The following is a 113,145-nucleotide window of genomic DNA, read 5'->3' on the forward strand; positions in this document are numbered from 1 at the left end:
TATAATAATAAATGGAGAATGAAAGGATGTATGGATATTTTTCGATATATCGAGAAGAGAATCCAGTACTCCTCGGTCGAGAATATCGGAGAACCACCCGTTGAATGTCTTTGCTCAAATTAAGCTCGGATCGGTTAACTGGGATGTGCGAGGCAAAATAATATGCTAAAAGCTCAAGCCGTAACAGATTGAAAATTCAGAAAAGAACTGATAACCCCCATCCATGTATGCAACAATTTACAAGTTCAGAGACTATGTGAGCATCCCATGAAGGAAAGCATATGGTACTGCTCAATTAAATTCTAAATTACTTGCTATGAACTCGAGTTAAACTAATACTATGCATATCTATAAATGAAACTGTTTTACTCGAGTTTCAAAATTTTAATTTTAAAAAGTAGTTCACAATACTGAAACCTTGCAGACTCAGCTATTTCGACTTTTGGGGACAGTAAGGAATTTCTCACAGTCATTTACTCCGAGTACAGTAAATTCTTTCACGATAATACTTACACATCCAGCAACAGAGTCCCTGAACTTCTTTGAGCAGCTCTTGTTGCCTTCATCGACATCTTGAATGCCACCTTCTGCCAGGCAGCCTACCTGAGCACCATCCATATATGCTTTACATGCCACAAGAATATTTTGACCACGACGATAGAAATGGCCTACAACGAAGTTTTCAAAATGCTGCAGCCAAACACGGATTCATTAGAATCATAAGACGAAGAGAAGAAATGGGTAGTTTATTATGCATTCCAACTCAAATTCTGTACTAAAGAGCCCCTATATCATAGTCAACATAAATGCTTTCATTCCAGTTGACAGCGTTCCGGCTTGTACGCTACTGAAAACATCAAAGAGGTAATTCCTTCAGCTTACCTTTGGAGGCCTCCTCATTGAATAGACCATTGTCTTCAGTGACAAAATGAATGTATCCTCATTGTATTGTTGGGACAATAATTCACCTTGTTGTGTGCCTCTATGATGAGCCCAACCAGGCTCGTTAAAGTACGGATCCTGATTCAAGATTAGAGCCTGAATAGATACCAGAACTTGGAGCATTGTAGACATACCAGGTATCCACTTCTCATTCTTATCACCAGACCACGTGTTCAGGAGACTAAGACATACTTTTCCACAACCATACAAATTTGGATTCAGTCTGAGTCCACCAGAGTGGTAGTAAACATGCTGCCAAGGAATTCCTACTAATCAGACCAAACATATATACCAGAAAATATGATCATACAAGATGCAATCAAATTTATAAACCATAATTACATACTGGTGGGCCTTTAGGATAGCTAGCAGGGAAGAAAACATCAAAGAAGAAGAGACCATCATGGTAAGGAGTTCCCTCTGCTCCTATAATTACAGCCCTTAAGAGATCCATTCTTGATTCATACACCCTAACAAAAATAGTATCTGTTGAAACAGTAGAAATGATACTGAGTAAGAAACAATATTATTTATACATTCCATCAGTAAAAGGGAAATTGTCACTAGCAAAGTGGAAAATCTCAGCTATTAACATTTCACGCAAAACTTAAAACTCACCTGGCAAATCCTTCTCAAGTATTCTCCACTCCTCCTGAATCTTCTTTGCCCAGTTCTTCGGAGGCTGCCACAAATTGAATTCACAAAAACAAAGTTTACTGGTTGAAAAATTACGAACATAACTACGGAAAAAGGAAGACCATAATATATCTTGAAAGGCTACTCACCTGCTTTGTTGAAGATCCACTGGCAGCATAGTGATGATCCGAAAAATCTTCAACAGTATCAAATTGTTTAAAATGTTGGAACTTACTGAGAATATCTGCTTCATTTACATTTCTCTGGTTTCTGATATCTGCCACTTCTTGAGGAGTAATATAAGCACCATATACTGGATCAGAAAAACTCGAATAGACGTTATGCTTATTGAGATTATATTTTGGTTTCATAGAGGGTGGCCACAAAGACATGGATGGGTCAGTAACCACAGTGTGAGTAAATGCCTCTATAGGCATAAAACTACCGGCACTAATATGCTTCTTTGCAGCAGAACCAAAGTGATCCCAATAAGTTGGATTAACTGCATGAGGCAGCATCATTGAATCAGAGTGACCCCCGTCACTACCGGCAGTTGAACCACTGACCTGGTAAGACTGGAATGAATCCCAACCTGGAAGATTCTGGCTAATCAATTTATGTTGTGAAGTAGCTGGCTTCTTACTTAGTGAACCTTGTGGGAATAAAAATGTTGAAGGAACACCTGCTCCTCCAGGAGGACTTATAGAATCCACTGGGGTCCGGAAACTTAAACTACTAACTAAAGCTGGCTTCTTGTTCACATGAGCAGGCTCTGAAAACCAAGTCGAATGAGATTGGTCATTCCCATTAACACTTGATTGAGTGTTCTCATGATTAGTAATCTTTTGGCTCTCTAAAAAGTCAGGAAACCAAGGGACGGAAGCCTCTACTCCAGCAGGAATATCAAAATTATCAAAAGGTGCTTGCAATATGGCATACTCGTCAACATCCCAAAACTCACTAATGTGATAGTTATCAAGGAAATCATCATCATAGGCCAAATTCCCATCGAGGTTATATGCATTGTGTGATCCTTGGGTAGAATGCTTAGAAGGTTCAACCTTGTTTATCAAACCAAAAGGCTTAACCACAAAGTCCTGTACAGAAATGAAGAAAAAGTAAATGGAAAAATAATAGGTCCTAACACCCGCACATTTGATGTTAGGCATAGACAAAAGCAACTACAGAAAGGGCACTTCAATCTCTCACATACCTCAGCTTGAATAGCACTAGAAACGCCAGAGCTACCTTTTACTGCCTTCCCTTTGTTCCTTACACCAACCATCTCATCAAGGATCATTACATCACTTGAATCTCCATCGTTATCAACATCAATTACTTCATGGATAACAACCTACCAAGATATGGAACAGAAGTTTTCTACTAAACCATGAGATAAGATTTTTCTAAAGAGCCACAAGATTGACTGAGAAAAACATTTAAAATACAATAACTTGATAACGAATGTATGCACTTGTGTCTATTAGTAGAGAGGAAGCTAGTAAGGCATACAAGATGTTTCTTAGTGCAGAATTTCTAGATTTGGAGTGTGTTTGTCTAAAAACACTCAATTGCATGAAGTCGCCCTTAACTTCAAAGGTAGAGTTGGCCACAATGCTTTCCCAATATATGGCCACACTCCATGAAAAAAAAAATTGGTGTGCTTTCTTTCCCATTCCAATAACACGCAGATCATGTCCAATGTCAATGTTACTAGACTGTTCCAAATTTTAACAATTATTGAACATTTTCAGCCTTAGACATTAGCAAGTAGAGCGTTTAACACCTGTTTAAATGCTTATTACTACCTTCTACTAAACAAGAAATGAATTCATTTTTATACCCCACCAACAAACATTCTCTATTAATTGCATAAAAATGCTATAAAAATCAGACAATCCACACCAAAAGGAAGATGAATCTTCAAAGCCCTCCATTTTAAACTATTAGAAGCTTATTTATCAAAGGACTCATAAACAGTACCCAAAAATAGTTATTGTGCAAGAAAACGTGCTCATTAATCATCAGCTACTTTACCAAGAACGACTATTACAAGGGCAATGTCTGCTTATTTCAAATCCCTGAGACAGTGTAAAAGAAAGGACCCATCGTCCCAAACTGTCAATCTCCGGGGCCCTGTAAGCAATAGCACCCTAACAAATAAGGAGAGGACATCTAAGTCACAACAATTGCCACAACTCCCGTCCATTATCATTTCAAAGACCAAAATTCAGCACCAACAATATTCGGTAACTTTAAACTATCATGATTGGAAGAACGTAGTCCCAAGTCCCCAACACACAGTTATAAGTGAAATCATAAGTTTTCGTTGTGAAAATTCAAATTTAACTCCTTTAAACCCTAAAAAATCAATAGTAAATAATCCAAAAAACAACGAAATTCCACAATAAACCGATCAAACAAAATTCCATTAACAAAAGTGACAACCAAACGATCATTGTATTTAACCGAATTCATAACTCAAAAAAAAAATCTTCAAGAATACGTTAAAAAAAGAGACAAAAACTATTCTTTAAAAGAAAAAATAAGTGAACGATCACCGGTTTTTTCTTGCTAGACTTGAAAGAGCTCGGAACCGGAGGAGGGATCTCGATCAGTTCCGGGTCCATTAAGAAACTGGAATTCGGAGTAGAGGGAATCAATCGTTTCCTGTTTGGACAGTGAGAAAGTGAGAGAGAAATCATCAAAGAAACCGCAAAGGACGTTCGAATTCTATTTCATTTTCATAGTTATAAAAAAAAACAATGAAATATATGTATATATATATTAAAAGAAAAGACTTGGAATTTCGCGTGTCATGATAAGCGTGCAGAGTCAACGGCGACGGTGGCAGCGGCTTCATAGACGACATTACTTAAATAGAACGCAAGTGATCTGTTCTTCTAGCTCCACGGCTTCGCGCCTAGTCTGTGAGTAAATTATACTTACATAATCGGCTCCTTTATGCTCGAATTACCCTTTTGCCATTCAACTTTGGTTGCTTACGTGGCATGAACTTTAACGACAGTGAGTGAGTTTCAATGTAATTGGGTATAGAGGATCAGAGGTCAAAGCTTCCGGTGTAAGACAGTGCGGAGTTGACTGAAACATTGACTGTATCGATGATTTTTACCCGTTCGATGAGTTTTTCTCGAAACGTGGACGGATACGATTTCAAAAAGTTAGGATATTTAAGAGATAAACATTGCTGACGTGGAAACGATGATGAAAACATCATAATAAAAATCTTTTAGGCCGAATAAAGAAAACAGTAAGGAATACACGGGCCCAATATCAAAGGCTCAATAAATAATTAGGATCATGAAATTGGATTTTTTTTTTTTTGTAAATTGGATCGTAGTTCGACTTCGTTCTTAATCAATTCTTAATTGATATTAAATTTTGATGTTAATCTCTCTTTTTTTCTTTTGCCATAGTTATAAATTCTTTCTACCAAGGAATTTGTTAATAATGAGCTGACTCTTATTCCCATATGTAATGGGATAAGGGGGAGGTATGATAGTAGGCTGCCCCCGACACCAGGTTGAGAGTAGTTTCCGTAGGAGACCTCTGAATTATGAATTGCCCACCGTGAGACTCGATCTCACGACTCCAAGGTTAAGATATTATGAATAAGCGTAAATTAAGCAAATAATTAAGATACTTTTCTCTAACTATTACAAAAGAAACTAGCTATTTGAAATCAAACAAGGGCTATGCAAGAAAAAAATTATAAACTCAAACAAAAGATTACTACGGACAAATCTAGATGTATCGGTGAACGAATCAAAACAAGAATAAAACTATTGAAAGATCATGGACAATTTTAAATCAGGGTCGAACGTCAAGAGATAATTTTCTCAAAAAACGTAAATCACATATTCAAATTCAATTTAAAGGTTTAAAACAAAAAAGATTAACAATGTAATAAATAAGAGCCATCAAGACGAGGCAAAATCCAACCTAAGAAAATTAAAGAAAAAGAACAATAAAATAAACGATAAAACATAAAAATAGAGTTATTAAAAAAATTAACAGTTGATAATCAACCTTATGACTGCTGCCGCCACCTGTTAACAAAGGTAAAAAAAATAGAGAGAATTTAGATTTTTGAATGAGATATACGCTCTTATTTTCAATGATATTTATTGAGAGAATATTATGTAATACATTATCAAAACTAATATTATGATTTGTGATAAAGGAATAATAATTAGAGTTATTTATGGATGGTTAATCATACTATTTAGCCTAAACGGTCGGTTAATCGTTATAACATTTATGAGATTTTTCTAATTGCAATCTAATCATTAAGAAACGATTAATCGTTATTAACGATTCGGTTACATGTTAACCACATGCAGAGACAGAGTTCACTTAGAGCCCAAGGGGTCCCGGCCTCTGTTAAAATTTGTATATTCAGTATAATTTTAGTTTAATAATATTTTTGTTTATGTAAAAATAAATATTTAAATTTAAAAAATATAAAAATATAAAAATTTTGTTATTAACGATTCAATTACAAGTTAACCACAGGTAGGGACAGAGCTCCCTTATAGCCCAAGGGGTCTCGAATCCTGTTAAAATTTTTATATTCGATATAATTTTGATTTAATAGTATTTTGGTTCATGTAAAAATAAATATTTAAATTTAAAAAATAAATATGTATTAAATATTTAATCAAGTAGTGGTCGAACTAAACAATGATAAGTATGTGTTATCAAATTTTTAGTCTAATTACAATTTAGGTCATTGTAAGTTTAAATATTAGACAAATTAGAAGTTGTCTTGTGAATTTTGAGTTTTTTTATTATAAATTTAAGGTGAATACAATGTAGTATATGTACAAAGACTTTCAACTATTTGACAATGAACGCTCCTACCCCTACATACGCAGTGCTTGAACTCGGGACCTTAAGGATAACAACAAACCCCTTAATCACTAAGGTAGTTTATTCATACTGAATTTCGAGTTTAAATACCTAATAAGTCTTTATATTAAATAGTCTAATATTTAGGCTCATTTCAATATTTAATTTTAGCTCTGTACCTGACTAGGTTAACCTATTACATTATTTGTTAATTTTTTTTCCATAATTCATACTATAAAAAGAATGTAACACTTAACACATACTTACACTGATATAAGTGAATAAAATAAACAAATATAACACTTAACACATACTTACACCAGTGTAAGTGATAAAATAAATAAGTGTAGCACTTAATACATACATACACCGGTGTAAGTGATAAAATAAACAAGTGTAACACTTAATACATACTTATACCAGTGTAAGTGAATAAAAAAATGTATATCACTTAACACATACTATATTAATGTAAGCGAATAAAATAAAATAAAATATAATACTTAACACATACTTATAACGGTGTAAATATATAAAATAAAAAAGTATAGCATTTAACATATATTTATTGATATAAGTATGTACATATTTTAAGATTTTAATATGTAATAATAAACATATAATTATGTTGATATGTTTGTATATTTTTAAAGAAACAAAAATGGTTCATGTAGAAAGTCTCCATCAATATTTGCAATTGAGAGGGGCCTAACAATTGGACGGTCAATATTTAATGACATTGTTCCGCTCAAGTCCACTCAGTCACCATAGCACAAAATATGGGTAAATATAATTTTTGGTGTCTAACTGTAATATTTATATGGAATGTAGTACTTCTAATTCAATTAGGTAATTAACTTTTTCATGGTGCGTTTAGGTAGATAACTTTTGAAAACGGTGCAATTATGTACCTAACTTTTTTCGTTTCAATCAAGTATACAAATTTTATTTTAGTACAATTAGGTACCTAATATTTTTTAAAATTACATTAATTCATACTTAGTATTTTAACGCGGAACTTTTGAGTCAATAACGCATATTTTCCCTTTAACTAAACAATGTTAAATTTTTATGAATGAACCAATCAAAAGTAGACATGTGTACTTAGAAAAATGTTAGGTACCTAATTGCACCAAAAAAGTCAAGTATTAATTGTATCGTTAAAATTGGTTATCTAATAATACCAAAAAGGAATTTGAGTACCATGTTGCACATAAGTACAAGTTAGGTACCAAATGTTATATATATATATATATATATATATATATATATATATATATATATATATATATATATATATATATATTGAATATGTTATCTAAATTTAACTTCAAGATTCAATTTGTTACCTAATTTTTTTATTCAATTAGGTATTAAACTTATTTTTTTTATTTAAATAGCTATTTAAAATTAGTTTCATGATTTAAATCGATTCAAATAAATCATTGTTCCTAAATATTCATTTGGAAATAACAAATTAAGTTCAAATATTAATTTAAGAAAAAATAAATTCAAAATAATTTAAAAGATAAACTCAGATACCTAACTGAACCAAAATTAACTTAAACATCAAATTTAAGACAAAATATATCATAGACATTCTCTACCACATAGGCCATTGATCCAACAATAAAAATAAGTTGTGTCATAATTTTTTACATGTCATCTTTATTAGGGACAGATGCCGGATTTTATGTTAAAGTATGAACTTGAACTTATAAAATTTAGAGAGATAAAAATAAATTTTTAATAGAAAATACAATAAAAAATTTAAAATATATGATAATTTTAAATTTTTAGAAGATGTGATTGCCCTAAAATCTCTCTTTTTACCCTAATCATCAAAGTCAAGAGTGAAAAAGAAATCCATGCACCCTTGATAATTTACCAATCTCACCTCAATTAGAACCCTTAAAATTCCAAGAGCTTAGGTTCCTTTTTGATGGTCTGAACACAAGAGTAAGATCAATAATATATGCATGCATATGATATTCTCCCTTTAGGGAAGAAAAAGGAGAAATGATATGGACACGAGAGGAGGATAGCAAGCCAAACCAAAAGTGGCAATGTCCGCCCACCACTACCAAAAGGTTCCTTTGCTTTCTTCATCTATAAATCCAATGCATTCTCATGCTGCAAAGCATAGCAATCCCATTGCAATCTACCTAATTACAACTTCAGACTCCCAGAAAACCTTCAACATGTCGGACAAGTGCGGCAACTGCGACTGCAGCGACAAGAGCCAGTGCGTGTAAGTAATCAAACAATCATAAACCGAGTTGTTCATGGTCTGTGCTTGGTTTTAGATTATATTAACCATGAATTTCCTCCCATTTATCATTGAAATTTAAGAGTTTTTAATGGCTTTTTTTATGCTTACAGCAAGAAAGGAAACACCATGATCATCGAGACCGAGAAGAGGTATGCTTTAAACTTTTCAATCATTGATTTCTTCAAAGAACTATACTAAAATTTTCATTAAAAATGTGGTAAATTATAATCTGTTGTGTTATTTCGTTGCAGCTACATTGGCACCGTGGCGACTGAGGTTCCGGCAGAGAACGACTGCAAGTGCGGAGCTAACTGCACCTGCACGAACTGCACATGTGGTCATTAAGCTAACATAAAGAACAATGATGTTCCAGTTCATGAGAAAATTGGGACCTAAAAAATAAAGAAATTCGGTTCTTTCGTTGTTGTTTCTGTGTGATTTCATGTCTGTCTGTGTCACGTTTACAGTGCTGTAATGGCTAAGCTATAAAATAATGAATTACTATTAGAATAACTATTTTTCTATGTTTTGATTCTAAAAGTACGATACTCTTGGTGTAGCAGCAAATTATAGAGTATGTTACCAAGAGAAATCAAAACTAACCCGGCCTTTCAAGGTTAAAAAATGGCAGCTTCATATATCGAGGCAGTTCAAGTCATTAACTGAGTTAAAATCATTGCACTTGCAGAGTGCAACCTAGAAAACAGATAGATTAGGTAACGTTTTAGACCTGATCCAGACATTATGATCGAATCTCAAAGATCATATCGGGGGTTCATCGACTACCGACAAATCACTTCGAAGTCTCAATTTTTGATTTTGGATGTTCATTCCGAGTTTAAAGCAATTTGTACCCATTTCTGCAAAAAGAAATTGGCAACCAGAAAAAAAAATCCTACAACTTTTATTGTTTTTTGGGACAAAAATTGCATGGCATTTTATTACATTACAATTAAAGCATCAAGATTAGAAATTAAAAAGCATATTGGGATGACTCTGGACTGAAAGCAAAACATGCCAGCCTGATATGACATTGCCATTTTCACTTTTCCTTTGAATTCAAGCATGATGCTCGAGTTCCTAAGCAAGATTCAAGAAGGAGACAATGGCCTGACCAAACAGCTGTGTGCATCAGTTGTCCAAAAAATTTGCTGCCCGAAATAAAACAAAATTCCAACTTGTAATTTATTTTTCAACCCCTTTAATCATACTTCTCCCTCCATGAATATGCAAGAAGAAAGACCCAGGAAAGAGCCAACATGATGTCCCCAAGAGCTTGCCTAAGCCATTCATGGCCGAGATCTTCAAGTTTCCCTTCGAACTTAATTCTCCAAATAGCCATTGAAACGTGAAGCAACACGCACCCTTTAGCAAAGAAGCTTTGAAAGTCCCGGTCCTTGACGAATGCCACCATGAACAACACAAAACCGATGGTGAACAAAAGCAACCCGGAAAAAGATTCGGATGTTTGGATCAAGAGTTGATCGTGGGGCGTCGAGCCTTGTAGCTTACTGGCGATCTCGTGACCGTGGCCGAGAACCGAGACTTCCTTGGTGTAGAACACCATTAGAGCTCCACAAGTGATGGCAACTATGGAATGGAGCATGCATATAATGAAGAACCCTGGTAAGCTCATTGCTCAGTGAAGCGCATGGAGAAAAATCATACATCAAAAGATGGGCTATCGGAGTTCGAACATTCGATTAAATGATCGATGCATGATCTTCCTATTAGAACGACTTGGATCTAAAACATTGACCCCCAGATTTGAGATTTTGGATATGGAAGTTTATAAGTAGGGAAACAAGTACCAATGAGAAATCAAGGCAGCTTTACAATGAATTGAATATATTGTTTTGACTATTTTATTGGAGAATTTCATTCGGATTTAATTATTTAAAGAAATATAAAGCTTCCTTGCATTAGTCTCCACCATGCTTTAAAACTCCAAGCTTTTCCCTCGGTTACTTCCTCATACAGCAAAGAGAAATGGGTGAATATTAATTTATTTCCTTTTTTTCAATTAATTAATGATTTTGCTTGAGAATATAGTTATGGGGTATCTTTGTTTTAAATGGAATGAGATTAAGTAGGGCCTAAACTTTAGACTTTTTAGTGATATTCTCGACCAGCCAAATAAATTTTGCTACCCAAAATAAAATACTTTATGTCTTGAATTTAGGAGATGCAGTTGGTTGATTGGTCCTTTTACATAGAAAATAATGGGTTACCATATAGTGTACACTTTGGCCTATCTGCACTTTGTCAAATCTTGAGCCCCTCAAATGCTTCACCAAATTCCCATCAAATTAAGTGAAGATTTAGGGTTTAAGACTTATAAATTTAGAGGTTTAAAAAATTGATTTTGGTTGTTTAAAGAGTGGTTTGCATGATTTACAACATACCAAGCACGTTTACTTTTTGTTATGGAAACCATCATTGCTAAGCTCTCACACCTTACAGCTGTAGAGAATAAAGGGGAAACTCATTTCATGCTAAAACAATCTTGCAACATGAATATTAAATCACATGGACAATCTGAAAATTGAATATGTGTTTTCATTTTACAAAACATGTCTTTTCACTGTAATATTTTGCTGTCTAAAATCCTGACCAAACTCTATCAGCACAAACATTCCTTCTTTGGGCTAAATCCTCTGGTTTTCATTTTTTTCCCGAACTATACATATATGGCATATTCGTACACGCCTCTCCAAGGACCCTCAAAATACAAGACTTTACAGTGTCAGATATATAATCATATCCGACATTCACATGCTAATCCGAGTAACATGGTTGTAAGCCTATCAAATAACAATCATGTACAGACATTTGAGTAGACATGTTCATACATTTTCGGACGCAGACTCGTGTTTAACTCACACCCGAATTTGAGTAGCATAGGTGAATGATGAATTGCTGCTAGCTACTATTAAGAACTTGACCAAGCAGTTACAAGGAAAATGACAACAGTTTGTATGAAGCTCATTCATAATGTACAACTTACTCCTTATACGATCCTAAAGTTATCTAACTAGTCCTATTACATGGTGACACTTAGAAGCAATTTGGCTTTGTTGGAAGAAAATGAATGAATGAATTTAAATCCTTCTTTCTTTTTGGCTCAGACAACATTTAAAAGAAAAAATGCTTCTTTATTACCAACAACAGCCCTACATAGATGCCTTGAACTCGATCTTCTATTGAAAGCCTCCATCCATACTACCAACAAGGATATAATCATCCCTTAATTTAAGAGTTTTGTTGGAATCACGGTCTTTCCCATTTCATGAAGTTAAGATAGACACTTAGAGATTAAGGATAGTAAAGAGAGCACAAGAGTATAATTCTCCAATTTAGAGATCTTCCACTATACAAAAGAATAGTAGGATTACAAGGATGCGTTCACAAAATTGACTCACACTTGGTGGCTCACTCAAGCTTGAGGATAAGGCTTCCCAAGCTATCTCTCTTCTCTCTCAAAGAGGCTCTCTAACTCTCTAGTATCTCAAGCTTGGATTTCTTGGACAAGCTTGAGGATAAAGCCTTCCCAAGCTATCTCTATTCTCTCTCAAAGAGACTCTCTAACTCTCTAGTATCTCAAGCTTGAATTTCTTGATAAACTTGAGGATAAAGCCTTCCCAAACTATCTCTCTTCTCTCTCAAAGAGGCTCTCTAACTCTCTAGTTTCTCAAGCTTGGATTTCTTGGATTTTGGATGGTTAGGAATGAAGTCTCTCACCCCTATTTATACTACTCCGCCTCCACAATGAATGGTGGAGATTACTTACATCCAAGGGTGGAGATTAATTATCTAGAATGCTCCACACACTCTAGGAAGCTCTACACTCTTTCACTCCCTTCCATATTCTTCCATACTCTTCCATAAGGTTCCACATATCACCAGAATATTCTAGAGGATTCTACACTCTTCCACAAGCTTCTAAAGAGTTATACACTTCTCTAGAGTTCTCCGAAATGTTCTAAAAATTCTACACTTCTCCATAAAGCTCTAGAATTTTCTAGAACCTCTCCAATTAGGGAGAGATCCAACAGTTTTCTTCCATGCCCAACTATAATTGTCCTTCATAGGCGCCTGCCATAGAGAGCACCCTTCAAAATGTACTTCTCAATCTAAGCCATCAAAAGCGGTTATAGCTGTGCAAGAGGCCACAACCATTTCATTATACAAGCTCTATTCCAAACTAAAATATTATTATCCCCATACCCCTTCACATTTTGGATGAAACAACTTCTCCCAACTAGCCCGAGCACCCCTAGCAGAGCCATTTGAACCCTTCCAAAGGAAAGCACTATAAACTTCCAATCTTCTTCAACACTTCAGAAGGCAATAGAAAAACTCTACTCTAAAAATTTTGAACACTGGAGATAAACCGCTTGAATGAGCTACAATCTTCCAGCAAAAGGATAAACATTTAGAAAGCCAGTTCTGAATTTTTCTAATAATTTTATCCACCAATCCCTCACAATCCAAGTAAGAAAAGCTCCTAGAGACAAGCGAACTCCCAAATATCTTCCAAATATTTACTTTTATCAATTACACCACTTAATAAATTTTACTAATATAATATTTAAATCGGACTCAATCAAATCAAATGATTTTAAAGTGTGAGTAAGCCTAAGTTGGGTACTAATGGCACTTATAGATGATAATAAAAATGTGAAAAATAATGTGAGAGAGTTGTGGCGTGTGCCATTGGTAATTGAAGATAATCATGGTAATAAGATAAGGATTAACCTAGTGCTAATCGAAAACAAAGTGTATTTGATTAGTTAATTAATTATTTTTATAAGCATTAATATTTAATTAAATAATTAATTCAAATCAATATTATAAAATATCATTATTAAATTAATATTTTCAATTACCTATATATACACAGTGGTGGTCCTGGTGGAAGACAAGAAGGACTATTGGATGCTATGGCCCCACAAATTTAAAAAATTATAATATGGACCTTTAAAATTTTCAGTAAAATTAATTTGGCCCTCTCAATTTTTTTTAGAAATTTAGATTAAAATTTAAATTTTTTAATGTTATTGATTAAATCTCTTCCCATAATGTTTAAAAACTCTCATTAAGCCTCTCAAAATTTCAAAAAAAATAGTTAGACCCTAATTTTTTTGGACCCTAATTTTTTTGGGAAAATGTAAACTAAACCCTTCAAAAAATAAAAATTAATTTAAACCTTTAAATTTTTAAAGTTTTAAATTGGTCATCCCAAACTCTATCACCAAGATCTGCCACTACATATATAAAATAAAACATTAATTGACCGAGTGATAATGATATTCGTATTGTCTTATCATGTGTGGGTTTGTATCCCAACATTTATTTTGTAAATTTAATATATCTTTACTTAATTAAAAAGATAAAATATTAAAAATTAAATTATAAACAAAACTAAGGGTAAAGTACACAAATGATCTCTCGAATATGATACTACTTTATTGAATCAACTGATTATTAAAAGTTACAAAATGATCCCTCGACTATAGAGAGTTACATTTGAGTTCCCAACTATTAGAAGTTACAAAATGACCACTCGACTATTCATTATGTTTCAAACTCGTCCTTTCCCGTTAAAAATTAATGGTCATCTGAGTTGGATGTTAACAACAACAACAACAACAACAAAAACCCTGATTCCCATATGCAATGAGGTAAGGGGGAGGTAGGGTAGTAGGCTGATCCCAACGCCAGGTCATATGAGTTGGACGTTAACATGCTATATAATAGTCGTTTGAGATTATGAGATCAAATTTAATCATATCTTAGTCAACATGTTAGTGAACATCTCAAACTATCATCAATTTTTTAACAAAAGATAACGAGTATGGAACCTAATGAATAGTTAGGTGATCATTTTTGTAACTTTAATAGTCGGAGAATTAATAAAGTAATATCTATAGTCAGGGGCTATTTATACTTTACCCGAAAACTAAAATAATTATTAAAAAGAAAGACTTTTGACATTATGCCTTTCATAAAAGGCTAGAGAAACATGTTGATTGTTGTTGGCAACCGGAAAACTGTCCCAAAAAACATTGAATTTCCATTGACAATAAAATAGTGGACCAATCCCAAGCTATCCTTTGAGAGTTTGAGTTATCAAATTGGCCCCGAATGTTCGTTCATCTGTCTCTTTGAAAGAAGACAGCGCCTTAAATTTCCCATATGCATGACCGTATGAATGATATGATTCTTTTGGACCGTTTTTAGTTCGATTTTGAACCGAATTTGATTTAAAATTTTTAATTATTTAATTTAATTAAAAAATACATAATTTAAAAGTTATTATTATTTATAATAATATAATTCTAAACTAGAAACAACAACAATAAATTGATCTGGATCGATGAGACTTGAATTCATTTTTTTATTACATCTATTGGGACAAGAAGAAAACATTGTACAAAGCACGTGACTTGCATTAGATCCATGTGAGCTTGTTTTTTATTTTTTTTCTTCCCCATTTGTCTCTTAGTGAACAATGAATGTCAAATAAAAAATAAGTCAAACAATGAATCCGATATGAGTAATTCATTTATTATTTAGTAAAAATAAATACTTTAAGAAGAAAGTCAAAGTTTAAAGTATAAAATAAAACAGAGATTTACTTGGGGTAAACTACATGGGATACTATTTAGTTTTAGGTGGGGGTATATCATTGACTTTTGATTGCTTTAATTATAATAATAAATTGGTTTAACTTCAATTATATTATTAATCTGTTAAATTTTAATAATACGACGACATGAACAAAATGACGTTGTTTTAATGCAACTATTAATACTTAAAACGATGATGTTTTAGGCACTAAACTTTTAGAGTGTATCATGTTTATCACTAAACTTTTAAACAATTCACTCTTTGACATTGCACTTTTTTTGCCGTCGTTGATAGTGAATCGCTGTCTGTCACCGATCTACATTCATGACAATATCACTATCAAAGTATTCATATTTTACCTCTATTTCTTTTAATCAAATCTATTTTTCACAAAACCACTTACAATCGAAGAAAAATCCATAGGTTCAATGTGCTAATGCTCTAATATCTTCCTATGATCGTCTAATGAGGTTAGTTTTGAGGTATATTGTTTATCTTTTCGAAATAATTCTTTTTATTGTTCATATTTTCAAACACTCCCCAAAACGTAAAAATGATGGATTTTTTAAAATTTTAATTTCGTCGATATTTAGTAGATTTCGTAGATAACCAATCACATAAGAACAAAGACAAGCGAAATACGAATGTACTGATATCGATCTTGCCATGAAAAGGCCATTGGTGAAAGAGGTCGATTTACTACTAACAACGGTAAGAAAGTATAGTGCACAAAAATGGAATGTTTAAATGCTTAGCGACAAAAAATTGATACACTCCTAGAGTTTATTGTCTAAAACATCATCATTTTAGGCATCAATAAATAACATCGTTTTGTTTGTCAATATCATCACGTCGTTTAAATTTTAACGACCGAATTGTATAACTGAAACTAAAATAAAAATTTGGTGCTAAAACTAGAGCAATTAAAAATCTGACGGTATAAATAATACATCGCCTAAAATTAAATGATATTTAGTATTTTTACCCTTTTATTTATAAAACAAGTGTGCAAATGAATTATGAAAATTACCCAAATTGAAGAATAACAAGTACATAAATACTGTTACAGCAATAATCATGTCATCGTTTGTGCATGGAAAATGACATTTTGTTCGAAGTAAAATTAGAGTGCGGTGATGTGATTAGACAGTTAAGCAATTTTGGACCACACGAGGATGGACGTAAAGGATGTCATTGGAAATTTGATTGAGGAAAGTGGGACCCAGGAAAGGAGATGATTACTGTGTAAGTGAGTTAGACTGTAACATCTCTTACCTAAGACCTGTTAACATATTTATTTTATGAAGTAAAAATTGTAAGATAAGAGTCAGGAAAAGCCAAAACCACCTTCTTTCCCTCAACTATTTTCTTCTTCTTCTTCTTACTGTCTTAATCTAAAGTTGTTTCAACATTTCCCCACTCTCAGCCTCAGCGAGTGAAACGTACCCCCTTCCCCTTTCGCGGAAACTGAAATCTAAAAACCCATACCAATTAAATTACTTAGTAATTAAATAAATTATTGTTATTTTAATGATTTTAGGTTTGAGTATAAAAATTACAAGATATTTGAACGTTAATTATAAAATAATTAAGAATCTTTAAAATATATATTATTATTATAAACATCATAGATTAAAAAAAAGCGAACGGGTAATTTATATTAAACAAACATAATTTTCAAGTAAGTGTTATCATTATTGTTATTGTTTAAACATTATGTATTTGACTTGATTAAGTTAAGGCTTAATATAAAATAAGTCTCCAATTATATCTTAAAAAATTTTAATGTTTAAAGAATTTTTTTTTGTAAATAAAAAAGAAGGAATAATTATTCGTTAAATAGGTAATTAAAATTTTCGAAACATAATTTAGTCTCTTATTTTTATATAAGCCTTAAATTAAAGAAATATATAATTATAATTTAAATGTAAATAGAACAATGTTCGAAACCTTCCATTTTATGAAACGCGTGAGTTCGTAAAACACATCAAGAATGTCTTTTTACGCATTGGTTTTCACAAACCCTAAATCCTATAACATTTAAATGAAAAGAATTAAACACAACTAAAATAGATGCCGTTAAATATTAATATTATCAATAATTATTTCTCCCAGGTCCCACCTCAAATATCATTGATTTCTCCCTTTCAACAATCGACAAGAAGATAAAAACACATTTCTTTAATAGGGGGAAAACCTTTCTTTATTTGCTCCTTAGATCCATGTCCGTATTTCCATTTTCCCTGCAATCCAGGCTTGATCACTTTACTCTCTCTAGGGTTTCAAAGTTTCAATCCTTTTAGCTGCAAAGGTGCTTTCTTCTTAAAGGTACCTGGAAAAGGTTAAGACTTTCATTTTTTTAAAACTTCTTTTCTAATCTTTTATGTAGTTTAAAATTGTGGGGTTTGAATAATTTGATTGGATAAGGAGGGCAGAAGAAAATTTGTGTATAGAGAGGTTCGTTTTCTAGGTTGGTATTTGGATTTGCATTAGCTTGGGTTATCTTTGAAAGCTTGTTTCAGGTTTACTTTTTTTTTTGGGTTTAAAGGTTGTAGTGTTTTGGAGAGATTCTAGAGAAGTAGGCTCTTGTTTGAACAAATGAGGTTTTGATTAGATTGGATAGTATGTATATAGTATTGGGTTTTTAGTGAAGCCCGGCTTTATTGGTTTCTATTTCTAGAAACACAGATTCTTGATTACTTTCATTTGGTAGAATGCTGGTGCAGAAATGGGGATTTATTATAACATTTGAATTTAGATGGGATATTGGAACTTCTGTTTTTAGTCGCTCTTTGGCGTTTTGAGTATGTCGGTAATAGATGAGGGGGACAATGTTGTAAAAAATTAAAATTCTTGAAGAAATGAAGGATAGTTTCTGTAAGAAGAACTGAAGAAGTTATTGTTTGAAGGGTGGTTTTGGTGTATGATGGGTTGCATTGTTGTAAACCTTCTGCAATTGAAGATGTAAGGATAGTCCTAGAGAGAGGCCTTTGAGTAAAGCCGCAACAGAAGTTGGAGCAAAGGATCGGTCTGATAACAATGAAGTGCGAACGATGTTAATTGATAACAAGTGAATGATACGGTTCGGTTGCATGGTGAGAATTTGGATAGAAGGGAGAAGATGGAGTATGTTGTTACTCAACACCCCGGGATGGGTAGTCTACCAAAAGCTACAGAAGGTGAACAGGTGGCAGCAGGTTGGCCTACTTGGTTAGCTTCGGTGGCAGGAGAAGCAATCAGAGGATGGGTGCCGCGGCGTGCAGACTCATTGAGAAGCTGGATAAAGTAATTATGCTCTTAACTTATTTCTTAGTTTTGGGTGACGTTCATTGTATACTATGTTGGTCAGACTCTTCATGTTTCATAAAGCACTTGAGTCTGACACTAGGATTTGGGATATGACCTTTAAGGATACTCCAAATACATAGAAAAATTTAGCCATACCCATTTCTGATACACATCTGTGTCTAACACTACACCGAGTCCAAGCAACATAGATTGTATGATTGGTGCTCATGTTGCAAATTTCATTGACAATTTTCTTTTTGACGTATCCATCTTGACATCTTTGAAAGATTGTAAAACATCTTGTTTCAATACCTGAGAACTAAACCACTATCCAATATGAATTTCACCTAGCTCTAATCAGGTTAAATTCAATAAGATGAAAACAGTATCAATTTACAATTAGAAGAAAAATTCCCTCTTAAGTCCAGTGATATACCTTTATTCAACATTAAGGCATACTAATATTTCGTTCACCTCCACTGACATGCCCTCTCTGTCGGTGACTTCTGGATGTGTTGTTGTGAATTATGATGATGTAACTTAGCTATGATTTTTGGAATTTGGTCTGTTTTCTCGATTTTGTACTACAGCCTCTTAGTGTGATGTCTCTTATCTTATAACCTAACACTGTGCTCTAAATTGACTGTTTCTTATGGCTAGTAATCGTGTCTGTTAGTTGAACTTATGTTTTCTATGCAGATTGGCCAGGGGACTTATAGTAATGTTTATAGAGCTCGTGATTTAGATCAGAAAAAAATTGTTGCTCTGAAGAAAGTAAGATTTGATAACCTTGAGCCGGAGAGTGTTCGATTTATGGCAAGGGAAATTCACATACTACGTAGACTTGACCATCCAAATGTTATAAAGCTGGAAGGTCTGGTTACCTCAAGGATGTCTTGCAGCTTGTACCTTGTTTTGAGTATATGGAACATGATTTGGCTGGTCTTGCTTCGCACCAGGGTCTGAAGTTTTCTGAGCCACAAGTATGTCAGATTGTTCTGCCATTTTATTTTCTCTTAGCTGCAATTTGATATCTTCCAAAATTTACTTGTAAGTAATAATTTTGGTCTAGACTAATGACGTTTCCTATAAGAGATCTTCCATACATGGAATTCCATGAATTTCCCCCTTTAAATTGCGTTCTTAAGAAGTTGAGAATATTCTGCAAATCAAAAATTTATATTTGGCATCTATGGGGTATTCTTATGTTCTATTTATTGAACTTTTGGCAGGTTAAGTGCTACATGCAGCAACTTTTGTGTGGTCTTGATCATTGTCACAGCCATGGTGTCCTACACCGTGACATAAAAGGTTCAAATCTTCTCATTGACAATAATGGCATCTTGAAGATTGCAGATTTTGGTCTGGCAAGTTCTTATGATCCCCATCAAAGTCAGCCCTTGACAAGCCGTGTTGTAACTCTTTGGTATAGACCACCAGAGCTTTTACTTGGGGCCACTTACTATGGTACTGCTGTGGATTTATGGAGTACAGGTTGCATACTTGCTGAGTTATATGCAGGCAAGCCTATTATGCCCGGAAGACTGAGGTGAGCATTCCTACGAAGTACTAATTTTTAAGCTGAAACACTAGTCTATTGATATATGCTGACAATTGTTTTAGTGATAGAATGTGTCATATGTTGTCTTTAGATCTCTAGAATTAAATGAACGATCGAGATCCATGTCTTTCTGCTTTATAGGTGGAGCAGTTGCATAAATTTTCAAGCTTTGTGGCTCGCCTTCTGAAGAGTATTGGAGAAAATCAAAGTTGCCTCATGCTACAATTTTTAAGCCCCAACAACCTTATAGATGCTGTGTCGCTGAAACATTTAAGGAATTTCCTGCACCAGCATTAGCACTCATGGAAACCTTACTTTCCATTGACCCTGCTGATCGCGGATCTGCAGCTTCTGCTCTCAAGAGTAAGGTATGTTTTTAAGAAATTATGTTTACTATTATATTTGCAACTATAATCGATGCATGTCTGCAAGCATCTTACCCTCCTTTTCAGGGTGAATGTTGGAAATGAAGGTTGCCCAAGTATCTAATTTCCTACTTGTTTTTACTCGTGTTCTTTCAGTTCTTTACCACAAATCCGCTTCCCTGTGATCCTTCAAGCTTGCCCAAGTATCCTCCTAGCAAAGAGTTGATGCAAAAATGAGGGATGAGGAAACTAGAAGGTGAATATTTTATAATTACAATGAGAATATTTATTTATCTTTTTAAAAAAATCCGAGGTGCTTGAGTCGATGGAAATCCCATGCTTCTGAAGGAGAATTTCTTTGAACTTTTTCATACTTCTGTGGAGGTTACTTCCAAAAGAAAATTGAGTTCTTCGAACTTTAGTTCTCGGATTAGGTCCAAAACTGCTAACAACTACTTTTTTCTATTGGCAGACAAAGAGTAGCAGGAACCAAAGGTCAGAGACCTGACCTCGACAGGAGATCAACAAGAGAGTCTCGAGCCATGCGCCTGATGCCAATGCTGAACTAGTCTTGTCAATGCAGGTAACTTGAGATTTGGTTAACACTTGCCATTTCATCTCTTTTTGCTATAACACGTTTGGTGATGGCATCCTTAAGTAGTGTAAGCATCAAAGATTTCTACTTAATAATTTAACATAATTTTTCATTCTTTTTATCAAATTTCCCCTTTTTAGAACAACACCATCCGCATGACATTAGTAACACTTTTCTTTGGAAAAAATAACTTTACATTCCAGAAAAGACAAGGTCAACCCAATTCTAAGAGTCGGAGTGAGAAGTTTAATCCTCATCCTGAAGAAGTTGCCTCAGGCTTTCCTATAGATCCACCTCGACCATCACAGGCAGTAGAATCAAATGCAGATGCTCAGGGAATCGTCACAAGAGAGCCTCCCATTCAGGGCCACTGGCTCACCGAGCTGCATGGGCGAAGTCTGGTAAAAACTCGATGATGCTCCAAAACTTTCTACTGGGGCCGACTTATCAATGATGCCAGGTTTAGTGGCAGCAAGGAGAAGTAATCTTATATCTGAAGATCGCAGAGAGAGAACTGGTTCTTCGCAACCAGAAGCTCCAAAAGTATTTGCAAGATTTCCTGGTTCCTTTAAGGAGGCCTCAGAATATTTCCAACAGGATATGGAACGAAATGTGCAGCAGAAAGAAGATGGAAGAAGTAACATCAAAGATCAAGTTGTGGTAAGTAGTGAACCCGTCTTTTTGTTTTGATGATCGATTCTCATGGTCAAAATCTACATAAAAGAAGACCCTTGTCATTGATTTCTTTCCTGGTAAAAGTATTGCTTTTGGCTAGTTGCTAGTAACTTGTCTTCATTTCAAGTATCTAACGCATACTTCTCAATGATGTTTGTTTCCAGCTTGGTTATGGCTCAAAGGGTCACAAAATTCACTATTCTGGTCCATTATTAGTTCCATCAGGCAACATGGATCAGATGCTCAAGGATCACGATCGTCAAATTCAAGAAGCTGTTCGACGAGCACGCCTGGATAAGGCAAAGATGAAAAGGGTTCCGATAGAAGGCAGCCAAAAATCAACCAATTCATTATTTGTTTCTGGTCGTTGAGCTAAACTTTGTGAACCGCAAATCAGGACGAACAATGTCAAGATGATGGTAGCAAATAATTGGCCGCCGATTCTTTGTATAGCTCGACGCTTATAGAATTGCTAGTGAGGCATATGTAGCTAAGCTTATAGCTGATGAAGAGAGCTTTCTATGTGATCAAATGTGCATATCTTTACCACTCCACAACTGCAATTTGCTAAGATATGACACATCCCTGTTCGTCTGCCCCAAGTTAAATTCAGAGCTCTTTAGATTATTTAATGCAATGAAACAAACAAATTCTAGCTTGTTTACCAAGTACCTCGTCTCTTCTGAAGAAAATTGCAGCCGCATATATATATATATATATATATATATATATATATGCATGCATGCATGTATATGGATAATAAGGCGTTTTCAATTTGGTCGGCTTTGATTTTCATGTATATGAAGATGTAATTATAGTTCTAATAATTATACGACTGATAGTTTTGCTTATCTAATTATTTAAATATAATATAGGGTAAAATACACAAATGATCCCCGACTACAAGGTGTTATTTTATTAAGTTCATCGACTATTGAAAGTTACAAAATGATTATATGACAATAAAATATTGATTTGTTGAGTCCTCCGATTATTAAAAGTTACAAAATGATCACCTGACTATTCATTATGTTCCAAACTCGTCTTTTTTCGTTAACAAGTTGATTGTCGTTCGAGTTGAACATTAACACGGTGAGTAGGATAAGATAGTCGTTTAAGATTCTGATATCGAATTTTATCGTATCACAGTCAACATGCTAACGTTCAACTTAGAATGCCGTTGATTTTTAATAGAAAATGACGAGTTTAGAACATAATGAATAGCCATGTGATCATTTCGTAACTTTTAATAGTCGAGAGATTCAATAAAACAAACTCTATAATCGGATAATCATTTATAACATTTAATAGTCGAGTGACTCAATAAAACACCACCCTATAGTCGGGACCATTGTGTACTTTACACTATAATATAATTATAGTTTAATTTTGAAAATTATACTTAATTGTAATTATAGGGGTTCATGGTGTTTTAAAACTAAAAAGAATCGTAATTAAATGCAACCTAGAAATAAATAATATGAGATTTGTAAGTTCGAACTTTAAGAACTTTACCGGTTTTTAAGGGGTGCCCTTTTTGCGGACAAATTTAAGGATATTTTTGTAATTTGAAGTCTCGAACCTAAGCTCTCGTAAGAACACGTGTTATATATTCTTTCAATTTTTTCAATAGTTCGTGTTATCGACCATATTATATTATTTTTTAAATTTTATTTTTAATACCAGTTTATATTGAAGTGATTAAATTATCATTTTCATAAAAAAGTCAAAAATAATAAAAGAATGATTAAAATTAAATAAACTTATTATAATCTCACACCCTTCATCAATAGACGTCACATTTCATCTATCTAAAATGACCATGTAGTACTAAAAACTCATGATTTATTAGAATATTTATATCTCGAAATAGAAAATAATCTACTTAAGAGTTTTATCTTTATTTATCTTCTTATTGAATTAGAATGAAACTGATTTTTATTTTTATTTTTATTATCTTCAATAATGTTTTATCTAAATCATAGATAATAAATAATCGTCGACCGACATCACTATATATATCTTCAAAATTTGCATTGATAAAAAATAGCACTATTTCATGACACAAATTTTAAAAGAATTTTAAATTAAAGCGGTAAACTTTAACTCAGCTTATATTATTGGATTTTAAAATTTATTTACAAAATATTAATATTTACAAATTTTAAAATTATTATCTAAGTTGAAATCCCTAAAACAGCAGAAGGAACCATAATGCTTTTGTAACTGCCAGCATTGGCATAAAAAAACGTTAGCCCACTGTTTTTTAGAACTGATAAAAAGAAGAAGAAAAGGATTATTTTTTGTTTCACTTAAAAAAAATCCATTTCCCACCTTCAATCTCTCTCTCTCTCTCCCTCCATGCACTGATATAAAGCTAAAATCTGTTACATTTCTTGTGCTCCCCTCCTATTTATCTCTGGTAAACAACAAGAGAATTCCGGGACAGAGAGAGACTGAGATCTTAATCTCTTTTATCTCTTTATTTCCTCTAGAAGGCCTTTTCTCTCTTTGTCATCTCTCCAAAGGGGTAATCATATAAGTTTTTTTTTTTTTTATGTTTTCCTATCTGGGTTTTTGTTTGTTTTCCTTTCATCCACAATTCAATATTCTGGGTTTTCTTTTTCATTTTTGAAAAATATCATATAATTTTGCATGTTAGTTTTATTGATAGATAATGGTTTGATCTTGTGTTATGGCATGTTACCAACGATTTGATTGTCTTTTTTTTTTATCTGGAACATGTCTTTGCATTCTTCTATTATACCAGATCAATCATTTATATTAGTTTGATGTTTGTTTAAACTTTAAAGATCTCATGTAGAATATTTTGTTTTAAATTTCTCCGTTTGCTAACTCTTTTGATTTGATTAATGAAAAAGCTAGCTAAAGAAATGGCTTTAGATAGGTTTATTTCAAATGCTATTGTTAATCCTTGAAATTTTGTTTGTTTATTTATTTGTATGTTAGCATTTAACAAAACGAGTTGCTTTGTAATGATCTTTTCTTTTTCTTTTTTTCAAAAATGAAACGGTATTTATATTTTGTTTGTATAATGTGGTATTGTAATCTTTGTTAGGCTAATAATTTTTTTGCGATTAATGAATGTAGAGATTGTGGGATCAAACATGGCGCAAGTAGCTGGAGCAGCTGAAGTAGACAAATCATTTTTACTTGATAAGGAAAATGGGAAACTGAACAAGGATCCTGTTCATAATGAGGCCATTAAAGTTGTTTCCAGTGCCAAGGAATCGGATAAGGGAGACGGGATAAATGCATCGAATGCCAACATCCCAACGGATGCAGTTGATGAATGGCCTGCAGCTAAACAGATTCACTCATTTTATTTTGTCAGGTATCGCCTTTATGACGATCCGGTGATAAAAGCCAAAATCGATCAGGCTGATAAAGAGCTACAAAAGTGGAATAGAACCAGGTTCAAGATTACAGATGAATTAAAAGCTCAGAGGGTGAGTGAAAAGCTATTAATTTCGCATGGCTTGATTAACCGTTCGTTTTTGTTTTTATATAAGGTATTTATTTGTCATGTCCTGTTTGGCTTTTAATTGATTCCTATAGTTTAGTTGACATTATTGCTGTGACGAGTCTTTCGAACTTGTGTTGAATGCGATCGGGTGTGATTTTAGTTATAAATGATGGAAATTGACGCGTGTGAGCATGTAGCAACGATTATGATGCCAGTTTTTGCCTAATCCCGTTTAGTTTTTAAAAGCATTATCTTTATGTCTTCAGTTGGATCGAGCAGAGTTACTTTCTCAAGTGAGAGCCTTGAATGTTGATTTTGACCAATTTAAGGAGATTTTAGGAGAGAAAAAGAAGGAAATAGAACCATTGCAGCAGGCTTTAGGCAAGCTACGCACCAATAACTATGCTTTTGGTGGTCTATTCTCATCTGAGGAAGAGCTAAATGGTGTTGTAAGTTACTCCTAACTGTTTCGAGAATTTTTCGATTGTTTTCTGCCACATTTAATCCTTTGCTGTTTTAATCACTTAATGGAATTGGTAAACCACAGATCCATTGCTTGCAATATCGCATTCAGCATGAAAGCATCCCATTGGCTGAGGAGAAGCAACTTCTTAGAGAAATCAAACGACTAGAGGGAACCAGGGAAACGGTCCTCGCTAATGCGGCAATGAGAACAAAGATTCAGGATTCGATGGGTCAGAAAGAAGCCATTCAGGATCAGGTTAAAGTAAGAAACTTCCGTTTTGCATCTCTTGAAGTTTTCTTTCCCACTTCCCTCCTGTATTAATAAGACCTTCATTGTTTTACAATAAAAACTTGCTATATTGTTTTATTGTAGCTTATGGGAGTGGATTTGAATCGAGTAAGGAAGGAGCAGCATGCAGTCCAGTCCAAGAAGAAGCTGATTAAAGATAAATTGAATGCAATAGAGAAGAGAATCAACATTTTACAGGAGGAGCTGAAAGATGTGACCGAGAAGAGGGACAAAGCTTATGAAACCATTCAGGAACTGAGGAAACAACGCGATGAAGAGGTAAGTCTTTTCTTAGCTTTTTAGCTTTAAAATTTCTGTTTCATATGCACACATGACCATATCCGAACATTCATTGTGCTTGAAGATCTTCATGGAATTTTGACATCGTTCGAGTAAAACCATTTATTTAGTTAAATTTTTATGTCGTTTTGCCAATATGCATAGTCAACTTTCATGCTTCATCGTGATTCGCGAATGCTATTTCTATGGATGGACTAGTTTTAATTACTATTTTCTTTCAAAATTTCAGAATATGTACTTTTTCCAGAGCCGTTCACTCTTAAACAAGGCCAAAATCGTTGCTGCCAAGAAAGATATGAAGGCACTTGAGGAGCTTGCAGCTGTTGAGGTTTGTTGAGACTGCAGAAGTGCAGATTATTGTTACGTTTAGAGAATCTCGTGTGTTTCATACTCGATCGGTCACTTATCTTCTGTACTGGTTTTAGGCTGAGAAGTTTATGGCTCTCTGGAATGGTGACAAAGCCTTCAGGGATGATTATGAGAAACGAATTCTGACATCCTTGGACAGTCGGCAATTGAGCCGAGATGGCCGGATAAGGAATCCTGATGAGAAACCACTGGTTGCAGCAGAGGTACCGGTACCTACGCAAACTGAAACAATTCTGAGACCTAGTTCGAGACAACCAAAGGAAGAAGCCAAGTCCGCTCCTCAACCAGGTACTAAAAAAAAGGTCCAGAAAGAAGCTGAGACCAAAGTAATGGAGTCAAAATCCTCTCCAGAGAATGTCGTAGCAGAGAAGGAGATCTCTGGATCGGGCAAGTCGGAGGACACATCCGCAAGCACCAAAACTGATGCTGAAAAACTGAAAGAGAAGAAGAGAGAAGAGGAAATTTCAAAAGCAAAACAGCTTTAGAAAGGAAGAAGAAGATGGCTGAAAAAGCAGCTGCCAAAACAGCTATAAGAGCTCAAAAGGAGGCTGAAAGAAGCTCAAGGAAATTATTTGCTTCTCTTTCTCTTGTTTTGCTTCTGATAAGTAGTGTGGGTTAAAACTGAAATCTTGCAAGGTTATTTTCTTTCAGGAGCGTGAGAAGAAAGCAAGGAAGAAGGCAGCAGCAGCATCTTCAAGTGCTGTCAATCCCGAGGAACCAACTGAACCTGAGGCTGAGGCTGAGACTGAGGCTTCAGAATCTGAGAAGGTCGGTGTTAATGCTGATGCACCTGTTCCTGCTCCTGTTTCAGTGAAGGACAAGGCGAAAAAGGAGAATACAGTTCGGTACAGAAATCGAACTAAAGGACCCGAGGCACTTCCAAGAGCCATCCTGAGACGCAAGAAGTCGACCAACTACTGGACGTGGGCAGCTCCTGCTGCGCTGGCTGTGCTGATACTTCTGGCATTGAATTACTACTATTATCTTGTCTGAAGAAGTAAACTTGAATGAAACCAAGAGTTTTTTATTGACATTGCTAGTAGCTAGGTCCATAGCGGCAAAAGGTAGTTAATTCTGTTCTTTGCATCCATGAAGGATGCTCTAAGAAAACTCATAATGTTGCTGGTAGTTCAGTTTGAATGCTTTCTGAAGCCAAACTTAGTAATTCTGGTTTAATTGGTTGTATTTTTTAAATTGTCTTCCATTAATTTGAGAATGTCATCAGAATCCTTTACAGACAATTCCTGTTCTTATAGCATTTCCATATTTGTTCAACAAAGTAACAATTACTCAACAAGTATGATGCATTATACAAACAAATATTCATCTCATAAGAAATCTGGAGATACTGAACTACTAGTAGAATGCTTCTCATTTGTCGAAGACAACTCGGAAACCCTTTTAACAGCTTATGATGGTTTGGATAAACCAGGGAATTGGTGGGATATTGATCTCTTGGACTCCTTCAAGAACCTGAACAACTTGCGCCATGGATGGCCTATTTTGCTCTTCATCTTGAATGCACCAGCATGCAACTCTACAGGCTCTGATGACTTGTTTTGCATTTGCACCCCCCTGCAACTTGGGATCCAACAAACTTAGTACATCCCCTCCGTTGCTTAAACAGATTGCGGCACGAGCTGGGAAGTAATTGTCGTTCTTATCATCTGCTGTCTCCCAGTTTCTCCTTCCTGATATAATCTCCAAAAGCAGCATTCCATAGCTATAAACATCAGATTTAGGAGTAATGGGTTCACCTGAAATCATTTCCGGCGCAAGGTAACCTCTTGTTCCTTTCATTGAAGTCAAGACACGGCTGAAATCCCTACCGAACAGCTTTGATAGTCCGAAGTCTGAAAGCAGAGGATTATAGTCCGAGTCAAGAAGAATGTTCTCGGGCTTGATATCGCAGTGTATGATGCGTACTCTGCACTCCTCGTGGAGATAGGCTAATCCTCGAGCTATTCCCAGTGCGATATGATGCCTTGTTTTCCAGTCTAGGATCTTCGAGTCCTTATAAAACAGATGACTGTCCAAGGAACCATTTGGCATGTAATCATATACTAGAAACCTCTTCATCCCCTTCAGGCAAAACCCGAGAAGGCGCACGAGATTAACATGATGAATTGTCCCTATGGTGCTCACTTCAGCGCGGAACTGCTTTTCTTCTTCGTCTTGAAATTTGAGACACTTGACAGCTATGGCATCCGAATTCGGAAGCATTCCTTTAAAAACAGAACCAAAACCACCTTCACCTAATTTTTCGGAAAAATTCTTCGTCGCACTCTTTAAGTCACCGAACTTAAAGATAACCAGAACATCATCAGTTGCTTTAGCATCTGAGTAACTTGTCATCCTGCGTGTTGAAACTAGGAGTCCCAAGATACCAATCAAAATCACAGTTGCTGCAGCTGCACTAATAGTGAACCGCTTGATTCTTATCCTCGGTTTATCTCCGCCAGCTTCTGGAAGCCGGAGATATAGATCTTTTCCGAGATTGTCACCATATGACAGGTACCGGATGGTCACCAAATCTTCTCGCCATATGGAGCAATTACCATCATATCCAATCGTGTATGCAATACAAGTGCAGTTTCTTAAGCAGGCTGATTTACACTCTTCCAAGCTCTTATCATTTGTTAATGACACTTCATATGCCGGTAATAATATGTTTTGAATCACTCGGAAGCCATGTTTTGCATCATTACCGCACCGCAACCGAGATCTTCTACGACAACCATTTGTATAATTTCCCCGATTCCATTCTGCAGGAACTTTAGGTTCAAAACCATCCAAGCATCTACAATGAGGCAAAACAAACTGATTGCAAGCACCATTTGCTCCACAGAAATCAAATATTTCACAATCTTCCTTTGGTTTTTCCCAAATAGTTTCCCATTTCTGAGAATCATCTTTCCATACGAGTTTCTGCACTTTCCCTGATACATCAATCTTAAATCGAACAGGAATCGAGGGGCTGGTGATCGAGTAGTTATAGTAGTTCTCTTCCTTATTCGATACATAGTCCATGTTGGTATACTTGTCAGCCACTATATCAGTACTAAACGAGGAAATTCTCTCAAGCCAACTCCCACAAGTCCAGTGCCTATGCCGATTTTTGAGTACATGATACGCCGGGGTTCCATCTGCGTCGAGCACCAGGGAAAACGGTCCAGGCGAAGGATCATTCCAACTGCTCCAAGAAACATAGCTTTGCCTTTGCCCTTTCCTGTTCATCTTGCTTCCTCCAAGCTTGGCACCAGGCAACCATGTATCAGTGGGATGATCAAAGCTTTCCCATACTAACCAAAGAGCTCGAACTCGAAGTCGAACCATTTCTCAAAACAAGATTCCCAGTATCCTCAAGAACAGCAACAACGGAATCATACACGGTGTTTGATGATGACCAAACTGGGATTTCAGATTGATTGTAAAGAACAAGTCTACCCGTTTCGGTGAGCTCGAGTCTCGAACCGAAAGGATCGTAGAGTGGTGCATCTCTGTTAGCCACCCACACCACAACATCAACTGATAGGGTGTACCAGATTCCTACATAGTGGCCTGTGGAGTTACCTGGCTTGAAGAAACCAAGTTCAAACCTTCCATTGCTAGAGGTCAAAGTTTGGTTACCAGAGAGCGATTGGCCTGGATGCATGGCGTTGGTATCCATTTTAATGGAGACATAGCTTTCAAATGATAGGAAGTAAACGATGAGAACATGGAGAGTAAGCAAAAGCTTTGTTCTGTTTCCCATAGGAGAAATTTTGGACGGATTTGTTTGTGTTTTTGAGTCGATTTGTTTATCTTTCGTTTCATCAAAAGAAAGCACTTTTAAACCTTATTTCCCAAAGCTCAAAACACGTTTTTGGATGCTTTCAATAGAAAAAGGGTAAATTACATTTTTACTCACTAAACTTTACTCTCTCTCCTATTTCATTCACTATACTTTCAATTTTTCAATTTGCTCACTAAACTTTAGACATTAATTTTTTTTATCACTCGACCGTTTACTCAATAACGAGGTACTTACGTGTCTTATTTTAATAATAAAATATGCAACACGTTTACTCATCGACTTTCCCTCTCTTATTTCACTCACTATTTATTTTTTTCAATTTTAATTTAACTTCATTAGAAATTTAACGGTCGAGTGACAAAAAAAGTTTAATTTTTAAAGTTCAGTGAGTAAATTAAAAAAATTAAAAGTACGATGAGTGAAATAGGAGAAAGTAAATTAATGAGTAAGCGTGTAATTTACCCAAAAAAAAATTAAAGACGTATTCAAATGAGTGCAAAGGGGTCCCTTTGAAAATTACATTTTTGGTCTTTTATTATTATTATTATTGAATGTTTTATAAGAAAGCAGTCAAAAAAAATTCCTTTTCAAAAAAAAAAAAAAGCAGTAAAGAAATTGACTAAGAGTCAATTTTTGTGTCGACTTGTCTCATCAACTTTTTTTTTTTAAATGATAGTAATAAATTTAATTTTTACTATCTATCCATTTTATTAATTTAATTTTTAACATTTTAAATTAAATTTAGTGCTTAATCTTAAAAAAAGTAGACAACTTTAGTTTATTTAAAAAAATTAATTAAAATATTAAATTTGAATTTAACAATTCCTATGACAGTTTGTATATACTTCATACTATTTATTTTATTTGTTAACTCAATAAATAATTTTAGATTCATAAAAAAATATTTTAAAGATACGAAATATAAAAATTAATATGATAGCATACATGGATTATCATGTTAATAACCATTACAGATACTAACAAAGCGATATTTTAGAATTTAAATTTAAATTTTAAAAAAATTTAAAAAATGGTTTTAAATTAGTCCATAATTCAAAGGACCAAGTCTTCCACTGGACGACATTTTTCATTTAATTACAAGATAAGGTTGCTTGAAAATTTCAAATTAAAATTAATGGTCGGAAAACAAAGTTTATGTCTATTCATCACTTTTACATAAGAAGTTCATAATCATTAAAATGGTTAATTACGGTAGACATCCTTAAATTGTGAGATCAAATTTAAATTGACTTAAAAAGTTCAAACATATAAGATAGATACAAGATATAATTTATAAACTTATTTTTCAATTAAGTCTTTTTAATAAATTGCTCATTGTTTTTAATAGTTTTAATTAAATAGACATGCTCAAGATATGGGTCAAATTTAAAATTAATCTCTTAATTTCATATTGTTTAATATGTACTAATTAATTTATGGAATTGTTTTAATTAGATCCTCCTATCGGTTTCATCGTTGGTTTCAGTATTAAATATCGATTTAAATTTAATACGTTTCTTTTTAAATACGGAATTAATAAATCAAATTTAAAGAATAAAAATAAAAATTGGTACCACACCAAGGCCCAAGCCCATTGACGTATCGCCGGCTCAAACAGTCTTTGAACGTATTTGTTTCCCTCGGAAATTCTAATTCAAAATTCCAATAGCGTCGCATTCCTCCTTTCTCTCCTCAACGGCGATGGCGACGCCGACGCCGACGAAAACCCCATCGGGAAAATCCAAAAGATCTCACTCTCATCTTCACGAAACACGTGACGCTTCCTACGTTTCTTCTTCTCTGTCCCGTTTCGAGGCCTACAACCGCCTCCAAGCTGCTGCGGTGGCCTTTGGTGAGAAGCTTCCTGTCCCGGAGATCGTGGCGCTAGGTGGCCAATCTGATGGGAAAAGCTCTCTCCTTGAAGCTTTGGGGTTTCGTTTCAATGTGCGTGAGGTCGAGATGGGCACTCGTCGGCCTCTCATTTTGCAGATGGTTCATGACCCTTCTGCTCTTGCCTCGTTGTCGCTTCCAGGTGGCTTTTGTTCTTATATATTGTGAATTTGGATTCTTTTTTGATGGGTTTAAAGGAGCTTTTTGGATTTCATGTAATTATTAGTTAAATCAAGTTTTTACCCCTGTTTATTTAATTCTGGTTAGAAGAACTTCAACATTGTTTAATCAAAAGGAAACACTGAAATTTTGAGGAACCTGATTGAATAACATAAACTTTTTCTTTATGATAGAATTTAGACAGAATAATTTGTTAAATATTTTTGTTAAAGAGTTGAATATTACAACAATTTTTTATGATCGAGCAGCGAAAGTATCCACAATGTAGAAATTTGCGAAGGATTTATTAGGTTTTGGATGACGATAATCTTGATTTTGGCTTTAACTATTTTGCTAGCATTTTTCCTTTTTTGTTTAGGATATGGGTGTTCTTCATTAATAAATGCTCCATTTCTACATCCTGCCATGTTTCTCCTGTGATGTTTTATCTTTTTTTCATTGATTTTGTCTATTGAAAACAGGAAGAAGATTCTGAAGAATATGGAAGTCCAGTTGTTTCAGCATCAGAAATTGCAGATATTATAAAATCAAGAACCGAGGTACTTTTGAAAAAAACTAAAACTTCAGTTTCTCCTAAGCCAATCGTAATGAGAGCTGAATTTGCACATTGCCCAAACCTCACCATCATTGATACTCCAGGATTTGTTCTTAAGGTACGTTGTTTCTTCATTTGAGAAAAAAAAATCTGAGCAAATTGGTCGAAATCTTGAAACAAAATGGTTCATTTATGAATCAAAACTTGTGGTTGGAAATTTGTTGGCAGGCAAAGAAGGGAGAACCAGAGAACACACCAGATGAAATTCTTTCAATGGTGAAGTCATTAGCGAGTCCCCCATCGTATTCTTGTTCCTTCAGCAGAGTAGCGTGGAGTGGTGCTCATCATTGTGGTTAGATTCAATTCGTGAAATCGATCCAACCTTTAGAAGAACAATAGTTGTAGTCTCCAAGTTCGATAATAGACTCAAGGTACATATTTTTTGCTCTCCTTATTTGGCTTTGTCATCTATGAGATCTAACATTGAGCTGATACATTCACACACTGATGTATTACATATTGTGGCAACCCGCCGAGGATTTTTTCTGAGCTTGGTTTAAGGAGAAATTAAACCTCGGGGACCCAAAAATATTAGGTGTCTGACTGTCTATATACATAATAGGCACTGAAAGTATAAGCCTTGCCTGTTGCTTGATATGGTGTTTCTCTGTGTTGTAACTTGGTTGTGTATCTGAAATTGTGTGCAATGTGATCGCGACAATTCAATTAATGCAGGAGTTTAGCGACAGATGGGAAGTGGATCGTTATTTGAGTGCAAGTGGATATCTTGGAGAAAATACTCGGCCATTTTTTGTAGCACTGCCGAAAGAAAGAAACACCGTCTCGAATGATGAATTTCGAAGGCAAATATCCCAAGTAGATTCTGAAGTTTTACGACACCTGAACGATGGAATCAAGGGAGGTTATGATGAAGAAAAGTTCAAGCCCTATATCGGTTTCAGTTCTTTGAGGGAGTATTTAGAATCAGAACTTCAAAAGAGATACAAAGAAGCTGCTCCGGCAACGCTGGCATTGCTCGAGCAGCGCTGCAGTGAAGTTAACATAGAGCTTGCAAGAATGGACTCCAAAATACAAGCAACTTCTGATGTTTCTCATCTTCGAAAATCAGCCATGATGCACGCAGCTTATATCTGCAATCATGTGGTGAGGCGTTTCTCTCATGCAGGTTTTTCATTTGGTTCAGTTAAAACAGTCTCATCATGTTAGATTTAGCTAATTTAGAAAACCATTTGCCCTTATGGTAATGTATAATTATTTACCAAATTGGACCACTCTCAATATCGTTGAAACTTTTGTGGTGGAATCATATTTTCCAACATCTTGAGCTTATAGCATATACCAGTTTCACGACCTGAATTCACCATGTTGAATTGGAGCTCTTAATTGAACTGTTGTTTTTTCCATAAAACTTTTGGTTGAACTACAAGAAACTGATCACACCCTTACGTTGCTTAAGGGGGTTTTGATTGATGGAGCAGCTGATCCTTCCCCAGAGCACTGGGGAAAAACAACTGAGGAGGAAAGATCCGAGAGCGAGTTAACGAGTTGGCCAGGTGTTACTGTTGATATAAAACCTGCTAATGCTGTTCTTCGTCTCTACGGTGGAGCTGCTTTTGAACGAGTTATGCATGAATTCCGCTGCGCTGCATATTCCATTGAGTGTCCCCCAGTATCAAGAGAGAAGGTAGATATCCCGAACTTTGAAATTTTTGCCCCAATAGTATCCTGTTTGAGCATAAGTAAATAGATATATTCCCCTGAAACAGGTTGCAAATATTACTTGCACATGCTGGCCGAGGTGGGAGTAGAGGAGTAACAGAGGCTGCTGCAGAAATAGCTCGTACTGCCGCACGGTCATGGCTCGCTCCTCTCCTTGATACCGCTTGCGATCGCCTCGCCTTCGTTTTAGGCAATCTTTTCAATATTGCTCTAGAGAGGAACCGCTGCCGCGAATCGGAATGTAAGTCATTTCCCCATCACTGACTGAACTCTTTAGCCATCATTTACCTATTAATTTCTATTAATTTGCACAGATGGGAAGAATACTGGAAACTGGGATGGGTATGTCGGGTTCCATGCCGCTTTAAGGCATGCATACAATCGCTTTATAAAAGATTTGGCTAAACAGTGCAAGCAACTAGTTAGGCATCATCTTGATTCAGTCACAAGTCCATATTCTCAGGTCTGTTATGAGAATGATTTTCACGGTGTCTTCGGCTCGAGTGCAAGCTCATACCACATATATAACCGAGCTTCGGCTGCTTCCTTTTGCCTTGAGCTATCCGATGGCGGCCAATTAACGCGTGATAAGACAAACGATCAGGAGAACATACCTCCCGAAAGCAATGCAAAGCAGACCACGCCAGGAAAAGGCCAAGAAGCTAGAGAAGCTCACCAAGAAAACCAAATGACAGTGCCTGAGACCCCATCTCCTGACCAGCCATGTGATGTGGTATACGCCAGAGTCAAGAAGGAGCTCGGGAATGGCATCGAGGTCGGACCGAGGAAACGCATAGCACGAATGACAGGCAACAGAAATAATGATCAATTGGATAAAGTTCACAATGGTGGTAGTCTTTTATTTGGTAATGGTGATACCAGAACAGGTTCAAGTTACTCTGAAATCTGCTCATCAGCAGCGCAGCATTTTGCTCGGATACGTGAAGTCCTCGTCGACCGTAGTGTGACATCGACCCTGAACTCCGGGTTTTTGACCCCATGGTCAGTTCTTTAATCTATTCCTTTATAATTTTATTCGTATATGTGACATAACATGAACTCGAATACGAATATTTGGATGTAGTCGGGACAAGCTCGTGTTGGCCGTGGGGTTGGACCTGTTTTGCTGTGAGTGATGAGAAGTTCATGGACATGTTCATAGCTCTGGACGCCATTGATGTGCTGCAAAAGGAGCGACAATCTCTTCAAAAACGCCAGAAGATTCTTCAGTCTTGTTTAAATGAATTCAAAAATGTTGCTCGAGCACTCTGATGATGAATTCATCAACACTACCAACTGGATACATCCATCCCAGCATAATGTTCCAATCAAAGTGAGAAAAAAAAACCACTTCATATGAATTTTTTTTACTGCTGGCAACCATTTTTTATCCTTAGTTGGATTGTTTCATCGTAATATTTGATTTGAATACTTAATTCGTTTTACAAATTTTTACTCTCACATCAATTATCATCGTCATCCTCTTTGTTCACTTGTTACAGTTCTCTTCTTTTACTCAAACAGGGTGGAAATGGTGGGGTTGCCCATTGAGATCGCCGAGGCTCAAATTTCAACGGTTAATTAAAATAGGGAAAACTACAAGTTTAGTACTTAAACTATTATTTTATTCAAATTTGGTATCCAAGCTTTATTTTTTAAAATCATATTTAACGTTTAGTTTAGGTCTATTTGGGTATCTTGCTATTAGGAATTTAATGATGATGTTGATATGTCACTATAAAATAATATTACATCAACATTGATTTTTTTAAAGTGACACGTCAGCAATTCGATATTTAATTAATCAATGAGAGGTTCTTTTTGGTTGCATAATTGAGGTGTTCCACATTGTAAGACTATAATAATTTTGGTTCTGAAAAGAAAAGGAATATGATGCCCTTTTCACCAAGAAGCAGTGCTGTGTTCTTGGAATGGAACTTTGGTCCCCTACCCTCCATTCCCCCTCTCCCACATAATATACTTACATATTTTATCTTTCCCATTATAATCAGAATTCGATTCTTTCTTTTTATTTATTTTATGAGTTTTTAATATGAATAATTTTATATACCCACCACCATTAAGTTTTAAATCAACCCACAAATATATTTAAAGAGATATTCTTTAGTAAAAGAAAACCAAAAAAACAGTATTATTTAGAGTATTTCTTCTCAGTAAAGTGTGTTATTTAGATATATAAAGAAATTAATCCCATCTCTTCTCTTATTTTGTAACGTTGATTTATACAAATCAAACCCATTTTGACATTCTTCGGTGTACGTTCTATTTTGTTTATTTTATAATTTTAAATATTTGATTAATGTTGTTCCGTTTTTCTAATATTTGAATGATCAAATTTATTAAATTCATACAAAAGTAAACTTGTTTAAATATTAGACTTTGAATGAGTATACTTTTATAAATTCATGGCAATTAATTCGAACTAAATTGCTATTTAATATATATTTGTGAGAGTGTATAAAAACTATTAATTTATTTAATTGAAATATAAATTATAAAAAGAAACTTCAAATGGCACATTTGACTGAATCAATCTATTGGCCATCCCACACCCACCAAAATGCCGACGAGACTAATGTAAGCCGCGTAATACATGTCATGAAAACAATTACAATTGGTCAAATTTCATAGAATGTCCTCATATTATATTTAATCAATTTGGTCTCTTTAATATTATTTGATCAATTTTAATTCTACCTTGCAATACTTTTTTTTCGTTAATTCTATATGTTTAGATATTAAATAAGAAAATTAACATTATAATAAAGTAATTAAATCTATAAAAACATATAGTAGAAGGACCTTGTAAAATTTGACCATTTCAATTTTAATAAAAGAAAAAGGAAAGTTCCCATCATCTCCAATCCATCAAGACAAGATTTAGTCAATAATGCCCAATTCCATATATATATATATATATATATATTCCAATCCTTTTATTCATATCTCAAATATATATTATATCATATCTTCCAACACTTTGCCATAGGTTGGCCAAATGAGAATCCATATTCTACCAAAAATCCTTATCTTTTAAATAATCCCAACAAATCTATTTATTATTTATTTATTTAAATAATTTTTTCAAAAATCAAAAGAAAAAATAATCTATAAATTATTTAATATTTCTATTAGGAAAAAAAAAAAGAGTAAGAGGAGACTACTAACCAGTTGTTGCTGCAAATGCGCCATTGTCACAGCACGAAAATTTAAGTACATGTAAACAAGCAAAGCAGCCTTTCTTTACTCAACAGCAAATCGACCCTTGTTTTTCGCTCTTCTCTTCCTTTTTTTTTCTCCTCAACCAAACAAACCCCAAGAAAATTCTCTTCCAGGGTGTTGAGGGGAGAGACAAAACAGCCATCGATGGAGAATTCAACAAGGTTAGTTCAAGAGAACAATTGGAGCTTGCACTTCCCATCATCATCATCATCTTCTTCATCTCCTTTGAACTCCACTTAGCAACAATGGAACCAACACCACCTTTAACTCCAATCCCCATCTCCAGATCTGAGACCAACCCTTGCCCAACAACGTTTGTCCAAGCCGACACGACCACTTTCAAACAGGTTGTCCAAATGCTCACCGGTTCATCGGAGACTGCTAAACAAGCTTCCCCGAAGCCTCCAACACAACAACAACCCAACACCATCATCAAGGAATGCCAGCAAAATCATATTTCCTATCCCTCCCATGAAAACGAACTCACCCAAGAAACAAAATTTCAAGCTTTATGAGAGGAGGAACAGTAACCTGAAGAACAACCTCATGATGATCAACACTTTCCTGCCTTCTAGTGGCGGCGGCGGCGGCGGTAGTGGTGCTTTTTATTCGCCGAGGAATGTCGAGTCTTGTCCGAGCTTGCTCGACTTCCCGAAGCTTGCTCTTAGCCCGGTTACACCATTAAATGAGGACACTTTTAACAAGTCTTCACCTTCTTTACGTAATTCATCTGAGGAAGATAAAGCTATAGCGGAGAAAGGCTTTTACTTGCATCCATCACCTATGTCGACTCCTAGAGACACTGAGCCTCAGCTCTTGCCACTGTTCCCAGTTACTTCACCAAGAGTTTCAGGCTCCTCTTCTTAAGAATTCAATGAAGAAGAAAATGATTATGTTAGTTTGAGAGTGTTTGTCAAGAGGGTTTGGCTGAATTTGAGTGGAAAAAAAATGAAGTTACGAGAATCTGTCTTAAATTGTATGATTGATCTCCCTTTGATTATGGTAAAGCTCTTCCTTTTCACCATCTTCTTTCTTCATTTCTCTTGGATTTTGTTGCTACTTGAAACCATAAAATTTACTACTAATCCCTTAGTTTGATCTGTTTATTGTTGTGACTTGTGACATTGTGTTATATGCTTTAAATGTAATTTTTGCAGCTCGTTTCTGCCAAATAAAACTTCTACTCCCTATAGGATTATTACAGACATTTAGTTGTTATAAGAACACTGTTTCTTTAAGAATAATGTTCAATTTCTTTGTCTGATAATTGAGTTTTATATATAGCAAAAAGGTCAGAAAGATGAAGACATTTTCTGTTGCTCAGGAAAAAAAGAAGTGAGTGGGGTTTGAGTTGCAGAAATTAAGACTTTTTGGCTGGTTTCAATAATGGACCATCATAATGTGTTATAAGGATGTCTGTTTCCCAGTCCAATTCACTGGAAAAAATATTTTGGGTGCATTTTGTTTTGTACTGTGTAGGAGTGTGCTTTGTCTTTGTAAAAACTCTTCATTTTCATTAGCTTAAAAACTTTGCAGTTTTTAATCAACAATACTATGACAGACAAACATTTCTATCATTAAAAAAGACCCACCACAACAAAGGAGAAAAAGATCAAACAAGATGTGACAACATTGGATCCTCTTAATCTTTTCACTTTCCTACACCAAAATTAAGTGGAAGGCAAGTAAATGATATATATGTGTATGTACTTATAGTATTGGAAATGAAACTATTACGAAGGTAATGCCAATGCTTTGCTGCTTTTGTTTACCCTTTTTCTTGGTCTTGCTTTAATTGCAGTCTACTACAATTCCATAACTACTAAGTGCAAACCCTCTGTTTTTGTGTGGATTGTTTTAGCGGTACTGAAAGTGCAGTCGAAGTTTGATATTAGAAAATTTGTTTTGAGGTATCTAAGACATAAGGCAAAGGCTTGTAAGAAATTGTGAAGATTGAATGACCCACGTCTTTAGCTTCTTTGAAGATGGAAGAGCAATCTTTTTCATTTAGATCTTATTTTGTATTGGGAACATACTCAGCAGGCTAAACTGGCAAGAGTTGAGACGTTCTTGCCTAATATATTTTCCTTGACAGGGACTTTGAATCAAGGGAAAAGTATACAAAATCAAACATTTTTAAATAAAGATATATACAGAAAAACAAAAATTGAAAGATATTTCCTGTTTAAGTTTGTTCGGAAAAGAACGTTATAAAAACAGTAATGAAAATTGTTTTGTCCACTGTACTTCATTATATATAGTGTGCAACTCTGCATGCATGCAGTTTCAACTACCTCAGTCATTTACTGCATTTTTATTGCAAAGCTGAACGAAATGTTCTAGGAAACATTTTCCATTCAAAGCTGTGTCTGATGCTGGTTTACATATTGAAAGATGTTGCGTTAGTCTCGAATTCGACATATTAAATTTGGTAACTATTTTTTTTCACCCGAAACCTAAGCCTAACATAGTTAATGGAATGTTTCCAACATTCATGAGTTCATGTGTTTCAAAGCAGACACCTAGTGTTCATCCTCTGAAACGAAAACCAAATCCTTTTTTTTTGGGAAAACATTATTACATGCAATGTTTGGTAGATGTATCTCAGAATTGAAACATTAGTTCACCAAGATTGAACTCCCATTTCTCAGAATGAAAGCCACAAATAGAAACTGCAGAAAGCCAATATTTATTGCATTTGAAAGTTTATCATGTGTATGAGCTGTTACAGTCGATATTATTACAGAAGTACAAAATTTCTATTAAAACTCCGAGAACGAGTCAATAGTCTTGAACCCATGGTTCTCAGGAAGAGGACCGTTTCCAGGAATGCGGAGATTATCGCCTCCAAACCTACTGCATGCATAATCATGAAAATATTAATAAACCAAGTGTATATCGCCTTAATTTTCTAGTTTAACACTGAAATCAGAAAATTATCTGCAGGACCAGACTTTCAAGACACATGTTCCATTGAAAACTTATTGAAATGTAGCAAAGTTTACTATTTCTGTTACGTAATTTGTTGCTTATGGAATCGGTGTGATTCAGATTCTCTTGTAACAATGAAGCATATCTAAGGGGAAATAAAAAAACAAACAGGACAAAAAAAGGAAAGGAATATGAAAAAACTAAGCGCGGTACGATACCTGCAGCTTTTGCAGCAATGGCTTCTTGATAGATATCAGTCAGAAATAGTATCTCAGATGGCTTATCGACACCCAAGGTCTCAGTTATTTCAACGTAACTGCGTTTTTCTCTTTTGTTTCTGCAAGCAAAGATGGCAAAACAAAGTGTCACCTTGAATTAAAATCGAGTGATAAGAATGGAAGCAACTATGGAAGTTGTGAATTTACCTCACTGCGGTGTCAAAATATCCAGATAAATACTTTCTCAAATCGCCAAATTTTGTGCTTCCAAAGAGAAGCTCTGAGCCAATCTGCTACCACTGGAAATATGTAAACCTGTGGTGAAAAGAGGGAGTTATTAACATTGAAATTGAACTTCCTGTAAAATATAAATGTCAAATAAAGAAGTCAAGGAAACACACAAGATACCTTCACACCCGAAGCATGCCACTTTTCAAGAGCTTCTGGAACATCATCGAAAACTATGCCTTCGAGCTCGTTGTTTTCAAATCCAGTGCGCCATGTATGACCCTGTTTTGCTTCATATATTAGCTCCATCCCAAAGGTAAGCTTTAAAGTGTATTTTTCTTTGAATTCATTTTTCTTACTTGCAATTGCTTCAAGGCTGTGATTTTTCTATCGGCTTTTATCATTGCTTCCACGTTAGCAACCAAAGCTGCAATCACCTCCTCTTTTCCAGCATCACCAGAGGGGATAGGTACATCGCCAATAACACCCTGCTTCAAATCATCTTCAATCTGCAGAAAATCAGTTATGCATCCAATATAGACATCTGACTTGGGAGTCAATTTCGAGTTCTTTGGTTGCCCTAATCTCCATTATAAAAAATAGTAGCAATGCTTTTTATTCATCGAGAGCCAATCAATCATGGCGGCTTAAACTGTTAAAACATAGTTCTTTCCTATAAAAATTTAAAATAAAAGGTTCAAAGGTCCAAAGAAATGTCTTACTTGAGAACATAATAACTTAATATCATCTTGGGTTTCAGCACTAGTATAAGTTGCGGATAAATGCCTCCGACGTGGATAAATGCCTCCCGAATTGTTTCGGGCACAAGGAAAGAGAATATCCGTTGCAAATGAAATAGGAGTGGTAGTTCCTTCAATGTCAAGGACAATGCAACGCTGCAACAGGAAAAGCATATATGAGAACATATTTCTGGCCAATGAATGTAACAATGTTCTTGTTCAGCAATAAAACAATCAGTCTACCAAAATGTCATTCATCCATTCAAGTAAAAATCCTGAATCAAACCAACTGAAGGGAAATATATAAAATTCTTACTGGTAACGGCTTCACATACAATTTAATCCATCGTCCTAGACCTTTTAGGCACATTACGACCGACACCTGGAACTCCTTTAACACTCTGAATGAGGCCATGATCTGGATTAGATCAGTCCAAGCCTAGTTGATGAAGTTTAATAGCAGCATCGAAGTGGTAATGGTAACATTCAGCCTGAAATAGCAAGGAATGAAGTATGACTGAAGCAACGTGTAAGAATCTCCCCTTACCAGGGAGGAGCATTGACTTAGTGAAGGTTTTACTTTTAATAATCGTTTTTATATTCCAATTCATATGCATACGAAATACTTTGGCATTGTAAGCAGTGGTAAAGTGTTGAGCATATTCTGGAAGGTGCCAGCTCAGCACGGTTGTTATCCAGCTCAGCATAGTAGTTAGCAGACTAACAACTTTAGCTAGTTTGTTATGGTGTGTATGCTGTATAAATAAAAGAGCAATTTAATCATAAAGAAGTATGAAGACTTTTATTCTCTTTATACATTTTTGTACTGCTTTCTCAACATGGATCTTTCGCCATTGATCTTGGAGGCGTCGCCTTTCCGTTGCTTCTCTGATAGCTGCTGGTTTGATTGCTTCTCGTGATTCCTTCGTTTTTTTTTTCGGTTATGGCATCTGAGGATGTTGAGCACAGTTTGGTTGTTGGAGACTCCTCGAGAAGCAATCGTCTATTCATAAACAAAAGATCAACATAGTTCTTGATGAAATGAACTTCTGTTGTGGAAACAGCAAGTTCTCTGACAGTAAGGAGTCATCGCTTGGAAACGTTTACTCACTGGTGAAACTGAAACCTCCACCGGCGCAGATTCAGTCTGGTGATGGCAGTCTTGTGACCAATGAAGATTATGAAATCTTGTTGCACAGGACAGTGCTTTAGCTTCATGGTTGCTGTCCACAATTAGTGATCACATACTTCCTCAATTTGCTGGTGCAGAAACTGCTGCGGATGTATGGTCCACCGTTCTCAAGTTCTTTGCCAATCGGTCGACAACAACAGTAATGAGCCTTCATTGCAAGCTGCGAGCAATTAAGAAAGGTGATGAGTATGAGATCGTATCTTACTCAAATAAAAGAAGTATGCGATGCGTTGGCTGCATGTGGAAGTGCAGTCTCAGATCTTGAACAGATAGCAACCATATTGAATGGCTTACCGTTTGACTATAAACCATTTATGGTGGTTATCATGCGAGTAAAGAAGCCTTCTCGCTTGATGGAGTAAAAGCTATGCTGGGTGATGCTGAGGCGCAACTCAAGAGTTTTCAGTTTCAAAATCAAGTGACAATGAGTGCAAATGTTGTTCACATGCATAACAGTAATCCAGATTCTGGACGCGCTAGTTCAGTACAATCGACCTTATAGTTCGAATGGAAGGACTGGAGCTAGATCAGGAGCTCGTGGTCGAGAGGACGCTCTAAACTTCAGGCCAACTATGCGGTAAAATTGGCCATTCGGTGGATAGATGCTGGAATCGATTTGATCAAAAGTTTTCCAGGGGTTTTAGCACGCAAAGATGAGTACAACGATGAGTCTACTGCTGTGCGTGTTAACTCGTGTGTGAGATGACAAATAGTTATATCGCGCAACAACAATACTCAGTCCTAAGCACATGTCCCCTCGTCAACTTCAGATAGATGGGTGATAGACTCGGGGGCTACGCATCATGTCACACCTGAAGCTTCTAAGGTGGTTGATGGCTCGGATTACTCTGGTCCAGGTAAGCTGGTTGTGGGTAATGGCAATTTTTTAGACATATGCAAGGCTGGAACTGTTAAGCTTACTATAAGAATCGAACTTTTATTCTTCATAACTGCTTCATGTTCCTTCTGTAACAAAAATCTGCTTTCTGTCTCAAAGTTTGCTAGAGACAATGATGTACTTTGAATTTCATGCCAAGAGTTGTCTAGTTAGAGATAAAGCTACTGGTGCGGTGCTGTTACAAGGGCGAGAGAGTGGAGGTTTATATCAATTTGATGCTACAACAGGAGATCAACATGGAAATACAGGTGGTTGTCTAGAATAAATGTAGTTCATAAAGTGCATGCTGATTTGACAAATGCCTATGTCTTGTGGCACATGAGATTGGGCATCCTGCACATGCTTCTCTTGTAAAGGCTTGTAAAAATGTTGGTTTTGAGTTTCCCCACTTATGCCAGTGCTATTAATATGGTGTTTTTGTTGCTTGTAAGATGGGAAAAAGCCATAAGATTCCTTTCAATGAATCCTCTACAGTATATGCAAACCTTTCCAGCTTGTTTCTCAGATTTATGGGGACCTTCTCATATTGCTTCAAATAACTTTATTATTATGTTTCGTTTGTGATGCTTGCACAAGATACTGTTGGGTATTGTTGAAAACAAAAGACCAGCATTACAGGCATATCAGTCATTTCATGAAATGGTTAAAACTCAGTTTAATACTGTGATTAAGGAAGTCCAAACAGATTGGGGGGGTGAGTATCGATCCATTTCATCTTTGTTGGAAATTAGGGTTCATCATCGGTTGTCCTGCCCACACACACTTATGAGCAGAATGGCGTGGTTGAAAGGAACATCGCCAATCATTGAGTCAGCCTTGTGTTGATGGCTCAAGCATTGTTACCGTTTAAGTTCTGGTCCTATGCAGTAAGCACTGCAGTTCATCTGATAAATCGACTTCCCACACTTTTTGCAAGGAAAATCTCCTTTGAGTGCTGCATCAAGGCATGTCACTTTGATGAGCGGTCCTTTCCCTTTGCAAGCAAACAAGATACTTGTGTTCAAGATAGTGGGCAAAATGTATAAAATCACCCATGCAGTTACCAGTAGTTGATGGTGCTGAAAGGGTCTGTGTGCAGCAGGGCATGCTCTATAAAATCACAACAGGGGTCAACCACCTTGAGTATGGATTCTGTCGTGGGGTCTCAAAATGAGGAACAACAAGTGTCTAGTTCTTCTTCGAGCTCAGCTAGAAGCAAGACACTCGATGCAAGTGAGGGAAACACACAAAAATGTCGTTGATGGTCCGAGCACCTAAAGTGGTAATGTTTGTAACGTTAGACATTGAGATCATTCAAAAATAATTTAGACACCCATTCGTGAAAATTGCGTGAACACTTATTTTATTTAATCCATTTTTTTCTTTAGATAGCGTAATTGCTTTATCTTAATATAACATGACATGAAAAATAATATAATATATAATAATCCAAAATCCAAATGTATTAATTTGATTAAAAAATAAATATCTTCACCACAATGATTATATGATAAAATACACTAAAAATGATGAGAATACAAGATTTATTAGATTTTGTTTTTGCTTAATCAATGTTTTCTTTTATTAACAATAAAAGCTAAATGAGGTTAATGTTATCATTAATAAAAACATTCAACACATCAAAATTACACCTAAACGAATTAAAACAAAGCCGTTCACATCAAAGACCAATCGCTCCTAATCATGCTATTGCCCACCCTCCCGACACCCTGAAACAAAATAAGATTTTATTAAGGGGATAAATTTGAATTTATAAAATTTTAGGGGCGAATTTAAACTTATAAAACTTTCAAAGGTGAAAATAAATTTTCAATAAAAAATACATTAAAAAAATAAAATATATGATAATTTCAAATTTTGAGAGGGAGAATTACGTTACCACGGGCCCTAGGTCGATCCTTGGACACACCGATTGCCTTAGAACAACAGACCTAAAAGTGCAGTCTCAAAGCATATCTCCTCATTCACCAATTTTTATTCGGTTAACACTGATGGACCAATCACATACTTGGTAAAGATAAGAAAGGCTTGAGATGGTTTGGACATCGGCACGTGATGATTAGCTCCTTTTACCGACATGAAAGTTAATAGATTATCTTCGTACGTGTACATCCACCCTGCTTCCTGCAAGTTTAATTTAGATGTTTAATCATTAAATTAAACTAAGATGTTATTAATAAATTAATAAATAAAAAAGATAAAATCAATAACCTTCTCGTCATGAAGCCAAGCTTCATTTTTGGTCAAATTCAAGTTCATATCCTTGGCCAATTTTCTAACATGTTTTAAGGTTCCGGTTGTCGGCATTATCCCATCTTCATCTCCACTGTAATAAAAGAATTGTAACCCAAAAGATTATACATTACCAATTCAAAAAAAATCATGTAAGAAGCTTAATCTTACCTGAATATGGTAATAGGAACAGATTGTAGGAGAATTTCCTTCAATGTCGGAAGCATGTCCAAGTCTTTGTCATAAACGCTGTAATTAAGGCCACTGTGCCTACATTATCAAAAAAATTATAACAAAAATTTCAGTATAATCCATAAAAGATGATGGTAAACTATGCCATTTAGTACATAAAACTATCAGTTTAAGACGAGTCAGATTTAAGATGTATTTATATTTTCTTACCGAAACAGCCCTTCCATTGAAACCTCGAGTTAGTTCGGTTCCCACGGAAAGCTTTCTGAACTTCCGGGATATTGAAATAGAAATCCGTCCTGAAAGGAATGCACATATCAACTCCATCGTCAATTCTAGTAACATGTGACACCAATATCGAGTAAACGATCTTAGTTCGGTTTTAATCGAATAGCGTAATTGTTGAAGACTCGAAGAGCCCAAATACTAAAACATACTTCTTTTCCCGATAAGATCTGTGGCTTTTCCATGACACCGAGTATTCGACGAAGATCGAACTGGCTCTGCCTGGCTTCGTAACCGAGGTTACGTTGAAAGCGACCATTATAGATTTGGTCATGGGCATCTGGCATAATTTGGACCATGGGATGATATCGTCCGAATAATTCTCTTCATCGATCCCATCGCAATGTTTTAAAATTTGTTGGTACAACTTATTAGGGCTCATCCCTTTTGACGCATATAATTCGTGTTCCGCGAGAATATCTAACTTAAACCGAAGAAACAGGATTACCCAACTATATTCGAGCATTCCAAAAGAAAAAAATAAATATTATGTTAGGGCAATCAATATTGTATTGACACAAATCAACAAATCAGTGGAGGATATATGTAGAATCTAGGGTTTGCATTCATGTTCCTGAAATTTTATTTGTGCCTACTCTATACGATATTTTTTTGTTATTAATACATATGTGTTAATCTTGAAAAATGTTTCTAAATCCGCCATCAAATAAATTATCGAATTCAGGGTTTGCTTACCGCTAATCCTCTGACGTTAAACTCGTATTTCTTTGATTCATTGTTTTGTCGAAGTAAGGTCGAGCCCAAATTGGCTACGAAATGTCCTGAGAAAATAATAAGTTTCACAAATATATCAAACTTTAATATATTTAATTGTTTCAGTTATAAATACAATGAAGTACCTGCATAACCTATTCCCCCAAGGTATAATTCTCTGTATTTGAAAATTGGGAACTTGTCAAACCAATTCCTTAGGAATGTAAGCAGATCATCATCTGTACCCCAAAAAAATGAAGGGGAATTTTATGAATTGTTACATTTTAGGGTAAACTGCATTTATTACATAAACTATCATTTTTGTCCGTTTTAGTATCTAAACTTTTAATTTTTTTTTCAAAAACTAATGCTAAATTCTGAACATGGGTACTAAAATGAAACAAAAGCTAAACTTTAGGTATGATTTTAAAAAAAATTGGAAGCTTAGATACTAAAAATTCTGGAGGCGCACGTTACGCTTTGCATAGGCACAAGTTAGCTGGACTAACAAAACCTAGTTTTCTCCGTCGCGCCGCTCTCGCCGGTGACCCTCTGTCCGCCAAAGCTCCACCACATGTCTCTCCTCTCTTGATCAGCTTGTCCATGGATTGGCGAAAGCTATTCGGATGTCAAGTGGGGCAAGAACTGTCGTATTTTCCCCCAAAATCAAATGATAAAATCCCTATTGTTCAACCCCCCCAAGAAGTTCTCGAGGCCGGCTCTGCAGAATGGTCTTCTTCGCTCGTTGGTCAGATACTAGGTGCTGCCCCAAAATTCACCCATCTGCAAAGTATCATCGAGAACCTTTGGAATCAACCGTCGAAAGGGGTTAGGGTTCAGGTAAGTAGCTGGTAACAACCTGTAGTTTTCAACTTCAACTGTGTTAATGCTCGTGACTGGGTTCTTGAAAATGGCCCATGGCATGTTCTCCATAACCTCTAATATTACGGAAGTGGGAACCAAATTTGCATAAACTTGAATTTGATTTAACTCGTCTGCCTATTTGGGTGTATTTGTATAATGTTCCTTTAGAATTATTCTCTAGAGAAGGTCTTAGCTATAGCTAGTGCCTTAGGAGTACCTTTGTCTATGGATTCGTTTACTGCAAACAAATCCGACTTAACTATGCCAAGGTCTGTATAGAGGTAGGTGCTAAGGACAAAATACCAGAATCAGTAGAGGTTGTTCTTGCCAACGGAATATCCACTACTATCTACGTTGATGTTCCTTGGCTCCTTCCCAGATGTGCTAACTGCAAAACCTTTGGCCATTCAGAAAAAGGCTGCTCAAACAACACTAGCCTTGCTAACCAAACTACGAAAATATGGAGAAAAAAAGAATGAAATCCATGCTCTTAAATCCACAGAAACAATAGAAGAACAGCATGTCACAGCGTCAAAACCTTCACTCTCTAGAGCTAACATTGAACTAAATAAACTAGAGACGGGGAAAGCTTTAAAATCAATTCTTTCTTCGGATTCAGATCTGCTACCTAGGGAGATTCAATGGCAGAACCTTCCTCCTCCAGAACTAACATGATCTTAATAAATTAGAAACAGGGAAAGATTTAACTCCATCTCTTCCTCACAACCCGGATCTGTTTTCTAATGATGATTTTTCTGATGTTGAAGAAAATGAACCAAAACCGCTACCTAGCAAAGATTCTATCCAAACGGAAACTGGGACTCCTGCTCTCCCTAAACGTGGTAGAGGTAGACCTATTAAAGCTAATTCTAAAACTGTGAAGAGTGGCATAACAAATAGATTCGATATTCTTACCATTGTTGATGAGACCACTTCATTAAACGAGGTACAAGTTAAAAAACAAAGACATGCTGCTGATGGAGTAGCAAAGCTGATCAAGGAACTAAAATTGAAAAAGAAAGATCAAATTTCTAAGTTCGCTAGTACCTCAGATTTAGCCTTAGAGGACCAAACCTCCCCCATACCCCAATGATTATCTGCTTTTGGAATATTAGAGGATTTAACAATCCTCAAAAACAGAAAAAAGTTCTCAACAGAGAAAATCTATACAATATTGATGTCTTATGCCTGCTTGAAACCCGTGTCAAAGCTGAAAATTCTAATAAAATTTTAAATTCCTCTTTTGCGAGCTGGAATGTTTTCTAACTACGATTTCGCTTCCAATGGTAGAACATGGTTCCTTTGGAAGAAAGGTATCGATATTTCTTTTTGCCACTCTTCTGCCCAAAGTATCACTGTTAATTGCTCTTTTAATAACTCTCATTTTATCATCACTGCAGTCTACGACAGTAATTGTGGTATTACCCGTAGAATTCTTGGCAATCTCTTAGAGATATTGATCATAAGTATGGTTATCTTCCTTGGATCATAGGAGGGGATTTCAATATCTTCCTTGACTACAAAGAAAGTACTGATTTCGATCTCTTAGGTCCTTATCTTTCTTCTGATATGATTGATTTCCAAAATGTTCTCCAAGACCTTTCTTTACATGACCACCCATTCTTTGGTCCAACTTTTACTTGGAGCAACAAACAAAGAGATTCTTTCCTTGCAAGGAAACTTGATAGAGTTCATCAACTCTCCCTGGGCTATCACTTTTCAGAATTCTTTTGTTGAATTCACTGCCCCTGGACCTTCTGATCACTGTATGGGTCTTGCATGGATAAACAAACAGAGTCAAATCAATAAACCCAAACCTTTCAAAATTTTTAACTTCTGGTCTAACCACACTAACTTTCTTGACGTCGTTCATCAGTCTTGGCAACATCCTTCCCAAGGCAACCCAATGCAGAAATTATTTACTAAACTCAAACGCCTTAAACCCTATTTACAGAAGCTTAACCAAGATCATTATAGTAATATATCTGCTAGGGTATTTCAAAAGAAGTTGGAGTTGGAACAAATTCAGATTGAAACTCTTAAAGGCTCCATCTCAATTGATAAAGAATTGATTGCTCAAAAGGAGCTGAAGGTTTTAGAGGACAATGAGCACATGTTCCTCAAACAGAAATCTAAAATGCAATGGATTAAAGATGGTGATAAATGCACTAAAATTTTCCATTCTGCCATAGCCTCTAAAAACAAGAGAGATACCATCAGAGTTCTTGTTAACAATGATGGTAAAAGGCTCGATTCTTATGATGCTATGACTTCTGAATAACTGTTTTTTTCAACAACAATTAGGTACTTCCGATCCTAAAGTTCATAATACTAATCATGCCTACCTGAAAGCCTGCTCCATGTAATTTACCAGTGAGACTATTTCTGCTCTTATCAAAACTGTCACTAATGATGAGATTAAAGAGGCTCTTTTTAGCCAAGGAAATGATAAAGCACCTGGCCCTGATGGTTACACCCTTTGTTTTAAAAAAAATCTTAGACTGTGACAGGATGATGTCATTAACTCTATTAAATACTTCTTTAAAGAGACTTACATAAGCCCTGCTTTTAACTCCACAATAATAGCTTTGATTCCAAAAATTCCTAACCCCAGTAAAGTCAAGGACTATAGACCTATCTCCTGTTGCTCTGTGATATACAAAACCATCACTAAATCCTTGTCAAAAGATTGAATCTACTATTTCCTGATCTTATCTCTAAATCAATCAGTTTTTGTGAAAGGTAGATCGATACTCGATAATACTCTTCTTGCTCAAGAATTAGTGAAGGTTATGGTAGAAAAAACATTTCCCCTAGATGTGCCCTTAAAATTGACCTTCATAAAGCCTTTGATTCCTCCACTGGAATTTTCTTTCTTCTGTTCTTAATGCTATTGGGTTGCCTCTCACGTTTATAAAGTGGATCGAAGCTTGTTTCACAGGAGCTAGATATTCTATCTCCTTCAATGGGAGCTTGATAGATTATTTTAAGGGTCAAAGAGGCATAAGACAAGGTGATCCCTTATCACCGATTTTATTTTTCTTGCAATGAATATACTCTCAAATTTACTTAACATTGCTGCAAACAGAGGAATATTCGGCTATCACCCGAAATGCAAAAAAATTGGCATTACTCACTTATCTTTTGCTGATGATCTTTTAATTTTTGCAAAGGAACCTCGATTCATTATTGGTATTAAGACTATCCTAATCACTTCTATCTGTCTGGTTTAAAGCTTAACATTTGTAAGATAGAGTTGTTCACAGTCGGAATTACCTCTAGAAACCTGGATAACATTAAATCTGTTACAGGCTTCAAACATGGTTACCTACCTATTAGATACCTTGGTGTTCCTCTTGTTACTAGAAAGTTAACCGAAAAAGACTGTTTGCCTCTTCTTGATAATATCAAAATAGGCTTCATCAATGGTCTGGGAAAGTTCTTAGTTATGCAGGTAGACTTGAGCTGATTAAAACTGTCCTTCACAGTGTGATTAACTATTGGACTAGACAGTTTTTTACTGCCTCAGAAAGTTCTTAAACGGCTGGACCAACTCTGCTCCTCAGATTCCTTTGGAAAGGTTCTATACATCAGCTACCAGAGCCAGAATCGGTTGGGATAAATTATGCTGCCCCAAATCCGAAGGTGGTCTAGGCTTAAAAGACCTAAAAACTTGGAATAAAACCTGCATGGTTATCTCATTCGAAAATTCTTGCAGGAGCAGGTTCACTATGGGTTGCATGGATTCATTGCTATGTGCTTAAAAGTTTTAACTTCACTGATGTCAATGATAGCTCTTCTTATAGCTGGTGTTTCAGGAAACTTATTAAACTTAGAAGCGAAGTCCTTCCTATCCTTAGCATGGTATTTCAAAGACCAGAGACTTATGGGAGGAAATAAGAGAACAAAGCAAAGGTTCCATGGCACAAAGTTATATGGTTCCCTCTTCACATTCCAAAATTGAGTATTTATGGATGGCTATTTTGGATCGTCTTCCTACTAGGACAGACTCTCTAGAATAGGTATTGCTTCTGATGATTCTTGTATCCTTTGTCTCGACTCGACAGAAACGCGTAATCACTTGTCATTGATTGCCCTTTTGCTACTCACTATGGAACTCTCATGCGTCTCAATAATATTCACATCACGCACAACACTTGGGATTCAAGGATTTGTTGGCTTCTCATCATTGGAAAGGTAAATCTCTTCTCACATCATTCAGAAACTTCTTGGACAGCTTCATTTACTCGATCTGGGATGAAAGGAAGACGAATTTTCAGACGTGAATCAAGAACACCTGATCAAGTCCTCAAGACCATAAGGATCTTGTTCGTATCAAACTTAGTGATATAAATTTCAATAGAACTCACTATGTCAATGTAAACTTATGTAATTATTGGGGTATTGATTGATATTTTGTTGAAGTAGGCTTTATACCTCATTTGGGATGTTCCTGATGTAATTTTCCTTGGATAATAAAAATCTGCTTATCCAAAAAAAAAGGATCAAAACTGATAGTTTAGGTACTAAATATAATTTACCCTTTTTTATACAAATAAGAATTAAAAAAAGCTAGGTTGGGTGGTGATCTTACTTGTACTAGAATCTCCGACCATATAATCACTCCATGTGTTCGAATACGACCATCCAGATCCAACAGGTGAATCGATAAACAACAAATTTGACACTAAAAGTTGTACATCAAAAGTTCGAATATATCAATTTGATTTCGAACAAAATGGTGTATATATTATATATATGAACTTTAAGGGTAAAAAAATCAACCTCTATTCGAAGATGGGTATTTCTGTCGAGGCCATGAGCATTTTTTGTAGTAATGAAAGGACCAACTCCAACAAAGCTATCTCCACTGAACTGCAACCCGGTCCTGAAAAAATTCAAGATTTAGTCCATCATTTTACATGATCATTTAAAGAGACAACATTTATTAGGTTTATAAATCTGAATTTAAAACGTAACTAACCTCCGATTAGCCAGACAGTGAGAGGTCGATTCAATGGATCATTTCGGGTTAAACAAAAAAATAGAAAGACTTCGACCAGCATCTGGATCAACGTCGATGTACCCAGAAAAATGTCTGAAATCGACAGGGGGTTGTCCGGGCAATAATCCAATTTGATCGTTCAAATGGAATCCAAGAATACCACCAAACATGAAATAATAAATGGCCTTAAAGAATCCCGACAATCCCATTTTGAATACAAGGAATTGTCTTGGGATTGCTAGAATGTTTGGTTGTTTTGATGGATTGATTTTTTCAATGGTGCAGTGAATTTATTTATATGGTGGGATTTCAGTTTGCAGACAATAAATTTAAGTTATCATTACTTATTTGGGTGTAATGATTAGTTTTGTTCGTTTGACAAGCCATTAATAATTCGTTTTGTTGGAACAACCAACATTCGTTTTGTTCTAATATTTTTGGTTCTAATGATTGAAAAGATCAAGCGACGTGGAGAGCATACGAGGAAAGATTACACCAGGAAAAATCACTGGAAAATTAAGAGTTGGGCAGCTTTAGTTTTCACAGGAAGGTCATTGCAAACACCTGTGTTTGCAGTTGCAGTGTGGACGTTGTTAATAGGTTAAGAAAGTTCTTTAGTAGATAGTGTTCGTCTTGGATGTGTCGTAGCCGTCTTCCGGTCGGGCCCCGAATTGGGCTTCGACTTAGGAAAATGTGATTGGAGTCGCCACCGATCATTTATTTTATGAAAAATGGTTGACCGGACACCTCATTCTTACCTGATCTGCGTCGTACCAAAGATGTGTCGGATCCGGGAGTCGGTTACGGTCAAGGAAGGATTAGCACCCTTGAACCACCCTTTCGGTACTATGTAATTTCCAGTTGTCTTTAATTAAGAAAAAATATAAGTTTAAATTACAAGGTAAGACTCTAGCCCTAATTACTTACCGTAGATTGATTTGAAAGTTGTACCCTTTAAAAGTGAACGTATTAGATTGAAGAAAACAACAAAATAAGAAGATAAAATAAAGGGGAAAAAGAATAAAACGAGATAAAAAACAAAGACAATATACATAAATAAATGGATAAATATATAAACAAATATGAGTAAATAAATCAAAGATAAGAAAAAAAGAAAAAAATAAAAATAGATAACTAAATAAATAAGGTGAGGAAAAAAAAATATGTACATATAGTACAATTTTTTTTTAAAAAAAAAAAATATATAATATAGGTAATATCATAGGAAAAATAATTAAATAAAAGAAAATATAACAACTATATATGACAATAATAAAAAAAAATGTACAAAACAAATAAAATACGATATATATATATATTAGAAAATAACATAGAAATAATTTAAAAATATATTATTTAATAATGGGTATATAGGTAAAATATATAAAATACGTATATGTACAACAAGTTAAGTACTATGAAATAAATAAAATAATAGTATAGGTATCAAGTTGAATTGAAATACACATATACGATTATAGGGTATTATACTAGAAATAAAGAAATGATTATAAGCATAATTGGTAATTCATGTATAATAATGTGTACCATAAATGTAAAAGAATACACGTATATCATAAATAATACAAAAATATACGATAATAATACAAGGATTTAAACGTAATATATATATATGGTGTCTAAATTGAAAATAAAATGAAATTCAAGCCAGATTTGATAGGAATTCGAATTACACTTAATCAAAGGGTAAATTATAACTTTATAAAGACAGAGCATCAATGCACGGTTTTAACGTTTTAAAAGAAAATATCTGGATGTTAAATAAATTAAAAACAAATGAAAACTCATTCTCCTCTTCTCGCCAAAACGAGCCTCCCCTTTTGCCTAAATGCTCTCGCCTGTTCTTCAGAAATGAAGAACAGGGCCGTGGTTCTTCATGAACCCAGAAAACGCCACCCTACGCCGCCTCGCCGTCGCCGTTGAATGGCGCCGGCCGTCGTTCATTGGCGGCAAAAACTCATCTCATCTCTTCTATTTTTTTTTTTTTTTTGAAATCTCGAAAACTTTTGAAATCCCTTTCTGAAAACAAAGATTGTTTTTCGAAAATCGAAAAAAAACCTAGATCTAAAAGTTTTGAAAGAAAAAAAATAAAATCGAATGGCCTCCCTTTCGTTCCTCGACCGAAACGTTTCCTTTTCGAAAGTGTTACAAAAGGCTTCGAAACTGCTTGATATCTTCAATTTCGTATGACTTTCTTTCCAAGTTCCGTCGTGATTTCTTTTTTTCTTTAAAAGCTTCTACATGGCTTTATAGTGATAACCTAGGCTATTTTTAGAGTTTTAATCCGAGTAAAACTCGGTTGTTGTGGTCACAATCCATGACTCTGACTTGGTTGTTTGTCTTGGGTGTTCTGTGGTCACGATGCCGAGAAAACCGGATGTGGAGACGTGCTGCGCGAGGGAGCTTCGACGGGTATTGCGGCGCTGGGGCGAGAGTCTTGCTAGGGTTTTCTGGGCAACCCTTGGATACCATTTGCTGTGGACCGTTGGATCTCATCTAGATCCAACGGTCACCATTGTTGGCGGCTGGATGAGAGGTTGAGAGATTAGGGTTTACACAAACCCTAATCCATACTGGTTTGGGCAGCTGGTCACTTGGGTCATGTGGGATTTGGGCCATTACTGTTGGGCCTGTAACAGGAGAGAAAAGAATGTAAATAAACCATATATATATATATATTATAACTTATAACATAATATAATATATATACGTATGTATTATGATGGACGAATTTAAGTGTCTTCAGTTGCCCCTCTTTGCTCCTTATCGTGTAATGAAATAGAGCAAAGATTAAAAGACACAAATTTCGTCCACATCAACTTCTTGATCATGAAATGATCCCTTGTCGTGAGGTTGAGTCAAAACTGGAAGATTCTGAGTATGAGTCATTCGTTGTGAAGTTTGGCTTCGAGTTAGATATCCTCCGTCGTGGAGTGAAATCTACTCTCGAGCAATTGTGTTGTTTCGAGTCCAATTCCTTCGTTGTGAAGTTGAAATTGGCTCTGAAATTGAGGAAATGTTGTTGACAACCAGCGTCCCTTCGTCGTGAAGTTGAACTTGCGTTGTCTGGAGTCCAATATCCCTCGTTGTGAAGCAGAAATTGGCTCTGAAATTGAGAATGTTCGTTGACAACCAGTGGTCCCTTCGTCGTGAAGTTGAACTTGCGTTGTCTGGAGTCCAATATCCTTCGTTATGAAGTTGAAATTGGCTCTGAAATTGAGAAATGTTTGTTGACAACCAGCGGTCCCTTCGTCGTGAAGTTGAACTTACGTTGTCTGGAGTCCAATATCCTTCGTTTGTGAAGTTGAAATTGGCTCTGAAATTGAGAAATGTTGTTGACAACCAGCGGTCCCTTCGTCGTGAAGTTGAACTTACGTTGTCTGGAGTCCATATCCTTCGTTGTGAAGTTGAAATTGGGCTCTGGTAAACGTTGTCTGGAGTCCAATATCCTTCGTTGTGAAGTTGAAATTGGCTCTGAAATTGAGAAATGTTTGTTGACAACCAGCGGTCCCTTCGTCGTGAAGTTGAACTTACGTTGTCTGGAGTCCATATCCTTCGTTGTGAAGTTGAAATTGGCTCTGGGTAAAACCTGCAAAGATATGCATATATGTGATGTTATGGATGTCATGCTCTTAGGTATGCCTAAATGCATATGCAACATATGTTATTCTGAGCTCTGGAGAGTAATCTCGATCTCCGGGTGGCCTGTCGTTGTTGACTCTTGAGCTTGAAGTTTCGATCTCTGATCTTAAATTCTTCAAATGTTTGATGATTTTTTTTTTGAAGATGCTCCTCAACCATCTCAAGCATGTGCATGAGCCTTGATCGGCTTCTGGGTACCTGTACTTTTCAATGAATCTTTACAGCAATATGCGATTATCTTTCATAAAATAAATAAACCATTAGGTTAAATCTAATTCAAGATGCTCAAAAGGTATTGGAGGAAAGATGGTCTTTATTCATAAGGGAGGAGAAGAACAAATAATACATGGCAAACATTCTAAAACGAATACACAATGATGTGTAAATGATGTCTTAGATCTCGATAACGTGGGCACTTCTGAGTTGAAAAGCCGTTTGGTGACTTTGAGTGCAGCCTTGCCAAAGGATCTTTGAAAATGCGACAACGTTTGGGAGGGTGCAACATTCTCCGATTTGTTGGGTTCGTAGAAGATTCATGTGCCGGGATGTTTCCACCGTTGATATCCAAATTGCCCTTTCCGGGTTTTCAACTTGGACCCATCCTTAGTTGCAAGACGCCCTTTGCGGATTTTCATCTTGAACCCACCTTATTTTCTCTTCTTTTTCCTCTTTTTCTTTTTTCAATTTAGGGTGCCCTTTCGGGTTTTCACCCGTTTTTTTTTTTTTTTTTTTTTTTTAACTTAGGACGCCCTCTCGGGTTTTCATCCTAAGCGAAGTATTTCTTGACTGCGTCGAGTTAATGGGATGTGGCAGCTCAGGTCCGTCCATTTCAGCCAGGATAAGGGCTCCTCCGGAGAAAGCCTTCTTCACGACATAAGGTCCTTCCCAATTTGGCGTCCACTTTCCTCGGAAATCTTTCTGGACTGGCCAAATTCTTTTTAGCACTAGATCCCCTTCACGGAATATTCTTGGGCGCACCTTTTTGTCGTGTGTGCTCGGATCATTCGTTTCTGATAGATTTGACCATGATGAATGGCTTTCAGTCTTTTTTCATCTATCAGATTAAGCTGATCATATCTGGATTGTGCCCACTCTGCATCATCTAGTTGACTTCTGACAAGACCCTGAGAGACGGAATCTCGACTTCAATGGGTAGCACTGCTTCCATTCCATAGGCTAGTGAAAATGGAGTTGCCCCAGTCGATGTACGTACCGAGGTTCGATAAGCGAACAAAGCAAAGGCAACTTCTCATGCCAGTCTTTGTAGGTTCAGTTGTTTTCTCCACTATCTTCTTAATATTTTTGTTTGCTGCTTCTACTGCTCCGTTCATCTTTGGTCTGTAAGCAGTGGAATTGTGATGTTTTATGTTGAACTGTTCGCAGGCAGCACTCATCATCTTGTTGTTCAAGTTGTTGCGTTATCGGTGATAATCCTTTCAGGTAGACCATACCGACATATAATTTCTTTCTTCAGAAGCTTGCAAATAGTGGATTGAGTGACACTGGCGTATGACGCAGCTACCCATTTCGTGAAATAATCAATTGCGAGAATGAAACGGTGACCATTCGAAGCCTTCGGATGGATTTGCCCGATAACGTCCATGCCCCACAGAAAAAGGCCATGGTGACGTCATTACATGAAGTGGATGGGGTGGAACATTTATCTTGTCTCCATAAATCTGACATTTATGACATCTCCTAGCATAGTTGATGCAATCACTTTCCAGTGTGGACCAAAAATATCCGCATCTCATTATTTGTCTTGACAACATATGCCCATTTGCATGTGCTCCACAAACCCCATCATGTACTCTTCCACTATCATTTTGCCTCTTCAGCATCGACGCATCTAATAGAACTTGGTTATGGCTTTTCTTGTATAAAACCTCTCCAATGACGTATCCAGCTGCCAACCTTCTAAGGGTTTCTTATCGATTTCGGTGGCTTTCTCTGGATAACTCCGATGCTTGATATACTGCAGAATGTCGAAGTACCAAGGCTTAGTATCTTTCACTTCTTCAATTTGGTAACAATGAGCTGGGTACTCATACGATTGCATGTTGATTGGCATCATTTCAGACTCTCCACCAACCCTGAATGCGGCTGCCAATGTAGCTAAAGCGTCAGCCATTGATTTTCTTCTCTAGGCACGTAGTGGAAGGTGACTTCGTCGAACTCTTCGAGCAGATCCAACACTAGTTTTCGTACTCTAACAGCTTGATCCTTAGTTTCCCACTCTCCTCGGAGCTGATAGATTACTAAGGCTGAGTCTCCATACACCCGTAAAGTCTTATATTTTGCCCCAGTGCAGCCCGAATTCCCAAGACACAAGCTTCGTTCTGCCATGTTATTGGTACAATCAAAGTTCAGTTGCTCGTAAATGGGTAGTGACTCCCTTCTGGGGAGACTAGAATTGCCCCGATGCCATGTCCTAGTGCATTTGTGCCCATCGAAGTGCATTTTCCAGGAACGTTGTTGAAATGCTTGCTTCCTCTAAAGATATGGCCATTAAGTCCTCGTCTGGGAAATCAAAGTCCAGCGGCTCATAGCTCTCATCAATTCTGCTTGCCAAAAAAATCGGATATGGCGCTGCCTTTTACCGCTTTTTGGCTCACGTATTCGATGTCAAATTCAGACAAAAGCATCTGCCATCGGGCTAACCTTCCGGATAGAGCAGGTACGCCCATCATGTATTTTAGGGTCTAACTTGGAAACAGCCAAGTGGTGTGGACAACATGTATTGTCGAAGTCTTTTGTAGCCCATACCAGGGCACAACAAACCTTCTCAATAGGAGGATATCGGACCTCGCAAGCGGTGAACTTCTTGCTTAAGTAGTAGTGGCTCTTTCCTTCTTCCCAGACTCATCGTGTTGACCAGAACACACCCCATGGAGTTCTCGAATATGGAGAGATACAAAAAAAACAGAGGTTTTCCTGGGATAGGGGACATCAGGACAGGAGTGTGAGACAAGTACTCTTTTACTTTCTCAAATACAGTCTGACAGCTTTATCCCATGCTCCAGGGCTATTCTTTCGGAGGAGACGAAAGATGGGGTCACATTGTCGGTTAACTGAGAGATGAACCGAGCTATGTAGTTTAGTCTGCCCAGAAAACCTCGGACTTCTTTTTGGGTTCGTGGTGGAGGTAGATTCTGGATAGCCTTAACCTTATCAGGATCGACCTGTATGCCTCTCCTGCTGACTATAAAGCCTAGTAGTTTTCCAGATGTTACCCCGAAGGTACACTTGCTAGGGTTTAGTCTCAGTTGGAACTTTCTCAATCTCTGGAAGAGCTTCCTCAGATTCTTGACATGTTCACTCTCGGGTCTGTGCCTTGACAATCATGTCGTCGACATAAACCTCGATTTCTTTGTGCATCATGTCGTGGAACGGGTCACCATAGCTCTCTGATATGTTGCCCCAGCATTCTTTAATCCGAAAGGCATCACTTTGTAACAGAAAGTTCCCCACATTGTGACGAAAGTGGTCTTCTCCATGTCTTCGGGATGCATCTTGATCTGATTGTACCCCGAAAATCCATCCATGAATGAAAAGTAGGCGTTCCCGGCCGTGTTGTCCACCAGAGTGTCTATGTGTGGCAGAGGAAAGTTGTCCTTGGGACTGGCCTTATTAAGGTCCCGGTAATCGACACACATGCGTACTTTCCCGTCCTTCTTCGGCACAGGCACTATGTTGGCCACCCACTCAGGGTATTTGGCCACTTGGAGAAAACCGGCATCAAATTGCTTCTTGACCTCTTCCTTGATCTTAAGGAGCATTTCTGGTCGCATTCTTCTCAGTTTTTGCTGCACAGGTTTGAATTTGGTTTGATTGGCAGTTGTGAACTACCATATCTGTGTCTAGTCCCGGCATGTCTTGATACGACAAAGCAAACACATCTTCGTACTCCTGAAGTAAGGCTATCAGGTTTTTTCTTTCTTCAGTCGAAAGAGTTGTGCCGATTTTAACCTCCTTTCGATCTTCCTCAGTGCCCAAATTTAATATTTCGATCGCCTCCTCATGTGGCAGTATTTGCTTTTCTTCTTTTCTACCATTCTCAACAATTCGGTAGGCAAGTTGTATTCTTCTTCATTATCGCATTCTTCAAATTCCCCAAGACAAATGGTTGATTCAAAATCCACCTCCGGATCAGGGTCTTAGTGCCACATTATCGTTATCTGGGAACCTGAAAGGAGGAAGAGTGTATGTGTGAGAGGATACTATCCCACACGGAATGGTCAAGAACTAACTTTGAGAGTAACTGGAAATGAAATACTGAAGGAGATAGATAATGAATAAAGAAAACTTTGTTTGCCATGGAAAAGAAAAATGCATCCTTATTAAACTTAAACAAAACATTTATTCCCTTACAAAAGATCACCTATTGCCCCGGGTATAGGCAAATAGGGATAGTTCGAATATTACTCTGAAAGATTCTTGTAAACCACAGGTAGTTCTTCCACCGACCAACGCTAGGCACGAATCCATGTGGCAGAGGGCATATCCTGGATCTATCTTTGTTGTCACATCTTCTGTGGTCACGGCATTAACGTTCAGATCTTTCAGAGCCGTTTGTAACTCGGACATGGTGGTCTCAAACACATAACCACCTGACTTGAATGTTCTGAAGAGCGGCGGGAATGTCATAGGTTTCCATTGGAGTTCGTTTCCAGTCAATCTGGCTAACCTTTTCTCCTGGTTCTTTTGAATTTCCTTTCTCCTTTAATGATAACCGGGCTGAAAACCGAGCCCAAATTGGTCTAATTTTGGGATAGGACGGACAGGGTTGATCATTCCTTGCAAATATTTCCCAAAACCTCTCCCGGTTCTGCGCCTCGGCCTAGGGTTTGCTTGATCTCCATCCTTGTACATTTGGAGAGTCGAGGTCTTGGGATTCTTTTTCCTTCTGCCACGAATGTGGCATTCACAAACTCCAAGGAGCGGAACGAACATTCTACCGCTTCCTCGTCTACCTCGATGTATGGAGCCTCCGTGGTCACGCTTGCCACGATATCTTCCTCAGCATTGATAATTACCAAGGCCCCGTCAATGACAAATTTAACTTTCTGGTGCAACGTGGAGGGTACTGCACCTGCTTGATGAATCCACGGCCTACCCAAAAGACAGCTATAGGACGGTATGATATCCATCACAAGGAACTCAACATCATAGGTGGCTGGTCCGATGGTCAATGGTACCTCGATCTTTCCGATTACCTCTCTTTTGGTCCCATCAAATGCTCGGACCACATTCTGACAAGCTCTCATATGAGAGGTATCTATTGGTAGCCTCTTCAATGTAATCAAAGGCATCACGTTCAAGGATGAACCATTATCGATTAAGACACTTGGTAAATCGTGCCCCTTACAGTAGGTAGTAATGTGTAACGCCTTCGTTCGGCCTCTTCCTCCTGATGGAATCTCATCATCTGAAAATGAGATGAGATTATCAGCTTGAATATTGTTTACCAGTCGATCCATCTTGCTGACTGGTATGTCTTGTGGCACGAACGTTTGATTAAGGACATTCAACAACGCTTCTCGGTGTGCTTCCGAGCTTAAAAATAGTGCTAGCATTGAAGTACGTGTAGGTAAGTTGTGGAGCTGTTCTACAATGTTGTACTCGCTGTGCTTCAAGATCTTGAGGAACTCTTTAGCTTCTTCCTCCTTTATAGGTTCATTGACAACTAGCACATCTTCTTTGAATGGCTCCAGTGGTCTTTGCCCCACTTTACTATTACCTCCTCCGGAAGTACTCACCTGACATTCGTACTTCCATGGCACTTGCCGATTGTCCTTATATTGAAAGGCCGCGGTGTGGAGATTACCACCTTGGCTGGTGTTGTCACTGTACTTGCTTAGGGGTAATTATCAAAGGACTACCCCTACCAAATTTTCTATCTGATGATTCTCCGGTGGCACAAACATCTTCTTCCAAGAATCTTGAATTTCTTCGTAAATTTCCAACTCCTTCGATCCATCATGAGGGACTAACAATCTGAACTCTGGGCAATCTTGCACTTTATGCCCTTCTTTGTTGTGGTAACAACAATGGTTACCATTCGTTCTATCGTATCTGAATATGGTGAAAGAAATCATGCCTTTACCATTTGGCTCCATACCCAAGCCAAAGGAGATTTAACCTCTGAAACACTCAATTTAACTTTCCTGCCCCCTTCGGTAGTAACGGCATTGATTCCTGCCTCTGATGATTGGGCAAGGGATTCTGGGCGACATTTGGTGCTCCGGAGTTGAAAGTGATCCAATTCTTGTTTCTCATCCGTTGCACAAGTCTCTTGAATGCGAGACAACTTTCAATCGAATGCCCCTGCACACCGCCATGATATTCGCAGTGAGCGCTCTCGTCATACCATTTCGGGTAAGGGGATTTATTGGATTCATAGGATAAGGCGACACTGCATGAGTGTCGAAGAGCTGTTGGTATAACTCCTTATACGTCATGGGAATGGGGTCAAACTGCTCCCTTTCCCTTTCTCTTCTCGGTTCTCTCTGGTTCTGTCTAGAAGTACCGGATGGTACAGCTGCTGTGAATTTGAGCTTGAGATCGTAACTCCCTTGCTGACACTGTAGGTGTTTACATTGTTGATCTCTCGCTCTTTTTTTTCATGGGAGGTTTTACTATAGTATCCTCCTCAATCTTTCCTTGTTTAATGGCCAACTCGATCATTTCAACCGGCCATGACCAAATCTGAGAAACTTCCCGACGTGATTGCTACCAAAGTGCCCGAAGTAAGGTGCCTTCAAGGTCTGTACAAACAGCTTTCTTGTTTCCTTTTCATCCAAGGGCGGATGAACTTGCACAGATAAATCCCTCCACCTCTGTGCGTACTGTCGGAAACTCTCATTGTGTTTCTTCTCTAGGCTTTGTAACATGACCCGGTCTGGTCTCATATCGTTGATATGCTTATACTGTTCCAAGAAAGATTGGCTAAGTCTTTCCACGTCTTGATATGAGTCCGACTAAGCTGGTTGTACCACCGAATAGCTGAACCGGACAGGCTCTCTGAAAACAATGGATCAGGAGTTGGTCATTCCCGCCATATCCTGTCATCTTTCGACAGAACATAGTAATATGGGCTGAAGGGCAACTGTTCCCGTCGAACTTCTCAAACTCAGGAACTTTAAACTTTGGTGGAAGCACCAAGTCTGGAACTAGGGTCAGCTCCATTGCGTCCACTCCATAATAATCATGGTCTCCCTGGACCATCTTTATTTGATCTTCTAATATTTTTATCTTTTCTTCCATTTTTTAGCTTTATCTTCCTCGTCAAAGTCTGGGACATGATAATCATCCGGATGATCATCAGGGATGATTGTAGAAGTTTGTATCTTTACAGCAGGTGCAACTTTTGTTTTGGTAACGAATGAGTCCCCGGGTAGTGCTGCTTTCCCTTTAGTAGCAGATGCGTCCCCGGGTAATATTCCGGGTGAGATAACCACTTGCGGGGTTGGTGGTATGGCCACTCCCTCGGAAGAAATGCCCCCTGATGCACTAGCTTGCTGTAGACCGACAACTTGGCTACGATTTGGTCGACCAAGGACTCCTGATTTTTCTTGATGGACTCAAGAGTACTTTCACTGTTCTGAGCCATCTTATCTTCTAGTTCCTTTTGAAGTCTTGCCATGTGCTCTTCGATCTTCTCCATTCTGGCTTCCATTTGTCTCTTTTTGTTCGAGTATTGTGCGGGTGATGTGTATCTGATGCTTGTGGTGGTAAGCTCGGTGTCTGAGACATGTTCTGTTAGTTAATACGAATGTAAAAACATGGAAAATATAAAATAACCAAACATGAAATATAAAATGCAAGGAATGCAATGTATGATGTATGCAATTGGAGGCATTGATCCAGAAAAGTGTTCATTATTATAAATAACCCTTGTTCAGACAAAAATGTCTTATCTTTTAAGAGACATAAAAACAGATTAAAGGTACATTCGGACTAAATCCTCTAGACCCCGAACAGCTTCCAGTAGGTTGACAAGTCTTCTGCCTTCATCTGTCACTGGTTGAATGCCTTGTCGAACCACACCAGCTTCCCTTGCTAGGCCGTGAAGATGACGGGCTGCTTTTTGCACTTGATCCAGGAAATCTCGTATGGTTGCGTCTCGGGCCCTCACCATTCGCTGTGCTTGTTCCCAACGGAAACGCCATTGTAATCCTCCGTCGAAAGGAACTATCTGAAGCTCGTTTGCTTGCCTCTTGAACCCATCTATAATAGCTTCTAACTCAGCTAATGTCTTGCCATCTTTCTCATGTTGTTTTTCTAAGTCAGCTACCCGAACTCTCAAGCGCTGGTTCTGATATTGACTATCTGCCAAGCGTCTTTGGGCAGTCTTCATCTGTTCATTCCAAGCTTTCTCATCAGGCCCCTCAAACTTCCTTTTCAGGCTATGAGCTTCGTCTTTCCAGTATTCAGAGGTTACCTTCAACTTGGAATTATCCTTGACCTTATCCTGATACCCTTTTCTCAAGTCTTCGAGCTCAAAACGGACTCTTTTTTGTTCTTTTTCCAGTTTTTCTGCCCGATCTTTCTGAGAGTCAGCATCGAGCTTCCACTGATAACGTTCAGCTTCAAGTTCCTTTATTCTTTGCTTCAGCTCATTATTCACGGCTTCAAACTCGGTCTTGGCTATCTCGAGTTCAGAAGGGACATGCATGAGGTGTTCTTCCATGGTCCGGGTGTCATCACGGTCTGGCACAGGGATGTTGTCATTCTTTCTTGACCTTCGCCACTCCACATAATCCGGAGTGAGCATGCTTCTGGTAGCTACAACATCCATCCGGAATACTTTCCTCCACGAATCGGCTGTTTCTTTGATCATCTTCTTATAGCTGTCGCCGTGATACTCAAACTCTGACTTAGCCAACCCGCATGTTGCTGGGACAAACTGACGTGCTCCGTATGTCTAAGTGCTAATAGGGAGCATACCCGACTGCTCCCCAAAGTCCAAGTAAGGTCACAGTGTCAGAGTCACCACATCGGAAAAGAACGTCACCGAGGAATAACCAAGGGGTTCTCCAGACAATATCTCGGTCTTGAAGATGCGTAAAGACCTTCATCCATTTTTCTTTCGAGGCGCCTTCATGCCATTTTAAGGTAATAAATTCACCTAGAGGTGAATAGGTGGTGCTGAAACGGCGGTAGGCAACCCCGTTAGTCTTCCAGAAGTGGCTGTGAATCCAGACCTGAAGGAGCTGAATACACCCGGTAAATCTTCCTCCGCCAGTTCTTCGACAATGGTTGAGCGATCGAAAGGTCTCGGCCAAGATGGATGGTGCTGGATTAACTCGTTTAGAAAGTTGCTCAAATAGTTCCACCACGGCAGCGTCAATGCACCCCAAAGCTTTCGGAAAGATAATCAAACCGTACAGACCCAATGCAAAAAGGTCTATAGTCTTCCACTCATCAGGGTGGTTTTTCATTAGTTGCTTTATGTGTATCCATTCAATTCCTTCTCCACTGCCTCTACGCTGAGTCCGATCGATTACCCATTTCTCATCTACTCCTGCAACTTTGGCCAGTGCATTCTTGAAAGGCTGGCTTTTGATGTGTTTAATGTAGGCTCGCTCAAGCTTGATGCTTTCGCAGTGTAGTAGAGTAGTATACTCTTCGATAGTAGGCACCATGTCTTCCTGGTTAAAGGTGAAACAACTATATCCCGGATTCCAGAATTGAATTAATGCTCGGAGTAAGGGCTCATCAGTCTTGACATGGAGCAAGAGGGCGATATCACCATATCGTTGACTGAACTTCTGCTTTCTATCATTCTTCCAACTATCCCAAATGTTTCGCAGCTCCTGGACATTATTCTGTTTCAGGCTGACAGCGGCATAACTAACCAGTTCTGACACATAGTTTCCCTGAAGACTGTCTCCCTTCTCTTTCTGAGCCTTCTCGGACCATAGTCGTGCCTCAGCGTTTCAATCTCTTGTATTACAACACCTTTGTCCATTAACTCGAATTATTTGTATATAACAAACGTTTTTTAGGGATCAATAGCCTCTTGTAATGATGCAAATGCTAGAAAACAAACACAAAGGCAAAAACGTTAGTAAAATAGAATAGAAAATAAATGGTAAATAAAAAACATAAAAATAAAAAGGTTAGGAAATAAATGTCCTAGGTTTTGGAATGTGGTTTTGGGGTAGGCTCTATTTATTCAAAGCCTCCGGTTTGGGTTCTAAAAACGGTACTCGAGTTCTCCTTGCTGGCGCCCCCCTTGGACCGACCAGACCCTTAGTCCGAAACCCATCACAGGCTTGTGTGGACTAAGTTAAACTCGAGAGGACACATTCCCTTATGCCCATACGGAGAATAAATTCACACGAAGGCATAAGGTATATGAATCCCGAAGGCTACTTGCTAGGCCCATACGGTGAATAAATTCACACGAAGGCGTCGCTTTCACCCCCACTTAAACGGGTTCGGAGCTCGGGTTTAGAGCCTTAGATGAAAATGTTTGGAAAGCTGAAATCATTAGAAAACGGTCAGTCCAACTATTTACTCGAAAAATATAATCAAAAATAAGTAATAAGGATCGAAATATTACCTTAAAATTTAAACTTACCCTTTTCGTTAAAAAGACAACTGGAAATTACCTTAGCCTGACTCACTTACCTGTGGTCCCCAGCGGAGTCGCCAAGCTGTCGTAACCGTCTTTCGGTTGGGCCCCGGAATTGGGCTTCGACTTAGGAAAATGTGGATTGGAGTCGCCACCGATCATTTATTTTATGAAAAATGGGTTGACCGGACACCTCATTTCTTACCTGATCTGCGTCGTACCAAAGATGTGTCGGATCCGGGAGTCGGTTACGGTCAAGGAAGGATTAGCACCCTTGAACCACCCTTTCGGTACTATGTAATTTCCAGTTGTCTTAATTAAGAAAAAATATAAGTTTAAATTACAAGGTAAGATCTAGTCCTAATTACTTACCGTAGATTGATTTGAAAGTTGTACCCTTTAAAAGTGAACGTATTAGATTGAAGAAAACAAATAACATAAAGAAGATAAAAAGGGGAAAAAGAATAAACGAGATAAAAAAAAACAAAGACAATATACAATAATAAATGGATAAATAAATAAACAAATATGAGTAAATAAAAGATAAAAAAATAAAGAAAAATAAATAGATAACTAAATAAATAGATGAGGAAAAAAATAATATGTACATATAGTACAATTTTAAAAAAAATATATATATATAGGTAATATCATATAGGAAAAATAATTAAATAAAAGAAAATAATAACAACTATATATGACAATAATAATAAAATAAAAATATGTGTACAAAACAAATAAAATACGATATATATATATATATATATATATATTAGAAAATAACATAGAAATAATTTAAAAAATAATATATATTAATAATGGGTATATAGGTAAAATATATAAAAGATACGTATATGTACAACAAATTAAGTACTATGAAATAAATAAAAATAATAGTATAAGTATCAAGTTGAATTGAAATATACACATATACGATTATAGGGTATTATACTAGAAATAAGAAATGATTATAAGCATAATTGGTAATTCATGTATATTAATAATGTTGTACCAATAAAATGTAAAGAATACACGTATATCAGCATAAATAATACAAAATAATATACGATAATAATACAAGGATTTAAACGTAATAATTATATATATATATATATGGTGTCTAAATTGAAAATAGAATGAAATTCAAGGCCAGATTTGATAAGAATTCGAATTACACTTAGAATCAAAGGGGCAAATTATAACTTTATAAAAACAGAGGCATCAAATGCACGGTTTAACCGTTTTAAAGAAAATATCTGGATTGTTAAATAAAATTAAAACAAATGAAAACTCATTCTCCTCTTCTCGCCAAAACGAGCCTCCCCTTTTGCCTAAATGCTCTCGCCTGTTCTTCAGAAATGAAGAACAGGGCCGTGGTTCTTCATGAACCCAGAAAACGCCACCCTACGCCGCCTCGCGTCGCCGTTGAATGGCGCCGGCCGTCGTTCATTGGCGGCAAAACTCATCTCTTCTATTTTTTTTGAAATCTCGAAAACTTTTGAAATCCCTTTCTGAAAACAAAGATTGTTTTTCAAAAATCGATTAGGAAAAAAAAACCTAGATCTAAAAAAGTTTTGAAAGAAAAAAAAAATAAATCGAATGGCCTCCCTTTCGTTCCTCGACCGAAACGTTTTTTTTGTTATTTGTGTGGTTTTGAAGTCAAATCTCAAGCAACACTCAACATGCAACAGTGAAAGACGAGTGAACAGAGGTAAAAGATGCTACCTTCTTCTTATTTCCTTTTCGAAAGTGTTACAAAAGGCTTCGAAACTGCTTGATATTTCTCTCAATATTTCGTATGACTTTCTTTCCAAGTTCCGTCGTGATTTCTTTTTTTTCTTTAAAAGCTTCTAATTACATGGCTTTATAGTGATAACCTAGGCTATTTTTAGAGTTTTAATCCGAGTAAAACTCGGTTTGTTTGTGGTCACAATCCATGACTCTGACTTGGTTGTTTGTCTTGGGTGTTCTATGTGGTCACGATGCCGAGAAAACCGGATGTGGGAGACGTGCTGCGCGAGGGAGCTTCGACCGGGTATTGCGGCGCTGGGGCGAGAGTCTTGCTAGGGTTTTCTGGGCAACCCTTGGATACCATTTGCTGTGGACCGTTGGATCTCATCTAGATCCAACGGTCACCATTGTTGGCGGCTGGATGAGAGGTTGAGAGATTAGGGTTTACATAAACCCTAATCCATACTGGTTTGGGCAGCTGGTCACTTGGGTCATGTGGGATTTGGGCCATTACTGTTGGGCCTGTAACAGGAGAGAAAAGAATGTAAATAAACCATATATATATATTATAACTTATAACATAATATAATATTATATATACGTATGTATTATGATGGACGAATTTAAGTGTCTTCAGAAAGTTAGGTCCATTTTCATTCAAGTAATGCATTCTTTTCCTTGTAAGTACTGAATATTGAGACTATGAAAATTATGTTTTAAATAATCATGCAAAGCTTTTACTTTTCACACCTTTCTTTTTAGTCCTCTATTTGCCAATTCACTTCTTTGGTAACTAAATAAATTTTCAGAATAAATTAGCTGACCCTATTCCCATATGTTATAATTCCCTCTTAAACAAATTCATCCTCAAATTTCACTTGAGGCTTCATCTGATCCTTAAGCTCCTAAATTGCTTATTCGTATTGGTGATTTCTCCTTAAAAAAAACTTTCATAAGAAGAATTTGCTTATTCTGAAACTCTTTTACTTGACAAGTTAAAATATAAATTGATTCTTTCTTAGAAACTTAAGTTAGGTTGGATTTTCACTTATTCAGATCATATGATATAAGAAGGATCGTATCGATATTAATCAACATGGAAGATAAAACCAATCAATAGGATATTGGTCAACTTGTTCCGAGACTAATAATTAATTATTTATAATCCAACATTAAGGATATTAAAAATTTTGGTCACTCAACTATTAAGGGCTAACAATCGGTGATGTGGTGATGCATGAACTAACTTACCTTATTGGTTAAAAGAATTGTTGTTGTCCTAGAGGTCATGGGTTCAAACACTAGTGACGGCAAGGGTGATTAATCGTTCGTTGTCAAATAGTTGAGAATATTTAAAACATATATTACTTACATCTCCAACTCTCTTATAGGTTTCTGGAGAAGAGATTTCCTTTAGGGGTCGTTTGGATGAATAGAATCCACATTCCCCCCGTTTGGTTAGCCCGTGAATTTTATTTCCGGAAATGTAAGATTACCAATAGTGGATTTTTTGGGGTATATTATCGGGAATGTCATTACCTCCGTTTTCTTAGGTATTGTTGGATTATCAGCGTTTTGGACTAAAATGCCCTTAATTTTTTTCCCCAAAAATATCATTCTTCTGTCATTGAATAATAAAAATTCTATGAAGGTTAAATTACAAATTTATCCTTAAACTATTTTAGATTTACAAAAAAGTCTATAATTAAAATTTTATATAAAATTCAAAGGTTAAAATAAAAATTTACCCTTTCATTAAACCTTTTTATATTTTCAATTTTATAAAAAAATTATATAAATTTTATGAATTTAAATTTTTTAAAGAAAATATATAAATATTTTCTAACTTGTTAAAAAACAAATATATAATAAGGACAATTTGATCAAATATACATTTCAATAATCTTTTATTCATTTAACCAAACACGGTAATCTTACATTCTTGCTAAACCAACCAAACACAAAATACAACATTCTCAATAATCCTATTCCCTGATAATCATACATTCTCACTGGTAATCTTACATTCCGTGAACCAAACGCACCCTTAGTGTAATTCTAGTGAGAAATTATAAGTTCAAAATAGCTATATGAGAAAGAGAATGTTATTTATTACATTATACTATTACTTCTTTTAAAAGAAGGGGTTAACTTGAATATTTGTGCTGTCGAACTTGCGACAACTCCGAGTATTTGGACCTTAAAATATGATTTTTTTTTTCTATTAAAAACTAAGTAACTCCAAATAAAAAAGGGTAAACTATACATTTAGTAACTAAACTAATACTTGTGTTTCATTTTGGTATCCAAACTTTATCTTTTTCAAAATCATACCTAACATTTAGTTTAGCTTTCAAATCGGTACCGGACTTTAAAAAAAATAACAGAATTGTTGACGTGATATTTTTCAATGATGACATGACATTATCTTTTGGTGACACGTCAGCATCACTGTTAAGTTTTGAACGATGAAGTATCAAATTGAAACTTAAACTAAACTTTAACTATAATTTTGAAAAAAATATAAATCGGGTATCAAAACGGAACAAAAATAATAGTTTAAGTACAAAATGTGTAGTTTTTCATAAATAAATTTTATAATATGATGACTTATTTTTAATAAAAAATAGTAATGAAAAATGGAACTTCAATTGCTTGCAGCAACTCTGCGTGAGCTCTAACTGATATCTGAAACGAGGAAGCGACGTTTGGGGAAAAAATGAGAGGAAAAAGATAAAGAACCGACGCCGTTTAAGAAAATAAACAAGCAAATTGGCCCATGCAGGTTTCGAACCTGCGACCTTCGCGTTATTAGCACGACGCTCTAACCAACTGAGCTAATAGGCCGTTGCTCAGCATGTTAACTATGTATTTATATATAGTTTAGTAATTCTTTAGTCAATTCAGTTTTTTTCTATTTTCTATTTGAAAGTTAGGTCCATTTACATTTGAGTGATGTGATATTTTTATAAATAATTTACACTGATACTATGAAAATAAGGAATAACAATCAATATGCATGAAATTGTGTTGATTAAGTAATATTTTTTATATTCAACACTATAATAGCATATGAATAACATTATATAATTTATTGGATGATGTGAAGAGATTTCGTATTATTTATATTTATTATGGTACTATCACATCATCGATTATTATAGTATGAGTAAATTTTTTAATATATTTAATATCATAGTATAAATAGGTAACATTAATAGTAGAGGGATTAAATTTTCATTTTTTAATAGCTAAAATATTATTTGTATAACTTATAACACATGATAAATTTTATAGTTAAAATATAAATAGAATGTGATAAATAATATATTATTGATAAATTTTTATAAACGATTAATCTATGAGAATAAACAGTAGATTATATACCATAACTTTATAATATAAAAGTGTGCTTATACTTTATGTATTATAATATGATATTTGATAGGTTGATTCGTTAAGTTACATATTTTTAAATGTAGAAACTCTTGTTTTTTAATTGATCACATCTATTCGATCTATCGATTAATTAATCAAGATCGGGTATTGTAGAAACAATGACGATCCTCTCATCCCAATTTATTCTATTTGCAAACGTCAGGGTTCAAACTCCTGAACTTACTTAAGGAATAAAGTGCTTAATCGCACTATACCAACTAGTTGTTGGTAATGTATAAACTCTTATTAATTTAGTAAATTGTTAACCCCTTCTTTTAAATGAAATAATTAAGAGCAAAGAATGCACCGAAGGCTCGAGGGTCGCTAACGAAGACCTCTTGCCTATCTGCTTGTTGAGTCCATTTAAATCTGAACAAGTTGTGGATTGTACAAAGATGCAGCAAGTTGATGTTCTTCGGAGCATCAGCCATTGGTGCCCCGTATAGCCAGTTCTGCTGGAACACAACCCATCGGTCCCGTGCCTGTCACTAGAACCCTACGTGCTCCCGCCTTGTATAGAGTCTGCAATAGTATTGGACAAATTGGGGTTCACAAACTTCAAATGCATGAAAAGATTGGTTTTCTAGTCTTTAACATTCACACACATTTAACCAAATATAGTAAGGTTCAAATCTGATCAAGGAAGAACCAAACAGTTGAAGCACAAACTGGATGTTGCGTGCTTGCTTGCTGCAAAAGCAAAACAAGAATCTGCGCTTGTATTCTTCAAACAAACCTGAACATTCTGTGTCATAAACTTATTTAAAGAAACCCGAACCCGATCTCCTCGTACCGTGGGGCGTTTAATAAGGAATATAAGTCACACTCATGCCAATGGGGAATTTGATAACTTAAAATTGAACTCCAGTGTCATTAAGGATTCCCACACCGTTGGCACCAATAAGCAGCCTTTTCCCATTGAAGTCTGGGCTCAAATATTGCAATGGGATTCTGATAACCCAATTTCTGACCTGCAGGCAAGCATTTGAAGTATCATATAATTTATGTTGTCTTCTCAACAAGACAACGACATTAAAGAAACACAGAAAGCAACACTACTAGAAACTTAACTAATCAAGTCTGGGATGTTAAGGCCGTTAGAGAACCGCCCGGTGGCTCTCCGACCCGGATAATCGATCCCATAAGGTGGAGAATCGGCCCAAGCAGTTGTTGCAAGGTAGTTGTTGTTGTTGCCACTATCGACAAGGGAATAACCTAAAATAAAGAATGCTCGAGCGTCAACCAATGGAGCAATGCTCCCAAAGGCCAATAGGAAGATCAAAACCATCGAAAAATCCAAAACTTCGATTAAGGAGCCATTAGCAAGAGACTTGTATGTGCATTGGAAAACTCATGAGGGGGTTTGCTACTTTGCTTTATAGACCTGGAATTTCAGCCACCATTGAATTAAAAGAAGCTCCAAAGCAAAAATAAAAAGGCAAGCTGCTTTGGTAATTGTATATCCTACTTAATACCAACTTTGCTATTCCGTTTTTAATCACCGCCAGTAGACGTGAAGATGGAATCGGCACCCTTTTGAGGGAATTATTGCAAGTGTTACATTTTACATGACAATGATCTGTCTGGACTGGCAATTGGTTTCTCAGTCACAGAGAAACTAGCTTGGTTAGATATGAATTTATATCATAACAACATCATTGAAAATCATCATTTTGACCATTGGTACTTTACAGATATACAAATGGCAAAAATTTTGGATGATAGAAGTCTTTATATAAATATATACTCAGCGGCGGATACACCATTATTTTAGGATGGTGCGTGCCTACCTTGAAATTCAAATTTTCTTCAACTAGTTATCTATTTTCTTAGCTGTGCCCACCCTGATATTTTATTTGTTCCCATCGCATAAAATTTTATGTTATTAATACATGTGTGCCACCCTAAAAAATATTTATGTATATGCCACTATATATATTGCCAAGGCATGCACATTGGCTTGCTGTTTGATCTTTGTATATGAAGAATGGTGATGGAAACAATTAGGCCACAACGGCTATAAACAGTGCATCTCATCTGGTTTGTCGAAGAGTCGCAATTGGTGGTTAGATTATCTCTTATTAGTATTACGTGAGCGTAAGGTGGTTAATTTGTTAGTTTGTTGATTAGGTTATTAGCTTATTGGTTGAGTCGGTTTTCATGTATAGGTGTCCTATAAATAATCCTCGTATGTATATCAAGAATACATGAATTGGAGGCTTTATAGTGATTCTTGATGTGAGTGTCAGACATATGATTACTATCACTATCTATAGATTAACAGAGTAGATGAACTCAATTAATGTGATCAATTATCAGTTGAGTTTAATTTTAGAAGTTCACGTGAGATTTGTTAGATGAACCTGATTGATGTAACCTTTGTCTTTTTAGCCAACGTATTAGGGGAAAATTTAATTTGTAAACATTGTAAGACAAACCATGATTAATCTCAACTAACAAATCGGCATATTAGTGTGCTTACTTGATCGGAGGATCGTTTACGTATTTATATTTGTATTTGATCTTTCAATTAAATCGAGAGAGTTGAGTATCTAGTGAGAGGACAATGAAATCATGTATATTGAATAGAGAATATGAATTGAGTTCTTGATCTACATCCCTCTCTTCCTTATATACAACTCTACATAGTTGTTATAGTCTTAACAAACTTTGTAACTAAACATTAACAACCTCAACTTATCATTAACAACAATCTTCTAGAATCACTATGCAACATGCACTAGAGCTCAAGTAGTGTAGGAGCACGATCGTTGATGCTCACTAATTCATTATGCTAACATTCCCTCTACTTCTTATTCTTCTGTTCTTCTGACCTTGAACACACTATTATAGCAAGTTCTAAAAACTAATTACAACTAATTTCTAACATTCAACCTCCTTGATGAAAAGATGAACAATTGAATCGAAAGTGTTGATGCTTCCTTCCGTTTACTTGAATCGAAAGTGTCGATGCTTCCTTTCGTTCTTCTTGAATCGAAAGTGTCGATGCTTCCTTTCGTTCTTCTTGAATCGAAAGTGTCGATGTTTCCTTCCGTTCACTTGAATCGAAAGTGTTGATGCTTCCTTTTGTTCTTCTTATTCACCTTCATTTATTTTTTCTTCATCATATATTTACAAGGTTCTTTGACATATATTTTTTTATGGACACTTGGCTGTGAAGCTTTCAAGTCCGTTGTGCATGTGGAAATTGCCACATATAAGTGCATATGATTGTGTTGGATCTTCACCAACAAGCAAGGCCGCAAAACGAGCAAGCCATCCCTCGTCCTGTGCAGAAGGTCCCTGTGGATTGCAATGATTAACTACTATTTGACCTTGCTCAGAAGCTCGGGGACCCTCATTCCTTGAAGAAGAATAAGGTGTTGTTTCATCATCAGAATGAATCGAAGGAGTGCATGTCGTACTATTGGGTCTACTGGGCTTTCTTTTTTGAAGTCCACTTGATGGTACTAGCTCAACATCGTCGCTCTTCCCCCTCAGGACATTAAGATTAGATCCATCTTCAACATGGAATTTCAGACCTGAATCTGGACCCAACTTTGATGCAAGGACAGTTGCAGCAGCAGCCTTTGCTGCTGGATCAAGATCATATCTCTGAATAAGCTGTTGTGTAATGTAATAATTTCTCATCTCCTTAAGTTCATCAATTTTTACTTGCCTTTCAGCACGAAGTCTTTCTAGAGTTTTCTTGTCCCTCTCATCACACATCTTTCTGATGCTTGCAAATGCAGAATAAGCAATAGAAGAAAAGGCATGCAAAAGGAACGTTGGCAAAACCCCAAATGCCCTCATTTTCCAATCTAAATCCACGGATTTTGTTGTCATGATGGCATGTGGAAGGGCATATCCTTCATAGATTGTCACAGCATGAGAAACACCATCACCAGAATCCAGCGTAATGCATGTAGTACGACCACTAGCATACAAAGAAAGAACAACCTGGATGGCAACGTACATGGCAGGTACATTGAGGATCTCAAACATAATCTGCTGCTCGAGGCGAAAATGCAGTCACAATAGTGTAGGCAACAAACATTATGTTGATTATATTCCAAAATACTTGGAGAAGCAGTATGAATTGAACTGGTCTGAGTGGCTCGGTCAGGCAATTCAACAAACAGATGACAAGCGCAAGCGAAAAGAAATATTCACACAGCAAGCATAAACCAATCTGAGCAACACATCATTAAAACATAAATATTGCTAGCTATGACGAACTGAGACCAAACCAAGCAAGAATGTAAAAGAACCTCATAATGGTACATCAGAGAAAGTACTAGGCATAGATGACTTAACATAACAGTGATGATAGAACATCCGCAACAATGATTTAGAGTAGTGAGATTCAAACTAACAAACCATTGACGTTGATAGAGAAAGAGGAAATCGACAATTGAGAAGAAGAACGACGAAGATCCATATTCTGATCAGCAACCACATCCGTTAATCAAATAGAAACATCATACCAGAACTACTGAGCAACCACCTTCTACGCCAACAAGCACGATGAACTAACAAGAACGCCCTGAGTTACGCAGCAAGAAGACAAGAGGCTCCAGGAACTTATGGCGATTGATACCATGTTGAGTATCTAGTGAGAGGATAATGAAATCATGTATATTGAATAGAGAAGATGAATTGAGTTCTTGATCTACATCCATCTCTTCCTTATATACAGTTGTACATAGTTGTTATAGTCTTAATAAACTTTGTAACTAAACATTAACAACCTCAACTAATCATTAACAACAATCTTCTAGAATCACTATGCAATATGCACTAGAGCTCGAGTAGTGTAGGAGCACGATCGTTGATGCTCACTAACTCCTTATGCTATCAACATTAACAACAATCTTCTAGAATCACTATGCAGCATGCAGTAGAGCTCGATCAGTGTAGGAGCACGATCGTTGATGCTCACTAACTCATTATGCTAACAGAGAGACTCGAGAATTCTTTGCTTATTCCAATTTGCTTCTTCAACGTTCAAAGCAAAGGTTTCAGAATTTTAATAGTTCGACGCCATTGAAAATGCTAGATTTGAGTGAGATGATGTGTGGAATGCCAACTTAAGAGAAGAAGGAGAAGTGAAACAAAAACATTTTGGTATCATTCATATTGTAAAATATGACCGATGACGGTGGTGTTTGGTTGTTGGTGACGGCTGAAAAGCGCTAATGCTAAAAAAGAAATCTGACTAAAAATTTAGTGACAAAATGAGTATATCCTTCAAGTTCAATGTCTAAAATCACGTCGTTTTAGACATTATAATAACCATACCAAAATGACATCGTCTTGGTGTGGTAGGCAACTTTAACAACTGTTAGTCATGTCATCGTCCTGTTATTAATTTAACAATAGAGTGGTATAATTAAATGTAAAGATAAAATTTAATGTTATAATTGGTAAAATTAAAAATTTAATAGTATCAACAAATAAGCGATTATAATTCAATGACATATAAAGTAGTTTTTTTCCAAAATTAAATGATGATGATAAAGACATAAATATATTATGGGACAAAAATGTAATTATACAAGTTAATATAATGTTGATATAAATATATATTCATTTATTATGAGATAATGTTTTCAAATGCAAACATAGATTTGGGGGGAATGACACTTGAAAATGACGAGGTTTAGTTTTGTACCTAAATTAATTTTGATATTGACTCCTTAAGCTACATTATTATTTTTTTTGTTGTCCTTTCGATTTCAAGGCTTCGTCTTGATTAATTCAGACCGACTCAAGCCGCACACCTGGTTGTGGTGGGTGAATCTCCCAGCAAGAATTTTCTACATATATAAAGAATCGAACTTGAGATTTGTTAAGCTACATTATTATTGTTGGCCGAAGAAAAGAAAAACGATAGCTTCATAATTATCAACACAATTGACAAGTCATTTACAATAAATAGTATTGATAAAACTAAACAAAATATTGTTAATTTACTTTATTTTCCCTTTCATTCAATGAGGTTTGCATGTGAAGTCTATTAATTAGCTGTAATTTGTTTGGTAAGACATTAATTATCCCTTGTAATTTCAAGGGTTTGAATGATTTCACTATGAGATGTTAGTAGGATCGATTTTATTTATTAATTGATTATTTTAGATTGGATTTTGTAGATGCTAATTATAAGAGAGGCTCTCCCGACTCAATTACTCCATTTGCACATGACAATATTTGAATTTCTGACCTTACTCAAGGGATCTAGTGTCTCATCCCACTAAATCAACTGATTATTGGTGCAAACAAATTATTTTAAGTGATAAGTTATTTCTCATAATATTTTAGTTCTTAGCTAATTAACAACGTGTACATACCCTGCATACATGACTACTCGAATTTAAATCTCTAAGAGAATGATGTTCTCTTTTATTAGTGAGACTACTTAATGATGATAACGTAAAACAAAACGAGGGGTGACTACTTATTTACTCATAAAAACAATCTAAAAACATTACATGATTAGAACTTATTCAAACCACACCAACATAATAATCAATCCATCCATGCCAAGCAAGCAAACAATAAAGGTTTAACAGAAGGCGCAACTTATCCCTTATTAGAATGCTAAACTAATAAACTAAGTCTTGGTTTTAGTGTCCAAAGCCAAGAGGGAGCTAAGGTTCATGGGCTTCATGTAATTTGTCGAACCACTCAAGATCATGTTCACGATTATCCCGTTAGCCTTCTCCGATGGATGGAATGCATCCCAAAAAGCATACAAATCTCGGTTTGGACACACATTCGATATCGCCGTACATAATCCCAACCCATTGTAGGGTCCTTGCCCACAACAAGCTACCTTGGATGTTGTAAATCCTGCAAAGAAAACCAAGTAAATATCCATATACTGAAATTGGTATTAAAAAAAAATAGATTTTAAAGTGTTCTATTGTTGATGGAAACAAGTTTGTCTCGTCGGACGTTAATTGTTCACCCCTTTTACTATGGTAGCTTTCATCCTAATTTATTAGTGATAGTACGTGGGGGTAGGTTGCTGCAATAAGTATATATTGGCTTTTTTATTAGGTCAACAAATGTCACATTTTGTTGTTCATCTTTGTCCCCATCTTTCATTACTCTTAATTGTAATAATTCCCCTTTTTTATGCAAATTTGTGAATTTATTCAATTATTCATGTAATTCAACGTGTATGGATTCGGGTTCACTTACCATAGGCTGCAGGGTCATTAATGAAATCAGTGGTTTGCTGTTGTGTATTAGCAGCAATGAAAATATTTGCACCATATTGGCTATTGAGCTCATTTATCATGTCAACCAATTGTGGATTGTACAAGGCCGCAGCTCGTTGCAATTCGGCGGCACACTCACCGCTTGGGCTCCTCATGGCTAACTCCGCCGGAACACAACCCATCGGTCCCGTCCCGGTCACCAGAACCTTCCGAGCTCCGAGATCATACAGCCTCTGCAATTATAGTTTGTAAGCTACAAATCTCCAAGTATCTTTCATGTTACTGTGACACAATGTCAAGAAGAAAAATTACCATTAGAAGTTTCTTGTACTCGGAGATGAGATATCGAACATAATCCGGTAGACTAAATTGACGAGATCTCGGAGAGAATGGAATCAAGTAGTAGTTGTTTACAAAATCATTGCCGCCGACCGTGATGAGCACGAGTGCATCATTTACGATTCGCGTTGCTTCGTCGTACCCTACGAGGTCGGTCAGCCGGGCCTGGTATTGTTCAAAGTATTTCAATTGCTTGTACATTCTGATAATGTTGATCTGCCAAGAAAAAGTGTCAAAATGGGGTTGAAAGGTTAAAGAAAACGTGGAGTCTGAGGTTTCAGTGTTTACAAATTGGATGCCAGTGTCATTGAGGATTCCAATGCCAGCTGAAGCAAAATTGGCTCCAACAAGCAGCCTATCTCCCTGGAGCTCCGGGCTCAAGTATGGCAATGTAGGCACCGAACCGAGTGCTTCACTGATGAAATCGGGGATGTTTTTTTCCGTTCGAGAAGCGGCCGGTGGGACGACGGTTAGGGGTATCAATGCCGTAAGGTGGAGCATCGGCTCGAGCAGTGGTGATTAAGAAATTGTTGTTGCCGTTGTCGACCAGGGAATCACCGAATACGAAGAATGCCCTGGCGGATTCAACTTGAGAAGTTGAAGTTGCCATTATTAGGCCTAGGACCATCCATGAAGCAAGAACAAGTGAGCTCGCCATAGGAGAAGCTACTAGCAAAAGGTTTTCTTACCGGGGATTATGTGTTGGTTTATGAATCCAAGAGGTAGGCACTGGTTATATATAGGGTTGGGATTGTTGTCAAAGATGAAAGACATGGCATACACAAACAAAAGCAATGAAATACAGGTAGGTGTGTTTGGTAATGGTATAGCTATTGAAGATTCAGAATTTTTTTTAGGAATAACATATATATTAATAACACAAAATTTTTGTATATTATCGATGGTGGAATATAATAGTAACATACATGCCCTAAAAATTTGAAAATTTATAATTTAGATTTTTAAAAATTTTAAAAATTTAATTTGCCCCTCAATTGTTTTTTAGAAATTCATATTAAGTTTTAAAATTTCTTAATGTTCTTAATTAAATCCCTCCTATAATTTTTAAAAATACTCATGCTTCTCAAATTTTCAAAAATTTTAGTTAAATTCCAATTTTTTGAAAAAAATGTAAACTGAAACCTTCAAAATTTTTGAAAATGATAATTTAAACCTCTAGTTTTTTTTAAATATTTTATGTTCCGCCACTGGGGTGGACACAAATAAAACCTTAAGACCAGTAAAATCAATAAAAGAATAGTTAATTAAAAAAAACAGATTTTAAGATGAACATTTGTCTACTCTAACCAATATATAAGGGGATAGACCAAAAGGGGCAGATGAGAGCAATCATCCCTTTAAAATTTAAAATTATCATATATTTTTAAAATTTTTTTATGTATTTTCTTTTGAAAGCTTATTTTCGCCCTCCTAAATTTTTATAAATTTATTTTTTCTTAAAATTTTATAAACTCGTATCTTTCTAAAATTTTAAAAATTTACCCCATAACATAAAATTTACGTCTATCCTTGAATATATAAATTTAGATGACAATCCTCCCCATCACCATTTTCATTGAATCACCTACTTTTAATATTCTAAATTTATTATTGTAAGTTTATAGTGACAAAATATTCTCTGGGATAAATCTTCATCGATATTCAGCCACCAAGTACATTTACTTGGATTTATTTGGTTCCAAATATAAAAATTTACAATACGGGACCCTTTTTTTATCTTTTTTCCTTTTCTAATTATAGATTGGTGTGTTTTTTAAATGATATTAAATAAAAATATTTAAAAAAAAAACTTAATATAAAAATAAATACTTAAATTATATTTCGAAAAATATTTTAGTGCCTAAATTTTTTTTTTGCTAAAAATAGGTGTCTAACGTTTTTTTGTTATTATTTTAGGTGTCCATACGTTAATCACCGTTAAAAATCTTTGTTAAGTGACACATGTCATGTTCTAGTAATTTTGAGAACTTTTAAAACCTTAATTTTAATTCATTTATCACCTTCGGCCACCATCAACGTCGTCAATCGACCAACCACCCAAAGACGTATGACCGACCAACCACCCACGACAAAAACCCCCATACTTTCACAATCCATCGAATACCAAATCTCCCTAAATCTATAAATTCCTAAACATAAATCCTTCAAAACCCTAAGATAAAATCTTTCATTTATTCCATTTTTGGGTGTTCGATCGATTGCAAAAGTATGGGGATTTTGGTCGTGGGTGGTTTGTCGTTCTCACATCTTGGGTGCTCGGACGATTAACAGCGTTGGTGGTGCCCGTCGGTAGCAACATGATTAAAATTAATGTTTTAAAAATTTTGGGTTTTTTTTTAATTTGAAAAAAAATATGGTTTTTTTAAAATATTTTTTGTTTTAAACAAAACTTCTCAAAATTATCAAAACGTGACCCATGTCACTTAACGTATGTTTTTAATGACAATTAACATATGGACACCTAAAATAGTAACAGAGAAACGTTAAACACCTATTTTTAACGAAAAATTCTTTAGGTACTAAAACGTTTTTCGATGCATGATTTAGAAACGTATTTTTTATATTAATCCTTAAAAAAAACTATGTGGTATAATGTACTGATTGTTTATCTTATTTTTTTTATCATATAATCGGAAGTTTGATTTTCATATATAAAAATATTTCAAATGTAAGATTATTTTTTAGTTCTAGGTAAATTAAAAACATATGAAAAAATCACCCATCAGTAGAGTTCATAAATGGATATAAGATTTTATGTTAGGAACGAATATATAAATTTTAAGATATGAAAACATATTATTAATAAAAATATATCTAAAATATATTAAAAAAATAAAATTTTCATAAAGAAGATTGCTCCACTCATTACCTTTCATCCATTCATGATGAAATTATCAATTGATTAATATAAAGGAAAATTGAAATGATATTACAACAACTTTATGTTATTTCTAAATTGAGAAAGAAAACAACACCAAATATTGGGATCAAAGCAAATCATGATAAAAGAATGTCTGGAAAAAGACAGTAGTTCATTAAAAAAAGCTAATTATCATTAATTTTATGTTGGTGACTTGTGACATATTATTATATTATTTAATGAACTAATATAAATTTAAGGGTCAATTCTTTGATAAACAAACGAATAGACTTTGAAACACTACACATGAGCACCAACAAACTTAGCATTCAAATCAAATAAATTGGCCTACGAAAAACATATAGTCGGTCCACTCTGGTTAACAAAATAATACAAAAATCAGAAAATAATAATTAATGTGATTGCAATTGTTCAAAATGGAGCAAAAAGAATTATGGACCACTAAAATTAAATGTAAAATAAGAAATACCAACAACTCAATTAGGGATAGGCACGGGTCGGGTGGGCTGGTTTTTTTTTCTGCTCCGACCTCGATTTGAAAATATTTTTCTTATACTCGATCATGTTTCGTTCCGATAAATTTTAGTTTTTCACTCGCCCCAATCCCGTCCTGATTTTTAGGTCAAAACCCCTACCCGACTCGACCCGATTCAGATATATTATTATTTAAAATAATTAAAATAATATATTTTGTAACAATTATTTATTATATATTAAACGGTTAAAATAATATATTTTAAAATATATTTTATATTTTTAATAATTAAAATATAAAAAAATTAAGATATTAAATATTATATATATAAAAATATAAATTAATAATTTATATCGAGTCCGATCGGGTCAATCTTTTTCACCTTAAACTTGGTCCCGCCCCACCCCAAAATTATATACTATAAACCCGGCCGCCCCATCTTGAACCCCGAAATTTAAAAAAAAATCTACCCTATAGAATCTAGTTGGGACCCGTCATATTCGAATATTTCTAAGATTCCTAAACTCTCTCAATCCAAAAGGAAAAATTAGTTGATAGTAGAGTTTTTTATAACAAAAAACTTTAATTTATTGTATATTTTATAAAATTAATATTTTAAACCAATAAACAAAGACATAAAATAAAATTATAAATTAAAATCACTAATAATTTTTTTACCGTCAATATATCGCATAATAATTTTATATATGGAAGGTGGAAAGAAAAATATCTTCACCCAAAAATGCATACCGACTTAAACAACTATTATTATTCGTCAACCCTATTTTCAGGTTCTTAAATTCCTAGAAAAGCATGGATATGGAAATATTGTCCCTACTATTCAATTCAACCATTTTCACACTCCTACATCCACAAGTTTTCCTTTTATGTTTTTTTAGGGTAAACTATACCAGATACCACCGTACTTTAGACGTTGTATCATTTATATCATTGAACTTTCAATTTTATCAATATATCACATAATCATTAACGTCACGATGACGTGGCTGACGACTGCCAATGTAGCTGACGACTGTCAACATAGACACCTCATCAAAACGACATCGTTCTGATCTGGTTGTTGACGATTTAACTGTCCAATGATATAATTGAAACGAAAATCAAAGTTCAATGTTATAATTGACAAAATTAAAAGTTCAGTGGTATAAATGATACAATGATTAAAGTTCGGTGCTATCTTTTGAAGTTTATCCTTTTTTATAACCAATGGTTTTCGATCAATTAATCGACTAATTTAGATCGGATATTGCAAAGGCGAGAATAATCCTCCCAATCCAGTTTGCTATATTCGAAAACGTTAGGATTCAAACTCTTAACTTTCACTTAAAAGATCTAGTGTCTCATCCCACTAGACGAACTTATTGTTGGTACAAGTTTTATTTTTTTCATTCATCATAATATATAAAAATATTTAGTTTTATTTATGGTGTATAAAAAAACTTAGAATTATTCATGGGTCGAATTAAGTCAGGATGTAATTCACAATTTGTTTTCTTGTACAAACTTGTTCTTCTTTTAATCTAATTTATAAATCAATTTTCAATTAAAAATTTGTTTTTATAAATATTTTTATATTTTTATAATTGAACTTAAGCAGACCAAATAACTAGATTAATTTGGACCAACCGAGCTATCTTGGGCAATTATAATCACGAAGTTCGAAAATCTGTCTATATTTGGCTAAAAGGGAAAAAAATCAGTGACATTTGTCATCTTTATTTGTCCAACGACAACACCAGTTTTGATATTGATTCTTGAATAATAACTGTCATTGTGGATCGGAGACAACAACTGGAGAACCTCCGTAGACTGTAACTGTCGAGCTCAACTGAAAGAAGAAAATCACTTAGAAAACAAAGAATGTGAAAAAGAGTTAAATTAAATTTAGGCCATAAAAATTGACAACCTGGGCCAGTATATACAATGTCTTTTTATATCCAAACGTGTAACTAATCAATCAAGCACTCGAAGTTTGATTAGTTAGAGCAGCGAGCTTGTTGAAGCATGACTACATGCTTATGTGCATATGTGCATGTGTGCAGTATGGCTTGGAGTGTGTGTGTGCAAGCTGTTAGTGTGTAGTTGGTTAATTAGTTAGAATAGTTAGAAGCAGTTATGAGGTTGTTAAGAATGTATGCATGCGTATAAATGTACTGAGTAGTCTTGGTTAAATTACATGTTTTGTATCTTCTTGATAATCTTCAAGGATCTTGTGCTTAAACTTCAACATGGTATCAGATGCTAGTGATCTCGTGGTGTAGGAAGAACTGCGTCGGGTTCTTGCTGAGTGCACGGTGGCTTTATGGCGCTTCCGGCCTCTCCTCTTTCCGGCGGTGTTGTGAGCAGTTCTGAGCATTCGGTAACTGCTTCCAAGAGCTTTACTAATAAACGGTTAAGTGTTGTGCTCGATGAACAGAATTTTCTGTTGTGGAAATAGCAGGTGTTGCTAACAGTCAGTAGTCATCGGTTGGAGAAGTTGCTTTCTGGGATGGTTATTTATCCACCTGCCACGGTTGTGCTGGAGGATGGCACGGTTGCTGAAAATGAAGATCATGAGATCTTTGTAGCCCAAAATAATGCCTTGGCCTCGTGGTTACTGTATACGATCAGTCCGTCTTTGCTGCCACATTTAGTGGGGGCTAAAACTGTTGCGCAAGTCTGGAACACTGTAAATAAAATCTTCGCCTGTAAGTCTGCGACGGCGGTAATGAACCTGCATTATCAGCTTAAAGCAGTTCGTCAAGGAGAACTAGGAATGCGGGGCTATATATCTCAAGTTAAAGAGATATGTGACACCTTAGCATCGTGCGACAGTCCAGTGTCGGAGTTGGAGCACATTGCAACCATACTGAATGGACTATCAACTGAATACATGCTGGTGGTTACTGTATTTTCAGCTAGTCGTGATGCCTTAACTCTGGAAGGGGTCGTGTCTATCCTCGTTGATGCTGAGACTCAGCAAAAGAACTTTAGTAGGTTTGACAACATTACAGCTTCAGCTAATGTTGCTCAAGTAAAAACGTCTATGGATGAAAGAACCGCTCGATTTGCTAGACAAGATCAGACTGCGTCACAGAGGCGTATTACCTATAATGGTCAAGCTGGTCGTGGTCAATGGCGTGTCAAGATGCAGTACCAGTTGTGTGGCAAGAATGGCCACCTTGTGAATATGTGTTGGTACAGGTTCGATAAGTCATTCTCAGGTGTGGATAAATGTAATATGAGGAGTTCTAACTCAAGGAGCTTGTTTAAGGAATGAGTACACATAACTAATGTTTGTCATTACAAACCTAATAAGTGCTCGTGTGCGAGTAGATCGAATGAAGGTGCAACTGGGCTTAACGATCAAGAACGGTTCAAGCCTATTGTAAATGTGGCTGCTATGAGTTTAACTCTTGGTTTGTGGTTTGTCAATTCAGGGGTGACACATCATATTACGCCTGATGCCATAGAACTAGTGGATGGCTCAGACTATACAGGGGCTGGTAAGCTGACTGTAGGCAACGGTAGTGGTTTGTCTATTACTAAAATTGGTCAAGCTTCTATTTGTAATGTGTCGCGTTCTTTAATATTAAGTGACTTGCTACATGTGCCTTCCATTACTAAGAAATTAGTGTCGGTTTCCAAGCTTACTAGGGATAATGGAGTATTCTAGGAGTTTCATGTTGATTTCTGTGTGGTTCGGGATGAGAGAACTGGTGTTGTGTTGCTGCGAGGAAGAGAGGTTGATGGCTTGTATGAGTTCGGTATTGTATTGTCTACTCGAGGTCGAGCTGCTTAAGCAAATGTAGTTTTTAACTCTAGTAATAACTATGTACTGTGGCATGACCGTCTAGGTCATCCATCTTATAAAATCTTTCTGCAAGTTTGCAAGCTGTGTAATATTTCTTTGCCGAGCAATTTGAATAAAGACTTGCTTCTAGTATGCGTTTTATGTCATATGGGTAAAAGTCATAGGCTACCGTTTTATGCGTCTGAGACTCGATATGAACAACTGTTTTAGCTGGTTTTCTCTGATTTATGGGGTCCAGGTCACATTGAATCAAATGGCTTCAGGTACTATGTATCATTTGTAGATGCCTTTTCGAGGCATTCTTGGGTGTATCTGCTGAAGAACAAAGGGAAGGCAGTTCATGCTTTTCAACTGTTTCAAAGGCTGGTTCAGACTTAGTTTGGACATAAGATTAAGGCCTTGAACACTGACTGGAGATGTGAGTACCGATCTCTGTCAGCCGTGCTTGCCCAAGGTGGGATTTAACATCGAGTGACGTGTCCTCATACGTCCCAACAGAATGGGGTTGTCGAGAGAAAACACAGACACTTATTTGAAATGGTGCTAACTCTATTAGCTCGAGCCTCATTACCTTTGAAATACTGGTCATTTACAGTAGTTACAGCAGCTCACTTAATCAACAGGTTGCCAACTAAGGTCATTCAAGGTTGTACTCCATTTGAAAAATTATTTGGGAAGCCCCCTACGTAAGATCATTTGAGGGTCTTTGGTTGTAGGTGTTTTCCTCATCTGCGGTTATTTCAACCCTATAAGCTCGCATACAGGTTACAACCATGCGTGTTTTTGGGTTATAGCATGAACTATCGAGGGTACCAATGCTTAGCGACTGATGGACGAGTGTATGTGTCTCGACATGTTATTTTCGATGAACGTGAGTTTTCGTTTGCTAAGTCTGGAGCAGTAACGAATGTAATTGTTGTAGGAAGTACATGTAATGGCAATTCATTGGTCATGGTTCCTGGTGCTCAACGTGTCTATGGCAATTCCTCACGAGCAGCTGTGCAAGAAGTCAGATCTGCTCTGGTGTGCACTGGGGAAGTACCAGAGGATACTGAGGTTGGAGCTTCTAGTAGTAGGGTGAATCAACATACTGCGAGTGGTAGTGTTGGTGAAAGCCAAAATAATAGCTTGGTGGGAGAGAATCAACATACTGAAAGTAGTAGTGTTGGTGGAAGTCATAATGATAGCCTGGTGGGAGTGAATCAACACACTGAGAGTGAATCAACACACTGAGACTGATAGTGTTGGTGAAAGCCATAATGATAGCTTGGTGGGAGTGATGCAAGATCGGGTGTTAGATAATGAGGCAGGTCGTGTTGCAAATAATTATGGTCATGTTGAGGCTATCTCAGTATATCCCTCGGTGCAAAATGACCATCCAATTGTCACTCGTAGTAAACGAGGAATCTTCAAACCAAAGGCGTTTGTTGCACATAATCGAGGTGATGTGTGAGAGCCGTGCTCGGTGGCTCAGGCACTTCAAGATCCGCAATGAAGGGAGGCAGTGCTAGCTAAGTACGATGCGTTGGTCAGGAATGGTACTTGGACGCTTGAACCACTACCAAAAGGGCGAGCAGCGGTCGGGTGTAAGTGGTTGTTCAAGGTCAAATTCAATGCAAATGGATCTGTGTTGAAGCATAAGGCACATCTTGTGGCAAGAGGCTATTCACATGTACCTAACCATGATTTCAGCGATACGTTTAGCCTGGTAGTAAAGACGACTACAGTAAATGTGGTGTTGTCTCTAGCAGTGGCTCTTGGTTGGAGTTTGAGGTAGGTGGGCGTTAATAATGCATTCCTAAATGGCGAGCTTGGAGAAGAGGTATACATGGTTCAACCACCAGGGTTTGAACGAGTGGCTAGTGATGGCACTCGACTGGTGTGTAGGCTGAAGAAGGCATTGTATGGGCTACGTCAAGCACCACGCATGTGGTATGCTAAGCTGCGTAATTTTTTGCTGGAGCTAGGGTTCTGTGGGACAACAGTTGATGCGTCATTGTTTTTTCGTCGAGTGGGTGGTGTTCGTGTGATGGTGCTTGTCTATGTCGACGATATTATTATCACTGGTGAATCTAATGTTGCTATTAATGAGGTTTTTAGCTTGCTTGGTAAAAAGTTTTCGTTGAAAGATTTGGGAGAGCTGGGGTATTTCCTTGGTGTTGAAGTCCATAGGACTTCTGAGCAGTTGGTACTGAGCCAACGTAAGTTCGTTCGGGGGCTACTGGAACAGACTGGTATGCTTGGTGCTAAGCCTGCACCTACGCCAATGGTGGTTTCGCAAAATTTGACTATTGATGCTGGGAAGCCACTCTCGGATGCATGGTTGTATCGAAGCATAGTTGGCTCTTTATTATACTTGAGTCATACGAGGCCATATATCGCGTTTAGTGTTAATCGTGTGGCTCAGTACATGCATCGACCTTGTGATGGTCATTGGTTGGTTGTTAAGAGAATATTGCGTTACTTGAATGGAACACTTGATTGTGGATTGGTGTTTAGACGATCTTCTGGATCTGAAGTTTGATGTGTAACTGTGTTTACAGATGCTGACTGGGCTAGTAACGTCGACGATCGGCGGTCGGTTTCTGGCTCATGAATATTTCTTGGCTGCAATTTGGTCTCGTGGAGTGCAAAAAGACAAAAAGCTGTGGCTCGTTCGACAACAGAAGCTGAATATCGTAGTATTACAGATACTGTTGCTAAGGTGGGTTGGGTTAAGTCCCTGTTAACAGTCATGGGTGAAGCAATCGATGCAGTCCCAGTTGTGTGGAGTGATAATACGAGCGCTATTGCCATGAGTGTGAATCCTGTGTTTCATGCACGTTCGAAACATATAGAGTTGGATATTCACTTTGTGCGTGAGAAAGTAAAGTGTGGGGATGTTCGTGTGAATTACGTACCAGCAGAGCATCAAGTTGCGGATGGAATGACCAAACCATTGGCTAAGTCGGCACATATTATGTTTAGTCAGAAAGTTCAGATAGCAAAAACGCGAACAGCTGAGAAGGGCGGGGAGAATGTTGAAGCATGACTACATGCTTATGTGCATATGTGCGTGTGTGCAGTATGGCTTGGAGTGTGTGTGTGCAAGCTGTTAGTGTGCAGTTGGTTAATTAGTTAGAATGGTTAGAAGCAGTTATGAGGTTGTTAAGGCTATATGTCTGTGTATAAATGTACTGAGTAGTCTTGGTTAATATACATGTTTTATATCTTCTTGATAATCTTCAAGGCTCTTGTGCTTAAACTTCAACATTAACATAATAACGACTCGATAACCATCCAACTACCTCGACTAATTAACAATCACATCGATATTCTCCCTGCTTTGAACAAGAAAAACATCTTCAACGACAACAAGGACCTCGATAACCAATAGTCTCCTTGATTTTTTTTAAAAAAAACAACAGCTTCAACATCCTCACACGTCCTCCTCAACTGCTTGATGTCCGACAGGAAAATAATTAACTTGAAGCTTCTTCTCAATCACCTTTTCACGAACAAAATGAACGTCTAGTTTTACATATTTGGATCGTGCATGAAAAATCGAGTTCGCACTCATTGTGACAGCACTAGTGTTATCACACCATATTGTCGGAACAATACTTATTTAAACTCTCACGTCATTCTTTTCATTTATATTCTACTCAGGGTTGGCTTGAGCGTCATCTTGACTGGTTGAGATTGTTTTTTATTTGTTATCATGTTGGTATTCCTGGCTTTGGACCCTCCTATTGGATTTCAATACGCGGTTGCATTCATGAATAATTTTCTTGTAACACCCATAGCCCGTAAACATCTAAGAATATGAGCCACATATGTCACATCAAACTGACTAATGTTCAATATTCACCTTTGCTTAAAATTTAGTTTCTTTTAAAACATTTCTATTTTTAACTTTTAAAACTATTTATATCTACTTTGAACTTCCGTACCATTTAAAAACATAATATTATACATATTTATTTCCTATGGCCGAATGCTTCATGTCACCTAGGGGGACTTTTTGTTCAAATTCAAGCATGAATTCAACCTCCTATGATTAAATTCATGCATTTCCAATCATCACAACATCAAATTGAATCCAAATCCTAACACTTCCATAAACCCTAATTAAGCCAAACCTTATATATACATGTACAATTAATTTTAATCATGATATATGCTTTAGAAATAATCATTAACATCAAAAACATAAAAAGCCTTCATCAATTCTTCAAGATCACTAAACCCTCCTTAAACCCTAATCATCAAATCTCATCATACAATCATCTTCACCGTTAAATAGTTATATATATCAATTGATAGAGAATTTCATGTAAATTAGTTCTCTATCTAATAGCTAAATTCAAAAATCAAGTATATTGCTTCAAAAAAAATCTTATCTAGAGAGGGCTTGAAGTTTCGGCCAAATGAAGGAGAATAGCTTCAAATGGCTTACTTCTCTTGATTATTCTAGTACTTAAAAGATAATACACTTGGCATTTATTTAATTAATTGAATTTAAAATTCAATTAACGAGAAATCTAAAAATACCCTAAATAAATCTTGAAAATTACCAAATGACATTGTATTATCTTCCATTAAAATATTCTTTGGTCAAAGATGAAATAACTTGACTTTGACTTTCTAATTTGACCATACAATTTTCGAAAATTGCATTTTAGTAACTAAAATCCCACTAAGCGGTCAAATCTAAAAAAATTACATTGTTCTAAGCCAAATTTCTATGATCTAAAATATGAAAATAATATTTCCAACCATTTTCTCACATCCTTCAAATTTTCATAAAATTCTGGTTCGATTCGATTATCCAATTTCAATACCAAATTTTACCGTTTTTTAGCTTTTAACACAAATTCCGTACCGAAAATCTGACTCACAAAAATCCTTGTTTTAAATCAAACTGTTCATTTACTGGCTAAAATATATAAATTTTAAAAATTACTATTTAAGTCCCTAAACTTTTAAAAGTTTATACTTTAGCCCTAAACTTTCAAAAATTACATTTTAGTCAGTAGACAAAATTTGGATTATTACAATTCTCATGTCATTTGGCTCTGATTTATGGTTTGTTAGTGATCTTCCAATAATTTGATCCCTTTTGTGGTTCATTTGTTGATGCAATTGGTATCTAATTTATTTATTGACTTATCTAGATAAGATTTTGCAAAGACTTATTATGGGGCGACTTTTCCAACTCAGTTTGTTTTATTTGCAATCGTCAAGATTCGAACCCTTGACCTTGCTTAAGAAATCTAATGCATCATCCAAGTTGTTTGAGTTTTTATTTGGCTTTTAGCCTTTTTCCTTGTATGATTATTATATAAGAAAATGTTATAATTATGTGTTTAATTTACATATGATTGTAAACTAATATTGTAACTCAAGATATTTTTTCTTTTAATAAAATTAATGATTTTTTAATAAAAAAAACAAGTATGCTGATTTTTTAAAAGAAAATGTTTTCTTTTAATCGTAAACTTTAATGATTTACTATTATGATCGTAAACTTTAATAGTATGAATCTGTAACAAACGTCTAAGCTTATTTCAAGATATATAAATATATGTATAATAGATTTTTTACTCCTGCAATATATATGTGGATTTTTTTATTACTAATCTAGGTGATTATAAAGTAATATTTTAAAAAAAAAAAATTCAACTATTTGACAATAAAAGTTCAATCACCCTTGCAGTCTCTGATACTCGAATCTGGGATATCTAGGGATAACAACATCCCTTTAACAATTGAGGTAGTTGGTTCGTGCATATATGCCGATTCTGTTTAATAATTAAAAAAATTATTAAATGAATCTATAAAGTGAGTTAGTGGTTAAGGAGTGTATTGTTTTTCCTAGAGGTTTCAGGTTCGAACAGCTATATCTGTACGGTGTGTACACGTTTTTAATGACTAAAAAAGATTATGAACATATACTATGTATGAAATTTATTAAATTAATTCATATCGGTTTGAAAATGAAAAATAAAAATACACTTAATTTTTAAAGAATAACATGGTTTGTTTTAAAATCAGTGTTTAAAAAGCTTTTAATTCTGTATGAACTTTTACATTAACCAAAAATTTATAGAAAAATTTAATAATTTAAACAAATATTATATTAAAAAATATTTTGATTTTTAATTTTTTTTAAACTCGCAATGGTTTTAAAAAATATTTGAATTATGAAATTGCTTTATTGGTTTAAAGTTACTCTACTTACTACCCAATTTATTAAAAATTACATTTTTAACTCCTTTTGATGATTTCAAATGTCCATAGAACCATCATATTTCTATAGTTAGCAATTAATTTCCTATAATGATATTTGATGATTGTTTGAATGTTTGATTTTATGATTTAGTTCTTATTCGGTTTCGATTAAGTTTTGACCAGTCAATGCGATATCTCTAATTTGATTTTAGTTAACTAAGCTGAATTAAGGGTGTTATACTTATTGGGTTTAAATTCGTTAATTGACTTGTGACTATTACAATAAAATTCTTTAAGTATCATTCAGTGACTCCTTGAACAGTAAGGAGGAGTTCTTAATCCTGAAACAACCTCTCATACTCTATGACGGTGACACATATGTGCATATCTCATTCAATATAAGAGGGAAAAAAGTAACTTTTTAAATACCTTCTCAAAGGTATATCCTTTTCCAATGTGGGATATATACCTTGTAGTTTTCTATAGCATTATTAACATCCAATTGATAAACTCTCTCAATATCAAACACATCGCAAAATAGCTTAATATAAAGAATAATAATTCCCAAAAATTTATAGAGTGAGACTTCGAATCCTCTCATCCCCCTTATATGTACTTTTAGTTTGTTTTGGCTTTCAATTTTTTAAAATTATGTCTAATATTTATTTTATGTTTCATTTTAATACTCTGCCGTTAAAAATTTAACACTGATATTGATGTGTTCTCATAAAGTATTGTCACGAAATCATTAAAAAAATAAAAAATGTCATGTCAGTAGTTCTGTTAAATTTTTAACGGCATAATACCAAATTAAAACTTGAACTAAACGTTAGATATGATTTTAGAAAAATAAATAAAATTTTGGTATTAAAACGGAACAAATTAAAAATAATATTACCCTTTATCGATTTTTAATTTTTTTTAAGATCAATGTTTTCCTTTTTTATATATAAGATTTTGCGATGCTTACTCAAACAACAAATAATACTGCATATAATTTAAAGCTTATCACACTAATAACTAGTCATTTAATATGACATTAATATAGTTAAGAAAATCTCCCAAGGCATACTATGTAGATCTTAGGAGGTGTTTGATTCACAGAAAATATATTATTAAGGAGAATAATCATTTTTGAAATTGTATTCCGAGGTTTGATTCACGAAAAATATCATTAATTTAGTTGAGTGCCACAAAACTATTGATAGACCTTAGAATCTAATGCCATGATGGTGCTAAGGTTCATCGGATTCATGCATTTGGTGGAAGCAGTCATGATCTGTTGTACAATCAGCCTGTTAGCTCTCTCCGATGGATGGAACGGATCCCAGAACACGAAAATGTCCCAGTTCGGGCACAGGTTCGACGCTGTGGTGCAGAGTCCGATTCCGTTGATGTAATAAAACCTGCCTCCAACATATATATGAGTCGTTATTTGTTCGAAATGAAATGTTGGGTGCACGTAAGCTATTGTGTAGTAAAACGAAGTGTACCGTATGCGCGAGGGTTACTGATCCAATCCATGTGCATTTGATATGCATTTGCTGCAATGAAGACATCGGAGCCGAGCTCAGCGTTTAGTCCGTTTAGCATTTGAAAGAGCTGTGGGTTGAACAAGGCCGCCGCGCGTTGCAGCTCAACCTCGCATTCACCGGCTCTGCTGTGCTGAGCTAGTTCTGCTGGAACACAACCCAGTGGTCCTGTCCCTGTCACCAATACTCTCCTTGCCCCCAGCTCATGTAGCCTCTGCAAACCAAAATATACACATACATATTAATGACAAAGTTATGTATGATATATACATAGACATATATATATATATATATATATATATATATATGTCTATATATAGAAATGCGTGTTGGCTTTAAATATAGCAACTGAAGATAAACACATAAATGATGTTGGCTTCACCTACCAAAACAAACTTTTGATGCATAGTAATAAATATAAGCCTTCATTCCTAATTCTTCACAAAAATTGAACATTTAGCTTTCTCTATCTATAGGCTCCATAAAGACTGGAGCAGAGGATACTGCTTGTCCCCAAATTATGCTAATAGTACACGTGCACTATATCTTGTCCCTACTCCATTCATTGGTGATAATACGTTTTCATTTTTCTAGATTCAATAAATTTAAACTTGATATGAACACGTCTCGACACTTTTGAACGTAATTAGTATAAGGAGAACAAAAGGTTTAGTGCACAATAAATCTATCTGCACTATGAAAGGTAATGGCAAGTTTTACCAGCAAAATTTTCCGGTACTCGGAGATTAAATAGACGACGTAATATGGGAGGGCGAATTGTCGAGATCGTGCCGAGAAGGGGACCAAGAAGTAGTTGTTTACGAAATCGGTCATGAGAACCAGTGCTTCATTTACTAGGCGTTGAGTTTGTTCAGGTCCAATAAGTGCACTCACGCGTTGCTGATACTGCTCGAAGTATTGCAGTTGCTTGGAAATTCGGATTATATTGATCTACACAGGTCATTGATTGCAGTACTTTGAAAATATTTTCATAACTTATAGAATCATATCCCATAGCTTAAATAGAAACTGGACTTACAAATTGAATCCCAGTGTCATTGAGAATTCCAATTCCAGCAGAAGCAAAGTTGGCACCAACAAGAAGCTTTTGTCCGGTGAGCTCGGGGCTCAGGTACGGCAATGTCGGCTCGGAGCCAAGTTGCTCACCTGAGTACCACATATATATACATACATTAGCAATTTAGCATATTCCATTGATATCAAAGCAAGTTGAACAAAGTTCTACGTAGACAAAAACATGAATTGACTTGCTGATAAGATCTGGGATGTTAAGGCCATTAGAAAATCGACCGGTAGCTCTATGAGTCGGATAATTGATGCCATAGGGGTATGAATCGGCTCGGGCTGTGGTTACTAGATAGTTGTTATTACCGTTATCGACTAGTGAATCTCCGAACACGAAAAACGCCCTTGACTCAGCTTGAGGAACTACATGTCCTAATGTAAGCAACAAACCAAAAAACATAACGAAGGCGAAGGAATTGTCCATTGAAATGGCTCTAAGATACCCTACCAAAGTACACTTATCCCCGTTGACAATGAAAGGATATATGGCAGTAGCACCGCTAGTTCAACATACACACATACATATATATATATATATATATATATATATATAACTTTGGGTTTTGATTTTTTTTTTTGGGTTTATTCCATTTGATGAAATATTAATGCAGTGTGCTACCATCTATGGAGTTAGCTGAATATGGTGGTTCAAGTAGTTCAAGTTATGTAAATGAAGAATTAAATTTTAAGAAAGAGACTTTCTTTAACAATATCATATATTTTGCGTAAGTGACAATCACAGTATAGCTGGCAATGAGTAGACTATCAGTACTAAACTTATGCCAAATAATTTTACATTATATAAAAAAGTTAAATAACATTCATTATTATTCTAGTTTTTTTTTGAATTTTTATCAACTAAGTTAACCTTATCTACGGGACAAACACACGATTTTTTGTTGATAAACGAATTTATAAATTTTTTAAAAGAGACGAACTTATAAAATTTTAGGAGACATAAATAGATTATCAACGACAATGATTAATAAGCTATATAGTAATTGAGCTTATATTATGCCCAATTTAATGCTATAATTTGGTGAGGTTGGGGATTTATAAGACAAAAACAATTAAGTCGCCTATCTGATTAACTTAGCAGTCAATTTGATGATGTGTTTAAACCTAGAATTATATTACGAAACATAAAGTTAGGTCGTTATTAATTGTTTTTTTTTCTTTACTATGTTACTATTATTGATTTTTTTATTGCCATTGGTTTGATTAATTGTCAATGTAGGCGTCGTTTGTGTTCATGTATTAGAGGAGATGATGGTTTGTGGTCGTCGATATATCTCTCTTTTGATATAGATGGAGAATCGTTAGTTATGGTGATGTATGATTCGTGCTTGGGAGTATTGTAAGAGCATATATGGATGTTGGGGGTCTAGAACATATTTGATAAATACTGATAACTCTCGGATGGAATATTAGAATAAAAAAATTCATTAGATAATGAACTATTGGTTCTAAGCACGATCCGTTATATAAATAGACAAATGCTCTTTTCCATTATGGATAACCATAGTATGATCGATCATTGTGAGTATACGATGCCCGAAAACAAATTCACCATCGTATAGCTAACCGACAATTACTAGCGATTTCGACTTCATGCACACAGTTGCAATCTGCAATTCAAATTGAGGACAGGTTTTTGGAGTTAGCTCACCCTACACGATCGCGACCCTTTATCCCATCTAGTGTAACACCTGTGTTGCCCAGGGCATAAGGGACATGATGACTTGACATCATCTTCACCTATCTCCGATTTATCACCGGCAGTCTGCCTCGACCTGTTGAGAAAGGAAAATAAAAAAAAAAATCTTGGAGAAAAATTACCCTTTTACTTTTAGAGTCATAGGACGGTAGCCATATGGTGATTGTTGATGATACTTTATAAAAATTTGGATGGACACCACATATATTATTATTGTTTATATATTAGGGGAACAAATATTCGTTCCCTTTAGTAGAGTGTTATAAAATGACACGAAGAATTTGAAATAAAACAAATATAAAATATCATTCGTGTTAAATGTTAATAAAATATTAATGAAATTATACTGATGAATGATTTATCTCCTTCTGATTTGGGTATAAGATCATATTGCTTATGACTGTAATATAACTCTTACATTAAGCATCTCTTCGGAGCATATTTGTCCACTACTATTATATAAAATTGAAATAAAAGCCATTATTCACACTACTCCATATTAAAACTTAAAGATGGAGCTGAACTGTAGCTGCCGAACCCCATAACTTCAATAAAAATAGTGAAGCAAAAAAGTGGTATTTGTGAGTTTCAGCTAGGGCTGTAAATGAGACGAGACAGGTCGCGAGCTACTCGAGGTCAACTCGATCAAGGCTCGATAAATACTCAGATCGAATGGACTCGACTCGAGCTCGACTTGAGTTCTTAATGAGCCGAAACGAGCTACTCGATATTCAACTCGAAAAGCTCGTGAGCAGCTCGAAAATATAATATATTAAGATTTTATTTTAAAAAAAATAAATTATTAATATTTATGTATTGATTTTTTTTAAAAATACAAAAAATACATCTAAATATAACATAAATTAAAAATTTTCGGAGGAGTAATTACTTCATCCTTCCTTTCGATCCGTTCATATATATCACAACAAAGGTCTAGCTTTATTTATAGATAGGTACGTCGTTGTACTCTATGAATCTACGAATATATAATATATTATTTATAATCAATACTCGATAACTTTTATATTCTTTTTATTAAGTGTAAATTTTACTATTATTATATATAAATATTAAAATGCTCGTGATAAACAAAATCTGTAATTTAATATGGGTTGCATTATTTTGAGAAAAGAATGGATTCTAGAAGTGTGGTATTTAAATCCCAAAATTTTGTACGAATCAAGTAATCTCAGTAGTTAGGAAACTTGTTATTTTTTGAGATCTTAGGTTTGAGCATCACATATGCTAATAATACAAGCATTCATTGTCAAATGGTTGAATCTTAAATATATACCACTTTATATTTATCCCAAATTATAAAAAAATTCTCAAAATTTCATATCTTTTTCGGGAAATGAAATCCAAGTCCAAACCATAGAAACAATTAACTATTAATATAAGTTATTATATTTTATTTTATTTAAAAATCTAATTATATATCATATATAATAATTTTTAAATAATAATATTTGTTAATTTTATTAAATAGAAACTATTAATAACGATGATTGTTCGTTGATAAATTTTATTGAGGAGGAGGGCGGGGTTGGTTGAATTTAGCTGATGAACCATAGAGTTTCCTAGCTGCTACATCACAAAGGCAATGCATCTTGAAAAGATGTATTGAAATAGACAAGCCAAAGTGTAACTACCCAAAATTTTGAGTCAACATCCTAGTGTTAACCCGAGAATTTATTAATATATTTAGTACAGTATGATGGTCTATTGGTTCAAATTTGAGTTCAAATGGGTGAAATTAACCTCATTGGAAATTAAAAAAATTAAGCTTGAAATGTAATGAGAGAGAACTAGAGTGCAATTTCCCCCATTGGAAAAAACATGTCTGCTTTGGGAGGATTTCTAGATGATTTTCATGTGGGTTTTGGGAGTACAAAAATTTATCATTCTCGTTCTCTTCATCTTTCTTCATTCTCCTTTCTTCATCCAAGCATGAGAGCTTTAATATTAAGAGAAATGCATGTTCGAATGATGAACTTATTTCTTATCATGCTATAATTGAATGAATCTAACGTCAATTGGTAAGTTGTTATGTTAACTTTGATTAAATGTGTGAAAGGAAGGTTCAAGCGATGAACCTATTCCTTAATGTGTTATAAGTGAATGAATGTCAGCAAGGCTTAGAGAAATGATGTTAAGTGAAAGTGTGAGAACAGAAAGAGAAATGTGTACCCCAAGTGATGGGGTTATGTAAGGAGATTGTGAGTCTTTCCTCATTCATGTTTGAATCAAAGTCGCTGCGAAAGTGTGGTGAGGCTTTTGAGCCTAAGTCATCGACTTATAAGGTCAAGTCTAGTGTTGGAGGACCTTTATATATTTCGAGTCTCCGAATGTGTTTCCTTTGAGAGAGTTAACATTGTCGGCGATTAAGGAATCTGAGTTTGTAAATAAGATGGTGTAAGTTCGGCTTGAGCGTTCGCTTCGTAGAGCAGTGAATGGTGGAGCAGTTGAGGGGAACCCTAGTGTTCTTCAGGTTTGAAATGAAATAAAGGTTGTGTCAGAAAGGATGCCATATCGTGGAGACAACTTTCAAGACCGAGAGTGTCACTATGTATTTATGGTGATGTCGTTGAACTCATCGACGTTTTAGCAATGTTCGTGGAACCAAAACTTGGACTAGTAGTCGTAGTTGTCATTAATGATGAGGTGGTACGTTCGTAGTCAAAGGACATTGGATAACTTTTTGATCTTCAAGACGAGTTAGAGTTAATATACATAGAAAGAGAAGACGCGATAAACGTGTGATTGTCTGGTAGCTGTAACGGATGTTCGACGAGAGAAAGATTGTTTGCTCGATTAGATAAGAATGCAAAGGATAATGACGAGAAGAGATAGTGTCGACATTCAAGGATAATGTATGATGATATGTGAGAGTGTGGTTAGCAACCTCGAGAAGGATATTTGCGCTTGGTATGTGAAGGGAAATGAGCTCGCAAATCATTAATGTTGAAGAGGACCATGGTTAGAATAAGAGTAAGAAGCTTCAAATGCGAGAAGATGGTCATTGTAAGGTTCTTTGGAGGATTCAAGGAGTCGCTGAATTTGTGCAGCTTTAGTGCACATTAGTGGTTTCGTTTTGGAAATTTCTAGAACAAAATTTTCTTTAAGGATGAGAGAGTTGTAACGATCCAAATTTTTTAGTCAACAACCGAGTGTTGACTCTAGAATTTATTAATAGATTTATTATAGTATGAAGGTCTATTGGTTTTAATTTGAGTCCAATATAGCGAAAAATTAGCCTTATTAGAAATTTAAAAAATGGACTTTAAGCTTTGGGATGAAAAAAGAGGGACCTAGAGTGTAATTTCCCCATTAAGGAGAACTGAGTAGTGATCATAGCTTGAAACAATCGAAATGCATCAAGGGATTGAGATTTGTCCTTTAGCATGTACACCCACGTATGTCGCGTATATGCGTCCACAAACGATACATAGTATCAATAGCCACAGGACGATACATGTGTAGCAACCCAAAGATCAGTGAACACAAGCTGAAACGGAGTATTGTACTCAGTGTTGGAAGAAGTAAAGGGCAATTTGTGACTCTTTCCCATGCAACACAAGTTTTATTCAAACTCTTTGAGATGTTAACATTGATTGAACTACATACAACTTGCAATGTTTGAAATGTAGGGTGTCCTAAACGCCTGTGCCAAAGATCAAATTCACTAGGACCATTCGCACTGGTTTTATTACACAAAAAAATTGGTTCCATAGCAAAGGTATACAGCCCATCATGTTGTTGCCCTCGAAGAACCACTGCACCAGTTGCTTCATCTTGAACAAAGCATTCATCAGCATGGAACTCAATGAAGACATTGTTGTCCTTAGCAAGCTTCGAAACCGAGAGCAAGTGTTTTGTTATTTTTGGCACATGTAATAGATCACTCAATATTAAAGCTCGAGAGGAAGCATTTAAAACAATCTTTACCAATCGAGTTCACCCCTAGTGAACCACCATTACCTACTAGAAGATTACCTGGGCCAGAGAACTCAGTAGAGTGCATTAGCTTGGAACCATCTGGGGTAACGTGGTGAGTCACCCCCGAATCGATAACCCAGTTCACCAGAAGCCACATTTGCTTGAGGTTGACTAGAAGAGGTCATTTTCTTGAAATTGCAACAAGAGCATCCCAATGAATCAAACGTTGTACAATTAACAGTACTATAATCATCTTTGGATCGCGACGAACCAGCTGCTGCATTAACCCCAGGGAAGTCTCGATCAAAACGATACCAGCACCGATCGATAGAATGCCCATTTTTCCCACATAACTAGCACTGAAGTCATGTACGGCCTCGACCACATCCACCGGATCGACCACCACGAGACGAGTCAGACGAACCAGCTGTTACTCGTCCTTGAGCTACATGAGCGCTCATAGGAAGATTTTCAGGCTGTGAATCAAATCCCGTAATCTGCGTTTCCGCATCAACGAGTATAGAGTAAATCTGATTCAAGGACATAGTCTCGCGTGCAGTAGTGATGACTGCCACGAACGACTGGTATTGACGCGACAGTCCTTTAAGAATACTCACAATGTGCTCAACTTGAGACACTGGACTTCCACACGATGCAAGCGAGTCACAGATTTCCTTAACTCTAGTGAGATAAACTCTCATAGAGTCATCGCCTTTTTTCATGGACTGAAGCTTATAGTGTAGGTTCATGACCGTGGTGGTGGATAGATTGGCAAAAAACTGTATAACCGTATTCCACACAGTAGCGGCTGACTCGGTACCAACGAACTACGGCAACAACGGGGCACTGATCGTGGATAAGAGCCAGGATGCCAGGGCACTGTCTTGAGCTATGAATTCTTCATAGGTTTATTAGCTATAGTTGCACTGTTTGCATCAACGATCGTCTGCGGAGGGGCTGTTAATGAGCCATTCAACAATCTTTCAAGGCAGTGGCTGCGAATTGTAAGTAACACCTGCTGCTTCCATAGAAGGAAGTTCATCTCATCGAGCACCATGTTTACCCGTTTGTTGGTAAACATACGAGCTGATGATGAGAATGAATCACCAAAGAGAGCCATCGCAGCTTCAACAGAGATCTCCAGAACCGAAAGCGAATGATACCATATTGAAATTCAGCAGAACGATGTAAATGAATGAAGAAATTACTTCTTGATTGAATTACTTGAACACCTTTTACAGCTTACAATATTATGGTTTTATACAGCAGTGCATCAATTCCCTATAACAGACTAACAAACTCATAACCGTCTAGGTACTAGAACTTCACAAACTTCTGATCTAGAACTTCCACATGAGCTGGCTCGTTCATTCTAGAACTCTCACATGAGCTGCATCACTCATTCTCTCAACAGAGAGCTAAAGAAAGGCTTCTCTTTTCTTTATCTTCTTCATCCATCTGAAAATCTATGGTAAGAATCATGACCCTTTGATCATAAGCTCCAAGATGAGCTCAACATCTTCTTCAATGGTGGTCATAAGCTCATTTGGAGATTTGGGAGGGTTTGAATTCCAAAGGTTTCCTTCCATTATTTCCATGTGATTTTCGTATAGTCGAGTTGTTGTTTAACAACTTACATTCATTATTTTCATGTTAGAATAATTGGTTGGCTTTTAGGTGGTGGAAGTGTGGTGCAAAGGCCCCCCCAAAAAGCAAGACCTAGGAAGTCTTGGTTCTAAGGTGAGCTTAAAAGATTTCTGGGTTGTTGGAGTTGAGGTAACACTCTAACTCTTCTCTACTTCTTGTAGTGCATAACATTTAGCATGACTTGTTTGTATGGTGTTGAAAAATATATAGGGACTTGGACGCTTGATTAGTTATTGTGGACGTTTTTGGGTATTACTTTGGAGTAAATATGATGTATAATGATCCCTAATAACTTCCATAAGCTTTAATAATCAATAAAGAACATAAAACAAGTGTTTGAGGTGAGTTTGGAGGTGTTTCAAGAGTGAAACAATGTATTTTTGGATTTTAGTATCGATATTGGATGAACAGTATCGAAACTAGATGAACAAAGGCAAATCTGAGCAATTTTATGAGGGTAGTACTAATATTGCATAGGGTAGTATCGATACCACTCCTTTAAAAAATACAAAAGGTGATTTTTAGGCCATTTTGACTAAATTTGGTGTCGATACTCAAGGGAGTATTTATACTACCTGAAAGAGTATCGATAATACATGTATAGTATCGATACTAAGGGTACTTTGGGGAACTTTTGGGATTGTTTATGTATTGATACTTAAGGGTAGACATAGATACCCACGTGAAGGTATCGATGCCAACATTAATGATTGTGTAGTGGACTTTGAGATGTCAAATAGACTCATGAGTGAAGAGTTTAATAGCAGTTGAGATTGAGCAATTAGCGTAAATATAAAGAAATTACTAAAATGCCCTTTGAGGATTAAAATTACCAAATTTCCCTTATGAGCCTAAATAGGTGAAATAACTTATGCTAGTAAGAGTTTGTATTGTAAAGTGATTGAATAATGATATGAGACTCGAGTGAGGAGCCTGGAAATGTTGAAATTGATTAATAATGAGAAGAATAATGATACTCGAATAATAATGTGAATGACCAATAATGGAATGATTGATGATGTGAGATGAGACGCTTAACTCTATAGCGAGAGTTTGATAATGAAGACTCGTTAACAGTAATGTGATGATGATGTTATATATGTGATAATCATACGAACCTTATAAGGTACAATTTCATAAAAACCTTATAAGAACCTTATATGTGATTAAAATTACCAAGTTACTTGTGTATGATGATTGTCTATTATGTGATGAGTGTATGATGGGTTATCTGAATATCCTAAGAGTCATGTCAAGGCAAAAAAAATTTGCTAGTTGGATGTTAGTTTAATGATTTTCTGACCTAGACTCGTCATTTACTCTAAAAGAGTAGATTAGTCGGGTGTACGTTCTTGATGCAGATGTAACCTAAGTCTCACCAAGGTACTAGCCATTAAGGACCACTAGATGTACATTCCTTATACGAGTGTGACCAGGGTCTCATCCAAAGTATCTAGTTCATAGGCTAGAGAGGTGTGAGTCACATTATGCGCATGTGACCCCAGACTACACCATAAAGCCTATGTAACATCCTCCATGCTGGGTTAGTGATTAATTTGCAAGTTTCAACATTTGGTGATTTAAGTAAAATGATGGAAGAGTGTAATGATCTATTTGAGTTATTTGGTGTAGGATTTAATTATAAAGAAGGGGAATTAAGAGGGTAAAAGAGTAATTGAGTAAATGAAATAATTAAATATTCCTTGGGGATTATATTAGAACCCACGTGGGTATTAGGTTTCCAGAATCCTCTCATTTCTTCTTCCTTCTTTCTTATCTTCTTCTCTTCCTTCTCCAAACGTGGAGCTTGCAAGTAAAGGTAAGAAGCTGAACCTTGGTAGTTTCTTTGATTTTTAAGATTTGAAATGAAAGTTTGGATGTTATATAAGCTAAAGGAAAGCTTATATGACATTAAAACTACAAGATAAGTGTTTTAGAGAGATTTGGAAAATGAGTTTTTAGATGAAATTTTGATATGGATGAGTTTTTGATGTTTGAATAAGATTTTTGACTTGTCAATAAGCTAATTAAGAAGTATGAAGTAATAGAATTGAAATTAGAACAAGTTGGAATTGGAGTAAGATTCTTCAATTCTATATGGATGAGTAGTTTTCTTAGTTTTAGAGGTATTGAATGGATAATAATTAGTTTAAGTAAGTGTATGAGAGCTAAGAGTATTAAAGGGATTGAAATATGTATGTTTGAGCTGAAATGAGATGATTTCCGGGCTCAAAATAGGATTTCTGGGTTAGGGGAATCGGTACCCATTCAAGGGGAACCGATACCCCCTCAACGAATATGAATTTCCAGAATGCTAGAGGGGAATCGATACCCCCAGGGGGGAACCGATACCCCCTCAACGAATATGAAATTCCAGAATGCTAGGGGGGAATCGATACCCCCAGGGGGGGAACCGATTCCCCCATGAGAAAAAAAAAGAAAGAAAAGAAAGAAAGACTAAGCTATAAATTCCTTAAATTAGTAAGCTATTAAAGCTTAATTTCAAGACATAGACATCTGATGATCATCTTGAAAATTATGTTTATGTAGATACCGAGCCTACTCGAGTTCGGGAACAATCTACAAGTAGGATCGATCGAGGAAAAGGCAAAGAAGTATAGGTGAGTGCATATGCATAGCATGATTATAGAAATATCCTGCATTCTAGACTTGTGATAAGTCTAGATTTTATATCTTGATACATGAGCATATTCTGTATTATGAGACATGACATGAGTTCATATAAAATGCATTATATGACATGATTATGTGGGAAAAATTATGAGCTATGTGAAAAGGTAAGAAATTACATGTCTACGCGATATAGACTACGTGAAATGTAAAAGCCCATGTTATGTAGATGAGAACTATAGGTATAGTTGGCATGCCAAGGGTAGAGGGTCTACGCGGTTCTTTGGGACATATGTATATTCTTTGGAATATGTGTGAAGTCTTGAAAGACACATACTTGATCCCTAGTATATGTATATGATTCTTAAGGAATTCTATGTGGTCCTTATGGACATTATTATATGGCACTACGGTGCAATTCTACGCGGTTCTTTGGGACATATGTATATTCTTTGGAACATGTGTGAAGTCTTGAAAGACACATACTTGATCCATAGTATATGTATATGATTCTTAAGGAATTCTATGTGGTCCTTATGGACATCATTATATGGCACTACGGTGCAATTCTACGGGGCACTTCGGTGCATTTATACGAGCTGTGGTGACAGCATAGTGCACAACCTCACATTACTCTGATACCTTAGGTTCTCAATATGCTATCATGGGCCAATAAACTTATTAATACAGATTCATGAATGTTACAGTCATACGCTTACAGGTATGGATATTGATGATGTATACTACATTGATTAAGTACATGTTTGCATCTCATCTCATATGATCATGACATTTTCATTACATTACATTGCCTTGTTATTATTATTGCCTCACTAAGTCGATGACTTAGCGTGTGAGTGTTTCACACGTAGGATCCGAGGAAATAGACGAGACAGGTGAAGCAGCTTGACAGCATTACTCCTGCAACCACCAGATCAGAAGCAACTTAATCAGTAGGTTATTTCATTATGTAAATGGCAGTTGGCATGTAATTAAAGGGTTAAGTTGTGTATGCTCTGAATATTTTGATAAATTTATATTATAATATGTATATTATAGTATTTTCTTAATATAAGTCAAAATATTTTGCTATTTTTTTGTTAAGAGTTGTGTTTCAAAGTCAATGTAGTATCTCTGACTCATATCCGGGTCGGGTATGGGTTGGGGGTGTTACATTTAATGGTATCAGAGCTATGGTTTAGCCGATTCTAGGCATAAACCAGAGTCTATATAGTCTTTAAATAGAATACATGCAAACAAATAGTGAGAACTTCTGATCTGGTATAGTATGAGTATGATGTTTTGCTAATAGAACAATGTGTTTATTCTTATTAGATGTCCGGACATAATAGCTCCCGAAGTGAAGCGGGAGAAGATAGGCATGCTGAAAGCAGTAATTCACCTGCCCTGGCCAGGCAGGGTGAAGAACAGGCATCTCAAGGAGTGCCTGTGTAAGATCAAGATACGTTTTTCAGAACGTTAGACGCTATTCTGGCGCGTCTTCAACCTCCTGCTCCACCAACTCCAAGAATTAATGTAGCAAAAGAGTTGAGAAGTTTAGGAGCTCCCGAATTTAAGGGAGAAGCTGAGGAAGGTCCAGTGTCAGCGGATCTTTGGTTGAATGATTTGAAAATCATGTTAGATGGTCTCCACTGTTCCGAAGTGGAGAAATTAGATGGAGCTGTGTCTTTATTGAGGGGTCAGGCGAGGATATGGTGGACGAACGTCACCATGAGGATGTCAACCGACCAGTTGACTTGGTCTTTGTTTTTAGAAGAATTTAAAAACAAGTATATTGGAGATCAGTTTATCCGACAAATGAAGCAGGAGTTTATGAATTTGAAGCAGATGAGCCGCTCTGTATATGAGTATGAATGTGAGTTTAATAAGCTGAGCAGGTTTGCAGCTGAGCTTGTGCCTACTGAAAAAGATGCTTGCGAATGGTTCGTGGAGGGCTTGCGCCCTAGACTTAAAGAAATGTTGATAGTATTAAACTTGTCCTCGTTCCAGGAGGTGATCAATCGTGCAAAAGCTCTTGAAAGGGCTCAGAATGAACGATTTGGGGACTCAAGAGTTTAGACATCAAAGAGGACGACTACTTCTTCTAGCTCAGTACCAACAAAAAGGGGAAGAGACTCGGGATTTCGATCACAAACTAGATCAGAATCAGTTGCATCGTCTGCTAGGGGAGCAAGTCAGGCAAGACCTAGACAGACGCAGTCAGTGGAATCTGGTGCTGGGAGATCTACTCCGGGTCAAGGGAGACAGTGTCAGCATTGTGGGAAAAACCATTATGGAGCTTGTCGTATGGCAGCTGGGACTTGTTTTCGATGCGGAGATGCCGGACATTTTGTCCGGGATTGTCCATTGATTGTTGGTGAGCCGGCACCATCTGGAAGAGCTGGTTCTTCCTCACAAAGAGGACGAGGAAGAGGCAGAGGAAGGAACCCGTCTGAATTCTCTGCTCAACCTGAAGTTCGATCCACTGCTCGAGTATACAACCTAAAGACAAGTGAAGACCGTGATGACCCTGATATTATAGCAGGTACTTTTCAGTTGTATGATAAATTAGTATTGGTACTGATTGATCCGGGTTCTAATTATTCTTATATTACAAGTAAGTTAGTAAAGGAGTTGGGGATTCCCTTAGAAGCTACGAGTAATGAGATTATAGTAACAACTCGTTAGGCCATAGTGCCCGGGTGAATAAAGTCTGTAAGGGGTGTCCCATAAAGGTTCAGGGAATTGAATTCCCTGCTAATCTGATGGAATTACCCTTTGACGAGTTTGAAGTGATTCTGGGAATGGATTGGTTGTTCCGTTATTATGGAGATGTTAGTTGCAGATTGAAAAAGGTAACTCTGAAAAGTCCAGAAGGAACAGAGATAAGTGTGAGCAGTGAAAAGTTTAATCCTTTAGCAAATGTAATATCAGTGATGTCTGCCAAGAAATTATTGCTACAAGGATGTCAGGGTTTTCTTGCAAATGTGATTGATTCAAGAGCTCAAGAGAAAAGGTTAGAGGAAATTCCAATAGTTCGAGAGTTCCCTGATGTTTTTCCTGCTGAATTGCCAGGATTACCTCCGGATAGAGAGGTAGAATTCCAAATTGAAATAATGCCGGGAACAGCTCCGATTGCAATGGCACCTTATCGAATGGCTCCGAAAGAATTGCAAGAGTTAAAGAATCAATTACAAGAGTTGCTAGAGAAGGGATTTATCCGACCAAGTGTATCGCCTTGGGAAGCTCCGGTGTTATTTGTTAAAAAGAAGGATGGATCAATGCGTCTTTGCATTGACTATCGACAGCTCAATAAGGTGACCATCAAGAACAAGTATCCCCTTCCGCGCATTGATAACTTGTTTGATCAACTAAAAGGAGCTTCGGTATTTTCGAAGATTGATCTACGTTCGGGTTATCATCAATTGAAGATCCAGGAGAAAGATATTCCGAAGACAGCTTTCAGAACGAGATATGGTCATTATGAATTCATCGTAATGCCATTCGGAGTAACGAATGCACCTGCTGCTTTCATGGATCTTATGAACAGGATTTTTCAGCCCTATCTGGACCAGTTTGTTGTTGTCTTTATTGATGACATATTGGTTTACTCGAAGTCCATTGAAGAGCACAGCACACATTTGAGGCTAGTTTTGCAAATTCTCAGGGATAAAAATCTCTATGCGAAATTGTCTAAATGTGAATTTTGGCTAGACGAAGTAATTTTCTTAGGGCATGTGATCTCGGCAGTTGGGATTAGAGTAGACCCTCAGAAAGTTAAAGCTATAATGGATTGGGAAGTTCCTAAGAATGTGTCTGAAGTTCGGAGTTTTCTTGGACTTGCCGGTTACTATCGAAGATTCGTTAAGAATTTTTCTATGATTGTGCTGCCTCTAACAAAGCTAATGAGAAAGAACGTACCATTTGTTTGGACTTCTGAATGTCAAGAAAGCTTCGAAGCTTTAAAGAGAATTCTGACGGAAACTCCGATATTGGTTCAACCGGAATCTGGCAAGAATTTTGTAGTATACAGTGACGCATCCCATAACGGGTTGGGGTGTGTATTAATGCAAGAAGGAAAAGTGGTAGCGTACGCATCGAGACAGTTGAAACCACATGAAAGGAATTACCCCACTCATGATTTAGAAATGGCTGCTGTAGTATTCGCTCTCAGGATTTGGCGTCATTATCTTTATGGGGAGCGTTGTTACTTATATACGGATCATAAGAGCCTGAAGTACCTGATGACTCAAAAAGAATTGAATTTGAGGCAACGTAGATGGGTAGAGTTCTTAAAGGATTATGATGTGATAATTGACTATCATCCCGGAAAGGCTAATGTGGTAGCAGATGCTCTGAGTAGAAAGACGTTTGCAGCTTTACGAGCTATGGATGCAAGATTATCTTTAACGGGAGACGATGGTCTTTGTGCGGAATTAACCCTTAAACCAGCATGGTTGGAACGAATAGGAGAATTGCAAGGTAAAGATGAAATGTGTTTGAAAATAATTAAACAAGTAAAGAACAAAGAGATTAAAGACTTTGAGATTAAGTCAGATGGAAATCTATATTGTAAAGGAAGAATTGTAATACCCGACAATGACGACTTGAAGAAAGAAATATTAACAGAGGATCATTGCAGTCCGTTAACGATGCACCCGGGTGGAACCAAGATGTATATTATAGTATTTTCTTAATATAAGTCGAAATATTTTGCTATTTTTTTTGTTAAGAGTTGTGTTTCAAAGTCAATGTAGTATCTCTGACTCATATCCGGGCCGGGTATGGGTTGGGGGGTGTTACACCCTACTTGTGTGTTGTTGATGAGCATTCGAGCTTCGTAACCTGAGCCTCATCTAGATGGGTGTTTGAGCTCTGTGACCCGAGCCTCATACTTTGTATAGTATTGTGCATGGGTGAGGATTTGAGCTTCGTAACTCAAGCCTCATCCTTGTTGTTGTATTATGAATGAGATTGTGACGTGGATATGCATTGGATATATGACTAGATATCATTAATGACATTGCTAGTATTGATTCTCTAACTATACTCGTTGGCATATTTATATTATGAATGCATGTAATATAGTGGAGGTATTGTGTGGTGCGAAACTTGCGAGCTTAGCGTTCAAAATGTATTTCCGTTCACAGATTACATGTTACATGAAGTGCGATGAGACAACGATATCATTAGAAGAGTCTCAACAGAGTACCAGAGTACAATAATGATCACTTTGTGGGCATGTAGAGGTTATGATTTGAAAACAAATTCACTTATAATATTTTATTTGTTTATTTATTGGGTTTTAAATTGAGACACCGCTTTTGTAAATTGTTACATTTTCATACTTTGTGTAAATAGTTTTAAAAAATTGTTAGTTTCTTCGATGATTTAGTGTGCCACTCAAATCCATGAGATTAGTGTGCTACACAAAGCCTATTGCCTTGGTTCGGTTCATGGATCTCGGTTACCCATTTACCCAAGTCCTTTGTCTTGCACTTCTATATTTACAAATAGCATTTTCTAGACCCCCTTCTCATGATAGGCCCCTCACCATGTGTTTTGCCTTGAGCTTCCACTGTGGATTTTGCATCCCCACGGGAGATAATTAAGGCATATGTTAGGGACTAGATAATTAGTTTTTCAATTTCTAGATGATGAAGCATGATTTTCAAATACTTAAGCTAGGGATGAATCGATTGAGATTTTCAAATTTATATATATTTTATATTTTTTTTATATTTTCTATTAGTAATTTGTTTTCGGTTAAATATTTTTAAACTTACTCTACCTTAAAATTTTATGAAATCACTTCTAATATAAGATGTTAAGTCTGTCCATAAAGATAATATAATAAGCTAGATGTTGGAAAAGCCACATGTTCGCTTTGGGCTTGAACCAAAGGGAAAATATTAGGTCCTGGTTTTGGGTAACATTAATTTGTGGGCTCTGCTTTTGAAAGCAACATGATTTTCAGACTTCATATGTTTTATATTATATAATTAACTAGTTATCGATGGATATGGTTGAAGCTTGAAGACAATTGCTGACCTCTTCAATGAAACAGGGGGACAAAAATATATCAAGGTTTTATACAAAATAAATATTCAAATCATATCGTTTCTTATCTTAGTTTAATTTTTTATTAGAATATTTGTTTAATGTTTCATTATGTAATTATAATAAAAATTATTTGTTTAATTAATTCATATCATATGTCTTAATTATTAATTATTTTTTATGTTTTTATCCTTCTTCTTCAATCAACCTCTTAAAAAATACGACCGACATTTTAGCTTTTTATACGTGTTGAAAGTTTTTCATTGAGTAGAACATTGTCTTCCCGATTTGAAAAGTTCGAATGCTTCGTCGAAATAAGAAAAGATACATATCTCGAAACCAAATGAATCTGTCGGTTGACGACACTGATTCGACAAGAAAGAGGTTCGAAGCTTAGCTCTAGATTCGTCTCTATCGTCGATCACACCATTCACACCACCATTCTTTTCGGATTTGTGTCTTATCTTCAACGGCGATGGTTCTATCATTGATAATTGTTTACCACTGTATTAAAGCTT

The 113,145-nt window shown here is 36.0% G+C and overlaps 6 protein-coding genes, 1 non-coding gene and 8 pseudogenes across 8 annotated transcripts in view; 5 read left to right on the plus strand and 10 right to left on the minus strand.

Moving 5' to 3' along the window:
• LOC120148269 (probable ubiquitin-conjugating enzyme E2 26) overlaps positions 1-4,479 on the minus strand; it is a 5,101-nt gene extending 622 nt beyond the window's left edge. The window contains exons 1-8 of one of the 2 annotated variants that reach the window (XM_039161435.1): positions 4,380-4,479; positions 4,140-4,248; positions 2,792-2,932; positions 1,728-2,675; positions 1,561-1,624; positions 1,289-1,428; positions 883-1,194; positions 289-690 (exon numbers count right to left, since the gene is read on the minus strand). In XM_039161435.1, the coding sequence (XP_039017366.1) occupies positions 427-690; positions 883-1,194; positions 1,289-1,428; positions 1,561-1,624; positions 1,728-2,675; positions 2,792-2,932; positions 4,140-4,248; positions 4,380-4,450 (2,049 nt within the window). In that variant the 5' untranslated portion in view covers positions 4,451-4,479 and the 3' untranslated portion in view covers positions 289-426. Of the gene's footprint in view, positions 1-288; positions 691-882; positions 1,195-1,288; positions 1,429-1,560; positions 1,625-1,727; positions 2,676-2,791; positions 2,933-4,139; positions 4,249-4,379 lie in introns of those variants that run through there. The other variant, XM_039161441.1, reaches the window with a different exon arrangement.
• A 4,076-nt stretch (positions 4,480-8,555) lies between these two features.
• On the plus strand, positions 8,556-9,144 carry LOC120148061 (metallothionein-like protein type 3). The gene is made up of 3 exons (XM_039161255.1): positions 8,556-8,701; positions 8,833-8,871; positions 8,974-9,144. Exons 1-3 carry the CDS (start codon positions 8,571-8,573, stop codon positions 9,065-9,067), a joined length of 264 nt encoding a protein of 87 aa, XP_039017186.1. The 5' UTR covers positions 8,556-8,570; the 3' UTR covers positions 9,068-9,144.
• Positions 9,145-9,879: 735 nt separating this feature from the next.
• On the minus strand, positions 9,880-10,566 carry LOC120148071. The gene has a single exon (XM_039161266.1). It carries the CDS (start codon positions 10,356-10,358, stop codon positions 9,924-9,926), a length of 435 nt encoding a protein of 144 aa, XP_039017197.1. The 5' UTR covers positions 10,359-10,566; the 3' UTR covers positions 9,880-9,923.
• Positions 10,567-17,953: 7,387 nt separating this feature from the next.
• LOC120147868 lies at positions 17,954-22,291 on the plus strand (annotated as a pseudogene).
• A 2,649-nt stretch (positions 22,292-24,940) lies between these two features.
• On the plus strand, positions 24,941-27,899 carry LOC120148309 (annotated as a pseudogene).
• A 168-nt stretch (positions 27,900-28,067) lies between these two features.
• Positions 28,068-30,529, minus strand: LOC120147878 (G-type lectin S-receptor-like serine/threonine-protein kinase At2g19130). Its single transcript, XM_039161138.1, has 2 exons — positions 30,083-30,529; positions 28,068-30,051 (listed from the first exon to the last, which is right to left on the minus strand). The coding sequence occupies exons 1-2, from the start codon at positions 30,501-30,503 to the stop codon at positions 28,151-28,153; spliced, it is 2,322 nt and encodes a 773-aa protein (XP_039017069.1). The 5' UTR covers positions 30,504-30,529; the 3' UTR covers positions 28,068-28,150.
• Positions 30,530-32,246: 1,717 nt separating this feature from the next.
• On the plus strand, positions 32,247-36,475 carry LOC120147886 (annotated as a pseudogene).
• A 1,903-nt stretch (positions 36,476-38,378) lies between these two features.
• On the plus strand, positions 38,379-39,119 carry LOC120147897 (annotated as a pseudogene).
• Positions 39,120-40,806: 1,687 nt separating this feature from the next.
• On the minus strand, positions 40,807-42,957 carry LOC120147906 (annotated as a pseudogene).
• Positions 42,958-46,021: 3,064 nt separating this feature from the next.
• LOC120147917 lies at positions 46,022-53,841 on the minus strand (annotated as a pseudogene).
• Positions 53,842-72,381: 18,540 nt separating this feature from the next.
• On the minus strand, positions 72,382-72,455 carry TRNAI-AAU. The gene has a single exon. It is a non-coding gene; the product is annotated as a tRNA-Ile (tRNA).
• Positions 72,456-73,469: 1,014 nt separating this feature from the next.
• On the minus strand, positions 73,470-74,334 carry LOC120147926 (GDSL esterase/lipase At4g28780-like). The gene is made up of 4 exons (XM_039161160.1): positions 74,118-74,334; positions 73,936-74,017; positions 73,652-73,736; positions 73,470-73,568 (listed from the first exon to the last, which is right to left on the minus strand). The coding sequence occupies exons 1-4, from the start codon at positions 74,332-74,334 to the stop codon at positions 73,470-73,472; spliced, it is 483 nt and encodes a 160-aa protein (XP_039017091.1).
• Positions 74,335-76,205: 1,871 nt separating this feature from the next.
• LOC120147937 (uncharacterized protein At2g24330-like) lies at positions 76,206-77,024 on the minus strand. Its single transcript, XM_039161169.1, has one exon. It carries the CDS (start codon positions 77,022-77,024, stop codon positions 76,206-76,208), a length of 819 nt encoding a protein of 272 aa, XP_039017100.1.
• Positions 77,025-79,518: 2,494 nt separating this feature from the next.
• On the minus strand, positions 79,519-81,301 carry LOC120148320 (annotated as a pseudogene).
• A 13,725-nt stretch (positions 81,302-95,026) lies between these two features.
• LOC120148080 lies at positions 95,027-97,093 on the minus strand (annotated as a pseudogene).
• Between the last annotated feature and the right edge of the window lie 16,052 nt (positions 97,094-113,145).

This window comes from Hibiscus syriacus, unplaced genomic scaffold (genome assembly GCF_006381635.1).
Source record: "Hibiscus syriacus cultivar Baekdansim isolate YM2019G1 unplaced genomic scaffold, ASM638163v2 tig00002655_pilon, whole genome shotgun sequence".
In the NCBI taxonomy this organism is placed as follows: domain Eukaryota; kingdom Viridiplantae; phylum Streptophyta; class Magnoliopsida; order Malvales; family Malvaceae; genus Hibiscus; species Hibiscus syriacus.

Excerpts from the sequence above, each read along its gene's own strand:
- LOC120148061 (XM_039161255.1), top strand. The coding sequence starts at position 8,571 with ATGCATTCTCATGCTGCAAAGCATAGCAATCCCATTGCAATCTACCTA. Across the intron at positions 8,702-8,832 it reads AGCGACAAGAGCCAGTGCGT|CAAGAAAGGAAACACCATGA; the intron begins GTAAGTAATCAA and ends TTATGCTTACAG. Across the intron at positions 8,872-8,973 it reads ATCATCGAGACCGAGAAGAG|CTACATTGGCACCGTGGCGA; the intron begins GTATGCTTTAAA and ends ATTTCGTTGCAG.
- LOC120148071 (XM_039161266.1), bottom strand. The coding sequence starts at position 10,358 with ATGAGCTTACCAGGGTTCTTCATTATATGCATGCTCCATTCCATAGTT.
- LOC120147878 (XM_039161138.1), bottom strand. The coding sequence starts at position 30,503 with ATGGGAAACAGAACAAAGCTTTTGCTTACTCTCCATGTTCTCATCGTT. Across the intron at positions 30,052-30,082 it reads GAATCTTGTTTTGAGAAATG|TATGGGAAAGCTTTGATCAT; the intron begins GTTCGACTTCGA and ends CTCTTTGGTTAG.
- LOC120147926 (XM_039161160.1), bottom strand. The coding sequence starts at position 74,334 with ATGGTTTTGATCTTCCTATTGGCCTTTGGGAGCATTGCTCCATTGGTT. Across the intron at positions 74,018-74,117 it reads TAACATCCCAGACTTGATTA|GTCAGAAATTGGGTTATCAG; the intron begins GTTAAGTTTCTA and ends GCTTGCCTGCAG. Across the intron at positions 73,569-73,651 it reads CTTACTATATTTGGTTAAAT|ACTCTATACAAGGCGGGAGC; the intron begins GTGTGTGAATGT and ends ATACTATTGCAG.
- LOC120147937 (XM_039161169.1), bottom strand. The coding sequence starts at position 77,024 with ATGTACGTTGCCATCCAGGTTGTTCTTTCTTTGTATGCTAGTGGTCGT.